General features: G+C 44.5%; 1 protein-coding gene across 1 annotated transcript; it reads left to right on the plus strand.

The window, feature by feature from the left end:
• The first annotated feature begins 39461 nt into the window (after nt 1–39461).
• On the plus strand, nt 39462–115853 carry PELI2 (pellino E3 ubiquitin protein ligase family member 2). Its single transcript, XM_059819787.1, has 6 exons — nt 39462–39538; nt 65938–66067; nt 103669–103770; nt 111290–111487; nt 112167–112355; nt 115287–115853. The coding sequence occupies exons 1-6, from the start codon at nt 39462–39464 to the stop codon at nt 115851–115853; spliced, it is 1263 nt and encodes a 420-aa protein (XP_059675770.1).
• The last annotated feature ends 28024 nt before the right edge of the window (nt 115854–143877 follow it).

Consider the following 143877-nt stretch of genomic DNA (forward strand, 5'->3'; position numbering starts at 1 on the left):
CAGCGAAGGGGAAGGTGTCACCTTTCCCTTTTACATCCTCAAAGACAAACTCCCGTAAGGTGTCCTCAGCTTTTGGGGCAGGAAAGGAGCAAGACCCACGTCTCTCCCCTTGAAACCAGTCCTAATTCCCGGCTGGTTTGGATGGGAGCGAGAGGGGGATTAGAGGATGCACAAAATGTAGCTGTTGTCATCAAAGTGAACTTTTGGGTTTGTCGCACTGGGGTGTGATACACAGCGTGGCTGTTTATACCTCCGCTAGGTTAAATTAGCATCATTATCACTTTACGAATGAGTAGGTATTACCACGCTGCCTCTTAAAAAAAGCAATTACAGTATCTATTGGGCAGTACATTAAACGACACCATTTAATTACAGCCTAATTTATCTCTGAATTAAAAATATTTAAAATTGCTGTACAGTATATTATCCCATTCAATTACTGCAAATCTCTGTCTGTTTGCTGCCACAGATGAGCTCAGTTGGCAAGCCGGCCACACACACCAGCGAGCGCTTGGCTTTTTCTCTCCCGTGCCTGGTGAATCAGCTCCAAATTCAGCCCCAGCAGCCTGATTTCTGCCTTTGACAGCCTTCCCGAGCTTTAGTGGAGGTGAGATGTTTTCCAGCCATCCCCAAATAACCAGGGCTGAGTTGAGCATCACTGCTGCTGAGCCCTCTTGAGAAGTTGCATTTCTGCAGGTGCCGGAGCCCTTTGGAAAGCTCGTGCCAGATGGGATGCCTCATCCTTGGAAAAGCTCCCAACGTATTTCCCTAGTAGGCACTACAGGAGGTCAGCTTTTGGGCTATCATGGGAATCCCAAACCAAGCCGATAAAGGATTCAGGAAGAGGTTGGAACATCTTTAAGGGATGTGGGATGATATCCCAGCCTTACTGAGGTCAAAGAGGAGTTGATGACCATGTCCCTGGGGTTAGGGTTTCTCCTGGGGCCTCTGGTGAAGTCTCCAAGGTTAACCTGGAGGGAAGACAAGCTGAAATCCAACAGTGGCCCATCCTTTTCGTCCTTCTAGCTGAGTTACGTCATGCCCCAAAAGTTTACATTTCACAAAATTCCTTGTGTTTTCAGCCACAACAGCTCAACAAATGAAATAATCATGGGAAGATTTGCCAATTTGGCATAAATTTGGGCAGAAAGAGCTGTTGCTGCTAGCCAAGGACAGCTAATTTGCCGTCCGTGCCGCTAACCAGTCACAAGAAATGTGCATTTTTAACATGTGTGTGACTAATGGACCAGTAAAATAGGGCTTTAAATTACATAAATAAAATAGCTATCCCTCTGGTGATATGCTCTGTGTTTATGTTGAGTTACGTCATGTCCGTTTAGCCACACCACGTTCGAAGTCAGTGGCAGGAGGGTGCGCGAGTCACTGGGACAGTATACTGGCCACAGTGCAGCAAATCACCGGGGAGTTTCTGAAAGCCCTTCTTAGTTTGAAAAAAGAGAGAAAGAGAAGATCAAATTATTAAATTGAATTTATAATGCCATTTCTGGCAAGGTCTGCTGGCTGAAAGGGCAGACGTGGATGTGGTTGTGTGCCACCATCAGATGATGCTGCCTATCCGAAGGCAGGTATTCCCCATTGCCACTTGGGCTCGTGGCAGACCCTCGGCTCTCACCCTGGCTTGCTTTAGCCCAACAGAAGAGGAAAGTGCCTGCAAAGCACTTTTCCATCAGCTTTAAGCGCTGCTAAGTGCCCTAACGACGCGATTTTTGCGACCGCCGTCTTGTTTGCACAGTGGTGGGAAGCAGGAGAGAGGATTTCATGGCTTTGGGAATACAAAGGGCAAACACTGGCGAAAGAATAACACTTCTGTGCAGCAAACCAGAAGATATACAGCTGCCCACTGGCAGCCTTTTAAATACACGACGGCCGTTAAACACACAGTCACAGTCTTGCAAAGTGCAGCCTGCAAGGGAGGCTATTTCTTCTATTATTTTCCGTGATATTGGCATCTTTCTGAGCAGCCTAAAATTGGGCAAGAGGTTTGGGGAGGGCTGGGAAACGGAGGCGGGCAGCGTTCCCGCTGCTTTTGCCCTGAGCTACAAACCTCCCTGTGTTAAAGATATTTTCTTCAAACACGAGTGCCGTCACTGCTTCATCCCAGGGCTGTGAAATATTCAGGCATCGCGTTGCAAAGTGGGGGAAAACAACCCCCCTTCCAGGGACTCCTCCGGCTGCGTGGCAGTGCAAGCCCTGGCTCTAGAGCGTGGATTTGAGCACACACTGCAGTCCCAGTGATTTCAGTGCTTTGCTGAACAGGTTTGCCTGAAATATATGTTTAAGGTTAGGCATTTTCCAGCCTGGGACCTGGCACTAGCAGACACATCAGCACCTGGCAAAGGGCTTTTCTCACCAGGATCTCACAGCGTTTCGCCAAAGGGGAATGAGATGCTGATCTGCTTTTAGCAAAGGGTGAAGAAAAGAAGAAAAAGGGAAAGGGGAAGAAAAATGAAAAAGAAGTAAAAGAAAAACTAAAATAAAAAAGAGAAAGAAAATGAAAAAAGACAAGAAAAAGAGAAAAAAGAGAAAAAATAGAAAATAAGAGAAAGAAAAAGAAAAAGAGTGAAAGAGAAAGAGAGAGAAAGAAAAAGAGAAAGAAAAAGAGAAAGGAAACGAAGAAGAGAAAAGAGAAAGAAAAAGAAAAAGAGAAAGAGAAAGAGAAAGAAAAAGAAAAAGAGAAAGAGAAAGCAAAAGAAAAAAGAGAAAGAGAAAGAAAAAGAAAAAGAAAAAGAAAAAGAGAAAGAGAAAGAAAAAAAGAGAAAGAGAAAGCAAAAGAAAAAAGAGAAAGAGAAAGAAAAAGAAAAAGAAAAAGAGAAAGAAGAAGAAAAAGAAAAAGAGAACGAGAAAGAGAACGAGAAAGAAAAAGAAAAAGAGAAAGAGAAAGAGAACGAGAAAGAAAAAGAAAAAGAAAAAGAAAAAGAAAAAGAAAAAGAAAAAGAAAAAAACGAAAAAAGCGAGAAAAGGAAGACTGATGGCAGACTATACCTTTTTGCACGATGCTGCTTTCATGGGTGGTTGGCAGATATGAAAGGTGTTGGTGATGGGAAAATCAGACCTAAAGCTTTAGCGCTCATTTGCCCTTACGAACCCACTGGGAATATGGTCAGGTGTGAATTAGGAGCCCAGAAGATACTCAGTTCACACTCAGAGCTACTCTGCAACAGGCTGGAAATGGTCTTCTGGACCCAAAATCCTTCTCCAGCTGTGGAGGAGATGTTGTACAGCCCCATGAGGGCTGAGCCCTGGGACCAGCAGCTCCGCGGTTGTGAGATCTCTGAACTACTCACCAAGTGGGTTTCCTTGCAAAGAAAAATCGGTTTTCTTTCTAGATTAAGGAACGTTGGTCCTTTTTCTTCAGCCTCGCAGTTTCTTTTTCATTATGGCTGGGAAAAGCGAACAGAAACACGGACACAGGAGAAACCTGACAGTATTCAGCTTAGGAGGGAATCTGGGGCAGTATTTTGCTCTTAGATCTGTACTGCAACTCTCAACTTTATTAGAGAGGTTGACAACTGTGCTTATTTCTCCGTGCGATAAATCTACCGTAGTAAAAGGCTGTTCCCAGATGATAATAGCTGGCATATGGGAGTATACACATATATAAGCAAAACATCAGTACCCCCGACAGAAACCGTCGGCAGGCTGGTCAAAAATTCTTCAATTTTAATGGTGTGTGAAATGTCACATGAAATGCATTCACTCGATAAAAATCACGGGGAATGTTATTTTCAAATGAAGTCTTTAATTAAGAATTTTTTCTTTAGTCTAAAACTTTCATTTGGTCCTGGAAAAGCAAAAAAAGCCAACACAGCTGATCCCAGCAAGATAAACCAAGAGTATTGGAGAACGGGGCAGGGGGGTGGTGGAAGAGATAATTTAGGTTGTAAAATGCTAATTAGCTTCTGGGATTGCAAAACCATTTGTTTGGGGTTTTTTGGCTGCAAATACGCTTACCATGAAGCCACACAGCTGCATTCAACCTGGGGAAGACCAGGCTGGATGCCGAGGTCGGGCTTGCGGAGGAGGTGGGGCAGGATAAGCTCGTTGCCCCCCGAGGCACAGACACAAAGCTGCCACAGCTGTAACATATCTTTCAAAGCAGGTTAAATCTCCTGCTCTTCATCACTGCGCTGGTGTTTGCCCCTTCTTGTCGTATTTGGATGGTGTACCTTACATTTGTGCCTATGATGGGAGGTGAGCGGGGCTGGGAAGTTGCACTGTGTCTTTCTCTTCTTCCCTCTTGCCATGACTTTCTTCTGCTTCTGGCTGCAAATCTAATAAAATACAAACCCCATGCATTTTGCAAAGCCTTTAATTTAAAATACTATCCGTAAATCCGGTCAGCTTTATTTTGCCATGGATGTTTTTTTAGCTATATTTGCTGCTTTTGCATTTTTTCTGGGGTCTCTGCTCTGAATCTCCTTAAAGCTGCGGTCGGGGTTTGCTCTAGGGACCGCATCTGCCCTCGCCCTCCTGCCTTCATACTCCTTCCCTGCATGAGTTCTTCCACGCAGCCACAGAAATGTGCTATATATTGCCTATGTACTATATGTTGTCTGTCTGCTATATGTGATCTGTGTGCTATGTATGGTCTATGTGCTATATAGCTGTATATTAGTATTCCAAATACATTTCTATACAGTAATTGTTATATGCGCTAGTAGTTTTTTGCCTAGAATCACCCAGGTTTGGTTTATTTTACGAAGGCAGCTCCCTAAGCGTGTCTTTAGGGGCACATCAACCTCCAGCCTGCAGAAGGCTGTGTTGTTTTTCCGAGGTAAACAGTCTAATATCCACGCTGGCTCCCGCTCAGAACGTATTAGCGTATGGATTACATGTAATGCAAGCCATTATGCAATGCAGCCCGGATTACAGCCTGATAAACTCCTGTCAGCGTGAAGCTTTGCAAAGCCGAAGCCGTTTTTAGCAGCCCTTGAGTGATAGTTACCGATGCGAGGCTGCTCGCACGTGGAGGTGTTTAAAGACGTGGTTTTTAGCTTTCCATTTCAAATACCCCGGGGAGCTGAGGCTCCAGCTCTCCCCATGGACACCCCTGGGTACGGCGTGCCCGTGAGCCGGGGGGAGGCATCTGCGGTGTTTCGGCTCCTGGGGCACATCCCGGCGGGGGCGGTTGGGGGGTGCATCCCTGTCTTGGGGTGCGATGCCTTTTTGCAGCTTCCTTGGGTCCTCGGCGACTCCTCCCTCTGCTCAAACATTGTCCGCCTGATCCATAATTGCACAGCTGGGGCGAGGTCTGCCATAAGGTTATGATGTCCTCGTGACCTTTTTTTCCTTCTTTTCCCCCAATCCGACTACACTCTCTGCGTTTTCCCCCGAGCTATAATAGTGCCATCCTTTGCCTTTTCAGAGTATCATGCTAATTGGGTTGGAACAGACGTTTTCATTACCAAAAGCAATAGCTTGCAAACAGAGTGACACCAATTATTTCCCTACCAAATGCAGGTTTATTTAATCTGAGGCTGGATTTTGAAGCCAGCGGTACAGGGGGATGGGGATGCCCCACTGGCCCGGCTGTAGGGGCACGGGGGTGATGGTGATTATCTGGGAGAGGGACACAGGCAGGGCATTGCCTGCTTTCCAGGTAGGGTTTTGGGGGCTGAGGATGTGTCAGATCTGATAAAAGGTGATCCGCTGCAGGAACCAGCCAATGTCACAATTTTCCGAGGCTGAGGTTTAGCCTGTTTGAAGGAGCTGTGCGTGTCTGTCGTGGAAAGTGAGAGAACCTGGAATTGCAACAGTCATTGATAACGAGAGAGCTGGTGGGGGTATTAATCTTCCCGCTTTCAAGGTTAAGCTTAATTAACCTCTCACTATTAGACGCCAAGATGAAGCCTCGCAGGAGGGATGGAGCACCCAAGAGTTGCCAGTTTCCATCCCTTAAAGCAACGGGGATTTTTTCCAGCCTTACCCAGGCCATTGAGCAACGTACCTGCCCGATCAACGCAGCAGCACTCGGGATCCTTGTCTTTCCCTTCCCGAGCTGGGACCGAAGGATGCAAACGGTGAAGTGACTGATGAATATAGGAAAAGCAAAATTTCCTAGCGGGGGGGGGATTTGGGGTTGCCACCACCTCTCCGGCTTGCCATAGCCAAGTAGAAGCTGCAGAGCAGATGCACCAAAACATGCTTGATCCAGGGGAAATGCCGCTTTAAGCTGTTGGAGGGTATTAGGACCGTACAAAGGTGGGCTGCGCAATAGGGACAGAAACCTTCAGGCTGTGCAGTGCCTGCAGAGCAAGACCTTTTCTAATCCCTGACCTCTGTGCAGCTAATGCAGGAGATTAAGGGAGAGAGGACAGATGCTCCACTCCTGCAGAAACACCCGGCTTGGCTGCTGTGCCACACGTCGGGTTTTGTCCTCCCAGAGAGCTGCTGCTGAAGACAAGGAGAGAGGGAAAGCAGCAAGGAATCATCTCCGATTAATCAAATAAGAGTGCACATGTCCCCGGGGATCAGATCAGCCCTGCACGGGAACGTGAGTGCCGCCATGCCGGATTAAGCCCCCGTCTGTCTCCTTCAGCATCTTGCACCGATACTGGCCATTGCCAGATGTTTCCGGAGAAGGTGTAAGAAAGTCTGGGAGCAGTCAGAACCCCTCTCCAATGTTTTCTCTCCTCTGCCTCGCTGCCCTATTTCTCTGCCAGGCAAAGGGGACTGCGGTGGCTGCTTTGCCCCAGGCTGCGGGATGGGCTCCGGGTGCTGGCGGTTTCTTTATCTTTATTTTTTTTTTTAGTTGCTATTCATCACCGTTGCAGCTGGCAGAAAATGCTGCATTTGTGGCTGGTGGCTGAGGTTGCGATGTGACCCACGACACCCTGCCAGAAGTCACCGGGGACATGGTGGGGACAGTGGGCTCCAGGCCTGGGGCTGTGCCCTGGGCTGTGCTGCTCGGTCCTGGGGACCCTGCAGTGTCCCAGCCTCTTGTCCAGCAGCACGGACACAGCCTTAGAAAGTCCAGCCAGCTCAGGGAGGGGAGCAAGGCAGTGGCTGGAAACACTTTGCAGTATTTCTTTTGTATTCGAAGTTCTCCCTGTCCCCCAGCAGCTCATACTCAGCAGGTTAAACTGCTTTGCCTCCTTCTCCTGGCACTAAGCTCGCTGGAGGCAGAGCTGCAGCCCCTGCTCCATCCCCAGCTGTGGTCCCAGAGGACATGGGACATGGATTTTCCTGAGCCGTTCCCTCCAGCAAAGGCAAATGATGGGCAAAGCCCAGGAGTGGTCAGCTGGGGACAGGCACTGGGTCCCCAACACGTGCCCCTGCCTTGGTGGATAACTCCCCTGCCTTCTTAGACTCAGAGAAGGACCTTGTCTTCATCTGTCCCTGCTCTCACTTTATTGTCCCCCTTGACACCTGGATCCTGCTGCTCCTTGCAGGGCAAAAGGCTGGTGCTCATCACACTGCTGCAGACGCGTCTTGTGTTGAGCCTCCATGAGCGCAGCCGTGCTGCGGAGATGCTGATTTTTTTTTTTTTTTGCTGTAGAAATAAGACCCATCTTTTCTTAGATCTGCAAGGCTAATTGAGCGGAGGAATTGATTACCACGGGCATGAAAAATTTCTTATCTCTTTAAATCCATAAATGACTCGCACCAGTTTAGTTACGAAATCCCTGTAAAGTCCCTGTGGTGTGTTCCGCCGGAGAGCAGAGATGATCGTGGGGTCCTTCCCCTTGAGAAATACGAAATCTAGGGAGTGTGGCCCCATTGCCTGATGCCTCTTCAGAGGGGAGCCGTGATTTTTGTCTCAAGTGGGTCCATGTTGCTCCAACCAGCCGGACTTTTCCCCGGCCATAGTGGTGGAGACCATGGAGGCAGCTTGTTTTTTGCTGGGGATGGGGCTGATGCGGGTCCATCTCAGCTCACCAGTGCCGTTCATCCTTGGTTCGCCGTTACCCACCAGCCTGAAACGCACGGGACTTGCCAATTCTAAACATGCTGAAAGCCATGAGATACACTTGGTGGTAGGAAACCTGTTGCAGCAAAAGACCACGGTGCTGGGTGTCTAACATAAAGTATTTTAAGGCATTTTATGTATTTTGATAATATGCATTTAATACTTTAAAAATGTATTTTAAACCGTGCAAAGTTGCTGAGCTCCAGGAGGAAATAAAATGTGAAGTGCCATCCCCTGATGCATTCAAACAGCTCTGAAGTTTAAACTCTGCCTTTTGCCATGAACCTCAGCATCCCTCGCTGACCTGCGTGTGTGCAGAGTCACACAGAGTATTACAGGCACCGAGTGTTACCGTTTCAAGCCAGGCTTTGGGATACTCTGTGTGTTTGTGATGAATCCCTGGCCATTAGCGATGGCTTCTTTTTTTTTTTTTTCCCCCACCAGGATATTATCAGCAGCCTAAATGGATGCTTTCTCCATTTTTTCTTTATGTACCCTTCTTTGCGGGCAGAACCACGTAGTGAGCAATCTGTGCGCTCCAAACAAGATAATGCGATGATACAGTGGACCCCTGCTTGGCTGGAGATTGCTGGATAATATATGGTATTCTGGTGAGATAATAACCTGAAATGGAGTGAGTATTTCTCCCTGCAGCGTTTACATCAAATACTTAAGGTAGCCCTTTGTGGACAGAGAAGTCAGAGGTGGTATCATCTGACTGGAGAACAGAAAATGTTTGAAAAGGGGGGAAAAAAAGAGCTAGTCATCGAGATGATTTTATTTTCTTGAGCTCGCAAGGCTGGGAGGCTGCGGGATGAAAGGGGAAGGAGGGAATAATTGGAGTTATGAAGTGTGGGCAGCAAGCTCGCTGTTGGGTGAGTTAATGAGCTACATGAAAATTAAATCCCTGGCCCGAGAACCCTGTATGAAGATCCTTTCCCTTGTGTCTCTTCTTGCTGGCTGTCAGCAGGTACTAGAAAACGAGGCGCACGGTAGCACAGGTTTCACCATAGATGATGCCAGACCGACCCGCTGTCACCCGATTTCTTTCCCTGAAAGGGAGCAGACTTTTTAGGCAAGGAAAATGCGGTGGCTGCTGTCTGTCTGCCTTCCCTAAAGCATCGGCCGTGTGCCGAGAGGAGATTACAGCAGGAGCTTAAGGATCAGTGTTGTTATTGTGGGCTGGGGAAGGGCTGGGAAAGCAAGGGGATGGGTTAGAGGTGATATAAAATAGGGCAAAAAGCCATATTGCAAAGGGTGAGCTCACGAATTTGGGGAATGAAGCAGATTTTCCGCTACACTCGGGGCTTGTGAGCGTGAATTAAAAGGAGGAGAAAGACCTCAGTGCATTCACTTATATGCGATGCTGCTGGGGAAAAGCAAAATGTGACTCTGAAGTGTAATAAGCAAAATAGTATAAGGAAATATTTAAGCATCCTGTGAAACGCTGGGGAAACCTCTTTGGGAGTGTACCACAGAGTTCTGGTCTCAGCCCCAAAAAGGCTGAGTTTAAATCACAGCAGGTGCAGCAAAGGGTCGCTGGGAAGGGCAGGGGAAAAGGCGAGGAGATGAAAAATATCCTCTGTGTTTGGCCAAGGAGGTTGGGAGAGGACGTGATGCCTGCCTATAAATACAGCGGGAATGTAAACACCATGGAGGGAAGCAAACTGATTGAACTTGAAGGGCGATGTCAGCAGAAAAACAAATCGCTCTGAACCGGGCAGGAATAAATCTAAAAGGAGATAAGCACACAGGTATAGGATCCTGGGATGACTGGGGCTAATAGGATTGTTGGGGGTGAAAGACCTCAGAACTAATTTTGAGGCAGAGCTTGTTAAATTGATGAAAGTTCTGACAGGGCCATTTCTGCTGGCAGCAAACTCGGAGCTGAGCTGGGAAATCCCTTTCGGTGCATGTTACCATCAGCTCCCTGACTTTGCATCCACAGCATCCCCTTGACCCTGAGCTCATGGCGATATTAGTAGTGACTGTTAATAGCACCACATGATTTTTTTATTTTTTTCCCATGCCTATCCCATGCTATTTGCAAAAAAAAAAAAAAAAAATTGGAATATCTGAAAATGCCTCCTTGCACTGGGCTGGATGGCAGGATTAGCATAGGGGCTTCCCAGCGAGGTCCCTGCTATAGGTACAAAGGAGGGGCAGCAATGCAAAGCCACCCGTAAATGAGCCGACGTGGGTCCTGTGCTGATGAGCAGAGCAATAACAGAAATGCTGTTACTAGTCCCCGATTGCTCAGCAGAGTTAATGAGCCCATGCATGGGTCGGGTGCGTGCCATGTGTGAGCCAGCTCCTTTCAGCTGGGCTGGGGAGCCGAGCCGTGCCCCGGCGACTCTGGGAGGTCCCAGGACGGGTTTTAGGAGCATGCAGAGGGTGATAAAACCAGCACTGCTTCAGCTGGTGAGGCAGGCACGGACTGGAGGATTTGGTGGGGTCTGGACATGGCAAAAGCGGGGCAAGCAGTGCTGCAGGCTGCGTGGTGCTGTGCCCCGGGCAGAGGGGAGGCAGCGGGAGCTTGGAGGGACCGGGATGAAGGATGCTCCTGGTGGGGGATGCTCAGTTCTGCCTGAGAGAAGGATGCGTGAGGGAGTGTGGGCACAGCAAAACCGCTCTCAGCTGCTGTGTACCGCTCCTGTTACGGGAACCACGATATTGCATTAGCGCTTTATAAAACAGCAGCCCACAAATGGGCAAAAAGGACTTTTTTTTCCCAGTTAGTCTGAATATTTCCTGCAAGCTGGGAGCCTCCAGACGGATGAATCGTAAAGTCCTCTTGGTGCTTTTTGGGATAGGCCCTCACAGGGAGGTTTGCAGGCTGCCAGACACACTTGGGATTTTGGAAAGGGTCATGCGAGGGAAGTGGGAGAGGCTTCCCCAGGGGAAAAGGGTGTTTGCTCCGCAGCAAGAACAGACCTAGGAATGATTTCCCTATTTTTTTTCCCTAGGCATTTCAGTTTTGTTAATCAGACGAAGCTTGCAGGTCTGTTAATTCCTTGGACTGGAATATGCTTAACCTCACGATGAGGGTGTTTGGATGAAGCGTTAGGGAGGCTGTGCGGTTTGGATGCAAAGGGGTTTGCTAAAGCTTATGTGGGGTCACAGTGGTCTAATTGCGATTTAAGGGGCACACTGGTTTTGTAAATGGGCTGGGTTTCAGATGAAGGAAGAAGGTACCTGGAATGTGCTGTCAGATGTAGGATATAGCGTTAAATGAGCATGTAAATTAGATGGCTCTCATTATAAAAGGGCAAGTTTGATGAACAGTTCCTGAGAGCTTTCCCCAGAATGACTCCTTTGACTTCTGCCGCTCGTCTTATTACAGCAGGACAAGGAGGCCGGGCGGGCGGGATAATGAACCGCTGATAACGCTGCGTGTTGGAAGAGCGCGGCTTTGATGGCGGCAATAAAGAGCAATCATTCTGCCTCTGCACTAGTCGATCTGTGCATCGACGCAAAGTTTAGACCGGCTGCTTGGGAACATGGCAAAACCCACCATCAGAACCTGGGCGGCCCGAGGTTTGTTTGAAAGTCAAGGTCAATGTTGGTGGAGGTTTTTGGCAGGTCTTATGTCTAGTGTCCTGCTGGGACCGGCATAGGCAAGTGAGTCTCTCCTGGGTGTATTTATGGTCAAACCCAAGTTTGCATGGGAAGTTCCTCCTAGCATCTCCCAAAATTCTCCCCAGGAGAACCCCAGCGCCCCGGGCTGCCACCAGCCATGGTGGAGAACAAGTCAAGAGTCATGTCCCCACACTTGGCTAAGTCCTCGGGATGAAGCAGCTGTTTTTTTCCTGCCTAGAATAGTCTTGACTATTAAGCCTCAAGCCCTTAGACCTTCTCAGCCTCATGATATCACTTCAGAGGCATAAGATGATTCCCCTTGAGCTTCCTACTTGCTGGCACTACTGTGTTTCAGCTCAGCCTGTGCGTGCCGACTGTGTGCTCCAGCCCAGCCGAGCGCAAAGGCACTGGGGACATAAGCAAAATCCCATTTATCTTTTCTGAACACCAACGGTTGGATGATCAGAGATGTGCATCACATTTAGAAGCAGCTTAGAGCAATTCTCACATGCAGGGGACAGATTTTGCTGAATAAGGTGGTTTTTGTTACCGGTCCTGAAACTGAAGATGAAAAGCCTGCTTCTCATCGGCCACGTTTCTGGCTTCAGTGGTCACCTCCTTTGGTTTATCAGAAATATGCTGACAGACAGGAGAGCCTTGGGGGTTAACGGAGTAAATCTGTCTTTATGCGATCTGTGCTGGATTCCCCAAACGAGGCTGCAAAGGGTTTCCTGAACTCCTCTGCTCTCCTGGAAAGAGTTTTTAGGCTCTGAGACACATCTACAGCCAAATGTGATGTAGATGTTCATGGTTCTCCTGAAATAGCTTTCTCTGGGACAAGGAGACTGATGCCTTGAGCATCTGTGAGGATATTGGACCCAAAGCATTTTCCTTTTGGACTCATATTCTTCTGGACCAGAAACGAAAAGCTGTCCCGCCACTCTCCATGCTGCTTTTCCTCATCCCTCCTGCACCCTTGATCTTTAGCTGCAGGTTTGTCAGGGCCAGGACTACCCCTCGCTGTGTGTCTGTGCAGGTTTAGGCAATGAGGTCCCAGTGTTGGTTACATCCCTCAGCAGGAATCAAAATTCCCTTAAGCTGGAAACGACACGAATAAATCCTTAAATTGTGGCAGGCCCTGCACGGCTTTCCTGACTGCCGACTACAGCAGTTAGCAGCCCTGTAATTGTCACTGTAATTGTAGGGGACTTGGAAACCCGGAGCCCTGCCAGAAACATAACTTAATCTTTTCTGAGATGTTGCTTTTGGGGGCTGAGCATGGGGATTTGCTCTTCTCACGGTGGCAGGGGACCAACCCTGAGCCCAGCACCGACGGGGAGGGTCCGGGGGCTGCTTCACCCTCCTGGCGTGTAACGAAGAGCCCAGGTAAGGGCAACACATAAGCTTGTTACAGGGGCTTATTCACCAGATGGACGAGCCTTTCCCAGGTAGCTCTTAATTTTCATTAATATGCCATTAGCCTTATTTGTGTGCCCTGCTCACCTCCCCAGATCTTGTTCCTTCCCCCGTCTGGCGGAGAGATTGTGTTTCCAGCTCAGCCTGTCCTTGGCATCGCATTGCTGTCACTCCTCACCTCCCCAGCTGAAAACAAGTGCCCTGGGGCTCGAGAGATGTCTTGAATGTGACACTGGGTCACAGTCCTGAGGCTATGGGGAAAGGCACTGGTCCCAGTGCAGGAGGATGGCTCTGCTCTCCCCTCCCCAGGTGATGTGCCATGGGGTGAGAGGGACTCTGCACCGGCAGGGACACAGGCTCCAGGGGCAAACACCTCCTCCTCGCTTCCCCCGCAGCCGAAATCAGGAGGTGACAAGCAGAGACCGTAAAACCATCATTAAAAATGAATTAACCACGTTGCCCAGAGAGGTGGGAGATGCCTCATCCCTGGAAACCTTCAAGGTCGGGTCGGACGGGGCTCTGAGCAACCTGGTCTGGTTGAAGATGTCCCTGCTCACTGCAGGGGGGTTGGACTGGATGAACTTTAAAGGTCCCTTCCAACCCAAACCATTCCGTGATTCTATGATTTGACTGCAAGAGTCTCTGGGTGTGCTCTCCTAACATTACAAAAAAATCCTGGGAGCTCGGAGCCCCTGGAAGGGTGTTTGTGAGCTCTGCGGTGTGTCGGTGTGAGGACAGGCGGGTTACACAAAACACCTCAACCTGCGGCACAGGGGAGCGCGATTCGGGACCGGGAACCTGCGGGATTCATCTATAGCATCTGTCAAACTCCTCTGAAAAACTGAAGCCTGGCAAAATCCCTCCTCCTGTGTCATCTTTCTTAAATGTTTTCTGTCAGTACATTTTGTTCTCCATTTTCCTCAGTACGTACTGAAGTGGGAGATTTTATAATGATTCACAGTGTTCTGCAGAGCAGCTTCAAGCAGCAACCAGGGAGTCTGTTAAATAGGCATCCAGCCCGGAATATTTTGTACACTATCTAAATGCAGTGCTGTAATTAAAAGACACGCTTGAAATAAATGACAGAGGGCTTGGGGTTTGGTTTTTTTTTTCTCCTTTTTTTTATCCCCAAGGGAGATGAAAAGGGGGGGGGGGGGAAGTTGCACTGAAGTACCAAAAGCCACAACAAGCATATTTGAACAAATAGTATCCAACAATTCAGGCCGATGCAATTACTTTAAAATGCTAGATGTTTCGTTATCACCCAGGGAACTTTCTGTCTGATTAAAAATAATTATTGGTGGCGTTAAATCTGTTTAGAATTACTCGGCACAATCCATCTTGTATCGCACGCCGCTACCATATGCCTGGTTTGTTGAGTGGAAAAATGTCTCTTTCGTTCGGATAAATAATGCTTTGTAAATATTTAGAGATGAATGTTCTGGATCAGTGAGCGGCTATTTTTTTCTGACGATAAATATGTGCAAATGAGCTTGGTTTTGGCGGCGGCTCAGTTTGAGGCAGGCGCTATACGGGGCCAGATTCATCCCTATGTAACCGCGCAGGGGCTGTGCCAAGATGATTTTTCACGGGGACGGCAGAAGGGACATTTCTGCTGCCGAGCAAGTGGGGCAAAAACACCTCTTTAAAGATTTTAAGTCTATTAAGAGCAGTATCTGCAAAGCCTTCCAGCCAGCCGTGGTTGCAGGTACCTGGATATTTGGCAAACGCCGTGAATTTTCCTTGTTCCCTCTGCTGAAGTCCCAGAAGGACCCATGGGGCATAGAGAAGGGCACAAGAGCCAGATCCTGCATTGTGTCCGCATCTGACCCTGCTCCCCAAAGCGTGGAAGAAAGGTCTGCTTGAGGAGGGGGACACACAAATCTCTCTGCACGCTCCAGACCACCGCAAGCCTGCCCGCCGCCGTCACAGGCTCGTGGGGCTGGATGAGATCGTGGGTTATTGCTCCAAACCTTGTGACGGCAAGGGAGCTGACGCTTTGCATCTTTCCCCTTTTGCACATCAAAAGTGCTGCGAAGAAACCACTCAGCTTGGTGCCAAAGAACATATTTGCTGAACACATTTAACCACCAGTACAGCTGCTCTGGCTGGGTCTTGGTGATTCACGGAAAGGGAGTACAGCGAGGGCTGTCAGAGGGTGCACAGAGTATTTGAAGAAATATGTTTTTCACATGTAGTGCTTTGTCCAGAGGCTTTAAACGGGATGAAATCTCTCCCACCGGTAAGACAACGGCCTTTGCGAGGGGTGGGAGTTCAGCTGGACACATCCCTCCGCTCCTGAGACACCTCCCAAGGAGGGGGGGGGGTCTCGATAGCAAAAGATTAATTTCTTTCCCTTGGGATATATACAGGAGAGGAGCTGCAAGTCCCAAGCTTGCCGGTCATCTTCACCGAGGTCCTGCCGCCTCTTCATCTCTGTCTCCTCTTTCTTCCAGGCAAATTAAAACCGGCAGGAGATCGCAGTCCTGCCTGACTCGGGCTGACTCTCAACGAACGCTCTTTGGATGTATATTTGCTTTGCATTCGATTAAAACACGAAAGCAAACAACAGACATTAATGAATTCATTCGTTTATGATGACAATCCATTTTTGAGTCCTCCAATTGATTTGCCGAGCAAGCTGATAAAAAGAGCTAACCTTGCATTATTTACCACCCCAAGTCTAAATGTAATGTCTGAATCAACACAGCTTGTTTGCTTTTTAAAATGCTAATGAGGACAACAATAATCTCCTTTCCAGGAGGCTGGCAGTCCCCTGCGGGAGGGGTTTTACCCACCTCTCTCAAAAAGATGTCGTGGTTTGAGGCCAGCCTGAAGGACCTGGTGGAACTCGGATTTCCCCGAGCTTCAAGGTCTGCTCTAATGCATACAGGGGCAGACGCAGGGTCAAGTTGTGAAAACTCGAAACCAGAGCAAAAAGGCTTTTGGCAGTCAGCTGAGTCATCAACTCTTCATGGTTAATTAGACATGGTTCCTAATTAAAGTCATTATTTACCTTGGAAAGCAGGGAGACTGGACTGCTCCAGCCCTCGTTGGATGCAGGGCTTGGGTTTGCCATGTTTCCTGGGCACGCCAAGAAGGAGGACGAGTGGGAAACAGAGGCACACGGCTTCTCCAGGTGCCTGGAGGCAAAGCAAAAAAAGAAATTAAGAAATAGGAGACATTGGGAGGGTTGGTGTCACCTCTGGTGCTCAAGAGTTTCCTCCGTGCCGTCCCACATGCAGTGGCAGCCGCGGGATGGAGGGGGGTGAGCGGTGGGAGCCTGGCTGACCATAGGCTGGATTGAAATCACCCTTGGCAGGTTAATAAAAAAAAACAATTAAAAAAAGGAGAATTAAAGAAATTCCTTTCTTGCTCTGGAATATCGGAGACCGCAGGCTGTGCCTCTGCCTCCACACTCGCTCCAGGAGCGGACGGAGAAAACCCATCCTCTGCTTTCCACTCCAAAATGCAACAGCACGTTCAAGCCTTGACCAAAAAGGCCATTACAAAAGCAAGTCAAAGCCCTGATTTAAACCAGCTTGTTTAAATATTTTTGTGCTTCCTGCGGTTAGATTCCAGACTTTTCACTCCTTGATTACTTTAGCCTAGAAAAAAAAGCAATACGTTGGAGGGTGAAAAGAAAGGCCTGATTCATTGATGGGGGCACGGCACTGCTGAACACAGGGTGCTACAGTTTCCCCAGGAATGTTTTTGGGTCTTAAAATGCCCTGTAGTAAATAAAAACAACCAAGGATTGCCAGGGAGTGGGGGAGATAATTTTACCTGACCTAAGGAGTTACAGGATGCTGTTTGGGTGAGCGGCGTTCGGTGGATGCTCCCTGGCCGCAATTAGCAATCAGTTGCGGTTCCTAATGAAGAGCCCTTTTGAATTACTTTTGTTCAGGATCCTGAAGGGACTTTGGGTTCCTGGGCACCCCCTTCCCCACACGTCCGTGGCGAGGGGTCAGGAGGACCCTTCCCATCTTGTTTCTCCCTCTGATGCAGCGGCTGCGTGGGCAGGGGGGCTCTGGGGCTGCGCTGGCTCTGTGGCCGGCTCCAGCTTCACCCACAAATTATTTATGATTTATGGTCATTACTGGCTTCCCACCGCAGCCAGCTCCTGGGGTCTTCGGGGCATCTGGTGCCGTAGAGATGCTCAATGAGCAAAAACCTCCCAGCCCGCTTGCCTTGATGTCCAGACCCTTACTTTCTTGTTTTTTCTGCAGCCAGGGATGTGCTTGAAGGAACCCCTTCAAAAACCACAAACTCTGATGTCCGGGGAAGAGACTGGGGAGGTCTCCCCCATACCCTACATCTGATGGGCACTTGTGTCCTTCTCCCCTTTCGCTGGTGACATCGTGTGGGGCTGAAAGCCCATCATGGCCACGAACATCTCTCCAGGGCCATGGACGAGGCACAGGATCAATGTTTTTTGCAGAAGACGATTTTTAGGAGGAAGCAGGCAGCTGACAATGGCGTGTGCTCTTTCCAAACAAAGATGAACAAGGGTGCCCCAAATAACTCTGTTCTTGCTGGCAAGGGGAATTTTTAAGTAGCAATGTGACACAAAAATAACACAGACGGCTGCAAAAAAAGCAACGGCTGCTTTGCTGGGAGAGGGGTTTGCTGCCTTTCATGGGGAAAACAACAAGCATCTTTCCTGCAGCCCCTCTCCCAGCTCTCCCATAGCCACGCCATTCCCAGGAGGTGCCACCCACGGTGTTTGCATGAATGTGGTGGATGTTTTTAAATGGCTGCTATAAAGTAATCAAGGTTGAAAGGTCAAACGTGGGTAAAAGCAGCTCCCAGGAGCTTGCTCTTACACCCAGGCCAAGTCCTAAACCAAGAAAGAAGTGGTTAATTTGATGGGTCCATTTATCCAGAGATACCTTGGACATCCGGATGCTCAGGCTAACGCTGTCAGAAGACATAAAATACAGCTCTGACTCAGTACCACGCCAAGAAACGACCTTTTTACAACCTGCAGCCTGCCTTCCCCATCATGCAGCAGAGCCGAGGCTCCCCTGGACGACGCCGGGAGCAGGGCTGAGCCTGCTTGTGTCAGGGAAAAGGCTCTGGCACGTCCTTTAGGGTGACCGGGGGTTTCTAGCTGTGATAAGAGCCTTCATGGCTTTGGGGTAATTTATGCACAAGCCTGTCAGCTGGCTTTTCCCTTAGTAAAGAGCAGGAAACGAGCTGGGGTAAGGATGGGATGTGCAGCGTGTGGGGGAAGTTTTGGAAAGAGGCTTAGACCCCTAGGCTACGTGAGGCATGCGGAGGCTGCCAGAGATGTTATAAATTCAGGTGGAAAAGCAGGCGTATCCCTATGCAGGTACACGCACACACACGCATGTGGGAAATTAAGCCTCTCTGGTGCACGTCAGAGCTTTGTTTGGGGAGCACAGTCAGGAAAAAGAGCCGTTATGGAGGAAAATCATGGCTCGTGCTCATAGAGCAGCCCCGTGCCGGGGGAAAATCAGGGCTCTGGTCTCGCCGGCCCCTCTCCATGTTGCCGTGATGCGAGTCAGCTGCTTCCGTCCGCCTTCCCCTCCAGGATGAGTAATTCAGCCGTGATAACCTTTAACGAGTTCTGGGGACTGTCACAGCTTCATATTTAAATGCAGCCTTGTGTTTTATTAGCAGAGCCCAGGATGTAGACAAAGTGCTGGTGCAGGAAAGGTGGAGGTGTCTGCTGGGAGTTCGAAGGAGACCCCCCCAAGAAATGCAGTCAGTTCCTATAGCAGCATCTGCATTCGGTGGGGAGGAAACCCCATAACTCAACTGTGCTGAAATTGCAGCAACTTCCAGTAAATCTTATTTGTGTTTTAACACTTAAAAGCTCCAGCAGCTCCGAGAGCCCTTGCCGCAGCGTTGCAGCACCTGGAGCGAGCCTTTGTCGAGCTGATCCTTGCGGTGCTGGGGCCGTGCCTGGAAGGGGACGTCTGGCTGCAGCCTGTCCCCGGAGCAACCCGGCGGCAGCAGCAATTCAGTCAGACAGCGTGCACCAAAATGCACGTGTCTAACTCAAACCTTAGGCTTAGGCTGTGGGCTCTTTGCCGGACAGGTTGCTTTCATAGAATCATAGAATCATATAATCGTTTAGGTGGGAAAAGACCCTTAAGATCATCAGGTCCAACTGTAAATCTAACACTGCCAAGTCCACCACTAAACCATGTCCCTAAGTACCACGTTTCTGGCTCCTTTTATTTGTACAGCGGCTTCAAGAGGTGAGTCCCAGCCCCTGAGCGGGACATTTTGTGTTTCTGGGGTGCAAGTAATGATCCCAAGCACAATGGGCTGAGTCTGGTGGGTGCTGAGATTTCCCTGAGCGGGTCCTGAACCGCAGGTGAGGGTAGCAAAATTCATACCAAGACTTTTTGACTTAAAGTATCTATACCTCATAACTGATGTGCCACAATTGCACTCAGGTTGGTGAATCAGAAAGGCAAGCAATGTATGTCAAGAAGATTTCCCCCCCTTGCAAATTATAATGTACTATATTGTCATTATAGGATTATGATTATGTCTAATAAGTAGGAATTTTGGGTGCTGGCAGCTCTTTAGACTTTACTGTGGTGATTTCTTTGCCTGCCCGAGGCCAAGGCAGGCAGCAAAGTCACGCGGACAGAGAGGGCTGTGTGGCTGCCCAAAAGGAGATGGCTTTCGGAGGTCAGGATGAAAGGAGCCGTTGTGCGTGCATGTCTGCTGCGTGGCATGGGAAGGATTTGGTGGTCAGCAGGGCTCATCATGTGTTGGCTCTGAGCACAGTTGCTGCCCTTTGATTTTGGGACCGAGGGGTTTGTTTGATCCCCTGGGGTAGTCCTAAGCCCTGTGTTGGCCATCACGTAGACCAGGGATGCTTTGGACTTGGAAGTCATGGGGTTTTGCAGAAGTGTGTGATTATTCAAGGCAGTGCCAGACCTTCATTGTGGTCCTCTCTCTGCACAAAGGGCCTAGAAAGATGCTGGTGGTGATACAGATGGTGAAAAAGCAGATGCAAAGAGATCAGGATAAGACAATAGCCACAAGCGAGCTATTTTAAAACCACTCCTGCTCCTAGCTGGCTGGCACGTGCTGGCCATGTTGTGCCTCTCTCATATGTTATAGGTCCTACGTCGCAAGGGACTGTCCCCGAAGATGATGGGTGCATGTGAGCCGTGTTTCTTGGCTGGTGGCTGGGTGACTCCTTGGCACCTCTCGCTGCCCGCGAGCTGTCCTGGATAGGGAGAATAAGGCAGGTGCTATCTAATACATTAAAATATAAAAAGCCTTTTGGGTCCCTGGGCAACAGGTTGCCCAGAGCTTCTTACCTAACTCAGTTCCTCCACTACCTGCAAAACAGCCCTGCATGGGTTATTTAAATGTAAAGTTCATTTTTCGTGGGTACTGAGCAGTTTCAAAATAAGAAATCCCAAAACACCAACTTCAAATTAAAAGAAAAGGGAGTGATTTCTGTAATCTGCTGATTTTTTCAGCATCAGTCTCAAGATTTTTAGGGGCTTGGTCTATACTTGCACAAGGGCAGTTGGTAAGACTGGATTTGAAGGACTATTATCTGTATGTTAAATCTCTGGGATTCAGTTATGTGTCATTTGTATGAAAATCAAAGCCACCTTCTCCCTCAGATCTCCTGCTAAAAGTGTAGTTTTAATTTGGGCTTGTTAATGGGCTGTGGATTTTAAGGACAAACCCATGTGTTTGAAGCATTCCCAATCACTTCAAGTCACTCATCAGTGCTAAGGACTGTCCTGCCTTTGCAGAAGGAGGCTGCTGGAAAAAATAGGGGTCTCCAGAGCCAAACTACACGTGGATGTCTCTGTCTCAAAGAAGGGGTTATGTATGTGTACATTTGAGTGCCCAAGAAACCAGGGGTCTGTGCGTGCTTGTGAAGACGCAGCATGTTTTTGGGAAGGTCTGCCTCCTTGCTGGAAGCGCCTTCAAAACCCATGGTGTCGGGGTAAAGAGTGGGGACAACAGATCACGTTAGTCATGCTCAGTTTGGCAGCTCATGCTCCAGCTAGGATTTCTTCTCTGGAGATCTTGTCTCCTGGGCTTTTCCTCCCACTGCATCCCTGATGCTCTGCTGGGCTCCTTGAGCAGCAGGAGGAGGAGGTGGAGGAGGAGGCGGAGGAGGAGGAGGAGGAAAAGGAGGAGGGCTGTCACACAGTGCTTGCTCCTCTGGGGTTTTTACAGCACCCATGCCTGCTCCCTGAGTTTCCTACCGTGTCCTTCTCCTCTGCAGAAGGATGTCACTCTCCGTGCTGCTGTCCGGTCTCATTCTTCTCCCATTGCTCCTACCTCATTCTTGGAAGAGAAGCCCTACATCTTCCTCAGCTTTAATTCATCCACCTCTCACCATGCAAGACACAAGAGCAACGTTCAGTACATGCACACATCTCTGCTACTTTACAGTCCAGCTTGGGAACTCCATGGCTTCTGGATGTTGCTGAGCGGTTTTGCAAGCAAAATAAATATCATCCCTCCAGGATTCAGGTTGATAGCTTTATTTTAGGCATTTTTCCCAAGGGGGAAATGCATAATCTACCCTTTAATTCTTTGCTGATACCTGTTCTTTCTGAAAAACATTGCTCAGTTGAGTCATGGGGAGAAAAAATACATATAGTTGCAAAGTCAGTTCTCACCGCTTGGGATTTATGTCACAGACAACGTCATTCCATCGGGACGTAGCTGCTGTGAGCAGCTCACCAGGAAGATAGGAAGTTGCATTTATCCTGTTGTGTGCATGCAGACCAGGTATCTTCACGATAAATCCAGTGCCAGTGCCTCACTGGAGGATTTTGTTTCTGTGGTGGGAGGAATCTCATTAACACAAACTTCAGAGGAATTCAGCACTGCCAGCCAGAAGACAAATGCAGCAGTGCTGTCGTCATTTATCAAATGGAGAATGACCTTTGTTATCCATTAGCATGAAATGAAAAGCTTTGGGCTTTAACTTTGTTAAAATGCACATGGCTGTCTTTTTAGATCTCGGAGTCAGCGCATTGCTGAGATTAATCAAATTGTGCATTTTGCTAGTGCTTAAACAGTATTGTTATATAATTCAATCTCTGCGTGATTTCAAGACAGCAGGCAGAAGAATTACACTGAGCCTGGCTGCAAAATCGTCCTGCTGTGGTCAATGGCTGAGGAGGCAGAAGGGGTTTGGAGCCAAGTGCCAACCTAATGTTTTTAAATCGCATCGCTTGGATTCAAGTTACTTTTGGTCAGAATTAAATATGTGTGTCTATAAAGCTGTGCGTGTATGCTTGGGAGAGCTCAACTGAAGGAAATGAGTGCATCTGAGTCCAGTCTGCTACAAAGCTCCCCATGGGAAGAGGGTGTAGGGATGGGGTTTTTTTCTTGTTTTTCACTTTGAAAAATGCTGATGTCCCAAGGAAAGGTGGCCATGCTGAAAAGAGGGGAAGGCATTGCTCTGCTGGTGTTGGCCATCAGAGAGGAACCCACAGAGGAAAACGGGGGTAGCGGGGAGGGGGGTGTCTGTGCCTCCATGCCCCTTCCATCCCAGGGGTGAGTGGGTGGACGGGGCTGGCACACCAGTGCAGAGCCCTTCTAGAAAATCCTCTTTCCACTAGCTATTTAAGCAGGAGGCCTCAGGACATGGGTCACTCCTCTTTGCTCACACCTTGTCTCCAACAGTCATCTACCAACCACACCACATCTTCCCTAGGAGAAGGAATTGGCTGAATGGCCATGTCCAAAGAGTTGCAGTCAACAGTTCAATGTCCAAATGGAGGTCATTTGGTGGTGTCCCTCAAGGGTCCGTATTGGGACCAGTGCTGTTCAATATCTTTATTAATGATATAGGCGGTGGGATTGAGTGCACCCTCAGGAAGTTTTGCAGATGACACCAAGCTGAGAGGTGCAGTTGATACACTTGAGGGAAGGGATGCCACCCAGATGGACCTTGACAGGTTTGAGGAGTGGGCCCACGTGAATCTCCTGAAGTTCAACAAGGCCAAGTGCAAGTCCCTCCACCCGGATTGAGGCCATCCCCAGTATCAGTACAGGCTGGGGGATGAAGGGATGGAAAGCAGCCCTGCGGAGAACGACTTGGGGGTACTGGCGGACAAAGAATTGGACATGAGCCAACAGTGTGCACTAGCAGCCCAAAAAGCCAACTGTATCCTGGGCTGCATCAAAAGAAGCGTGGCCAGCAGGTTGAGGGAGGTGATTCTCCCCCTCTACTCCGCTCTGGTGAGACCCCACCTGGGGTACTGCATCCAGCTCTGGGTTCCTCAGTATGAGAAATACATGGACCTGTTAGAGCAGGTCCAGAGAAGCACCACAAAATGGTCAGGGGGCTGGAACACCTCTCTTACGAGGACAGGCTGAGAGAGTTTGGGTTGTTCAGCCTAGAGAAGAGAAGGCTCCAGGGAGACCTTATTGAGGACTTTCTATACATAAAGGGGGCTTATAAGAAAGACCGAGAGAAACTTTTTACCAAGGTCTGTAGTGATAGGACTAGGGGTAATGGTTTTAAACTAAAAGAGGGTAGATTTAGATTAGATATAAGGGAGAAATTTTTTCTGACAAGGGTGGTGAGATACTGGAACAGGTTGCCTGGAGAAGTTGTGGATGCCCCATCATTGGAAGCGTTGAAGATCATGTTGCTTTGAGCAACCAGATCTAGTGAAAGATGTCTCTGACCATGGCAGGGGAGTTGGAACTAGATGATCTTTAAAGGTCCCTCCCAACCCAAACCATTCTATGATTCTAACACCCCACAGATCTTCCTGAGTTCCTTGGCCACCATCGCATGTAGCCTGCATCCAACGGCTCCTTGTGTATGTCTGGCAGCACTTTCCCTCCCTTTCTCCCCACAAGATCTCCCCTGTTCATTTCTGGTCACAGCAAAGCCCACCTCCACCCTAGCGGTCGTGTGGGCTGATAATTTGGGACCATCTGTGGCCTGGACAACTCTTGGTGTTCTCACACCAGATGAGTCTATTTTTCTGCATAACCTCTCCAGTATTTCTATTTTCCTGGAAATCCATAAGGTGAAGACACTTCTGCCGAGCATCGCAGGTAGGGCACTGAGATGGTGGCTGAAACCTTCTCATTTTCACTCAGGAGCTACACCCAACTCTTCATCCCTGGGTTTTCAGCCATTCCTGCTCCCCAGGAAGTTGGTTCCTGCCATACAGCCAAGTCCCCTTCCCAGCTGACTTGAGCAAAGGCAGAACAGGCTTGGAGCAAACAAAACAAACCTACAAAGTCCATGCAGCTGTGGGCATTAGGTCTGGTGAAATCAGTCTGATGTCTCACCTTACAGGCTTCTCCACGTGCTGGAACTGCAAAACTACGATTGGGTCTCTGGTTAGAAAAACTACCGTGTTTATAGGTTGTAACTCAACTTGTATTTATTTCAGTGCAGGTCTGTGCAGACGCTTTATGTAAGCCTAAAAAGTTCTCTTTTCTTCTGCTTAATGTATCTGCTTATTTACAAACATAAATTAAATCTAGTTTAGAGTATATGATGTAACACGGTCTTGTATTAAATTAATGGCAAGCTTTGTGTTCCAGCTGGTGTAGCTCAGCTTGCAGATAAGATCATAATACCTTTGCATACAGATAAGCCCAGAAGCAAACATATATATACTTGTAGCTTCAATGCAAAAAGCAAGAAAAAGAATGACCATGAGTGCTGGAGCCTTGTAAATCAACTGAGCACCATCGGCTGGTCTGACAATAGCCGGATAAAGAGCGGCCGATACCTCAGTGGAAATCAATCTGATAATGGACAGGTTTCCTTGTCTGTTCCCAGAGTTAATGCAAGTCTCTGCAAGAGGGAGGATCTAAAACGATTAGCTAGAAATACATCCTTGTTTGAGAAGGGTCTTTGGGAAGTGTCTCTTTACCTAAAGTTATGTGAACCTCCAGTCTGCCGGTGACATCGATGCAAATCACCACTAAAGGTGGACTCAATCCTGGATTTTTGTTATATCAGATATCATGGATATTGGTATATAGGATGTGACTTTTATTTCTGGGTGCTTATAATAAGGAGGTTTGGCTCATTCGATTACAAATCCGTATGTTAAAGTAATTCCAAGTGTGGACTGTGAATACCTGGAGGAGCTGCGTGGCACCGGATCCGGCATCTCGCTCAGGCCTGGCTTTCCCCTGGGAATGCCTCTGCTCTGAGAAACCGAGCTAGGAGGCTTGAATGTGGAACAAGTGACTAAATATTGACTCAGAAAAAACAAAGGTCCCATTTAGATGTAAATGGAAAAGGGGGGGTGGGGTGGAGAAGGAGGAAGGAAACAGAAATACATAAAATAAGAGTCTACAAGCAGAATTATCTCGTTGCAGAATCCATTTACCAGACTTCCCTTGGTGAGTTATCGGCAACACTCCACATATTTGTGCAGCCGAATAGCTGCAAGGCACGAGTACATTCTCCAGTAGCAAATAATTCCCTTTCCTGATAACATCTTCAGCGGGGCTTGGCTGCAACGTGCAAGCGCAATGGCAAAGATTTTGCTCTGAAGGGGGGGGGGGGACACACCCAGTGTGCTATTCATCAGGCAGCTCAAATTCAAAGCAAAAGCAATATATGCACCCAGGAGGGGAGGCTTTCAAAGGCACCAAGGTTTTCCTGTGGGAGATGGGCACATCGGTGGCTGAGGGACCTTTAAGCACCTGCATTCACCCTTTCTACATAGTCTGCATTCAAACAGTGAAGATGATAACCAAGAGGTGATGGGAGTGTTTAGGTTCTTAGCGGGATGGTGCCTGGGTACCAGCTCCAGACACAGCAAAGGTTTGGGTGCAGAGAGGGCTTGGGAAGAGATACAGGGCAAGAAAATAGACTTTTTTCATCTTTCTTCCTGGCTGTGTTGTGGATCTGGGCTGCTCATAGAGTCCTCTAACAATATAAGCGTTTGGACCTGAGATGTGTCAAGTGTTGGTGCTGCCAGAGCCAGGTCCGGATACTGGACCCACCCAGGACCCACCAAGTCCAGCCTCACCCAGCTCACCCCAGCCAGGCCTGTCCACTCTCTCCATTGCTGACTTCGACTACCTGCAAGCAGAGTGTAGCCGTATAGACAATTAAATGAATGCGCTCCACTGCAGATATGAGCATGGACATCAGCACTGGGCTGCTTCTGAGTTACAGCAATGGGAAGACCTGACGGGGAAACCCTGCGAATTTGACAGAGTATTTTCTCCTTTGCCAGTAACACAAGATGCACCTTGGTGTGAAGTGTCAACACTTCAGCATTTGCAAAACAGGGTCTGTCAGACCTCTCTGCACAAACGCTAATTGCTTATACGTGGTGAGGCTGCGCAGCCCACAGACCCAGATGATTCTGGCCCTGGCCCAGCTCCTCTGTGACCGTCCCATCTTTGAAAGACAGGTTGTCCATCGCTGCCACCCATCTGCCTTACTTTGGCTGGGGAGTTGTCAGCCCCGGGTCTAAGAGTGTGTGGCTCCAGGAAAGGCTCCAGCAAGTTGGAGTAGGTCAGATCTGGAAAGGTGGAGTTCACCTGTCTCCCCAGCCAGCAGAATGAGTGCTCAGAATGTGACGAATTAGGTTAAAACAATGTAATATCCATTGGTTCAGGTTTGTATTTCTCTTCTGCTGATGTCATTAACAGTAACTGGCCAAGACAAAGTGGAGCACTTGGAGAGAAGGGTAACTGTGCTTTCAAGGTCAATGGGTTTTCTGAGCTCCAGCAGGATGTAAAAACATGAAGGGTCAAAAGTCAAATCTCTGCTACAAAGCCCTGAGCCCACATGGCAAAGTCGTGCCATTAGCAGGAGCTCCTCAGCTGCTGCCTATGACAGTCCAAGTGTTTGCATCAAGGCGTCAACCCTTGCAGGGATGTGATTGCCCATGTTGGTTTGGCTGCAGATGCGAGGGGTGACGTGTCCTACGCTCACCCGGCACAAACACTCCTTTTTTCTCTTTTTTTGCTATTTGCTGGGAAAATGGGGGCGAGTGCGAGAGTCTGTCATCTGTGTGCACGGATTCAGCCGCTGCTTCGCGCTGGAGGCACCAAGACACAAGAAAAATCGGTGTCAGAGCTCAGCCAAGGGACCCTGCTCCCAGCAAGCGCTGTTTATTCCCATCTTGAGTTTTCCTGCAGATGAAGAGCATGTTATCCTTGGAGGCACAACCCAGAGCTGTGCTTGCAAATTGAAATCTTGGGTCCCGCACACTTGCTGGGAAGTGGCACATCGGTGGTGAACACTTGCAGCATGCCGTGCTTCACAGGGGCACATCTGCAGGGGCGTTGCTGCTTGCAAGGGTCTCTTGCTCCACAGCAGGGGAAAATGTGATTTTCCTGTGTTTTTTTTTTTTAGTGGAAGGCTTTACAGGCTGGGATTTGGAAGCTTTCCCAGGTTTTGCAAATAAAACTGTGAGTCTGTCTGTGGCGCGTTGGAAGAGGAATCTCAGGAACGTGGGAGCGTTCTCCCCGGAGCCGCTCTGGAGTTTCTCCTCTTGCTGCCTTGAAATACTCCTAAGGCGGTGGTTGTTCTGCACATCTCTGTGTACTGGAAACAAAGGACAAGTGGGACCTGACAGCAGTCTTGTTCGAAATAGGCCAAAAAAAATTGCAACTGCCCTGCAGTTGCAGAACAAAAAGAAGGAAATATCAAGTTCATATTCTACACAGTGAGTGTAGGGCAGAATTAATACCAGCAGCGATCCCTGCTTCAGTCATTGCAGTTTGTAAAAGACCTCAGTGCATCCTTGCGTCCTGTTTTTAATGTCACCACGCAACAGAGACTGTCTATCCGGGCAGCTAACCAGCTTCCTAACTCTAATGGGACTTGAGCAAGTCAAGAGATATTTAATGAACTGAGATAAAAGGCTATAGCTGTCTCCTAGGCTGTATATATTAAAATGAGAGATGTTCCTTTCTTGTTGTTCCCCATCTACACGAAGGATATGATGACTAATCATAAAGTTTTACAGAACGAAAGCTTACGGGCATTGTATTCCCTATTTTGTGAGTTAGGAATTGTGGCCAGTTCAGGAATGTGATGAACCCTGAAAAGAAGAAATTTTATCTTCTTAACCAAGGACTGGAGCCGCACAGTACCACTGGTGGGATAATCTATTTCCTCCAGGCTGCTGCCTTAAAAAAGTCAAGAAGTTAAAGGGATTTGAGCAAAAATAGAAAACGACATCCTGGATGACGAGGGAAGGCTTCACATCCGGCGGGGAGCTGGGAAAGGCAGGAAGGCACCAGGCAAAACCCAGCACCGGCAGGGAGCCCGGATCACAGGGCGACCTCCAGGCTAGGATGGGAGGAGGGCAAAGAAGCCCTGTGGAAAGTCAAAAATCCACCCTGGCCCTTTTTCTGAGAGGACACGGGGGTTATTTCTGCTTGTTCTTGCTACTCTGGCATGCACATGGGGTCAAAATGAGATGGGGGCCAGGGCTTGGGCTGCCTCTCGGGGCTCACGGGGTGGAAGTGGCGGGTGAAGCACCTTCTGCTTCCCACAGCAGCACTGGCATGCACGGCAAAACCCCTGATATATTGCACCTGGGCCTCCTCGGCAAACAGGAGCTCTTGAAATTTCCTCTCGAGTAGCAGGGGATGGGCAACATCAGCAACCCTGGGATGGAGATGTGGGGCCATGGTGAGCTGAGCGGTGGCATTTTTCCAGGGCTCGGTGCTGAAATATCGTCTCGGTATAATTGAGTGAAGAAGACTCCGTCTGTCCTCTAACAGCAAATTAAACACAACTTTGTGGGCTTGGTGGTTTGCTGCCAAGTGCCAATACAGCTCCATATTAATGGCTTATGACAGGATTATTCTCCCTGTTTTTGGCAGGAAGGAGCTCTTTGGCCTTAATCCTACTTGTGGCTAAAGGAAGAAACCCAGCACGTCCCCCGTATTTACCAACGGCCTAACTCTTCACTCCCAAATATCGCTTAAACCCCAAATTTTCAGAGATGAACAGAGTAGAGCCACCCTGCATCAATCCAAAAACACTGCAGGGCGATGGAGAGAGGCGGGGACCCTTCATACGTGTCCCAGCCGCTGAGCTCAGGCTTCCCCATGAACACGGATTCCCCTGAGTGACCATGGGCACCCATCCTCCCCCAGAAAATAGAATATAAGCTGTCAGGTTGTTAAACCAAGGGCTCTTCAAAAATTTGTTTATACCTGTAGCGAGCTCAGCATTTAAATGCCTTAAAGGGGAAAAAAAAAAGAAAAAAAGCATAGGGCTGGAAATAGAAAAGCAAAAGGGATTTGAAGCAATAGGTTTAGAAGAACAAAGTACTCAGCACACAACCAAGTCAAAACCTCTTTGGGGGGCATCTGGATGAAGGCTCCCACAGCATTAATCCTTTTTAAATATTACAGACTCCAGCCAGGGACCTCCGTGGTCACAGAGAATATATTTAAATGAAAATCTCCAAATTACACAGGTAAGGTAGTTTCGTGGGAAGCCCAGGATCCCACCCTTTCCCTGTGCTTGCAGCGATGAGGAATCGGCCAGAGAGGCTTCAAGGGCTTGATTTGGGGAAAAGCTGAGTTGCCAGCGCTAGCAACTGAGCTTTCCTCAAGTTGTGAACTGGCAGCATCGCTGGAAAGAAAAGCAGGGGTTTTGCCCAAGAAGGAATTTTCAAAATTTGTCCCTAATTGTCGAAGTTTTGCCTGGGTATGTCAGACTTTGCTGGTTTCTGTGTGGGCAGCAGGCTGGGCTGGCGCTGGAGGCTTTTGGACCAGCCAGTGCTGGGGGGGGGACACAACAAAGCTACATGTGTGCAAACCACCAAAACCTCCAGGAAAAATGGGGACAGCCTTGAATTTTTATAAGGAGATCAGCACAGCCGTTGCTTTGTGCTTCCCACGGACCTGCGGACAATGTCCCTTCTCACTGTTACACATTTGCAAAGAGGAGGAGGAGAAAAAAAAGGTCAAACTTTGTCTCCTTTGCCCTGACCATGCCAGCCATGCCCTGTGGGCACAGAGGAGGTGATGGGGTGGCCGGGGTGGAGGTGACACCCCGCAGCACCGAGCTCCCGTCGGTGCATCCGTCAGTGCTGCGCAGAGCGGATGCGAATTTTGGAAGGCAGAAGTGTTCATCTCGACTTCATGCTGGAAACTTCATGGAGTAACCAGGAGTTAAAGCATGAATAAATAATGACAGGGGAAAAAAAAGAAGCCCAAAGCCCCCAAGATACTTGAATCTGCTTTAAAGATCTCATGCAGCATGAAACAGAGATGTCTGCACTTTTTCTGCGTTCCCTTATCTTACCAAAAACACAGAGGGGCATTTACCCACATGCACACAAATATTTCTGAGAGGATCCAGGCAAACGCACACTAAAATATTTAAACGTAGGACCACGCTCAGTCAATGACCTTTGCATAATTAGAAACTCTTTCTGTTTCTGATCATGGAAATGGCCCATGGCTTCTGCCTTTGTTTTGCTTGCTGTAGTCTCCATATGCTCCATTTGCATCCTGAAATTATCGATCGGCTGCGTGTCGCAAATATAAAGATTTATAAGCAGTGATGGCAGGGTTGGGGGTCCCAGGTGGTGGACTTGCAGGTCACCGAGGTTTTGGCTGCTGCAGATGGGACAAGCAGAGGGTTTGGCTGTGCAGGGCCTCACTAATGAGTTGCAAGTTGGGCCAGTTCTTGAAGGAGGAGGCTTCCTATGGCTCTGTTCCCATCTGTTCCCAAAAATCAGGCTAACAAAACACAGAATAACTCCCCGCTCGCACACAGGGCTGTCACAGCCTGCTCTTCCTCGTAAAGATGTCGGCGTGTTCCAACCGTCGGCTTCATCACGTGCCTGGAAATCTGTGGGTTTAACAGCCCGCGGAGAAGAAAATGGCACGTGTCTCTTTTTCCCAGAGCCCATTTGGGATGCTCGTCTTATAATCAGCTTGGCAGGGGGCTGTAGATGTGGCCCCAGGGCCACCCTGCACTGCTTTCACCCTTTGGAGAATCAGAGTTGTAAGACCCTATCCTTCACCTATTAAGTCAATGAGATTTTCCCATAAGCTCTATGGATCCTTACTATCCAGATGTGGATTTATAGGGCTGCTTTTGCTTTCCTGGACGCTTCGATTTGACAAAAACATCTGCAATGGGGAGTCCTTCATTCCAGAAGGCAGATGGCAATTTTTATTAGCAAGTGGTTTCCTGTTCTTTCTGTTCCTTCAATAACCTATTTTCTGTTGCTGTAGCTGGATGTGTGCTGTATATACCATTGCTAACACTTAGCAATGAATTCATGTTGATTTTCTTTCAGCTCAAAGGCTTTTTTTTATTTATCTTCTGTCTCTTAATGGCAACAGCAGGTATATGTGTGCTTTTTTTGAAAAAAAACCCAAGTCTCGCAACCTTTGCATAGCTTCTTCTAGTGTTTCCATACAAAATCCTCCCTAATTTAACATAACTAGTAAATCTCAGCAACACATAACAGTGCCTTTTCCCCGTTCAAAAGGTGAGGAGCTCTCAACCTCTTCCAAGATAACTCGGCTCCTTTGTTAAGGAAAGGCATTATCTGATGAGGTACGAGGCATCTTCATCTCCTAACGATTCCAGCGAAAGCCAGTAGCGATCAGGGGGCTACCAGAATTGCATTTCTCAGCCATTACCTTATTGCTGTGAAATACAGTTTCGGCCATCCATCTGCTAAAGAGCCCATGATAATGACAACCTGACCAGTGTCTCGGCCGATCCTGACAACAGTGAGCCTTTCAGCTTACAGAACTAACGACTTACTAATTGCCCATACTGAGCAGGCGTAGGAGAAGCGACCATCTATATCCGTCTGTGAAGCGAACGCTCCCGTGGGAGGAAGGCAGCGCTCGGGGTTTCGAGAGCTGCAGTTGCACGGTGACTTAACAGGATGTCGCGGGACGTTGTTCTTTTTGCTGCATCTTTCTGACATCTGCGCCCGGCTGGTGGTTGGGTTTTTTGGTAGGGTGTTTGGTTTTTCTTTTTTTTTCTTTTTTTTTTTGTTGTTGTTCTCACGCTCAGATTTCAAGGTTTCAGGGGCAGCGACAGCCTTTTTTCTGAGTTTATCCATCGCCTGGCTGAAGGCAGCCTGGAAGCCTGCCAGGAGCACCTGGCAATGCACTTAGTAAATTATAGTAATGAAAAAAATGTCAAATGCTAGGAGGTAGTTATAAGGCTTTACTGATGTATATACTTTGAGGGCCAAATGTTGCTTTTAACATATTCAGATATGACCCAGCCCTCTTCAACAAGATACAGAGGAGCAAACGGATTAATTGTTAGGTCTTACTGCCCGAGAAGTCTGAACTCCCAAGTAGTTATTAACCACAGATCCTATAGTACTTAGCAAAACGGTGTTTTTCTTCTCTTCTAAAATCATACGCACGTATCAGTGCTGCAAAGATTGAATAGGCAGTCCTGAGGAGTTTGGGGAGAGGAGGTGATGGGCCCCCGCCAGCTCAGTGCTTTTGGCCGCGGAGCTGAATCCTGCTTGGGAAGAGCACGGGCTGGATCGCGCTGGAGATGTGGAGGATGTTTCTGTAACTCGCTGATTATCTGCTGGCTGAATGGGAGCCAGGGGACCATCTTTCATTTCTAATATGCAATAATTTCTAAAATGCATTTCATTCTTTGTAGCAGAAAGATGTGAAAATGATGTTTAATTTTAAGTGGCTTTGTGGGTGTTCGCGCTTTGCTGGTGGGTGAAATACTTTGGTGCCTGCGAATTGGGAAAGTTTTGGGTCTGAGGTTCACGGTGCTGCCATAGCGGAGCTCCCGTCATCCCGACGCTCCTTGAGCATCCCCTGAAAAGCGGATTCTTTGGTTAATAAAAAATGCTTGTGTGATACCAGCAGCTAGATGAGGCTTTCAGCACACGCAGGGATCGGTGCAATTAGCTGGCAAGCCTTTCACACGCGGGCTGGTGCAGAGTAAACCAGAGCCAGGCTGAGACCGCGCACCCGAGCTTTGCCAGAGCTTCAGCCCTTGAAAAGCAGAGCTCCTCTCCTACCTTATATCCTGCAATGATTTGGGTGTTCTCATTATGTTCGATGGGGGAACTCTGGTTGATTTATGGGATGGCTGAATATCTCTTTGTGGATGGGGACCCAAACATCTGCTCTCGAAGCTGCTCTCCTGGGGGATGGGGAGTATCATTGCCAGGGATGGTTCCCGTAGTAGGATAATGTGGTCCAAGCCTGGGGAACCAGTCTCACCAGCTTTGTCTGCTGGGATGAAGGCCAGAGTAGCAGAATTTCCCCTAAATTAGGTATAAGTAAATTATAGCGAAACTGTCCCCATCCTCTACCTCCCACCACTGGGTTAGTGTTAACTTTTGAATGGAGACAAAATTTAAAAGGAAAAAGGGGCAACATCTTGGAGAGAGAAACTCCATTCCCAAATGAGCAATGGGGGCAGGAGAGAGCATCCTACAATGAGGGATGCGGTGATTTGAGAGGGGACTTGGCTCTGGGCTGCAGGTCCTCTGCAGGCATTAGAGCTGCAGATGGACCCAGAACCTCCCAGGGAGAGGGCAGGAAAGGTGAGGCTGAGATTTGAGTTGCCAGTGCTTCTGATTTTGGCAGACACATACAAAATGTTTATTCCCCCTTAGCTACCACAAGTCCTTCAGGAAAGAAGCTGCGAAGAGAGTGCACGGCGCCGGTGCTCCAGGGAAGATGGGGCACAGGGCAGAGAGCTGGCTCTGCCCCATAGGAAAAGGGATCCAGACCATCCACCCAGAATAACCCGTATCACTGGAAAAGACGTACAGAAGCTTCTTGGCACATCGTATTTGTCTTTTAGACTTAGGCTGATCTCTGAGTTGATCTTTCAAGAGAAGGACCTATAGTGACTGTAAAACCGCAGGAAGTCTTTCTTGAATGATAATAGCTCAATTAGAGCCAGTCATTAGACAGATATGGCTAAGGTCATCTTCTCTTATGTACTTTACTGGGACATTTTCTTGCTGGGTCCTTCTATGACTCTTTGCAGTCAGCTTAAAATTTTTGGCTTCTCAGCAAACCTTCCCGTTGCGAGTCAGCTGCCTGGCCAGGGCCCCACAGCACCGCCACAAAACCCTGGCAACAGCCTCTCCCCACAGCGAAAATGAGAACCTATTTCTAGCCTTTGCTTTCTCTTGTAGGCAGCTGCTAATCCATGAAGCCCTTTCTTTATCTCGTGCTACTTTTATTGCTCTTACGGTGGCAAAGCTTTCACGAAACCCAGGTAAGCGATACACATTCAGTCACCTTCATCATATTCGTTGAGCGCTTCAAAGAATGTGAATGCATTATAAACTTTGACTTCCTTCTGCAAAAGCCCCTTGTTGCCCTTTCCCCGGTGTATCAGATCTGCCAAATGCATCCCTATGTATCCACATTTACCTATAATTTATTGTATTTCCTTCTCATTTGCCTAGTGCAGGTCAGACCGATGAGGCCACAGCTCTTAAGCTTGCCTCTTCAGAAAGCGGTGTCAAGTTTGCCATTTCTCATCTGCTGTGGACAAATACTGTTAATTATTCATGCAATTATATTTTAATCTCTTTAGAAGCCTTGAGCCAGTGACACCTCACCCCGGTCATTTGCTCCTCTCTCAATTTACCTGTTTATTCCAAAATCTCGGTTGGTGACACTTGTATTTAAGCAGCTCATCAGACCCATTCCAGATAAAGAGGGTTTTGCTGTGGGAGTCTCCAGCCCCCCCCACTCCCACTGCAGGCACATGGGGGGCTCATTTACCCAACCCACCAGGGTTTTATTTCACCCAAGACTTCTTTCACACTTCTGCTGCTTGCCGGCCCCAGCGAGTCCCTGGTAGACTTTCTGTCTCTGCTATGTTTTCACGTGTGTTTTTATGCCTCTGGCAAACTGCTCTGCAATATCTTTTTCACTTGCCTTATTGTGGTTTTATATTTGCCAGCATTTATGCTATATTCAATTTTCCTCATTTAGACGGAGCTTTTTGATGGCTATCTTTTTTGTTCCTAATAGCCTCTTCTCTCTGCTACTTAACTTCTCTGCTTTTAAAAAATCCTTTAGGGTCTTTATTAAGAAGTGTTACATGTTAAGCTGGAGCCTGTAACGTATCTTCAAGCTGCTGCCATGATACTTGAAAGTATTTTATCCTTTTAGCTCTTCCATTTATTTTTTGATGTAATTCCCCTTTCTAAATTTTAGGTGTTACTCTGAATCAAGACCATTACATGGCATGGTGGAAAATGAAGACAATAGCAGTTCCAAAGCACACAGACAGCTTCCCAAATGTTGTAAAAAAAAAAGCAAATCTATTTTAGCCCATTCTATGTTAGGTAGTGAACCCCTGAAACACAGGACTGAAAGGGTCCCTAAAACATGCTAAGCTCACTGCATCATTATGAGCGATCACATCGTATTTTTCCTGTAGTATATTTATCAAACCTAATTTTAAAACATTTACAGCTCACTCTTCTGCTGCTTCCACTTGGTGGTGGCTTCTCAAGAGCCTCAGTCACCTGCGAGCTGGGGACTTTCCAGCCCGAGAGGTTTGCACCCACCCAGGCGATGCCTGCTTGATCCTAATCTTGGAGCTGACCAGTTTTTCTCCTTTCCTGGGGTTTATTCCCCACCCTGGAGCACCAAAGCCAGGCTGCTGCCACCCCAGCGATCAACTTTCCCAACCCCGACCATCCACCCTGATGGCTGAACATAAACCTGGTCCCGCTCCTGGAAACCTTTCTATTAATGGCAATAAGATAGGGCTGGGAATGGAAACCTTTATCCCTATTGATGCGCCGATCCCATGTACCGTGAGCTTCACGTGCGGTGTAAGCCCCAGGCACGATGCGAGGGCTATTTACATCTCTCAATACTTTCTCTATAGTTCAAGCCCGGTCCCTAAGCCGTGATTTATAAAAGCGCTGAAGTACTTACTCAGAGTCCAGCACATCTGTAAGCACTTTGCTGAATTAGAGCCTTATTAATCTTCCTGTATTTAAAATAACTTTTTATTATATTTTAAAAATAAATGGGCATGTACTATTTCTTCATGTTTGGGATTTTTTTTGAACATTGATTTTAATGCTCTTCTGGCTTGGCTGGATATCCCTCCTTCCAGCCAAGCAGCTGCTCGTGCTAAACCTGGGAGCAAACTCCCTCTCGCAGCGCCGATGCCGCCGGGAAGGAGCTCCAAGTTATCCGCGATTCCCACTTCCAGGGGGAAAACAACCGAACCTCCCCGAGGAGCCATGCCGAGCCATCCCGAATCCGAGACTGCAAGGCATTTTGAGTTGAAAAATAATGGAATGCAGCTGTGGGTACATTTGTCAATTATTTCAATGGATTTGGGCAAAAATGCCAGCCAAGCGTTGCTTGCACCAGTTGCAAAAGGAATTTTTGGAGCTGGAGGAAAGAGCGGTGCTGGGATTCAGGGCTGCGATCTGTGCGGGACAGGGAGCCATGCAACGTACAGCAAAGCTGCTCCCTGCTCCTGGCTCTGCTTCGTTAGTCAAAAATTTAAAAATTAAAAAAATTAAAAACAGGTTTCCAGTGCTGGGAGCAGTAAGGGCCTTGGAAGTTGCAATGAGAAAACTCAGGTTTTGGGAAGAAAGCCGCAGTGAGCCTTAAAACACAGTTTGTGGGGCTGGGGCTGAGCCTCCCTCTTCGCTTGCCAGCCTAAAATACCCGGTGGGGAGATGCAGAATGAAGAGACTGGGCATGTACAGATGAAGCATGTTTCCAAGGAAAAAAAAAAAATGCATGAACCCAAGTGGCAGGGGTTATCTCGCTGTCTCCCGTCACGGGTACACGGCGGGAGGGTGCCTCCCCACCCCAGCACAGCTCATCCGCCTCTTACGAATGCATCAGGTGCAAATATTCCCCCATCAATCCCGCTGGGCTCTTTTTTCCCAGGCCTGTGCATTTATTTTTTCAGCCATGCAAACCAGTGCATTTTCTGTATCTAATAATTTTTTGCATTTCTGTCTTTAAATACAGCAAATGCGCTGGTTTGCATGCTGAAAAAAACCGTGCAGGCTTGGGAAAAGGGTGCAGAACCTTGCAGTTAGGAGCCCCATGTGCAAGGCTCTGCGCAACTTTTCCCTGTTCTCCAAAAAGCGTAGCGTGAGAAAGTGGGAAAAAGGGGCAAAATGAGATCTTCAGGGTCCTTCCTCGTCCCTCCATCCCCACGTGGGGCTGGGGGAGCAGCAGAAGATGCTGTAAATCCAGCCACGTTAATGGGAGGTTTGACTTACGGGAAGCCCGGCCGAGCCGAGCTGTTCGGGAGGGTTTTTTTGGAAGAGTGTTGAAGTTAGTTTATGCCGTGCGAAAGCCAAGCTGCCGCGAAGGTCTTGCTTTCGGGGGGAGAAATGGGAGAAGTTGAAGAGGATGCAGCCAGGAGGTTTGTTTTTCACACTGTTTTTTGGGGCCGTATTTGTTTTCTTTGACAGTGACTTACAGCCCGGCTTTCTTTTCTATTTTGTTAGGGCAATAAAGAAGATAAATCTGTAATAATTCAGCTCTCTGTCTTTAATAAAATCTTGTCTTCTTCACACAGCCCCTGGGAAGATCTCCATTTTGCAGCCCTGCGAGATTGGCTGGGTTTTTCCATTTCACCTCTTCACCAGAAACGACAGAAAAATAACATTACCGGGAAAATTAATAGCTAAATACAATTTCAGGCAGAGGGAAAGCTTTCGGCAAGAGGAGCAGGACTCGATCCTGAGTCTGACAGCGCCGGCCCGGGGGATGCTTTTCGGCGAAGGCCAGGAGCAGCGTGGCGGCCGCTGCAATTACTTTTGTCTCGGTTAACGGGCTCCTGGGTTGGAGACCTCAAATAGCGGCTAATGAGAGTTTCCAGCCTCGACGCGGATCGATGTCGAGCTAATTTTTTGTTGGTTTTACGCTCGCGTCGGGTACGGAGGAGAAAGGAAATTAAGCTCCGAGCGAAGGGGATGGTGGGGGAGACTCCGAGGCAGCGGCAGGCTGGGGGGGGAAGTCCTTGGAAATCACTGGAGAAAGTTTGGGGGTTTTTTTGCACCCCACAGCCTTTTTAGTCCAGTTTTGCATTGCGCAAGGCCTTGGTGTCTGGGCACGTGCCCCCAGACGCCTGTCTGCCCACCAATTTGTGGACGTAATGACTTATCTCACCCAAATTTGTCAGAAACGGAGGGAAAACGTGTTTGCGCCTGAGCACTGCGGGGGGGTAGGCTTTCAGGGAGGGGCCATGGACTTGGAAATACCGCGGTCGCTCGATATCATCTCAGACTTCTTCCTTCTTTTTTCCTGAAGGTGGGTTTTTTGAAGGAATAAAGCAGCCCCGGCCCAGCTGTGGAGCGGACCTGGGATGCTGGGGACAGCGGTTGCGCCTGGAGAGATGAGTCGGAGTGCTGAAAAGCGTCGGCTTTGTAGAGCTTTTCCCGAAGCACAAAGGTGTGGGGGGGCATTTTTGCAGCCTCAGAAGAAGATGGGGAAAGAAGAGGCTGGGAGGTGGGCTCTGCAGCTCCTTCCCCGTCTGGGGATGAGAGACGGGCGAGCAGCCATTCCTCGGCCACAAGCGCAGAAGCCGACGGTGGCCTTGTCGCTCGAGAGCGCCGTGCGGGAGATCGCGGGGAAGGGGTAGGAGGTGGGTGGTGGTCTGGACCCCTCTCCCTCCGGGGCAGGAGGGGACCTTGGAGCTCCCTGGAGGGAATCCAGAGCGCCACAGTGATCTAGAGCCACGGGGAGGTGATCTAGAACCCCACCACCATCTGGGCGGCCCAGAACCACCCTCACGTAGGAGATGGCCTGAAGCACCTGGAGATGATCCAGAACGCTGGGGTGATCTAGAACCCACAGACCAAACAGGAGGTGACCCAGACCCCCAGGTGATCTAGAACCGGGCCTCCAGGCAAGTGGGGGTCTAAAGGTCCCCCCCCGGGATCCAGACACCCCCCAGGGACAGGAGGTGATCTAGAACCCCACACAGTGATCCAGTCTCCTAGGTGACCTGGAACCCAGGGGCATCCCGCCCCCCGCGGTCAGGTGACCTAGAACCCCCCCGCACCCCCCCCCCGCGGCGGGCAGATAGCGGTGGGGACCCCTCGGTGATCCCGAGCTCCACCCCCTGGGCGCGTGCCGCCCGGCCCCGCCCCCTGTCCCCCCTCGCGCTGCGCCCGCCGGAGCGCGGCCCCTTTAAGGGCGGCCCCGTCCCCTTTACTCTATGTTTACATAACACAGCGAGGCCGTACCACTCGCGGGCAGTGGGGGGGGGGGAGGGAGGGCGCGAAGAAAGGGGCGGAGCGCAGCCGCGCGGAGCCCCGCCCCCCGCGGGCGTGCCCCCTCCGCAGGCGGTGAATAGGAGCGGGGGGGCGGGGCCACGCGTGGCCGGGCAGGGGGGAGGGCGCCGCTGTGCTCCTCTCGCCCCCTGCCGCGGCGAGTTGGTACGTCCCCCTCAGCGCTCCGCCCCCCGGCCCCCCCCGCCCCGGGTGTAGTGGCCGTTGTCGGGCGGCCGGCGCCTCAGAGCGGGGCGCAGCGCGGAGCCCGCTCGGGACTGGCGCTCCGCGGCGGATGGGACTGTAGCGGCGGCCCCGGGTGACTTCGCGGCGGCCCCATGTTTTCCCCCAGCCAGGAGGAGCACTGCGCGCCTAACAAGGAGCCCGTCAAGTACGGGGAGCTGGTGGTGCTGGGGTGAGCGCTGTGGAGGGGCGCCGGGGGGGGAGCGCCGGGGCGACGGCGGCGGCGGGGGCCCGTCCTGGGGTGGGGGGAGCGGCGGGGACGCCCTCTCCCCTCAGCGCCGGCCGCGTCCCCGCGCTGAGGTGACGCTCGGAGGCGCGAGACCCTCGGCGGGGTCGAAGTGGCGCTGGCGGGGGGGGGGGCGCGCGCCGCTTCCCGCCTTTCCCCCGCCCGAGCTCGCGGGGTGGCCGTTGGGGACCCGCTCGCGCCTCGCTCCGCTGCGTGGGGGCGGCCGCCCGTCCCCGCCGCCGGCAACTTTCCCCGCCGGGAGAGCGCTTGCTCGTCCGTCCCTCCTCCCGCCGCGGCTCCGGCTGCCTCGGGGGGAAGGGAGGGCCGGCGGCGGGCTGTCGGGCACCGTGACCCGCGGGGACGTGCGCGGCGGGCTGGAAAGAAACTTTGTGCGGGCTGAGGGGGTGCGGAGTTGCCGGGCGAGGCCGCGGGGAGACCCCGGCCCCCTCCTGCCGCCGGCGCCGCTCGCAGGTGCTGAGGAGGCGCGCTGCTTCGCCGCAGCCGCTCGCTGAGCTCTCCCTGGTGGTTTCTCCCCTCGCTCCGAGCGACGGCCTCCTCCGTGCAGATTGCAGGGGAGATGGCTCTGGAATTAGGAGGAGAGGCGGGGGGAGGAGGATGAAGCACTTCTATTCAGATTCGTATGGAAATGTTTATTTTCTCAGCTTGATACGGATCTTAAAGTAATCCGCTTGGTATTATGTTCTTGCCCTGCTGTTAAAGCTTGAAGCCTTTCTGCTGAACACCGGAGAAGCAAATGAGGGAGAAGCATCTAAGCCGTGCTTGCTGAGAGCCCTTGTGAACCTTATAAGAGATGCTTAATTTTGATAATTTAATATGTAGAAACATACGGTTAATGGAATAATTTTTAGTGATAAATACAATAGGAAGGTTTCAAGCCAGCCGTGAAGCAAGACAGTTACAGCCTTGCTGCGTTATTCAGCCTCCCCCAGAATCAGTTACATATTTGCTGCAAGGTCATAGAAAATCTTATTCTGCTTTCTTAGGGGATTTTTTTGTTGTGTTTTGGTCAAGTCATTTCACAAAGAACTGTGTTCACCTCTGCAGAATAACTGTTTGAATCTCTGGGAGCAGATAAAAAGAGCAGTCAAGATGGGCTATTCATGTGTCCAGTGGTGTACCTTTTTTCCTTAAGGGATGCTAAATGTTTCTTATCACGAGACTAGGTCAAGATACAGTTACCATGGAATAAAATACAGATATTACCATGAACGTGGCATAGCTGGTACTTGAAAGACTTGAATTCAAGTTGAGTAACTTGATTCAGGAGAAATATCCATATCAAGCTAAATTTAATAAAGAAACGTTCTTACTCTTTCAATTGTGGAAATGGAGGGTAACCTCAGCTGTGCAACACTGTCTCTAACAATAAAGTCATAGTGTAATGTTGAATCTTTAATTAAATTAGAGTGCATAAATTGATGTTGTGCTGCAGAGGCTTTTTGTGCACAGCTGGAAGCATTTTCCTTTCTGTTACTTTACTATTTTTAGCAGCAGTTGAAAGTACAGAAGTATGAAATGTTTTGGCTCTGATCTTAACCTAGCAAAGTCTGGTGTGCTTTTCCTTTAATACGGAAATGCATTGATCTCAGCTTATCGGTTCTGCCAGAGGTGTTGATCTTCACTGCTGTGTGTTGAAACATGCCAATAAAATTAAAATAAACTTTATATGACTGTGTTATTTTTTATTTGAGTATCAGCTGTTCTCTAGAACTACTGAGGTTATATCTTCTGGGTGTTATATGGACTAAAAAAAGCAAACAAATCCTCTTGTCCTTGTAGTAGAATCGTGAACAAGAAGTCTGCGAACTGGCAGCTGAATCTCTCGGTCAGTATGCGTCTGAAACAATAGGGCACCGGCTGTCACACCGTACTGACAGGACGTGGTCAGTGGATGTGATGTAGAAATAGATGTGATGGAAGTAGTCCAGGAAATGCCGTGACTTCAGGAACTACATTTTCCATTTTTGGACTGGAGATTGGGGTTTTAACATCCATTTGACACTTTAGGAGTTGATTTCTGCATTTCCTATCAGAAGATGTCTTAAATGTTATATGTAGTGCCATAAATAATACAAACATACTTCTCTTTTTCTTTGGTGACTCAACAGTTGTGACTAGGAACTCTTGGAACAGCTTAAGCATCTGCTCAGTATTCTAAAAAGAAATAAAATTCTTAATACCTGTTTTGTATTAAAATCTTGTAATCTGGAGTTCCATTTAAATAAGGCAATGTAAATCTGCTCTCCTCTCCATAGTGAAACTGAGACCTGTGAACTGCAGAAACGTAGCATTGCAGCTCTTACTACAACGGCTTGATTGAAATCAATAGTGACCTCACAGCTAGATTTAAAAAAAAAAAAAATGCTGTTTTGAGCCACTGTGTGGTTTTTTTAAAAAAGAAAAAAAAGCATTGATTGTGATGTTGAATAACTTGTCTTGAGCTGTGAGACTTTTAAATTAGATGGTGAAAAGGATGATGAACAAAGGAACTGGCATACCTGGCAAACTGCTGAGAGTCTTATTCTTAACATGACAAAACTTTCCCTTTATCTTTTGCTCTTACTCTTTCTTAGCAGTATTAAAGTAGGGTTGTTGTGTACTTGACCTTTAAATCAAGGGGAAGGTGTTCTTTTGGCAGTAGATAGTTCTCCCACTGCAACATGTTCCTGTATTGTCTTGCAATAGTTGTGATTGCTTGTCTGCGCATTAATGTGATCAGAGGGTAAAGCCTGAGGCATTTGAAGTCAGTCATTGCAGCAAATACATTTCTAATAACCCTCTCCCAGTAGTCTGTTACGTATTTTCTGTAAGTGATGTGGAAGTGCATGTTTGGTTAAGATTTTGTCGAGGTTTACATAATCAATGTTGTAGAGAATAAAAACAGTTTATGTAAATCAAGCCAGACAGGTCAAGATGGCTGGTAAAGAAGAGATCATCTGCTGATTGTGAATCTGCTTGTGGAATCTGATTGTGTACATCTGCTCATAGCATCATCTGTTCACAAAAGCCTATGGATTTCTTGGCGAAGCAGAAACATTCATATTCTAATTTTTTTTTTGGGGGGGAAAAAAAAGGTTTATTTGAAGTCCCATCAAAGTAATGGCCTATTATATATTTCTTGTTATATAGTGCTGGAGGAAGTTTTGAAGGAGATCTCAAATACAGTATCGAGTACCTGTTTCAGGGTATGAGTATGTTGTTTGTAAGTAGCCTTCATCTGACTTGTCTGGTATCTGGTTGGCGATACAGTGACTTCCAGTTAAGAACTGTGCTAGGGAAAGCAAAATTAACCTCTCGAGGTGTATGTGCTGTCCCCCTCCTCCCAGTACCCCTTTTTTTCCCCCAAGTTTGAATTGCACTGTGAATAATTTACTCTGGCATAACAGTGTTCAGGCCAGTGTGGCTTTGCCTTGTGTATTGGGTGCTGATCTCTGGCTGTGTGAAGTAGCTTTTGCTGAAGGCGGGTGTCAGTGGCCTGGTGCCGTTAAATCTCTCTTCCTTTGGGACTGCATGAATTTCAATATGTAACTTAGGCCACTTTGTAGACTTTTCCAATCTTTAATGACATCAATGGGCAGCTTTAGCTTCTCAGAAAAATCACTTGATTAAAATGATGTAAGTTGAAGGAGGAATACCGAAGAAGCGCAAGTTTTAGTCAATGGCTGAGTTCTCTAGCAGTGAAAGGATTTTGTACCTGATGTTAGATACTTTCAGTGTGATGTATTGCAGCCAATTCTAAGGAGTTTTGGATGGGGTTTCTAATAGGTGTGTGTAGGTAAGTGTAATATTTCTTACTAACCAAAAACTTGTGTTATGTACTCATTAGCAAGGAGGTGCAGCCTGGTGTGTCCTCAGCTGAGGAAGACTTTGTCTTACAGACTTAATAGGTTTTGCAGTATCTAATTAATTTTTTTATCTAACTAGACAAAACTCTAAGGGCTGTCATTCAGCTTTGTTACATTGGTCACTTTGAAGTAGTTGTCAGCATTTTATGTACAAATTTTCCAGAGTCAACCATCAAAATAAATTATTTGGTTAACTTTAGAGGCTGCCGTGCCCAAAGGAGCTGCTGTGAATTGTTACATGAGCTTTGTTTAATGTGGATTGTTGGACATCCTCGAATAAACAGGCAGTAGTTCTGCTTAAATTTAACCTTTTGAAAAAATGAAGTTCTTATCTGTGATTACAGTGATAAATTCTATGGTAGCTTTTGGGAAGTTGTTCTGATTGCTGGACCACTTTATACTTGGAGCAAATTTAGATTTGAAACATGTCTTTTTGTGCAAATCTAAAGGGACCTCCATTTTTAGACTCCTATTTCTTATACAGGCTTTCTCTGACAGATCAAAGTTGCTCCTTAATCTAGCTCGTCAAGGTAGTGGTTTCCTGAAGTGTTTCCTACTTTTAAGCACACTTCCAGTTTTTAACTTCCCTGTTTGGCTTTTCACGGAACTCTTTCATTAATCTCTTGCTGTGCAGTTCAGGAAGAAGCTGATGCAGTTTGCCATTACTGTTGACAAATGCAGCCGCAATGTGGTATCTCTGCTTGTCCTTGATAGCTGTTTGTTTCTGTTTATGGACCGAAGGCAGAGGGAGGGTCATCCTGGCTATGGCATTAAACTGGGGACTTATGTTGCACTTATGAATGTGCTGTTTGATATCAAGCTGAAGTTTCGTTTAATGATTCTGTAATTTTCTGCACTATATGGTATAGACTTATTGGTGAAACTGCTCAGATGACTCGGGTTCCGCTTTTGAGCCTTATTTAAAAATGTACTTTAGGCTTCATTTAAAGGAGTGTCTATAGCAAATAACGGTAGCCACCCGTTAAATACATTCAAGGTCATGATTCTCTCTGAGAATCATTCGCTTCAACAGTCATAGCTGGAAGGCTGCTGTTCTGGAGAAACTGATTTTTATTTTATATTGACAGTGGCTTCATGGAGACTTTTATGTCTTGTTCTTAGTTTATGATGGATCTTATATGCTGCATATTGAGAATATATGATCAGTGCCAGTTCAGAGCTTGCAAGTAGATTAATCAAACACCAGAAGTATTGTCTGAATAGAACATTAACTGCAATGTAGAAAAAAAATAGTGGAAAGGATTATATTTGAGGAGAGATTCGTGGATTTTTCAATGAAAGCTTGTGTATGGCTGGACAGAGCAAAGGTTTTGCTTCATTTAAGCTAAGAAAGAAAACATATTTGAGTTGGTTCTCTGCAACTATCCTATTCCTTGGATTACTTTTGACTTTCTCAGAGTATGGATTTGTATCCAGATGTAGGCTTTATTCACAGCATCTCAATACCGATGTGAAATCAGAGAGCAGAAACTTGAAACTCTAGAAGCTAAAATCTGTATTTGTTGAAGCAAATCAGAGCTTTGAACGTCTGCATGTCTAGTGCTTGTCAGGAAACTGAGTGCATTCTGGAAGTTAAACTGTAATCCCCTTGGCACGTACAGGCAGTAGGTCACACATGTAGAGGTGGAAGGCTTAATTTTTTTCTTAAAATACGGAAAACAGACTGTTTACTGTGAGTAAACAAGTCTGAGAAATGTAAGACTGTTGCCTTTGACTGATGCACTTCTCATGTAGAACCAAATAGCTGCTCCTTTCCTGTCTTGGCAGAATCAGGGATACAGAGTTTTACATTTTCAGCTGAAATTTATAAATGAGTAGATACCGTGCAAGTCCACTTGGTTCTACTTTAAAATATGCATATAAACCTTGAAATTACTTCCTAGGCTATTAAGGTTTGGTTTTTGTTGCTGAAAGCAGCATCTTGCTTAAGCTATTTCATGCTCCGTCTTAACAGCAGGCTGTTTTTCAACTGTGATTACAAGGTTGCTTGAGAAGAGATTTTTCCTAAGATCTCAGGAACTTTTTTATTATCCAGTTCAAACTAAATAATGGCTGTTTTGTACTCATTTATTATGGAGTTAATGCTGCTCTCTAACTTCCTTCGTCCTTATTACTCAGTAGTGATAGCACTGATCAAGTTGATACTTTGAGAAGATGCAACCTTCTTTTTCGGTACTCCAAACTAATGAGAAGCTGTGTGAGCATAGTATGGCACTGAGTCTGAGCCAACATGCCTTGCTGAAGGTAGGGTTTATTAGTTCAGAGTGCCAGCAGAGAAGTTTTACAACTGTTTGCAAAATACTATAGACGTGCCTGTAGGCAACAGCTGTTTAGGTAGGCTGAACCAGCCGTTGGCTTGTGTCGTTCTTCTGGTTGGTGTTGTCTGCACATGCTTTGGTTCTGAATTTGTCTTGAGTATCTCTGACTAGTATGGGTATGAAACCTTCCAAAGGAGACTCCTCTAGCATGTTGTACAGTTGCAGTCTTACTTCATGTTTAGTAGAAATGCTTCTCATGATGTCATCTAGAGTTGTGTTTGGTTATTCCGCACTATCATACTTGTGGCTTATTTGTCCTGTGGTCAGCAAAACGGACATTATTTAGTTTGAACTGGATAACAAAAAAGTTCCTGAGTTATTAGGAAAAATCTGTTCTCAGTAGAGGAGGATTCGGTCTGAGCTCCCAGCTTGAAGCAGAAACTCTAATTGGTTTCCAGGTATACTTTGTGCTGTCAAATCCTGTTCCGCTTGTACTGTCTGATGCCCTAAATCTCATTTGTGTTGAGGATGCTTTTCCTTTTATCAACAAATATCCTTATGTTTATTCTCACTCTCTCCCAAGGTCACCTCTGAAAAGCTTGCATGTGACTTGTCACAAGCTTAAACCTTGAGGGACAGGAATGGGGATGCTGGCGTAGAGAGCATGCCCACTTCCATAGACTTGTAAGGCAAAGCTTCTCATCTTGTTTGTTTTATAAATACATCACTAAATGGTGTCCTTGCATTTTTGTGTCAGGTCCCGGGTTTGTGTTCCTGTCCATGGCAGGGGCTTGGAACTAGATGATCTTTAAGGTCCCTTCCAACCCAAACTGTTCTATGATTTTTCACTTTCATCACCTGCATATGCTAATACTGTATTGCAGGAGTCCCGCTTTTCTTTTAGATGACTTGTTTTCCCCTTGACAAGATGCAGTTCAGAATTGTATGGCTCCCTTTGCCTCGTATTTTTTAGACGTCTGCTAGTGTAGCTTTTATGCAGGTTAGTACTGGGTCTTGAGATCATAACGTCATTCACATACTTTGGGGGACCAATTCGTAACTTCTCTGGCAAACTGTAAGTAACATCTGGGATTAGACTGTTTTAATCCTGTTACTCGGTGGCCTAGAATAGGTCTTGGTCCTCATATTGAGCAGATAGTACAGTCAAGAGCAGTAGGGGCTTCCAAAGCAGCAGATTAGTGTGCTTTGAGGGCAGGGGAATAGCTGGAGCAGTGCTGTCCTAGCTCTTCAGCTGTGGTACATCATTGTGCATCCTCTCTGGATGACCAGTTGTGTCGCTTCTGTGATGACTCCTACATTTAGCCTTGTAGTATAACCTTCTGTGCAAGTATTCTCTCGCTGGGTCTCTCTGTACTGTTGATGACTGTATAATGGGTGCGCTTCTGGCTCTGTGATTTAAAACCAAAGACTGGAGAAGGGGAAGGGCAGCAGGCAGTAAGCTGTTTGTGGGGTTTTCTTAACGTCTGAGTAGGCATCGTGGTCTGGGAGTTCAGCACTAAGAGTAATCTGTATTTGGGCTTGACTGACTTTTCAAAATAAACATCTTTCTACTGCCCTTCCCACAAACAGCTCTTGTTGGCTAGAGTTAATAGAGCTTAAGACAGGAGAAGACAGTCCTTGTAGGAAATCTGTGCACAGCGAAGCTTCAACAGTTGTAACATAAACGTTCGGTCTTTGAAAAGTTGTTACAGAGGGGCTGTGTGGCAGGAGGACATGGCTTTTTAATATGATTGGGGTATGAATGGTATGTGAACAAGGTGTCACTGGATTTGCATTGTCTAGGTGTAGCTTTTACTTGTTCTGATTAGTATCACTTCTGTTCCTAATTATAGGGGGCTTCTGAATAGTATATGCAGGTATCACTGTTTTGCACTGGCGTCTTGTTCAGTTCTTCCAAGGCTAGAATATGAAGTCCTGTCAGGTCAGTCAGAAGTGTGCATGCAGCTTCATAGTAGCAGTGGTTATCAGCTCATGGTGAAAAAAGAATGATTCAGCTAAAAGCTTTCCTCTGTTTCACAACAGAAATGTCATACAGACAAAAGATATTACAAACAGCAGTTGTGAAAGTGGATACGGACAACATCTACAGTGCTGAAGAGTTTGTTGTATTAAAAGTAAAGTGGTTTTGAGATGAGGTCAATTTGATTAAGATGATAGGAAGGTGCTGATAGCTGAAGGACCTATTAGGCATGCTTCTATCAATAGCAATTTGTTTCTCCTGTAGGGAGGGAAAGTAAGCAAGCCCTGTTTTGTGCTTCTGGAAGTGGTTTACTTTAAGTGTTTCTTTTCCCTCATTTAACAATATCATCTTTAATACTGGACTTAGGCACACTGCGTATCCTGACCTCACTGCAGATAGAACTGGCATGCTTCAAGGAGCATGAACTAGGTGTGGGACTGTTCCTAATCTAATGTAGCAGAAGGCTTCCTGTGCTAGTGAATGGTGCGAAGGCCACACATGCCCTTATGAAGTGTTTGGCAATAAAGACCTAATGTTCAGCTGTCATATTTATTGCTTATATTAACTATGATATAGCTACATTACTGTGTAGCAACTAATTGTATTAAACAGAGATGAAAACAGCCAATTGCACAGTGAGACAAATACTAACTTAATGTCAGTTTACTGCGCTGCCTCCCCAAAGGAATGGGGAGAGGCAAGAAAAGTTAGAGATAGCTGGCACATAGTAAGTTAAAAAGGAGAAGGCCAAGAAGCATTATGGTCTTCTCCTTGAGTATTGTAATGTTAACTGATCTCCGTTGTTGCAAAATTCTCCTTTTTCTTCTTTACATTCAAGGAATTGAGGACAAAGAAGTGTTGGCATAATCTTTCTCTCTAACTGATACGCACTTTTGGAAGGCGATCTTCATACTCAACTGTAGTATGTTTAGTAGGCTTTCAAACTACTCTTCATCCCCAAATATGTATGCTATCTTTGTTTTAGAATCCAGTAAGTTCATAAACTGTCACAAAATAATTTTATTCTTCAAACTGGATGGCTTTAGTAATGCCTAAACAAACAGGTAGGCTTCAAACTTGGTGGTGTATACTCTTAAGGCATGTGAATGTCATGGATGAAGTCAAAGTGGTACTGACTGTGAAGACAATTAGTCACTGTATGAAAGGAAACTAAACAAATTGAAGCATATAAAAGCTTAAATCTCCTCTTGCATATTACAAATAAACTGGAGACCAAATGTGCAAACTCTCTAGCATGTGCCTTAAGGAAGAGTGAAAGAACTGTTTAGTCTAGACACAGAAGTTAATGGGCTGGAACTTTGATATAAGCACAGCTGTATTTCTTCATATGCAACAGCATGACTTTATTTTGATTGTTGGTGTCTGATTTAGTAATGGTAGAGTCATAGCCTTTGAAACAGGAGTAGTGTGTGTATGTCCTCCTTTCATAGGAAAGACAGAGCTGTTGAAAGATACCAAGAGCTGTATGGTTCCTGCTTCCCTGCACATCGTGTGACAGAGTTCTGTAGCTCACAGATGACCGTGGTTTTTATGGAACATTGACTAATAAACCAAAATGTTGCTGTACTTCCAACTTGCCTTCCTGCTAGTGTCCATGCTTGACATCTGAGACAAGCAGCTGTGAAACTCAAAACTTGGGTTCAAAAATCATTTTGGCACCGGAAAGGAATCTTTCGGACTAGGTAGGATTCATTATTTTGTGGTCCTAACCTTTCTGCTAACAGACGTACAAGACCTACTTTGAATTTCTGGATCTTAAAATATGCTGGAACGGTTTCCTGGTGCATCAGGGAGTGAGTTTTGAATTCATAAGTTTAGTGTGCGGCCTTTTGTCACAGGCTGTGGGCAGAAGTCCTATTCCAGAACCGTGTGTGTGATGGGAGAGCTTACAGCGCCTTGCTGCGGGTCTGTACCCTCTCTGGTTGGCAGAGCGGCTGTGGAGACAGAGGATTTCTTCATAAGAGTGTTCCCTAATCTGATGCTGCCAGAAGATTTCATTACATGGGCTGTGAGTACCTCAGTGGTTTTTGCCAAAAAAACTACCAGAAAATTAGGCAAATGGAACAAATTGGTCTTAGGGCAGATCTTTGAGGAGGCAAGCTTTGGTTGACATGAGCAGCTGAGTAACTTCTTCCATCAGAGCTAAGTCTGGAGAAGGAAGTTTGGCAATAGGCAAGCGTATGAGTCTTGAATGGTTTTTTACTCCTCTGTTGTCTTTAGCTGGTCTTCACTGGACTAACGAAAAGTCTAAAACACAAGAGACTCCTTTAAACGCCTCTGGCAAGCCAGCTGCTCTTGGGACAGTACTGGCATTCCTAGAGGTTAGAGACATGCCTCCATGGGCAGCGTCTGTGGAAGCTGCAGTGCTTTAGTCTTACTGACTGTGGTGAGATATTTTTTTTTTCTTAGGTAAGATGTCTTGCTGAAGCTGCCAGGGTAGAGATTGCAAGCTACTCGTTTGTTTTTAGGGATGTGCGCTGCATTTTTATCCACAATTCCAAAAGCATTTCTTAACCTGTTTAAAGACTTATTTAGAGCTTTTGGGAAAGCTCTGCTTATGTTCCTTCTTTTGCCTTTGAGAGATGAATAAGCCCTTTTTTCAGTATTTTCACAGTCTGCTTGCTGTCAGAGCAAAAGAGCCTTAACTTTTGACTTTTGTTTTGTGCCTTACTTTCAATGTTTGAGCACAAAATACTGCTGTTATGTTGCTGGCTCAGCCCTGCCTTATCTCTTTGGTTGCACAATCATGCTGCCAGCTGCAATACTTGAGTGCTATGTATCTAGTTTTATTGCAAGTTTTGAGTTTCCAGCATGCAGAGGCTGGTGTAATATAGCAAATACCTTTCCATGTAAGGATGCAGGAAGACTACAAAATATAAAGTACAGTTACCTCTGTAAGCAAAGCTAGGGTTTAAGTGATTAGCAGGGTCTAAGTCAAGCCCAGCATACCCTCCTAGTTTATTATGTGCAGTGTGACTTTAAATTCAATTCAGGAATTGGCCTCTGACCATATATTGCTAGTTTGCACCTTAAACTCCTTGGAGGAGACTGGTTTATATTAAGACTTTACTTAGTGGAAATCTCTCAGCATAGAGAGAACAGTTGTAAAATAATACTTTGTTAAAGGGTAAGCAGATCTTTCTGTGGCAAAAGTGATTTGCTCTTTCTCCTCTGGGCATTTTGTAGCCAGTGCAGGCAGGAAGGAAGGAACTGGATTTGGAGTTGGCTAGATTCCAGTTGCAGACTCTATTCAGACCCAAGCCAGAAAGAGTATGGGGCTGATTTGTAAGTTTTGGGCAGAGATGGCAGCTGAGAAAAAACAGCTGTCTCAGTTTTATGAACTGATGAAATTTGTTATGAATATGTCAGATAGTAAAAGTGTGATGCTTTGTGCTATGTAGAGTTAGAGAAATGCATTAAAGATCGGTTTGTCATGCGTAGGTCAAGGGAGCAAAACACTTAGTTGAGTTAAACTAAAAGAAATATTAGTAGATAAGCATGTATGATGCTCTTTAATGTCCAGAAAATAAGCATATTCATTTGTAGAAACAACTCATTCATTTAAAACCAGATGTGCAAAGTGACCTTCTCCACTCCCCGCCACCATTCTTACTTGTGCATGAGCTAAGTGAAGCCTATGTAAGTGATAGTAAGCAGTCTTGTTTACTTAAATGAAGGCAACTTCCCACCTATATTCATGACTAAGTCTAAAGAGTGGTCTGGTTAGGGATAAACTTTTCATTTTCTTCCTTCTTCCACTCCTAGGTTTTACATATGCTGTTGCCCATTTTTTGGAGAAAGAGGAGTTCTATTTGAGGTACAGATCTATGCAGAGTGTGACAGCTGTTGTCAAAATTAAAAATGTAAGTGGTATAGCAGGCAGTATTTGACAGGATGTTTTAACTTCCAATTGTCTGGGTTTTTTTATCTTTCTTTGCTTTAGAAGAAAAAAAAGTCCAGATAATGACTGTTCAGATGTGCAGTTTGTCTTGGCATAAAGTAAGCCTAGTTAAAATCTAGAGAAGTTCTGAACAAGTGCCTGTTTCAAACTGGTCATGGTAACTGCTCATAGACTCTAGAACTGCTTGTATTTAAGTGGTGTTGGATAAACTGTTTAAGGATCTGATGCCTCTTTCAGACTGTGAAGGGCAGATGTTGGGTAGGGACAGAACAAGATAGTCAGTTTTGGGGTGGTGACCCAAATAGCTGGAGTGAAGTCAGATGTCTGAGGTAGTTACTGCTCCCGGCTGCCTAGGCATTCTTTTTGTGGGAGGACACCGCATCCTCGACTCTGCTGGCACTATTAGCTCCCTATTCCAGTCACTTTGCATCTGCCTCTGATGAATACACCGTGATTTACAGAAACGTGTAGTGACAGGTGAGGTTGTAGTCTGTAACTGGAAATGAAGTATGTCATTGAACTGATTTTATTCCAAAGCCTCCCAATGCTGTTTGAGCTCTATTGAGGAGAGTCTGTGAGATGAATGAGCCCCCCACACCTCTGCCTCGTTAGACATCAGGGAATCCATGTGCCTATGATTCTCACCTCTGAGGAGAAGCTTCAATTGGAGCTGTCACCTTAGTAGACAAAGAAGGAATCCAACTGCAAGACATGTACCCAGAGGAAATCAGCTTTGCTGGTTCTCTGGCTTATGAAACTCCTTGGTTTTTTGATTGTTCTCTTTGTCACTATGATTGCTTCACCTCTGCTGCCTGCAGTAATGGTGGGATGCCAACTTTGAGTGAATGGGAATGGACACAAATGTTCTGGCGCTGCAACTAACCATGGGGAGGAGGTTTGGATGTAGAAGAGTGGTGTAATCCCTAGTGGCAGCCCGGGCCACACCGTAAGGTGTCACAGGTGTTTGTGAAGAAAACATCAGTATAGTAAGTGTTCATTATGTTGTATGTACAAGTCAACACAGTGCCTTGGGATGAAAAATTTTCTGGTTGTTTTTGGGCTGCTAGAAAAGCCTTAAATAAGTGTGCTTCATGAAGCACTCAGTATAGAACACAGGTCTTGTGTTAATACGTACTTTTGCTTTGGATCAGTTCATCTCTGCTTTTTCAGTGGAAAAAGATGTTCCTGAAGAATAACTCCGAGTGTCTGTTTTTCTTGGAAAACCAGCTTTTTGGAGGCATTTTGAAAACAACCTGAAACGTTGTTTTGGGAATTGCAATAATGTCCCATGTAGTTTAGCAGCCTCATACTTTTTGCCTTTCATGTATGAGCTCAGTTCTGAACTAAGACTAGTATTATGTGTTACTCAAATAATTTTCTGGATGTGAAAAGTTTCTCTTTCCAAGCGGTTGTAAAATAGCCTAGTTGAGGATTTTTGTCCTTAGCCAAAACTCTGAAAGGAGAAGTTTGTTTGGGATTTGTCCAGATTTACTTCTGAGTTTTACAGACAAAGATATTGAAACAGACTGATGGGGTGTGAGTGTTTCTGTACGTCATTCTTATCTTCTGCTACCCTCCAAGGTGGTAGAGTGATGGCATCTCTTGCCTGAGAGATTTCTACATAATAGAAGCAAATGCTATAGCTCTTTCCTCTGCTTTTGATAGGGCTGTGGGAGGAAAGTAAAACAGTTGTGGGAGACCTTTACAGATATTCTTAGGGGTATAATGCCAAAGTATTGACACAGTAGCAAGGGAATGTACTCTTTATTTTCTAAAATGCATATGCAGTATCTTTAGCTGGGTGAGGGAGAAGAGGTAAGAATTTGGGTATCTGCAAAACCCACATAAAAAATAGATTATGTATGTGCTTGTGCATCCTCATGCACTGGCAGGGGAGCAGGATGCAAAATTTCTTAGCATCGTATTACTCCCCTATTCAGCTGAAAACAGCGTATCATGGCGAAGGTGCCCTTATGGAGAGTGGTATCAGGTATAAAAACTTGAGGGCAAAAGGGAATCTCTTGAGCCAGCCAGCTGTAATCGATTACTTGAGCTAGTTCAGAGACACAGAAATCTTTTCAAACATGCTTTGCTGGGGAATCCACTTCCAATTTCAGTCTTGGGCTCAGGAGCTTTATTTCTACAGCTGAATTTCCATTTGGCTTGCAAATGCTGCTTCTAAGTCCTGTAATGCTGTTTGGAATTTGGGAAACATTGCTTTAAACAGATCCTCTGTTTTCTTGGTCCGGTTTGCCTCATAGGGCTTCCTTGCCTTTAAAATCAAAGAAATCTAGATATAGAAAGAGAAGCATATGGGGTGGCTTGTTTCTGAAAGCTGGTGAACAAAAATAGTAATAGTATGCTGACTGTCTTTGTGGGTTTTGGCTAAGAATGTGCTGGATTTCAAAAGGAAAAAATTTGAGGGAGAGCTATATGTGGTTTTAAACTTGTTTTCTGTTCTACAAACCATTGTGCCACTTGTGCGCATTACTTAATATCTGGTGGAATGTATAAATGCAAATTTTATGAAACTTCAGTTCGTGGAGTATGTAGCCAGAAGTAGGCAGGCTGCATTAGCGCTGCAAATAAACTCAGTGAAAATTTTGGTCCTCCAAGAAACTTGACCTCTATAGAGCCTTCAGTGTGACTTTAGGGTTTCAGTGGTTGCATCTGTGTGCAGTCTTGCATAGTTAACTTGCATAAAACATGTGTCTTGCTGCATCACTGAGAAGGACGTGCCTTCCCATCTGGAGACAACAGTAGGGCAAAATCTCTTGTTCAAGCAGTCGCTGCAAGAAGTTGCGTAGTGAGATTCTTCTAGAGATCAGAATCTCTGAGCATCTAGAAACGAAAAACTTTAGGGATACATCACTTCTGTGACTTTGATTCACTCTCAGTAAGTGCATGCAGATACCTCTAACTCTTAAATATTTGTGATGGTGTTCTGAGACCAGTAAAGGTTCAATGTTTATTTGAGGTAACAATTTGGGAAGTGCTCTTAAGGGAAGAAAAAGTGTAAAACTGAAATATTTTGCTGTCATAAAGCTATATAGATCAGAATTAGTTTTGCTGATCAGCAGTAAACATTTAACAGCCTTGCAAAAGCTTTTCCTGGCTAGAGGTGACTGATTAACTTTGTTATAGATTATGATAAAAGCAAACACCCAAGGTGGCTGTGAATTAGCAAGTTGTCAGGGTGTTTTAAGTCTGAGGAAGATATATTGAAGTCTAGTTCTCTGCATTGCTGCACTGTTAATTCTTGGTTTATTAAGACTTTTTTTAAAAAAATCCTACAGCTTCAGCTGTGCTGTGATGCATATGTACTTATGGTATGCACACTGATCTGGTAGGTTTCAGGTAGTTCTTTATAACTGGGTATGAAGTAGAATTTATCCTGTATGTTTTTTAGGGCACATAACATACTTGGTACCAAAGAAAAGGTACTGCTTAGCTTCCTTGCTGGCTGTTCTAGGTGTGTATTGCTTCATGGTGCTCTCCAGACTTCTAGTGCTGTGCAGTTTTTCTTCCAGCCTTCTGTGTTCTTTATGGCTCCCTGGTTTTATTTCTACATCAACCTCCTAGAATGCGCATTCTTTTCTTGTTTTATATTGTTTGGAGAGTAAGAGTTAAAAGCAGGAACCTCTGGCAATAACTCACGCTGAATACTACATGCTAAACATAACCACAGAATGATTCTCAGCTAGGTTGGTACATCTGGTCCAACTAGGTGGTTGCGCAGCAGCCCTCTAAAATAACCTCCATCTGGAAACTTTCACCCTCTAGATCTTGCTGGGCGCTAGAAGGCGGAAAGGTAACTCTTTGGTTTTTCTCTTTACTTACCTGCTCTAAATCTGCTTGGAGCAGGCTGTGTGGTAGATTATTTTGCCTTTAACTGCTTGTGCCGGTGTAGCAGTCAATGCTAATGCAGCACCGGTGATATTAAGGAAGCTGCTGTGTTGAGAGAGGCAGTGATGCTTGCAAGTGCTACAAAGAATGAAACCCAATTCTTTATTTTCTGTTTCAGAGGCAAACATTTGGGATTCTTAAGCAGATTGAATGGGGAGCTGTGCATTTGTAAGGCAGCCTTTTCACTGGGAAACTGAAAAGGATGTTAAACTTGATAGGACTTGACACAGATGTTGCAGGTCAGGATACAGTAGTTGAGCGCTTCACTTTCTATTCAGTACACTGCCTGTGAGATCACCTCTAATCACAAAATGGATGCAAATTCTCTCTCTTCCTCTGTGCTAAATGATACTGAATGAACCCAAGAAGATTCTTTTCATGCTTGGGTGTTGGAAAAAACTGTAAGTAACAAACATCCTGGAACTTCTTGTCTGTGGAATCACAAAAATGATATTACAGCTGCTTGTATTTGGAGGATAACTGAAGTTATAAGAAAGCTATCACTTTTTCTTACGAAAATGTGAACTGTCAAATAGTCCTTGATAGTGTTTTAGGGAAAGCATTTGATTGTGCTTTTTTTTTTTAAGGACCCAAATGGTCCTTTGAATCAAATGTAGTTTCTCCTTAATATTTAATGTAATGAAGTTTCAGATGTAACATGGTGTTATTACTATTCATTACTCAGACTAAAATTTGAATAGCTTGCTTTTGCACCTTCAAGTCTGTATGAAGCATAATAGCTAGGTTGGGAGTGTGTTTGGTATGTCAAGGAAGGTGTGTTTTGAGGTCTCTTGACCCATTGCATTATGTGAAGTCTAATTTGTCTTAATTTTGAAACTTGCAGCCTTTTTTTGGTCTGGTATTTAAGAGAAGATTGTAAGTTGTTTCCATACAAAAGTGTGTGGATACTAAGCCTCTGGTGTTTTGGATAAACAGTCTTCCTCCTTCACTTCTTTCTTTGCATCAAAACCCAGCTGTGCGTAGTACTTCCCTTTGAAAGGGATTTTATGTTTATCTGACTTGTTTTGAATGTAGTAAAAGCTAGATCTCACTTTCTATCGTATCTATCTGTATTTAGTTTAATAAAATGGCCATATCAAACAATTTCAGTGGTGTTTGGCTAGATTATAGATAGTTCTGAGATGAATAGCATTTCCTTTATAGTATGAGAGGTTTAAGGTTGGAAAGAGGATTCTCTAAATATGGTGCTCTGCCTACCTCTTATGCTCTTCTAGCTAGAATAAAAAGCATGCTTTGAAATGAACTTGATTAGTTTATACCCTGTATTTTGCTGTGGACTAGCATTGTTGGTTTTATGCAGTGGTGAATGGTTTTAGTTGACAGCTTTGGAGATGGGCTTAAAGCACTGAATAAAATTGCCTCCTTGTTACATGAATGCTGGAGGGAGCTGTAAAATGTTGCGAATAAGGATTGTTAAGGAAGTCATTATGTGAAAGAACAGATTCCCTTACCCTTTGCTTTGTAAAAGGAAACTCCCTTGCATTCTACTGCTCTTCTGGCATATTACTTATACTGGAATTGGTATAATAGTATCTTAAATGTGGGGTTTTGGTAGTTTTTTTTTTTTCCTGTTAAAGGTAGTTGCTTTCTTTCCCAACTAATATTGTCGTTATGGATGGCTTCTAAGAAATCTGTGTTGTAGGTGAGGCTATAATCATTTCTTTCCCTGGCTGTAGTGCTTAACTGGGCTCCCTATATGGGTTTTCAGCTATTAAGTTGTTTGGAACTGTCAGGTTATTTGACTGCTTTAATTGAAGCTTATTCTGATGCTCTAGTAGTCTACATCAGTATGCTCTTTTAGGCTCTTCTACAGTATTAGCTTTTAATGCTTATATAGCTGTCTTGCAGAAGCCTATGCAGCAAATACCCTCCATTACTGCCTCTTGAAATACCTATTTACACCTTGTTATTAACAATTGAAGATCTTGAATTTCCTTAATTAAACTAAGGTTACAATGCCATTTGAAACTTCTACAGAAATTTACATCTTTCGAAAGTGTTGGCAAGGGTCTGCTGTTTTTGATTTCACAAAAGCAGAAGTAACAAATTATTTTCTGGAAAAATAATCTGTGGCAAGTAACAAACCACTTACCAAGAAAAATATGGTCAAAGAGAATTATAAGAATTTTCTCTAGTAAGTTCCTCCCACCCCAGAAGAAATATCAGCTAGTTTACATGAGTGTCAAAACTATGCTCATGACTGGATCTCAGTTGTCTTATGTTACAAGTAGTTAGAGTAATAAAGCCCCGACGCCTGTGCCCCTTGCTTTGAGACTGGTTGCTTTTGGTGCTTTGCTTCTGTGTTTTCTTACTCTATTTTCCCACATCAGTGAGGGGGAGAGTATCAAAATAGCAGGGAGGTTTGGGAATTTTGAAGGAAACTGGATGTGTAGTGTAAATAAAGCTGATTAATAGCAGTTCTAACACAATTGATTTGGTATTTACAAGCCAATAGCATCCTTAACTTTTTGTGTAGGATGAAGTTAATATAGATCAGGTGAATATTTTCTTGAATTGCCTATATTACGTAAGCTAAACATGCATGAGGATTAGTCAGCTGTATTTTCTTAAATAGTCTCCCTAAACCAAACTTGATTTTTTTTTTTTTAAACTATTATGTTACAGTTGTTGTAATAGCAGGATAGTCCTGCTGAGAGTGGAGGGAATGTGTGGAGTTGAATAGTTCAAGCAGCCTGTGAATTAATCTGAACTGTAGTATACCAGATCCTTTCATCACTTGGTGGGGGGTGGAAATGGGAGGAGGCCATGGCAGCCAGAAATAGGCTTTTTCCCCTCAAATAGGCTTTTTCCCTGCGAACCAGAAGAGCAACCAGTTCTGTTTCAGAACACCCAGGGAGAAGTAAGGTCACCCTGGAGAACCCCAGCTGCTTCACATGTGACTTCTCGTGGTGTTTTCAGTAGATAAGGTTCTACTTAATTTGTATACCTGGTGAAGGAGGGAGGTAGGTTCTAGCTTATCTGATCTGTTGTAGGTGCCTCGGAAAGATTTTTTTTTTTCATGGTATGAATAACCTTTTAGCCATGTGTTTAGCTAATCCACACTTCTGATCAGAAAGAGGCTGGCAGTATTTGAACATGAAACCACCATGAGCATAGTATACAGTTTTTCTTCAAGCTGACTGCTAGGTTCCTAATGGTAGCAGGAGCAATTAGGAGCAACTTTTGAAGGATAGCTAAAAAAAACCCCAACCCCCTAATCACTAGCCAGTGATGCAAATCAGCCTTCTCTCTGAAAAATCTGCCTAATAACTATAGGGGTTATCAGGTCAGACTGCATTTCACTGAACCACTGTAACCTCTGTAGAGGCTCTAAGGCTGTACAGGTAGCAGTAAACTAGGCAGGCAGTGCTAAAATTTGATGCTGGGGGAGAGAAGGCTTGTGGGGAACACACAGGATTGATCACTATGCCAACAAATATTCCAAAAGTACTGGAGAAGGGAATGATTCCTAAAGTGTTTTATGAGAGTAAAATGACTTCACAAATGCAAGCTGTAAGAACGAACACTAGTCTCAAAAAAACCCCAAGCTGATTATAGCCACAATTAACTACTCCAACATACCTTTCTCAGGGATAATCAAGTTCACAGATGCAAAAACATTGCTCTTAATTGAGGAAAGAGATGAGATTATTTGGGACTTTGGAACTTGTTTGTTTGGATTTTCTTGCTCAGCAGGAAGACTGCTTTATTAAGCTGTACTACTGGTAGTGATTTGGAAGCATTTATGCCTATAGAGATGTCTTAGCCAGCAGAGTCTGAGGTGGGACTGTGTCTTTCATTCACGACTTCCTCCAAGGTTGCATAAACCAAAGGTCTTGGATCAGTGGCTCTTGTTATTCAAAGGATGGAAGCCCTTTGCTTACCCATGAGTTACTCATTGCTATAGTTATAGTAACAAAAACTCTACTTAACGCTACTTCAGTTTCCTGCTGTAACATCTTTAAAATGTTTTGCTTTGGAAAGAAAGAAAAAGCAAGAGGTTGGAACAAGGTGAGGAGGCCTGGATTTGCCAGACTAACTGAAATGGAAATGTTGTGGATGGACTGCATCAGGCCTTCGAGTTGGGGATGGACTAGGTGACTCCTTGAAGTGCCATCTAGCTCTGTTTTCTGTCATTCTGTCATCAGGAAGCAACTGTACACTTTGCCAAAGGTACATGGGATGCAATGGGGCGAGTGCATCTTTGGAAGACAGAAGGGAACCTTCTGGTCAGTCCAGGCTTGTTGAGCTACCTCTGAAGAAAGAGTTTTTTGAGTGCCGGGGGATGATGATGGCAAGGACAACAGTGTATTCTCCTTCTAACTTCCAAGAAACTTCAACAGTAAATGTTTTTTGTAATTTGTTGTAGTCATCTGTGAAGCACTACACTATTTAAGAAGCAGTCTTGCGTTTGCTGCCAAAACTTCACCACAGGAACAGGCTGACGATTAACAATACCTCTGGTGGTGGAGGCTGCTTCTGAGACAAAAATTGATGCATGTAATGATCAGCTGGGGACAAGCTTAGACTTAAATTCATATTGAGTTAATATTGCTAGTACTGATACACAGTACCAGAGAATAGAGTTCAAAGGAGAAAATAAACCAGTGCTGTCCTGTTGGTACAGAAGTACTACTTATCTTTGCTTTTCCTATTTGGCAGCACTTCCCAATGAGATTAAGTTTGAGAATAATTTCACTGTCCTATTTCACTGAAATTCTCAGATAATTGGCAGACAGCAACTGCTTGTTTTATGACGGTGTGATACAGAAAAATATATCTGGAATAAATATTGTCCTTAAAAAGAATTCCAAACCATTCAAGTTATTTTACTGAAATAGTATGGCAGTTCTCCTAGGTACAAAAATGAATTGTTCAGTATGATACAAGGGTGGTGTAAAAAGTATGAAATACTGGCAGTGATATTACATAAAAGGAGACACAAGTTCACTTATTTTGTTGTCAACGTTGCATATGTTGAAGCTTTCTGTTTGCATTTTGATATAAACTAGTGTGTAGCTTTTTTCTTTTAATCTGTGTTCAAGGGGGTAAATGTTGGATGCTTCAGCAGAAAAGGGCTTTCCAGTTAGTCAGGACTTCAGCATACAGTCGTGAAAAGCTCTGGGGATGGATATTGTGAAGGTGAATAATGTATCTTTAGACTTCTCATAGATGTCATGATTGTAGATGTCATGATAACTGTAGACTTGCAATACTTCCAAAGGCACCTCTCCTGCCCTCTGTGCTGTTTTTCCCTGGTTGCTGATATAAGTGCTTCTGTGGCTTTGCAGTGAACTGGAGAATGAGGAATTGATGTGGTTTAAAACTAAATTTAAAGCATTAAATCTGGTTTTGTTTCCCCTTCATGTGAACCAGGGAGAGAAGTAGCAGGAACAAAATAGCAACTGAAGGGTGGGACTGCTGCTTTTGGCAGCAGTGTTGGCCCACACTTGTTCAGTGATGGTAAAAATACGGTGTAAGCACACATTGAATTTTTCATACGTGCTGAGTATAAACTACTGTATGATACCAAACATGGAATCAGAACGTACTTGAAAGGAAAAATTCACTCAAGTCTGACTTCACAGTGAAAGCTGTTGCTAATACTTCTGCAGCTTTCTTGTTTAGCGCAGCAAATATGTGCTTTCTCTCACCCGTTAGACCTACGGTAACAGCTGAACTGCAGCATGTCATCTGTTCAAAGCTAAGTCTGTAAAATGGGATGGTTTGCATCTAAAAATGATGAGGTGTGCAAAAGAACTGTTAGCAGTAGGTGAGGAAAGCAAAGTGAAATTACTCTTTTGTCCAGAGGAAATATTACCTGTGAAAATTATGACTTGTTCAGTTTGTAGTCTTTTAGGAGGTAGGTTGCATGGGTATGCAGAAGTATTTAAGTTTTAGGATAGTTTGTATTTTCTTAGCATTGTGTGTGGTAAAACAAAAAAGCAAACACCACAAAAACCCAACCAACAAAAAAACCCCCCAAAAATCCCCCCTACATACAGCAGCTTCTGTGTTCTGTTGCTAGTAGATTCCCCTTAATTTTGGGGATAACTTCCCTGAGTTGAAGTCTTAATTTTTCAAGGTGCAGGTCAAGATTTTTAGAGCTCTTGTCCTAAATAATAGAGGTCTTGTTTACTCTTTGCCACTGGCTAAGCCTGATTCCTTTTTTAAAAACAAAAAAACAAAACAAAAGCTTGTGTAACAAGCCATCCCACAAATGATTCAAAACTTGTTGATGATCTCTGAAGTAGTCAAGTAGGTTCCTACAAGACTCGTGGAAAATAGGAACTTGCCACAGTGCTTGGACTGTGGGAGAGAACGTGTGTGGTCTTGCTCTCCAGACAGCCATGAATCCACGCAGAGGAGAGGCTTTCATTACATATCCCAACCATGGGAAAAACTTAATTGGAGTTTGCAGTTCATTATATACCAAAGTCCTCAACTGTTTGATGTAAATCTGTAGGAAACTGGCTTTGATAATTATGGTGCCCATAGGTATGCCAGTACCACTCCCTTATTTGCAAGGAATAGTGCTATCAACAGAGATAATTATCCCACGAGGTTTCATAATGGTAGTTGTCCCAGTATTGCTGTTGCTGAGAAGCATTTGGAAGAAGTATAGGGCTGCTCTTACCACATGTGTTAGTCTGATGTTTTGAAACATCTGGAGAACTTTCAGAAGTGCCCCATAGATCTGCATATGAGCAGGATGACCTCAAAATGGTTGTTCTGTCTCTGAAATTTGATAATTTTTTTCTTAGTTTATTAGTGGGAAACAACATTTGTTCAATGCTTTTTGGTGGAATGGAGGAGAGTTCCAGCTGCAGGTTGTCTTTTGGCAGTGCTGGCCATCTTGCAAAGCAAAAAGTTGGCGCGCTAATATGCTGGTCCCTAAGCTGCATCAGGCTTCTGGAGCTATTGGAAGGGTGCAGGGAGAAGGGAAATGGGCCAATGCTTGTGGAGAGGGGTTGTGAGAGTATTCGGCAAGGAGCTTCTGTTTTGTTTATGAAGCTCCTGTTGGCTGTGGGGAAGCCTGGAGTCTCCCAGTGTTCAGTGATGGGGAACTTGTGGCCTTAGTCCTTGTCCCTTCTCTTCCTTTGCAGTTCCATCTTGAGGCAGCTGTTGCTCACCCCAGCACTGCTCAGTTGAACAGTTGAGAAAAAAGAACAGAAGAGGTCTGCTTCTCTTGCTATAGCTCCTTGTGCCTGTGCTTAGAAAAGCTGACTCAGCAAGGTGTGGGTGGATATGCCTGTATTCCTCCTCCTGAATGCTGAAACCCACTGTGTCTGGTGGGACAGCGCAGTTTAGAAAGGCAGGGACTTGCCAAGAGGTGAACGTGGGTCTGCTGCCTCAAGAGCAATCTTCGTTGCACGTTTACCCGGACAGAGGCGGTGGGTGGGTGGGTGCAGGCCCTGTCGCAGCTGAGAAGATCCCATGGCAGTAATATCGGTTCATTTGGTATGCAGATTGTTTAGGTAGTGGCAAGGGAAGGTGTGGCCCAAGTGCCATGGGGAGGGTGGGTTTGTGGTGAACAATTTGGGAGTCCTGGACTAGAAAAAACCAAAAGCGTTTACTGGCTGTGGAGAGGAAGGAGACAAGTTCTCTGACACTCATTTTTTTTCTCCTGTAAAACATGTATGTATGCCTTGTAATTGTCTTAGCTCTTTTTACCAGTGTCAGAGCAAAATAAAACTTGCAGGTCTATAATTAAAGCATAACAAATAGTAAAACTACCACTCAATTCCTCCTGCCCTTTTGTGCAAACAAAATTTAGAAATTGGCACAAAGAAAACCTTCATGAAAACTTGTCGGTGCTGATCAGGATGAATGAATTAAACTTTCACTTTGCTTTTATTTCCTTCCTATTTAAAGTTTCCAAAAGGCTTTTTCACCTTGAGTGCCTTCCTTCTTTATCTTTTTTTTTAAAAGATAATTAAATCCCATGGGGACTTGAAATGAAATCAGGTAGCCTTTCCCAGTTATGATTATTTTGTGAAGATGAGAAAAGCCAAACAAACTAACCTCTCACTAGCTTGGTTTCAGAGGAACTACTTAAATTCAGTACTACTTAACAGTTACACAAATACAAAAAATTTCAATTGCATGATATAAAGCTAGTGATGATACTAGTTATATATTATTTCTGAAGGAGTTATTGCTTTCTCAGGTTTTCAGATGAAATACTTGTAGAAAGAATGTTGTCTTCAGGCAAGTTAAAACTTGCTGGCATATTCGTGGTAATAGAGTGTCTTTGAAAGAAAGCATGTGTATATATCTAGGAAGATTCAAGCTGGAGAATCAAATCATTCCTATTTTAAGGACTGGTATTTAAGCTGTCTGTGAATCGTATTGATATATCTTTCTAGGAATTGGTCCCTTGTGACGAGGATCCACTGTGTTAACTGAGTGCTGCCCTTCTCTTGTGTAGGGTTAATAATAAGTTTCTGAGATACGAATAGGCCTGGCATGAAATAATAGTGATTTACTCCTGTTGTTTTTCTGCTGTGTTGGGGAATCCCATAATATTCCAGAAAGATACAGTAGTCTTCCCTATGAAAATGGGAGTGAGAGAACAAGTTCAGCTGTAGCCCAGCTGAATATCTCTTAACTTATTATGTGTCTCTAGCATCATGTATATTAAAAACATAATAATATTAAAATGTATATTTTAAAAGTCTGGTTTTATGTTCTAGAGTACTTAAATTTGAGTTTATTTCAATCTTAAAGCTGTTCTTGTTTGTGCTCACAAACATTCAGCAGGCCTGCAGTTCAGATCACAGGTATTTAGAACACTGTGCATGGGAAGTTTTAAACTCTTTTCCTGCGTGACACCAGGTGATCCTTGCCTGAAGTGAGCAGTAAGCCTTCTGCAGGGCAGTACTCCAAAGCCTGAACAATGAGACCTCTTGCTTTCATCCGCTACCCATTTCTCACTTATTTGCAAAAGGATGCGAGGCGCTCCAAGTGCATTCTCTTGTTACACAAACTGGTTGGTTACACATACAGAATGTAATGAGAAGGAAAAAAAAGGGTTCTGGGCTACTGCATTGCTTTTCCTAGTCAGCGATTGTCATAGAACTGCTCTTGCAGCCCGAGCAGTGAGTGACTCTTAGCCTTCTGCAGGGGTACAAACAGATTATTTTAATCTGCAGTTAGTGTAGTAGATGTAGAGCTGAACTACTTCTAGGTGTATCTCTTAACAGATAATGAGTTCTCCCAACTTTTTTTTAACCTCTTGTGCTTTGCAGGGAGTTAGTCACCTTTAAATCTTCCTCTTTCTTCTCCTTGTCAGATCTTTTCCTGACTGGGATGTTAGCTTTTAATCATAAAGACTGTAGGAGAAGGGATATATGGGATCAGTATAGAATAGACCTCAGCAGTAAGACAGATGAGACTTATAAGTGGAATAACATCTGTAGTTCTTCAGGCAAAAGTATGAAATCTCTGAGGATCAGCAATGGAAGAGGCTTCTATGTAGTAAAATAAAGCCCTGAGAGATCTTCATAGACCAGCTGAGAGTTAACAAGAATGTTACAGGTAACAGTGCTGTGATGAGAAGCATCTACTTGTCCTAAACCTTCGGGGTGGGGTGCTGGTGAATGCAATGCTTACGCATTGCAAAGAAATTTCCAGTTGATTTCTTCCCTGGGGAAGGAGCTATGTCCCCTTGAGGCTTAAAACTCTGAATAATTAATCCGTTGGGTCTCTGTCCTCAGACAGAGATGAAAGAACTGTCGAAGGCTACTGTGTTACACCTGATAAAGGAAGTCATTAGCAAGTCTTCAGATACAGTCACATAAATTAAAAACATTTGCATTCTCTTTTCTTAATAATAGATGAAGCCTTTAGGATTAGAATTTAAAAAAGGAAAAGAAAACAACTAAAAAAACTCCTATGTGAGTAGAGTAAAATTCCCTTTCACTTAGTTTGACTTGCCCCAAATTACTTTGTTTTTCCAAATCGCCCATGTCTTCTCCATTGCTGCATGAGATGAGGGGAATGGGATGGTAGGGTAAAGACATTTTTTAAAACTCCCCATGTACTGAAATTACAGAGAAGACTTAGGATTTGTTCTCTGAAATTCTTTTAATTCTAGAGGTGCAGAAGTATTTCTGTGGCTGAACAACTCAGTATTTCATTTGTGGCTGATTATTGTATTAATGATGAATAGAATTTCAACTGTTGGTAGGGAAAGAATGTTTGAATGCTCATAATTCAGGAAACAAAATTTACCATGGTTTTGTTATTTTCTTTGGTTTTGACCATGCATTTGATGACATCAGGTTATTGTGACCAAATTGCTGCTCTCCTATTCTGTAGTCCAAATTGGTGTTCGTCTTTGCCAAACTTTTTTTGTTTGTTTCTAGGTATAATGGATCCCTCCCTAATGGTGACAGAGGACGCAGGAAAAGCAGATTTGCCCTTTATAAGCGACCTAAGGCAAATGGAGTTAAGCCCAGCACTGTTCATGTGATTTCTACTCCCCAAGCATCAAAGGTATGTGACAGTAGGGCAAATGCTGTTTTTCTGATGATCCTGGGTGGAGAACAACTCTCATATTACTGCTGACTTACCTTGCTGCCAGTTAATTCTGTAGTAGTCAGATATATTTGTTTTAATGAAAAGTCCGCAGTGGATTTTCTTTCTAGGGGTATATATCTTTAATTTTAATCCATTTACCTGTTTAAAATAGTCTTTAACCTCAGGTATGAGATAATCTGACCTTTCTGCCCCTGTTCAGACAGCTGACTTTGAGCCATAGAGTAGTCATGTGATGCAAATACAAGAAGTTTTTTCATTTCTTTCTCACTGGAGTGTAAGATTGGTGTGTCTCTTTCCTCTTCAGGAAGATAACTGATGTGGTATAAAAAACTTAGGGATCCCTTTCGGCTGTGCATTTTTGTTGCTAATAATGATATTGTGTATGTTTTCACTTGAAGTCTAATGTAGGTGAAGGAGGAAAAGCTGTAAATATATTAACATATAGAACTGTCTGGGTTAAAGTTCTGGTGGTGGAACATGTTTCAAGCTGCAAAAAGTCATGCTATCTCTTCGCTCAAACCCTTTTTCCTAGAAGCAAAAAGTGACTAGAGTTCTGGCCAAACTGGAGTGGGAGTTCTGTGGTGACACTCACAAAAGTGGGTGGTTTGTAAGAGGTGTACATCACTTTTACCAAAATATATATCGGGGGAGGGAGAGAACATAACCATCCTCTTAACTGTGTCCAGCTCTGGAGTCCTCAGCACAAGAAAGACATGGAGGAGGTCACAAAAATGATCAGAGGGCTGGAGCACCTCTCCTGTGAGGACAGGCTGAGAGTTGGGGTTGTTCAGCCCGGAGAAGAGAAGGCTCCGGGGAAACCTTATTGCTGCCTTTCAATACTTAAAAGGGGCTTATAGGAAAGATGGGGACAAACTTCTTAGTAGGGCCTGTTGCGATAGGACAAGGGGTAATGGTTTTAAACAAAAAGAGAGTAGATTCAGACTAGATCTAAGGAAGACATTTTTTACACTGAGGGTGGTGAAACCCTGGCCCAGGTTGCCCAGAGAGGTGGGAGATGTGCCATCCCTGGAAACCTTCAAGGTCAGGTCGGATGGGGCTCTGAGCAACCTGGTCTGGTTGAAGATGTCCCTGCTTGCTGCAGGGGGGTTGGTCTAGATGACCCTTCCAACACAAACTACTCCATGATTCTGTAAGTGTGGTGTCTAACATAGACCAAGAGAAGAATATCATTTAATACATGTTACAGGATTATGTTTTCTTTTATAATACATACCATACAGAGTATACACCTAAACTTATCAAAATACACAATATCAGAGCTTCTTTTTATTAAGATTGTATAGGGCCTGCTTAGTGCAGATAAATGCATAGTCTTTTGGATTAAATGCCTCTGTAAGTATTTTTCAGTGCTCCTATTCTCAAAATGAAAGCATTTGAGAGTTAAATCTTCCTGATGAAATCAACCTTCAAAATAGAATGCCTCTCGTATATGTTTGTGGGTTGGTAACTCTGGTTGCTTAAAATGTAATAAATGAAAAAATGTGTTTTACATAGCTGATGGAAATATACACATGTTCTCACTGGATAATCTTAAGCATTTGGAGTTCAGCTAGTATTTCAGCATTTGAGTTGCAAAATATTTAAACACCTGGCAGACATCACAAGGTATCTGGTTAATGTTCATCTGCATTGTTATTGTAGTGCAGATAAAATATGTGTGCTGTACAAATTAGTGCCCTTATAAAGATAGCATAGGGTCTGAGACATTAAAGCCCCTCCTTTGAGGATTCGGATTCAGGTAGATATGTCAGGTTGAATGTATTCTTTTGCACTTTCTCTGAACCCTTATAAAAGAGCTATTTGTGTGTTTATACTGTTGTCTGAGGCAAGGCTGGTGGACATGTGCCAGAACAGTGATGCAGTGGATTTCAGTTAGTGCTCTTTTGGATGCACAGAAAGGACGTTTACATTTTAAGATGCTTTTGTAGGCTTTTCTACCATCTTAAACACCAGAGCCTAAATGTGTTTTACGAGGAATGGCTTCTGCATAAAACTTTTCTGTAAATGATTCCAGAAACATAGACGAGTGGAGAAAAGAGTGAGCTGCTTTGTTCTTAGAAAATAATGTGCAACTTGACCTCAAGTTTTGTTCTGCTCTCAGTCTTTCTCTTTTTCATTTAAGGAAGATAAAAAGAGTGGGAACTTGTGCTGCACAGGATATTAACAAGTTTCCTCCCTTTACATCCTTCCTTCTAACTTTTCAGATACCGGTTCGGTTTTGCTTTGCTTGTTTGTCACTGTGTAAACTGAATCTTTGAATAGAAAGAAGCATGTTATTTTCAGAGTACTGATGCTTTTAGGGTGGTGGATTTAGCAGAGGTGGATAAATCACCGATTGGCTCCATTTGTTTTGTCACTGCTGTGGCATGGATGCTTGAATAAGGTGCATAGCTGGTTTTGTGCTAATTCCATTAATGCAGCAGCTCAAGAACTGTAACTGTAAGTTAGTGTGTAAGCCTGAAAACTGCAATAGATTGTAAAAGGATGCTTGTCATGTTCCATTATCCCTGCTATGCAGGTGTCAAGGACAGCTGGAGTAGCAATGGTTTCAGTAGTAAATTTAGCTGAGCTAATTGCATATGAATCAGTGCCTTTTGTTTTTTCCACTGGAGTGCTTGTTTTTTGCCACTCTGCCTTCTGGAGATGCTGAAAAAAATTTAGAATTGTTTAGCCTCTAAGGGTATATGTGTATATTTGGGGGGAAAGCACTGCATGGGGTAGTAAGTCTCGAGACACTTTCCATCATTGTCAAATTTGGTATTACTGTAAGAAAGGAAGCTTAAAACTCTTATGTACACACAAACAAGAGACAGCACGTGGAGAGTGGGGGGGAAGTGTGAGACTGTTCATTAACTGCGTATGAACCTTACTTCTCAAGATTTTAATAATCCCCTTTGCTAGACTAGAGAGTTTGTTTCAAAATCAAGTCACGGGAGAGGCCATTCCTTGCATTGACTTGGGTCTCATGATGAAGAGGAAGGCTGTCATCAGTCATCATCATATGATCTGTGAAAACCTTCCTCTGACTACCAAACTCTCAGGTGTAAGTTTGCTACTAGCTCATCATGACATAGCTAGGATTGCTGATTTTTATTTTCAAGCTATTAAAGAAGATAAAAAGTTAGTTGTAATGTTTATTTTGTTTGGTTGAGTTGTCTTAACTGTTGCTTTCATGCACAATAGTTAATGCTGTGGAACTCAAGTCTAGGTGTGCTGGTGTCTGAGAGGATTACAAGGTTTACTTGTGCAGAAATTTTCCAGCGAGTGCTGAACTTCAAGTGAGAGGGGGATGTAAGTTTTCAGAATAATTGCCTGGGAATGATGGGATGCTAAACGCGTGTTTACTAAGGTTTTTGGGGGGACATGGGAGGTTTTTCAAGGGTTTTTTGTATTTTAAGGGTTTGTGGGTTTTTTTGGTCTGGGGTATACATGTCTGACAGGGGAAAAGGTATCTATAATTGAAAACAAGACCAGCTTAATATCTCTGTAGAATAATATTTGAGGACAGTATATCTTTCTTACAGATTTTAAGTAGGTGAATAATATGCCCTGTCTAAATAAAACTGTATGATTGCAATTTCTGCCAAGCAAAGACGTTCATCTTCCTGTACACATCCAATCTGTTGGTTCAGTGGGCCGTTAGGTTAGCACTTTGCCCCTGTGTGAGCACAGGTGGATCTTCATTCCTGTTCCTCCTCTTTATAGCTATCACTAACTCCTTGTTGGAGGTTGTTAGTTGGAGTTCTTTTTTCGTGGAACCATGGGAGAGAACTCCCCCAAATCCTTATGAGGTGGATGCTGGCAGCTAGCATTAACAATGAGGTAACTGGTGATACTGAACACTCAAGTCATGTAATCCCCCATGACTCTAGGTATGTATGCATTTAGATTTCTTCATTGGTTTCTAATGCTTTGGAATTACTTCCATGGGTGTGAAGGTTAGAAAAATGAAGAACGAGCTTCACGTGCATTTGAGTTACTTGAAGTATGGCATTAGGAAGCATGAATTGTTGACATTAGCCCTCCAGGATTCCCTAGGATTACTCTGGAAGCATGGATGAATTTTATTGTAACAGCATGTATGGTATTTGAGGCCTTCCAAAGTATTGAGTCAGTGGACAAGAGACTATAACTAGCAAGCACTAGAAGTACTCCTTTCTAATAAGTGAATGTTGTGCTTTGATACCTAAGCACTTGCATTCTTAATACTGACTTGATGAAAGATTGCAAATGTCTTTTTAAATTGCTGTAGAGTACAAAAACCCCCACCTTTAATACCACCATTAGTAACGGGGATATGTCTTGGTATTTATTATGTCTATCTTTCTTGGGATCAAAGTTTTCCTTTGGTAACCTGTGGTAGATAAAGACAACCTATTTTCTCCCCTATGAAATTACTATTTCAAGCTGACTGGGGAAGATCTTTCCGACTTCAAGTCCAGTTACCTGCTGAGTTGGCTTCTGCTTTGTGCTATCACAACAGCAGCTTGTATAGTCACTGTCTGAGTTCCTGCAGCTCAAATCAAGTTTCATGCTGCTACCGGAGAAGAACAAAATGCAGCCATACGAATAATTATTAGGTCAGGGAGAGAGCTCCAATTTGTGCTTTGAGTGACGAGAGAAAATGAAAGTGTAGGATTCCTGTGATTAGCTATCTACTGTAGATATTGCGTCTGCTTTGACATACTTCGTGAATCTTGAGTAAAAAGACCAGAAGTCCTTTTGGCACTGACAGCTTTTTGATGTTCATTCTGGATGAGAGCTGTAGAGCTCAGCTGCTGTCAGGAGGGTACTGTGTCTGTCAGTGGCTTCTCTCTTTCCTATTGGGCTTATTTATGGTGTCATCAGTTCATAGAGCACTAATTTGTTCTGAAGTAACTTAATCACATAGGTATCTTGAGAGCCTCGAGTTGTGCAGAGGCAGCTTTTTCTTGGCTCATCAGACTGAGTCTACTTGAATAATAGTTTCCTCAGTGCAGAGTGTTCTTTTCTTCTATTAAATGAGGATCATCTTAACGTGCTAAGTCCCTATCCCCTTGCCCTTGCAAATAGTAGGGAATGGTGAGACAGAAGAAAATGCTTAGACCAATTTAATTAGTAGGGCTTAATAAATGACAACTGTTACTTTGAAGCTCTCCTTCCTGAGCTTTTGGGACCTATTGAGCAGAATGCATGTCAAAGGTTTTGGAAAATCACTTTACAGTGTTTTCTAACAAAACCCAGATGTTTAGTGAAGGAAGGGGAATTAAGAATTGCTGAGGACTACAGCAATTTTTTTTATGTCTTAACATTGTTTTTTGTTTTCATGCTCTCCCTTCAGAGGGTAGCCAAAAGATCAAAAAAATGCTTTCCTTGTAAACTCCGTTTAAACTACATCTGTTATAAATCAATATTTAGAGCAGATTCTACTTGAATTTGGGTGCCCTTTGAAAGCAGAGGAAGGTGCCGTGATCACCAGGGCTAGTGTTAAGAAACTCAGGAGCACTGTGTTTCGCGTTCACTTCCCGCAGGGAGCCAAGCTGCGTAACCCACCACTGTGCAATATCTATCTGTTTGCAACTTCCTTTACCCTGTCAGAAATAACCTGGGGGAGTTTAGTCTTGTGGAAATGGAGAGCTAGGTAAAGTAGAGACACTGTCTCAGCTGATTTTCAAGTGCTGTAGTGTAAGGTCAGATGCTGCAAACCTTTGCTGCCTGTCAGGGAATGTCCTCAATTGTTTTTGCCACTGGAAAAGCTACAAGAAGGATTTGTACTGCAGGCAGCAGTGCAGCTCATTTCACTGAAAGATAACAATTTCACTACTTTAGTTTCATGTGGCACAACTTGTTTAAAACTACCTTCTTCTAATTTGACTGGTTTCTGCCTGCTTCCCCACCATTCCTCAGGATTTAGAGTGGAAATTTTGGACCACCTACTGTAGTGGTGAAGCTCTGTCCTGTTATGCATTTATTCTGTTTGGACTCTTAATTGGCTGGAATGGATCTGGTCTTAGAAGTGCATGTCTTCTGAGAACTGGTCTGGTCTGAGCTTCCTAAAAGTTAGGAGAAAATCGAAAACTGGTTTCGGATCAAGTGAGGCTGCATGGACTGAGCATAATGTTTCTGCCTGCATGGTGTCTTGCTGTCAGGGATAACACATCATTGCAAGTTGGCATTACTAAGTGAGAACCCCCCTAGAATATTAAGAAGTGATGACAATCTGCTGTTGTGTTCCAGGTGTTTGGGTGGGCTGTGCTGCAGCACAACTACGAACAGCCCGATGACTACAGGGGCTTGTATACAACTGTTGGAAGAGTCTGGGACTGTTAGGATCTATAATACAGGAATTCCTAGCTTCTGTTTTGGAAACATGCTTCATCACCTCTGTCATGGGGGGGGACTTGACACAAGTCTGAAGTGTGACTTTCATGTTAGCTTTGAACTGTAAAGCCCCTGTAGAGAGAGACAGTTGTATAGGCTGTATAGAATGTAGTTTTATAGCATATATGACACAGAGTCTGTCCTTGACTGAGACTTGTGCCATAGAACTGAAGACATGTTCTGGCACTATGAAGAGGCATAAGGCAGTGTGCATCTCATTCTTGTGTTACCCTCTTTCAATGAAACTGAAGGTTCTTGGAGTATTTGTTGATAATGATATGTATATTGGTTGTTTCATGCTCAAAAGGAAGTGTGGTGACAAGAGGAACATGGAACTAATTATGTATATTCTTTTCCTGTTATCTCAAACAGTAATGTCCAAACAAAATTGTCTTAAATGGGTGGAATGTTGTGTTTTGGAAAAATAAGGTAGCATATACTCAGTCACAGCAGTATGGAACAGCTTTCCTGGAACAGAGGAGTTGGAACTGCATCAAAGAGTACATGAGACTCCTATGCTCTAAGGCTTTTTTGAGAGGGGCAATTATTTTGGAAACACAGAAAGCAAGTCAAGCTTCATGGGCCAACAGTAACTTTTCAAAGAAACAAACAGCTGCTATTCCTGTTTTACAAATTAGAAAATACTTATTTTCCAGAGTGCTTTGAGATTTTGTTGATGGAAAGAACAAAATGTAAATGTTTCTCTATTTTATGACTGCATCTGTAAAATGGGTAATTTTATCTGTTCACTAAGTGAAGAACTAGAGGGGTGACTGACTTGAGATACTACAAGATTCCTCTTCCCGCTGTTTGTACGTCTCTTGTCTGAGAGGTGTTTATGCTTTCTTTTAGATGCAGGATTACTTTGTTTTGGGATCCTGCTGTTTTGCTCCTACTCAACACCAAAGACCTCTCAAAGATTTTTGGGAGAAAATGGCGAGTACTTTATCAGGATAATCTCTTTTGAAGGGATGTATCCACAGCAAAGTGCTTATGGTGATGCTTCATTTGCTGAATGCTCCAAGCTCTTCAGCACTGTGTGCAGAAATTATGTTACCTGCTTTTGGCAGTCATAAGAGCAATTCAGAATTCTTTAGCACTATGGGTTTGCTTCTACAAGATGATTATCTTTTTTTCTGATCATCTCATGAGCTGTCCTTCCATGAAAACAAGCTTGTCTAACCATTGGGTCTACATCAGAGCTTGTACTTACATGACCTCCACGCAAGACTGTGTGTGTTGTGTACAGACTTGTCTTTAAATTCTGCGTATGTCTCTTGTCCATGGTGATTCTGCCAGTACTTCAGGAAGTTCTGGACTCTGCAGATGCCTGGTGTGAGATAATGTGTGTAGTAATACATACTTTGGCCTTCTAATTTCAGTAACAGCAGATGCCTATCGCTTTGACTTGAGGAAGCTCATTAAAGGCCCAGCACTGCCAACGTGCTTGATTGTACATTACTCTGTTTTCCTCCAGCTCCATATCAGTGTGAGCTCAGAGGTCTCTCCCACACTGAGCTCACCACAGTCAGGGAATGATGGATGCTTTCTCCTCTGCTTTTTGATATTGGCAAGCAAGGAGGGGTATCAGTCCCTGTCAAGCTGAAAAACTATGGACTTGGTGCACTGAAGTCAGATTCATATATTCCCCCTGGAACTCTCACTCCAGTGACTAATGGCTTGGCATTTGACTGGTTCCTCATGAGAACAAGACCAGTGTCCTAAGTGATCTGTCTTGGACTGGGATCATCCAGAAGTGTTGCGCTCTCAGCCTTGAATGTTGACAACTACCACTTTTGTGGTTCCAGAGATTTCCCTGGGAACTATGCCTTTATTCTAGGTTTAAGATACTGAGGCATACTTTTCTTACTCTTTTGCCCTAACCCAGGGTAAGGAAAGGGGAAGCAAACATAGGTTTGATTTTTATTTATGTTGTCGTCTTTCATGGCTCCCATGTGACCAAAGAAACTTTGGTTCCAGGGCCTGTTGTGTAGTTACATGTAACTGCACAATTCTATTTCTCCTCTCAGACTTCTCAACTGATTGGAGGCTTAGATGACAAAGCACTCCCAATTTGCAGCTTGGATAGCTCTTGTGACTAAAACAGTACTGTTCAGCTTCACTAAGGGATGTTGTTCTCGAGCAGGGGAATCTGAAAAGAACCTGGAACTTTCCTGGTGATGTAAACCACATCTTATCCTTGTTCTGCAGCAAGGCAAACTTCTGGTTTTTATTGCTAGTTAATCTCAAATCTCAGTTAAGAAAGTATCTCTTCAGTTAGACTTTTGTAGGATGAGACTTCTTCTGGGAATCACGGCTTTGTGAGACCAGAGCGTACACATTTACATCCCTGATGATCAGGGTATTTCTGAACTGTTGCAGCTTGCTTGTTTTCCAGCTCTTTGGGGAATTCTCTACAGAAGCTGTTCTTTGGGTAGGGGTTGCAGCCTCTGAGGATTAGAGCTTCTGTTCCCTTCCCCAGTCAGTGCTCTTCCTAAGCAGCTGCTGTTGCTGGAGCTTAATTTCAGCTGAGTGAGATTATTCCACCTTTTCCCTCCCTGACTTTATAAGGTGTGTGCATTCCTGAATGAGTTGTGCTGTCTTCTCATAGTGACACGACTAAATTCATAGGACCACCAACTCCCCATGTCTACCACAAATGGACAAAGGTTTGGTGATCTTCTCCTAGCTGTGTTAAGACCTGTTGTGGTCTCTCTTGAGTCGAGATGACTGAACCATCCCTAAAGAATGGTTCAGCTCCTGTGATTGGCCTTAGTTATGTGTCACCAGCATAACACAACACTATTGCTGACATACCTAGATGCTGTACGTGGAAAAAGCTGTCCTTCAGTCCTTGGCTTAAGCGTGGACTCTGGGAGACTTTTTCACACAACTGGGTCTTCAGGTAGTTCTGCTTGGAGTCCCCCTCTGTATGGGTGGACATAAGCTGATCACGCAGATAACCAACCAACCTCTCTCTTTGAAGCTCTTTCCTTCACAGTATTTGACTATGCATGTTTAACATGCTGTCTCCTCCTGAGTCCAGAATTCCAGAAGAGGTAATTAAGGCGATGATGTGGTTGAGAGAAGGTGAGGGAGAGGTGTGTTTCTTGTGCTTGAGGTTTTAGAGTGCTTGGTGAGTGTTATTAAAGCAAAACTTTTATCCGTACTGCACAAATGAGAAAAGTGCAGGAATGGTCAAAATCTTCAACAATTACGGGCTGATTTCTCTAGTTTGCACATTTGATGGCACTGTACTTTATATATCCAAACCTTACCAGTTTTGAGTTTTCTACAAAGCATGTTTGGAGGAAATATTGAATAAGACAGTGATCGCAAACCCACAGAAACTGAAAAGGGGACTGAAAGGAACTTTGGGGGGACTTTGCGGATTACTTCTCACTGCTAGCCTTCATATAATGACATTTACTATTATAAACTTCAAACAATAGACTACTGTGTAAGACACGCAGAAATTTTTCCTCCTCCCTGTTTTCTTATGCTAGCATTTGGTTTTCCACACCATTTTCTCTCTTCTTCAGCCCACGAAAGAATCTTCCACTGCTGAAGGTCAGTGATGAGGCAGTGCCTTGGTGGTCCAGGTGGGAGGCAGGCAGGAAGAAAGCTGACCTTGCTTCAGCATGGGCAGCTGCTCTTATTTTGTTCCAAATGAAAAGCTGGCCTTGGAAAGCTGGATTGTGAAACTTCTAATAGCTCATAAAGTGTTCTTCCTAACTCATCCCTCCCCCTCAAAGCTTTCTCAAATCTTACTGTTTGGTGTTTTGTCACAAAAATTGACTCTCTTGCTGCTTGAGTGTAATAAATAAACTGTAAGTAAAAACAAAACATTTGCAATTTTGTGCAAAAGACAGCCCATGTTAAATATCTTAAAATACCACTCTTAGATCTTGACTGTTACTGGGAAGGTCTAACGCTAGTTTCCTTGGTTAAAAGTATCTTGGTTATTTAATGTTGTATCTTAGTATCTTCGTACTGTAGTAGCAGATACTGCTGGAGTTGAGAGTATTACTGTGTCATTATGTGATGCATATAAAAACCAGGACTCTTCCTGAGGAACTCTTTTTTTTCCTGGAAATAATAGAAAAGGATGTCATAAAAGAAAGAAGTTGCGTATCTGTTGAGTTCCTTTGGATGTGTGAATTTGCCCAAGGTCTCAAGCAGTTTGTGACATGATCAGTCTATTGAGTTAAGGTAGCCCCATTCATTACTCTAATTCAAAACTTTTCCGGAAGTGTTTTTGTCAAATACCTATGTAATGTACATATTTAGATGATGCAACATATGTTTTACAGATATTTTTCTAAACTGGTTTTATGGCTTTTGCCATGAAAATATTTTAGGGATTGGGGGGAAAAATGAAAGCATTCCAATAGTTATTTAACTTCCTGCTGTCCTGTCTGCTCTTGCTTTAATTCCAGTCTTCCTCATTTTGTGGTTCTGTCCACTGGTTATAAACTTTTGATGAGGAACACCATCTAATGCTTTGGGAAGTCAACATTTGTGTGATGGTGGTGAAGCAGTGGCATTGCATCGCTTGATTCCATCACCCGAGAGGGAAGGATTTTCCTTCCTGCAATCTCTTACATTTTCATCTGGAGAGGGAACTTGCTGAGATGAAAAAGTAGGGCCCCAATTTTTCTCTGTGACTGCGTGAGTAAACGCACAGGAATTCTGTGTAGAAAATAGTCTGATTAAACTTTAGCCATAATGATAAATAAAAATACATATATGAATACCAAATACAGGTGACAAGAGGGAATGCCATCATACAGTGTGGCAGTATGAACATGCTGAGTTTTTTAGACTGTAGTAGTAATTTATTTTACTTTGTGGCAGTGAAGGTAACCACATTTAGCCTTAAAAGCATTAAAACACTTTGAAACAGGAGTGCAGAGGCACCCTCCTAGGGCCAAGGGTTGAGTGGCTTCAAACAAATCTCTGAAAAAGAGATTTTAGAATATAACAAACAGTACCTCTGCCTCAGGTAGGATTGTGGGCTATGCAAATGCTGAGAGATGTTAGTTCAGCCTCAACAAGCAAACGTTAGAGCTTTCACGAAGCAGTAATCCTTTCTGTTCTAGCGTTTGCCACATAATGCTTAGCTGCAGTGTTGATGGCAGAGCTTTAATGTGATGATCTCTGATACCCAAATAGTCTTGTTCCCAGCTGTAAATGTAACAGTCCTGCCTAGAATTGCTCTGAATAAACCACTTTGCACTAGATAAAAACAAAACACCAGAACAGTGCTCAAAGGTAGATACAGTGGAGGTAGTCCATCACTTTGGCAGCCTAGCTGTTTCAGCAACTCTTTACTTGTGGAGGTCATTGAAAGGAGTGTCAGGGCCATTAAGGCTGGGCTTGAATCTGAGACTCAAGATGCTGAAGCCTTGTCTGTGCAGGTGTAGTCTATATGTCAGTGGAGTCTAGAAGGGTGGCTCAGCTGAGCAGCACGTGCCTGTTTTAGAGCAAACTGATTTGGTCAAGGCTCTGTTGACTCAGTAGCAGCTTAGACATCTAATTTGTATGGTAGGTCATGCCAATTTAGGTATCTTAATTGCTGATTTAACCCCAGCTGAAGATGACTCCAGAAGGAACTCTAGCAGGTTTGGGTAGAGTGGATGTTTAATGTTTTGGGAGCCTCATGTAATCTGTTGCCCTTCAGTAGTTTTTCTGCCAAACACTCAAGGAGTGTCTGCAGAGTCACTTTCTGTACTCCTGCCAAGATTCAGATACTCTTTGTTTTGAAGTCAAAGAAGCCATCTTCAGGGAAGTGTCATACCCAGAATCGTTTGTTAATTGTGCATAGCTCTGCTCATATTTAGGGCTGGCTTTATTAGCCGTGAATGCTTTGTCTTAAAGGCAGTGCTTTCTTGGCTTTCACTTGCCAACTTGTGAATTGAGTTGCTAGTACTAGTAAAAGTTCATAAATCACAGATACCTCGAGTCTGTCTAATCAGCCTGTTTAGTGTTCCAGGATTGTCTCAGTCTCATGTTTCTCAGGCTTGATTAACATGAAGGGGAGAGCCCTTAGAACACTTGTTACAGGTACCTAATGTCTCTTCTGTATCATTTGCGTAACTTTTCCTGTTGTGTGTCAATATGTATTTGAAGGCCAACGAAGATAAAAAGTAGGTTTTCTTTAAAATGAAAACCTCCTCATTCGAATATTAAGGAGATTCCCAGTCTCATTTCAATGACTGGCTAAAGTCTTCACATTAATTTGACATGATTGCTGCTTATGCACTTTCTTTATTTTTGGGTTTGGTTTTTTTTGTTTATGCATTGCTCTAGATACCCCACTCCTCTTGTTACTAAAATAGTATTAAAGGAAACTGACAACCTAGGGGGGGCATGCAATTTACAGTTGCAACCCTTTTTCATGAAGCATCTCAGATACATTTAAATCTGTTTATTTAGTGCTTGCTACCTGTAGCCAGTATGATGTTTGAATGGTCTTTCATGCAGACTAGTGGAAGACTTCAAGTGGAATAAGATTCACCTTTGATGGAATTTGCCAAAGTAACTTCGTCAACAGCAAACAATTGCATGTGGAGCGGAAAGGCTAAAAATGTACTAAATACCTTGCCGTTGTCAGTGGTGTATTAATCTAATTGATGATTGTGCCTTGCTATAGTAGTTTTATATTAATAGTTTGTTACACTGAGTGTATGTTTTGCTTCACATTGCGGGGAAAACACCTTGCCTTTAAAATAGAGATTGTGGTTGTATTAAAGTGCTTTTGGCAGAAACTAAGATTGATACCTGTCTGGGGCAGGTTGTCGTCTTGTCAGGTATGCAGTTTGGTTGGTTGTATGTGTAAACAGATTGAAGACTTGCTTTCTGATGTGGTGTTTTGGGTGAATTTCTGCAAAGTTGCTAGGTTGGGAGTTAGTTCCTAACTTTGCTAAGATTTTAAAGCATATAAAATTTGGGGGGTGTTGCATTAAACTCTTAAATAATTGACATAAAGGATCTTGTCTGTGACATAGTGTTGGAAGAATGTATTCTAGTAGCTTTTTATGAGAAGATGACATATAATGTGGAAATAAACTAATAAAGAAGCTTGCAGTTTGTCTTTTTGCCTTATGCATAATCTCCTGTGCATCTTACGAAAATAGATATAATGCATAGCTTAAGTGGGCCTTTGCTTTAATGAATTGGTTTGAAAGGATGGGCTAAAGCCCTTCTGGAGTCACTCTTCCCAGTGCACCTCCCTGCTCCCATCCCCTGCCCATTACCCATCTGGTGCTGCTCCTCTACTCAGTGCTCTTTTGTCACTGGCAAGTAAGGGATACAGGAGTCTTGAGGTTGGGTTTTTTCTAGTTGGCCTACGATAGGTATCAATGAGGTGCCTTTGCTGAGCTTCTTACAAAAACATTGCTGAACATTTTCTTTTTGGAAAGAAAAATGTTAAAGCTGTACTCATGGGTTTTTTAAAAAGAGTTTTCCTTCTCTTTTTGCATTTAATATATAAAACATATATGCTCTGTGCTTAGCACTCCCTACTGTGTAGAGCCTTGTTCCTGCTGGAATACGTAAAGTAAAAATAGTCCAGTATGCTCAGGAATTGTGAGACTTGATGTGTCCCAGTTTTCATTCGTACCACTAACACTTGTACCGTGTCGATCCATCGCTCCACGTTGGTAGCATTTGATTTTTATTTTTTTCTTCTTGAGCTGGCAAAATGAGAAACTTGTTTTTGCCATAGTGTCTTTCCTTGTCTCTGAACACAAATTATGGCAGTGTAGCAACAGAAAGGGAGGGGATGTGTTGACAGAATATTCACATATACCGTTAGATCTGGAAAAGATATTTTAATAATAAAAAAAGTAGAACTACAAATTGTTCTCTTAATCATGTGTTTTCAGTGCCTGTGTTCATGAAAGTAGTTCAGAACACTGCTGGTTCTGGCTTAAATCCTAAAATCTTCATTGAATCCTAGTTTTGATTCTTCATGAATAAATAGGTCTTAACTTTGTAAAGCAGGAAATTGTAGGATTTTATTGCATTGCTGTTTGTTCATGTTTCTGTGAAGGGGAATCTTGGACTAATAAACATGCTTCTATAATTAGAATATTAGTTACACTAGATTATCTCTTCATTTTACTGTTTCATACTGAAGATCAGTACTTCATATGCTTTGCTAAGTGAGATGCACAGAGGCAAGCATTAAAAATTACATGTTACAGTTGACTTCAAACTCTTCTGCTGTTTTTATATTTTTTTTGGTACTGAGGCCTTTTGCTACTGAAGGGAAAATGCAGGATACATGCTGTTCTTTCATAGCTGTCGTTTCCTCAAAACTATTATTTTGCTTGGAAGCTAGCCTGAGCAGAAATTGTCAGTCATCTATCTGTGTGTCTAGTGGCAGAACACTGATTTGTGATCTCCTAGTGTCACAAATAAAATGAGTCGTTCCAGATCTGGACAGAATTTCAGCTCGTTTTTCCTGTAGTGTTTGCACTGAAGAAGCTTCATAGTAACAACTCAGCTTTTTTCCTCCAGGAGGAATGTCTGTCTTTTGTTCTTACAACTTAGGCGCATTGTTCTTTTATGAATGCCTTTTCCATAAGTGCTGTGTGGGTTTTTGTTGTTTTTTATATATATATTTTTTTTAGTTAAAAATCTTGCATTAATTTGTGAAATTGCATTTGAACTTCCTATCAGAAGTTAGTCAGGTTGTGCTGTGATACAAAGCTGCAATTATCTCTATCTTTGTACTCCCATGGGGCTTCATTAAAGTGGCTCTTCTTTAGCTGCTTCTGTTTCCCAGCATGGTGAAGTTCAGGATTCAGCAGACACAACAAATATTTTTTTGTGTGTAGTATTTCATACCTGCAGATGGAACATTTAATCACCCTTTTTTGCTGTTCTTGTAGCAACAGGAGAATCTCTGTGAGTTCTGACAGACCTTCTAGTATTTAAACCTACTTGTTTGATAGCGATGTAGCGAAAGTACCGACTGTTTTGCGGCATCAGCTCATTCACTGCTATCAGCTAAAGACGGGGACAGTTGCAGCTCTGAAATGGCTTTAAACTGGTGTATTTCTAATATTGCTTAATGCAATTTGACAGGCGCTTAATACTTTAACTCTTAAAACCTTATGCTGTAACAACAATTTCATGGTGGGGTAGTATGTATTTAAAAAGGCTTTCCTGAAGTTTTAGATTTTATAATCAGCCCTGAGGGCAAGTATTTAATATTGCAGACCTTCCAGGCTGTTAGTTACGCATCATAGTAACACTGTCCTCTTCAAGTAGTGCTTTGTCTTTTCATAACACTTAATTCTTCTTTCATTTGACAATTTTAGCTATCAAATCAAAGTTTGAGCCTCAGCACAAGACTGTAATAAAGATGCATTGGGTCACGGCAACAAAAACTGTCTGTTGCTTATACTTTCCACTGTGTAAGAATGTGTCAGTTGGGCACCTGGTATTTCAAGACCCTTTAAATTATTAAACTCCATATAATTCATGTTAGAATTTTTTATTTACAATTAAATGCTTTTTTTTGCTTATGTATTTTAGTGGGGCATAGTTCTTTTTCCATGGTGTATATGGTGATATCTTTGCCAGCATTTAAGTGTTGAGTGCAAGTCAGGGGAAATGAATAGTTTATACATGCGTTTGTAGCTCCTTGTTAAGGGAATGTCTATAATCTTTTGAAAAGAATGTGCTTAAGTTGCTGTCTGCAATTCACAGTACTCTGTGCCTGGAAGATGAATGTTAACTATTGTTCAATATTTATTTTTAGAAACAGCGGTGGTATGGGGTGATCTATCCAAAATATTTTTCTTAAAAGAGAATATGTCAATACATAGATTTGGCACCATGCAGATCCTGGCTTTCTCAGACTCCCTCAGCAAGGAGGAGGGGGGAAAATGTACCATGACCAGTGAGAATTAAATGTTCTAGTGCTGTGCATTATTTTCTTCCATTTCAGTGGAAGACAGGACTATATGAAGGATGACTCTAATTTTTTTTGCAAGTGGAATTGTCATCTTGGTTGAAGACAATTTAGAGCACCCAGGAGAACTGTCTATGGCAAACGTGTTATTCGACAGGTTCTAGTCTAAAGAAATTCCTTGCTTGCCTACGTAATGCAAGGAATCTCTGTAAGTCATCACTTAAAGAAACTTTCTTTGGCATTTCTGTGACTGATTTGCATAAATGAAATGCTGATATAATAAAGGACACATTCAGAAAGTGTGTGGAGAAGAGAGGGGGAATGTGGTATTCTAAACTACTTACCCTTCTGTTCGTTTGGGAAGGGGGCAGGAGCATAGCATGAATGCCATGATCTAGTTCCTCATCCATTTCAGTTAGGTTGGGCCCCTTACAGTATCTTGTATCTTTCCTATAGTTAAAGTAACGAGGCACTCTTTAAGTTTGTTAGGAACAGGAGAGAGCCTGGCTGTGTTTCCTTCCCAAAGGTAGGTGGGCATGATAAAGCTTGCACAGCACCTCTTCAGTGCCTTTTTATCCCTGTTCAACATTTGTTGCCTGTATTTGGGGAGAAAAACAGAACAGTGTGCATCTATTCCCTGGAGGGTTATAAAGTGAGTCCTGGCCTATTGAGTAAGTACTAGAAAAAAACACTTTTAAATGGGTGTGTTTCCAAGAATCCCAAGTGGCCAAAGAGGAAGAGAGTGAGAGCGCACACTGGCTTGGTACTTGATTGCTGGTCTTAGAGCAGTGGGGAAATACCTGAAGAGTTGTAATGGTCCGCTAAGAGTGTGAAAAGGTAAACTGGATGATTAGGGACCAGAGTTGAATTCGTTATAACTCCACGTACAGGATGGGAATACAGTGCTAGTGAACACAATTATGTGGATAACATGCTTTTGTCAATAATCTACTGATTTATACAGGACCTTGGCGTGCAAGCTTGTCCAATTAACTGTATTGCTACCCTGTTGCATATAGTCCTAAACATGTTATTGTGGTTCAGCTGTCTGGTGATAACAGTCTAACAGTGGTGTTACTATGGGGAATGTGAGGAAGCTTACTTATTTTTAAGTGAGAGGGCTAAAATAACTACTAGTGTCCCACAGTGTTGTGTGATGCTGTGAAGTGAGAATTGTGTACAAGGATGGTACAACAGTTGATTGATTGAGAACTTGTGTATTGTATTTTCTTTATTCTTTAAGATTATTTTTTTAGTCAATGATATTCTGGTATGAAAAGTCAAGAAGAGAAAAATGGGAAGGAACACTATGTGGTATTATCTTAACCATTATCAGCTGGCTATTAGTTCATTTAAATCCCAAGAAATTATTTGGGAAACTTAAATTCCTCAGCTGATTACTAATGGGTTTCCATAGAGGTAAGCAATTTGCTACATTAAATGCATCATATGAAGGAAATTTTTAAAAGCAAAAACCCCTCCTCCCCTGCCCCCCCAAAAAAATACACCCCAAACCCACAAACTTCATTTGACAAAAATTGTAGCAGTTCAGCTGTCAGAAGGGTAAATAAAATAAAGGTGGCTGCATACAGTTGTCTAGATGGCTTGCTGATAAGGGTTTTAAAAACAGGTATGTTACTTGTAATCCAGCTATAACCAAAATACTAACAAAGCTAAATATTTGGAGGGTTTCAGTAGGGTCTTTACCTATTGCAACAGGGACTGCATCTTGGATTCCAGAGTTTTCTACAATCAGGAGGAAGGAGTAATAGAATTCTTGGCTTGGATGACAAGGGAAGTAGTAGGAGTAGGGGAATGGTAGCATTGTATAGTCTATGTCCATAAAGCTGCTTAATGAAATACTGCGCACAGTTCCACTGTCAAGTTTTAGAAGGATTTTGAGAAACTGGAGAGGATGCAAATAGGAGTTGCAAAATTGTTTTGAAGGAGGGAATAGAGAGACTCTGACTTGCATAGCATCAAATGAAAACTGGCAGCTTAAACTAGCTATTCTACAAGTTACTTAACGCAGCTACTTGAGAAACTGCTATTTCCATGGCAGAAAGTGGATCAAAAATTTGCCTCTGAACTGCAGCAGCTGCCTAGCAATTTTAACTTGCTGCGGCATGAAAGCTGAAGCTCCTTGAAGAACAATCTGTTTTGCTTCTCAAAGACTATTGAGCTCTGTTAGTGTGCATCCTGCGGCCACGAAAATATGGGATAGTAAAAGGCATTCTGTTCTAGCAGGAGAATCAATAACGAGAGCTAGAAGCTGAAGCCAAACCAACTCAAATGGGAAGCTTTTTAGGAGAATAGTTAACTGTTGGAGCAAGCTAGTAAGAAAGATGACTTAATATCCTGATGAAATCAAATTAGCATGGAGCAGTTTGAAAGATCTTAGCCAAACACAGTGTACTTAAACCGATATGGGAACAACTGGATGAAATTGGAAGATACCTGGTAGGGGGAAAACTGGAGCTGATAAATCATAATTAAGATTTTTAAACTCTGAATTACTTAAAGTACTCCTTTGGAGAAATTAATATTGTGCACAAAGGTATTTGGTTATTCTGAAGCAGGTGTTCACTTTTCTTTAAAGTCAGGGTGGGGGACAAGGTAAGTTGTGTCATGGTAACTATGGTGTTTTGAGAATGATGGAAAATGTTCTTGTATGTTATAGTAGCCACTGTTTGCAGTGCATGAAACTGGATTTGGAAGGTAATGGATGTTGTAAAAACAAATTAGGGCAGTTTGTGGGTAAATGCCAAAATTGAGGTGCTCTTTTTTTTTTAGGTGCAGAAAATGGTAGTGCTTATAGAGGGAGAGTAGTATCTATGTATACAGTGTGGATAGAAAACCTGGGAAGCATTAGTCTTAGAAGATTAAAGGAAGATACAAATCACATATGGGCAATAAAGCTGGTAGCAGGGGCATCATATTGCAGGGAAGGAGGTAAAACCCATGCCTTCATGGATGTGGAGAAACCCTCTCGGCTGTCGGGGCTTTTTGTTTCTGGAGCTTCATTAGGCAAAGCAGATGTCCTCCATCTTTAACAGAGTAGAGAATTAAGAGATTATTTACTACTTTTACAGAGGTGCAATAACAAAACCCAATACCAAAAATCCTCAAACTTGAAATTTGTATTTAATCTGTGCAGTTGTAAATTTGGAATGATACCATATGTACTGCAAAGAAGTGGTTTATAATCGACTGTAAATTTTGGTTTTTAGCTTCTGCCATCACTTTAAATCCCTGTGTTATCTCTACTTGCTGACCCAACTTAACAGTCAGAGGGCAAATCTCTTAAGTGAAAATTTTAGATCAGTTGCCATATACAGAAACTAACAGGCCCAAATGAGATACTTTGATAAAAGGTGTTCTAAATTACTTATTATGTATAATAATAGCTATAATAATAATAGAGGTTGATATAGCAGGATAGATTAAAGTAGCTGAAAAAAAACCTTTTAGTTGTGAAATGTTTTCTACATATTACGTCACTTACTAGGCTTTCTGTTAAGGAATGAATGCCATTATTCCAGAGATTTAATAAAGCATAGGAGAGTCAATGCAAAAATTAATGTTTTGATAGGACAAGACATGCTGAGACAGTAAGTTGTTCAAAGTCATGTTGCAGGTGGGGAGTGCATTCAGTTATTGAGACAGAGTCGAAACCCCTTCCTTACATGTTTATAGAAGAACTGAATAGGGGTTCCTCTACAGTTTTCTGAAAGTAATTCTTTATATAAAGCTAAATACTTGTATACAATCTGTACATGAAAAGAATTTTTGTGTTGGTATTGTACTCCATGTGGTCTGCGTTTCTCCAACAATACTATGTTATTTAGTTCTTGTTTTTAAGGATCAGTGAATCTGTATTAGCTTGCTGGATAGCTGTTATGAAAGCTGATAAGCTTTTTTTGGTTATAATTATATTAAAAGTGAATTTGAATACGTTCTCCAGTTATATGGACTTTGAAAAGATTATATTTTTCTTTGGCTTTCCATTTATTATTGTCTCTAAAAAATATGTAAGTTCTTAATTTTTTTATCTGGCATTTGATCTGGATTGCCATTTTCATCTGTTGTCATTAATTAGTCTTCCTGCTGTTTTTTGTAGATTTACAGTTCATACTTTGTGAAAGAATCAATTGGTTTCAGTGCAGATTCCCACGTTAACTATTCTTAAATTACTTTTTTTTTTAGCTCAGCAGAGTGGTGGCTGACCAGTTTTTGCAATTTGATCTTCACGGTCGTTGCTGTTTGTCTTAAAAAAAAAAAAAAAAGCCTATTCATGATTTTTCTACTGCTGCCTGCATTAGATAATACGATCATTTATTTGTAAATAGCATTTGCTCCAAGTAGTCCCTATAGCTGCTTCCTAATTCACCCATAAGCTATTGACTTCACTTGCTACTCATACATTCAGTGTCCTGAGGACTACTTTTGGAATATCTGGATGGTATCCAAAGTGTACTGGAATTTGACTAACAATTGACCCAAAGCCATGTGATTTCAATGTTTTTAATTATATACTATACATAGAAAATGTGATATGTATGTAACTTATATACACTAGATATATTTTCCAAATCATGCAACACTTGTCATGATATTTGGTCAAGTGAACGTAAAGGGCACGTAAGTCTGGAGGTGAAGGTGGGTGCAGAAAAAGGGACAGTGCAAATGATTTAGACAGTTCTGGCAATGCTTTTATGCTGGCAGGTCTCTGGAAAGTGGAAATGGGGCTTTTTGGCAGAGGGCTTGCAGAAGGGAATCTTTTATTCTTATCACAGAATCACTACGGTTGGAAAAGACCTGTAAGATCATCAAGTCCAACCACCAACCCAACACCACCATGCCTATTAAACCATGTCCCACAATGCCCTGTCCACACGTTCCTTGAACACCTCCAGGGATGGTGACTCCACCACCTCCCCGGGCAGCTTATTCCAGTGTCTCACCACTCTCTCAGTAAAGACATTTTTCCTAATCTCAGAATCACTAAGGTTGGAAAAGACCTTTAAGATCATCAAGTCCAACCATCAACCAAAAAAACCCACCACCATGCCCATTAAGCTGTGTCCTGCAGTGCCCTATCCACATGTTCCTTGAATACCTCCAGGGAGAGTGACTCCACCACCTCCCTGGGCTGTTTATTCCAGTGTGTCACCACTCTCTCAGTAAAGAAATTTTCCCTAATATCCAGTCTGAACCTCCCCTGGTGTGACTTGTGGCCATTTCCTCTTGTCCTGTCACTTGTCACTTGGGAGAAGAGACGGACACCCACCTCACCACAACCCCTTTCAGGCAGTTGTAGAGAGCGATGAGGTCTCCCCTCAGCCTCCTCTTCTCCAGACTGAACAACCCCAGCTCCCTCAGCCACTCCTCATCAGACTTGTGCTCCAGATCCCTCACCAGCTCCGTCGCCCTTCTCTGGACACGCTCCAGCACCTCCATGTCCTTCTTGTAGTGAGGGGCCCAAAACTGAACACAGGATTTGAGGTGCGGCCTCCCCAGCGCCGAGTACAGGGGCACGATCCCCTCCCTGCTCCTGCTGGCCACACCATTTCTGATACAGGCCAGGATGCCGTTGGCCTTCTTGGCCACCTGGGCACACTGCTGGCTCATCTTCAGCCGGATGTCAATCAACATTCCCAGTTCCTTTTCTGCCAGGCAGCTTTCAAGCCACTCGTCCCCAAGCCTGTAGCGTTGCATGGGGTTGTTGTGATCCAAGTGCAGGACTTGGCACTTGGCCTTGTTGAACCTCATACAATTGGCCTCAGCCCATCGATCCAGCCTGTCCAGATCCCTCTGCAGAGCCTTCCGACCATCCAGCAGATCAACACGCCCGCCCAACTTGGTGTCGTCTGCAAACTTGCTGAGGGTGCACTCGATCCCCTCATCCTGATCATCGATAAATATATTAAACAAGACTGGTCCCAAAACTGAGCCCTGGGGGACTCTGCTTGTGACCGGCCGCCAACTGCGTTTCGCTCCATTCACCACAACTCTCTGGGTTCGGCCGTGCAGCCGGTTTTTTTACCCAGTGAAGAGTACACCTGTCTAAGCCACAGGCTGCCAGCTTCTCCAGGAGAATACTGTGGGAGACAGTGTCGAAGGCTTTGCTGAAGTCCAGGCAGACAACATCCACAGCCTCTCCCTCACCCAGTAGGCGGGTCACCCGGTCATAGAAGGAGATCAGGTTGGTCAAGCAGGACCTGCCTTTCATGAACCCGTGCTGGCTGGGCCTGATCCCTTGGTTGTCATGCACGTGCCCTGTGAGCACCCTCAAGATGAACCTCTCCATAATCTTCCCTGGCACCGAGGTCAGGCTGACAGGCCTGTAGTTCCCCGGATCGTCCTTCCGGCCCTTTTTGTAGATAGGCGTCACATTGGCAAGCCTCCAGTTGTCCAGGACCTCCCCTGTTAACCAGGACTGTTGATAAATGATGGAGAGTGGCTTGGCAAGCTCCTCCGCCAGCTCCCTCAGCACCCTTGGGTGGATGCCATCAGGCCCCATAGACTTGTGAGTGTCCAAGTGGCATAGCAGGTTGTTAACTGCTTCCTCCTGGATCACGGGGAGTTTATTTTGCTTATCTGCAGCATAAGTTTTATTCTGGAGTTGTCAAAGCTCAGGAACTTTTATGAATGTTGCTCAGCAGTACACAGCAGTTAGTATGTATTCATTTCATGTGCCAAATAAGCTTAAAAACTTGTGCAACGTGAACAGTCAACAGACTGAGCTTCAGAACCAGTTGTGCGGATGAAAGAGGTTGTCCTTTAAACTGCTTAGTTTGTCAAAATTGCATTAAATGGCGGGTATTGGCTAACTCAGCTCACAGGTCCAAAGAGGTTCGGGAACATCTACACAAGCTGTTCCCCTGGCAAGGGCTGTGGTCATGGGTTGCAAAGAGTGAGAGAGTAAGCAGTAATCTCTTCAGCTGTATGCAAAATGTGTCGGTGTCTGTATCAATGCTCTTTAACTGGCAATCTCCAGCTTGCGTGCTGCCTGCAAGGGAAAACAATGAATGTCTCACCAGCAGCCAAAAACATTAAACTCGGGGCAAAGTATTTTGGAAGTTAACAGAGCTGTAACTTGAACGCAGTGTGGTGTCATACAGGGGAGTCTTGCAGGCTCCTCACACTGCATGTGTGTTGTGCTGCAGTGTAAAAGAGGTTAAGAAATGAAATATTGGGCAGAGGGTGTTTTTGGTTTTTTTACCTGCTTCTTGGTAAACTTGTAAAATTGTGGATGGTGAGGTGGTTTGACTCTGAAACATGTCAAATATTGCTATTAAAACTCTCAAACATACATGTAAACTTACGAATTCTTAAATGTAAGCAATAATCTTGAACTCATTTATCATCTTTGTTATGGGCAGCCTAATAGTACCTAGTGCTAAATACTCTTAACTGTCACAAGACTGAGATTCGAAGCTCTATCAGGAGAAGAGTTCAATGCAGCAAAGGTTTTCCGACTTGTTAAAACCTGGTTTAAAAAACTGATTTAAGAAATCAAGTAGTTTAAGGCACCAAATTAAAAACACGGTTTAAATCAATTACTACTGGGAAAGATGATTAATTTTTATGTAAAGAACTTGTACCCAGGCACGCTGGGGGAAAAAATGGTACTTGAAGTGCTTTTTGCTGTATGTACTCAGTGCTGCTGAGGCTGCACCTCGAATGCTGTGTTCAGTTTTGGGCCCCTCACTCCAAGAAGGACATTGAGGTGCTGGAGTGTGTCCAGAGAAGGGCGACGAAGCTGGTGAGGGGTCTGGAGCACAAGTCTGATGAGGAGTGGCTGAGGGAGCTGGGGTTGTTCAGTCTGAAGAAGAGGAGGCTGAGGGGAGACCTTATCGCTCTCTCCAACCCCCTGAAAGGGGGTTGTGGTGAGGTGGGTGCTGGTCTCTTCTCCCAAGTGACAAGTGATAGGGCAAGAGGGAATGGCCTCAAGTTGTGCCAGGGGAGGTTCAGGCTGGATATTAGGAAGAATTTCTTTCCTGAGAGAGTGGTGAAGCACTGGAAGAGGCTGCCCAGGGAGGTGGTAGAGTCACCATCCCTGGAGGTGTTCAAGGAACATGTAGACGTGGCACTGCGGGACCTGGTTTAGTGGGCATGGTGGTGTTGGGTTGATGGTTGGACTTGATGATCTTAAAGGTCTTTTTCCAACCTTAGTGATTCTGTAATTTCATAAGCCTTCTATATTCTCCACATAAGTGTAGGCTGCTTTACCCTCAGAAGCGCTTGATATTCTATAGCCCTAATCAAAACCGTTCCTTATTTACGCCGTGGACCTGCTAAGTGCATTGTGTCATTGTTTAATATTGTTCCTCAGCATTTGTTTCATTCAATATAAAACCCCAAATCCCATACATCACTGGGTACTAGTCTGTATTTTTCATAGAAATAGTGACATATCCCATAATTTTGCTACTGCAGCTCTAGTCTTGTGCTGTACGTTTAAAAAAAAAAAGTCTTTTTGACCATATGTTCGGATAACTTGGGCCTTATTACTAAAGGTACATACAGAAAAAATGTGTTAATACAGGACGGAGTTCTGCCTTGCTTATTTTTGAGAAAGCCTGTATGTGTGTTTGGGAGAAGGAGGGACACAGGTCATATCAGTGGTAAAATCATGTTGCATGAAGTGCATAGCTTTTGATGAGCCGTTCTCTTATCTAACATTACGTATGAATATAAAGCAAGTTGCCTGTAAAGCTTGCTTTAAATTTTAATAAACTGCAGAAGAGGTAAGTGGTAATTTCTGGATATGAGTGCATCTAGCACAGCCTGTTAACACCAAATTCCAGTATTATAAGTTTTAAAACAAATCTTTGTGGCTTGAATTTTTAAGCTGGCAGGATAGATTTAAATTTTAGGGACAAATTTTCCTTTCTCCCTCCTGTCTGAATCAATCTGACTGAAAAATGACAGAAGATTTGAATTTGAGAACACAATGAAAATAACAGGAACTGAGACCAATAGAGGCGACTAATCCTCTAATTACTTTCTCTGAACACTGGGAATTGTGCTGCAGAATATCCTTCAGTACAATCTAGAGTAAGCTAAATTTATTCCATTCCAAAGCTATAGAGGAAGGGATTTTGCTGCCAACTCAGAATAGTAATGGGCTGTGGTGGTCTTTATCTGATAGAAGTGAAACAGATGTGGCTATTCCGTCAAATGTCTGTCTAGAGGCTTGAATTTTCCTGGGTATTAATTGCCCTGTGCTCACCCTTTTCATGCCCTGGGTTTTTCAAATTTAAACAATCAGGTGGGTACAGCACTCTGCTCTGGTGGGGCTGAGGATGTGGTGGATTTGCAGCAGTGACTGTTTGTGTTGGATTGACCTATAAATGTTCTCTTTGGCTCTGCTCTGATATTAAAGCTATTGAGTGGCAGACATGACCCATAGTTTGGCTTAAGTGCTCTCAGACAGTTCTTTGGTACTTGCTTTGCTCTTTAGCGTACTGTTGATACTGAAATTTTCCCCAATCTGGTATTCCACACTAAAGTTAGTAAATAGATAAAGATGCTGAAATTAAATATCTGGCTTTCAGTTGAATCTCCCTGTACTACTATTGCATGTATTTTGTGAACCCAGCTGTTAGCCTGGACTGTAAAATTTTTGGAGTGACAGCCAGGGACAAAACATTCTGATACATGTATCCTGAATTTGGTTGTTAACACTTTGCTATAGTTCAGGTGGGTGACTGAGAATGGGTTATGTACTTGTTGCTTTCTTACTGTCCTTATCGATTTGCAAGATGGAGAGACAGTATAGTTACTGCATATGCCCAGAGCCATGCCATCTCCTATGTGAAGAAATGATCTGTCTTTTTTTCCCTGGATAACTTAAAACCAAAAACAACTGGGAATCAGGGCCCGACTTGTTTTCAGTTCTGTACAGATTCAGAGGCAGCACTGGAGGGGCTTACAGTCAGTTATGTTTTGAAATGAGCTTGGCAACTGCTCATATAGTGAAGAAAGCTCCTTGCTTCCCACTTGTTCGCAAGTTGATTTTTCAACTCCTCTGCAGCAGCATAAATCAGGATTGCATTTTGACTGCTGTTTAGCGTGTTATCTTGTTGACTTAAATCACTCAAGTAGCTCAGTTAAACAGTTCAAACGAAGAGTGTGTGTGTATTTTTAAATATAGTTTATGTTTAAGGAATATGAGTAAGTTCTGAACTTTACACAGGAGAATGCTTGGTGATATATATAAATGATAACTGGAAAGATTAGAAATACTTTTGTTTACTGTAGACTCATAGGACTTTAAAAAAACCAAAAGTAATCATTTCCCACATGTGACATGCATGCTATTAACTTGCATGCTGTTTCTTCTACTTGAGCGTTCGCATACCGAAGGTCTGATCAGCAGGCTCATCCCCTTCATCCATACAGGAGACAGATCCTACAAATGTACCCAAAAATGTCTTGCAGTGAGGATGCTCTGTTTGAAAGGTGGACTTAACTTGCCTTTCCTCTGAGAGCTACTGTCAGTAATGTTTGTCCAAGTCGGTTCAAGTACCAGTTGAACTATTCGGCAGGAATTTTTTTTGTTGGTAGTCTCCATGAGGGAAAGTGCTACAAAGTCCAGTTTGTTGTGATGACTTGTTGCAATTTCTGTAGGAATCTCAGGCTAACAGAAACAAGTCTGATTGCTTTTGGGTTTGTTCTATCGAAGAGTGCTTTCTATCAGGACAATAGCTATAGTGTGAAGTCTGGAAAGCAACTTCCATCCCTTGTTGGGCTTTATAAAGTGTAACTGATTTCTATAAGCATTAAATGGCTTTTTGGCAAGAGGAAGTTCATATTTTATTTTTTTTCCTCTTGAGAGATTTTTGTGCAGCTGCTTAACAGGTCTGTTAAGGTAACTGTCTGGAGATTTTTTGGCTGTCTTAATGTAAAATTGATTTGTGTCAGATTGAATTTATGGTTTCTGGAAGCTACAGAATGATATGCAGCTTCTCATCTTATGTGCTCTCCTTTGGCAGGCAGGCTTAGATTGGTGCTCATGGGTGCTTTGATTCACAGAAGCGTTCGCTGCTGATGCGTCGAGTGTACAAATCTTTCAGTCTGTGTATTGATAGAAGCCCTTGAGGGGACTTTATCACTGTATTTTTTTTTGTCTGTTTTTTAGTTAAGGATTCTAATTTGTGGCTATTTTGTGTGCTTGGCATATCCAAATACATAAGTGTAGCCAGGCATCTGCTGCTTTTGTTCCTGATGTATATAAATGAATTGTAGACTGTTGGCACCAGAATGTTCAGCTACAAACACTGTTGCATCCTTCTCTAATTACTGATATTTTTGTGGGTGTTTCAAGAGTTTTGGGGGATGTGCTCCAGCTGCAGTGGCAAAATCATGTTTATGCCTTCATGTTTAAATTTATAGGCTGGTAGTATTCCAGAAGAAATCCTACTCTTAGTGAGCTAATTCCAGAAGTTTTGGGCTAGGTAGTTTTGCTTTCAGAAGGTCACACGTCAAGTAAGGGTTTACTGGTCTTCAGTATGTGATCTTAGTACGGTGAACATCGTATTCAACACAGCTCTTGGCATAGGAGGCTTTTTGCCAGTCAACCATTTAGTCTCTTTCTCCCTGAAGTGGCTGTAGCTGAACTGTCTCTTGTGCAAAGTCTCTTTTAGTAGACTGCTAGTCTCTTCAGCTTCTCTTCCTTTCAAACAAGAAGGTTCCTTAGGTTTCTTTCCTGTGGAGGTGAGGAGAACCAGTTCTATTATACGAAGGTAGTAAGCCTTAGTACTACCAAAGTCCTAGCAGCATGACTAGGATCAGGAGCGCTCAGCAGAGCTCAGCTGCTTATCTCTTCCTTTCTTCCCTGTTTGTGGCAGATAGAGGACCTCGAATGCTCAGTATATTTATTGTAAGAGGCCTTGTTCCAAAGCAGTATCCTGGCAGGAATATGTTCAACTTTTTGGTCCTACTTTTCTGGGCTGTTTAGCTTCCTTTTCACAAATGGCTACAAAATACTTTGCAAAATGCAGAAAAAGTACAAAAACACTTTGTAAATTCATGCCCATATGCATTTTTCTTTTAGACAGTGATATGACTGCATGGTGGGTTGAAGCTGAAACAGGAACAGATGTGTCTTCCAAAAAGAATCTTAATCGTTCAGTTGTAATCTGTATTGACAGGTACATGGAAATCTACCCTGTAATACAGTGGGTGGATCTCTATATACTCTGTAGTGATTAGCTGAGATAATGGAAAGGGAATACCTGGTGGAGTAAATAAGAAGTTGTAATACGACTTTTTTCTTTTTTTATAAAGTATGAATAAATTATTGTTGGCTACCAATACATGAACTGCAGAATTTAGAGGAGTATGCATGTACTGACAGTCTGAAACAATTGTTCAAAAATCAGTTAAGGTCACATATCAAATAGATAAAGCTTGAACCTCAGTACAGGGCAGTGGTAAACATATCTGTCTTTTGGATTTCTAAAGCAAGTGAAATGTGTCCTCAGCACAGGACTACAGCAGGCAACTCTGGAGCAATTGCAACAGAAGGTGTAGCAGCAATGTGCAGGCAGTAATTTGCCCAAAGGAACATTCTGGAGTTTGGGGTAAATGATTTATGCTGTGGGTAGCTGACATATCTGACACTACCGCAGCTTTGTGTTATGCCTCTGAGCTGTCTCTAGCTCTAGTCTGCTTGGAGGAGGAAATTTAGCAAGCTGACTAAAGGAGGAAAACTACAGACTTGACTTCAAAGATGGATGAAAGATCGCTTGTAGTATAATGTTACTGAACATGGATGGAAGAAAATGGAAGGGGGAAATAAAGGTTTTAAGGATTAGAAACACTAAAAGGTGAGATAGGTAGGAAAATTATTTACGGGTTAGGTAGGTACAGTGTTGATTCACGACCACCAAAATTTTGTGATTTAAAAAGCAATTCCTGAGCTACTGTATCAAATAGCCATGCCTGTTAGCATAAACTGGCACCTATTTCAAGCTGCTTTTAATATGTTGAATTAAGTGGAACAACTTGGGTTGCTTTACCAGAGCTGGTCAGGAGTCCTAGGTACGAGGTAGGACTTGGGTCTAGTAAGTGGCTCCAACAATGATGGCTTTGGCCACCTAACTTTAATCTGTGCAACTTAGTCAACACCCATTATGCATTTTGAAAGTGCATTCTTGAATACTTGCTTTTGTCTGAGTAGCAGCCTAGTCTGCGTTATTCCTGAAATAACTGCATGCAGTCAAGTGTCTATCAACCCTGACCTAGCTTTACAGTAGCTCATCTACAAAGACTTTGAGATTGTTGCCTCCTTGCTTGTTGCAGTACACAAAAGAGAGAATTATGGGGATGGCATATTTTGATGCCTCTTCTGGAGAAAGGGCAGTGTGCATTGTATTGCCTGGCTGTCTAAAATTGCACACCAACACAAATTCAGCAAATGGAGCAAATCATTTAACATCTGCCTATGGAGTTGATAAATGGTAAATTGCTTGAGTAGTAGCACCCAACCTCACATATGCACTTGTAGCAGATGGCTTTGATATATGCAAGAGGCAAATGTGTTGTCCCTTCTGCCCCCTCCTCCTCCTCAAATCTTCAAGCTCAGCATGAAAGGGTACATAAGCACAAACTTGTGAATGCTTTGAAAGCCATAAAAGCCTGAAGTGTAAGTAAACTGGAGTATTCGCTGAAATTGTTTCTGTATAGGCACTGAGCCCGTGTACCATGAGTTTCAGGGGACGTGATTTGCATTCAGGGGATTGAAGATGGGCGGTCTGCAAGTTACATGCATCGACTAGTTCATTATGACTGGGATTGGAGTGCCACACATACATAGTTTTAAAATGTTTCTTTAAATGTCAAGTATCTGTTGTCCAATTACTTGTTAAATGTGCATTTTTAACTTTCCCCCAGTCTGTCTGTTAGTGCTTGGATCACTTAACAAATGAACAAAATTATCTGAAACCAATAAGGAATCTGTAATGTTTTTACAGTTAAACAGTGTTTTTCAGAAGGCAAGCATTGCTCTATTCAGTTTACCACATACTGAAGGAAAAGAAATAATTTGCCTGTAGGTAGTTGCAGCATCAGTTTAGGTATTATAATTTTTTTGTCAGAAATGCTCACTAAGTGCTGTGTACAAAATTTAATTAATTTCTTTACAGTGGCATATTCTTTTACTTTACCTGCATTTGCCGACTCTTGGTCTTTTTTGACCATGTCCTAACACTCATTTAGTTGTCAAGAGAGTATTGACAGCTGAAATATTAGAGACAGACAAGGTCTTAGCATTGGTATTCAAAAAATGGATGCATAGATGTTGTTGCAGTTCTAATGTAGACATGTGTTTATAAGGAAAGGAAGGAAGAACATTGAAGGATGGGCTTGTAGGGAGCTGTGCAGGAAGCAGATGCAGACTTGTTCAGCAGCTGGGCCTGTGATTCTGGTTAGTAGAGTCCTTTCAGCCCCTCCTGTAGGCACACGAAACCTCCAAGGTTTCCATGATAATGTCTCTTATTTTCTTTGCAAAAGGCTGGAGGGAAATTGTATAAAATAGCTGTATCAGTAGCCAGAGGTCAGTGTAAATTTTCAGTGTTATTGAAATCTACTGTTACAGAAGTAGTAATTCTGGTCAATTACTGTTGGATTTAAGTTGAGACAGAGTAAAATTGCAACAGTCTTTAGTTAATGTTGTATGAATTGACATTTGTTATAATCTGCTGGGAAACTTCCTAAGTGGACACACTTTTCTGATGTGGGCAAAATACAAGTGTGTCATGATCCATGAGCTTTTTTTGGGTTTTTCTTATGGTAACCTAATGTCTGCTGGCTCTGGCAGTCAGTCTGTTCCGAAATCCAGTGGAAATGTGATGTGTTCTTTGCTTTAAAAGGATTCCTTCCTCGCTAGCTAAAGCTTCCTTTTAAGTTGCAAGATCTTTTGTCTGACTTCCCTGGGTGTTTCTTGTGTTCTCTTTTTATAAAAGAAATTGAAGGCCGGCAGCCAAGTAAGAAAGCATTTAACTCATGAAGGCACTGCTGTCATTAATTTTAAACACGTCAGTGTGGTGTCGGTCAGCTTGACTACCAACAAAGAAAACTAAAGTGTTCCCATAAATCATTTTATAGTCCTAATCCAACCTAATTAACTCAACTAAAACTTCTGTTCTAATGGAGCAGCCCTTCCTGTGAGACATCTGCCTCTTTTCTTAATGGATTTTAGCCTTCACGTCTGCTATAGTGCAGAAGCATTGGTAACCATAATAATGTTAAGTCCCTCCTGTGATCTTTGGGGAGCTAGCTAGGCACAAGTGAAGTTTAAATTTCCAAATGTAGAGGGTTTAGGTTTCTTCTTGGAAACACTGTCAACAGACCAGAGGAAAGCAGCAAAATCTCCATTTCTAGAAGTGGATTAGACCTGCTCCCCGCAAGCTTGTAAGCAGCAGCCTAAGGGCTGTGCGAATTTTGGGATCTGCTTCTCTAGTTCATTGACACACTCCTTACACGGAAGGTTTGACCTAATAGTGTTAAGTTAATGTAGTCACGCTGTGAGCTCCTGACCTGTTCTTGAACTCTTGGACTGAAGATGACTAAGGGAAATAAGCAACTTTATCAGTGTGTGGGAGAGAGCTCTGGCACACCAGAAGATGCTCCTAGATACGGAACATCTGGCTGAGGGTAGATGTAAAGTCTGTGTAGCAGATAAGCGTGGAATCTCTTACTAAAACAATTAGTATAATTGGGGGGGGGGGGGGGGGCATGGGAAATACATATGTACTTTGCAAGCCTTTCTTCAGGTGTGATCCTTAAGCCAGGATGTTTGCTATACCCTTATGTCTGTTGTTGGTCAAAACAATGGCATGCTTATTACAGAAGACAAACTTTAAGAATAGTTCACCACTGTGTGCAAAACAGGAGCTTTCGAGCTCTCAAAGAATAGCCCATAAAAAAGAAAACCCATGTTTTCTTTGCACTCCTTGTTGCACTTGGAGAAATCCAGCAGTGGTATAGTTAACCTCTTGGAAAAGAATTCCATCTTAGGTGAAATTATTTTACAGGCTTTTTGTATGCTCTTGCAGAAGGGGTGGTCTTCTGCCATTTTGCCTCCTTGTAGCTTGCCAGTCGATAAGGGCATTTCTGGAGATGTGCTTGACACTAATCTGTCATTGTGCAACAGGAAACAGTTGAAGTTTTTCAGATGTACTGACCTTTCTGCTCGTTTCCAGGACTGTAGCCACCCATACTATCTGTGGTTCGGAGAGAGGTGGTACTCTCAGTGGAGTGGTGGCACTCAGCCCAGCGAATGCTCCAGGGTAATGCTGCGTGTTTGCAAATATGATGGTGTGCATCGCTGCCAGTCTGTTGGGCCTACGTCCAACCTGCTGAAGATTTTTTTTTAGTTTTGTGTTCCCTCCTTTTCTGTATCTTTGCTGAAAAAGCAGAGTACTAAGAAATACTGGTTTTCAAACGAAACCTTTGTGTGTTCTTATTCCCCTTACCTGCAAGGTGGTTTTATATGTGGGGTGAAGGAATTCTACTTTCTCACTTCTTGAAATGGTGGTAAAACTGATAGTGGCTACCTTTCCAGGGGAATGAGTGGAGAGCAAAGAATTCGGGTGGGATGTTCCAGGGGCTGGCTGAGTTGCTGCTGGGAAAGCAGTCTCTATTTGATCTTAGTTCCTCTGAGACCTGACAGATTTGTAAGCCGTAGCCTTTAGCTGCTGCTTTGATTGTGAGTGCAGAGTGCTAGAATGAGGTTTTGTTCTCAAAATGGAGAGAAAGGAGCAAGAATGAAAAGTGTGTGTAAGGAGACAGGGGGGAAAAAAACAAGGCCAAATGTAATTACAGCCAGCAGAAAGGATATCACTGAAAACTTGAGGAGCTACTAGCAAAGCTTTTTTTTTTAAATAAAAAATAAAAAAAAAAATTGCTTAGGCCATGTTACCCTGGGGTTGAGACAGTGGGGCTTCTCAGATGCAGCTTTTCTCAGTTTCTGATAATATATGGCAGTTTTGATGACCCTAAATCACTGGAATGCAAATCTCAAGGCAGTGGGAGTGCTATGCAGTAGGGGTAGCTGTGGCGTTTACTTTGAGCAATGGGGAGGAGAGCAGCCTTGCTGTTAAGATAAACTGGTTCAACATATAGCGAGGCTTGGAGCTGCTGCACAGTCCTCCAACTTGAAAGCCCAGTAGAGAGGAATGGATTACTGTGCAAACATGAGCTCTGTCTTGAAAAGATGCTGAGGAGATCTGTCCCTCCATGCCAAGTAGATTATGGCACCTCAGGTTTCCCTTGTTGCTTTCATTTGGCATTTGGACTTTTTAAAATCCCTCAGCCCTAATGTGGACATAGTCACTAGCAGTGGAATTATTCTGGAAAAATCCCTTGCTGCTGTTATTTGTTCCCTCTATTCCTCCTCCTCAGGGTTTTTGTCAGTCTCCACTTTGCTATCTGTTTCCTCCAAAGGGAATTACTTGAATTCAGCAGCTGGAGACAGTTAACCATATAAAACAAGCTGTTGTATAGATGGATTAATTAATCTAGCCTGTATCTTCCCCCAGCATTCCGACTGGACAAGAGGTGGTATACGCTATGGCCAGTCTGGAGCCTCACGTTTCCGATTTGTTTGGCAGGCTCAGGCTATATACGTTAGTGAGGTTTTTCCAGCATTTGTTTCTGTTGGGAACTAATTTAGTGGGGTGTTTTTCCTGTGTTCAATTGCTGATTTTCATTAAACTTTTAAGAACCTTAAAGCTATGAGAAAATGGCTCTCAAATTAAACTCACACTCAAAAGTTTGGTGGACCCTGCGTACAAGCTTTGAAAATACGCACTATTGCTCTGGTGGATCTTGGCAGTCTTGGGGTGGAGGTGAAGAGATAGAGGTAAGGTTTAGTGCCTGGTTTTTGTTCTTTTGTGTTTTAGTTCCTGCCTGGAAGGTGGATGTGGTGGTGTCCAGCCTGAAACTCTGATGTCAGCTGCTAGAACTTGTGATGCTGCTGTATGTCTTCTGAGAGTCATGGCTTTTCTCACAGCTTCAGTTACCACAGCAGTGCAATTATGTGACAGCATCAAGGGAAAATCCTACTGGCAGAAAAAAAGTCTGGAAATTTGAATTCTAAAAGCAGTAAAAAGGCAACCTTGCTATTTTGGTTGCTACAAACCAATTTTAGAGAGTTGGGGCAATCAGTCTCCAGATTTTTTTGGGACTTGTAGTAGTGTGGTTCTGTATCTCCTCAAGCTGTCAAAATCCTTCATGATTTTGCCTGTGGCTGCATTCCACTTACAATACTGTTTTATTGAGATACTTACCTTTCACTTGTCATAGTCATTGTGAATAGTTCTAGTTCTTCTGTTTTGTGTGGTTCCTGAAATTCTGTTACTTTTTGTTTTAACTTGGAAGTGGCCAATTGCTTTGAGACCAGCAATTAAAATGCCTGTAAAATGTCTTTGAATTGGAGCAACTGTTGGTGCTGAGCAGACTGTGAAAGCACACAAGTTGAAACATTTCTCATAATGTTCTTAGCTTTTTTCGAAAAATGATAACACAATTCCAGGAAACGAAATGCAGCATTTCACACTGAAAATAACTCTGTTTAAATAGTGGAAGACAAAGAGGAGGGGAAATAAGATGAGGAAGAAAAGTTGGGAGGGGAAAGGAACACACAGAGAAAAGATTATGTCCTACCCTAATATTTCAGAGGAGATACTGACCCTGGTCAGCCTAATGGGAATTATTAACATATCTAAGCCCTAAAGTTGTAGGTGTAGGACACGACCTTACTTAGTAATTCTGGAAGTTCTTACCTTCCCCCCTTGGTTTTTCCATTGGACCTTAAAACTTTCAATTTTGGGTCTCGCCAAAGTTTCTATTTGATCCAGTATCTTGTCTGACAAGAGCATAAGCTTAGGGTACACATCAGTGCCTGGGAATTTTACCCGGTTGCTGGTGGTCAGTGCTGCACAGACTGGCTGGAGCTGAAGCCAGGACCATCGTGTTAACTGCTGCCGATGGGCATGTCCTCCACTGTATCCTCAGTTGCAGCACGTTTTTGTGGAAATGAATGAAAATTTTGTGTGTGAAAGCTATTACTTTCTGATGTTTGAAATGATGATATCTGATAATATGAATATGAATTGATTATTGCCATATTATGCTTAAAATGCAAGGTGTAAGGGTCTCCTGTTCATCACTTTATTTCATTTATATTGTAGGAACACTTGAGACCTGCTCAGGGCTCGAGATCCCCTTGTTTAGTTGTCAAACATGCATAGAGGAAAAGCTCTTGATACACGCTTCAGACTTACAGTTCAGTGTCCTAGCAGGTCACAAAGCATTAGTGACTTCATTTGAATTGCATCTCGAGATGCTGTTTGTTCTTGCAGCTTGCTGTGTGCCAGTGTAATGGTTGTTACAAAACACTATAAACTTAAACTGGGAAATAAGAGAATCTGTATCGCTGGTTACCAAATATGTTTACCTCACTTTGCAGCTCTTGTTACAACTGTCGGAACAAAATCAGGGAAACTAGACTTTATGGCTTCAAGTTTTGTTAAAAGCTTCACTGCAGGAAAAAAAATACTGGAAGGGACTGGGAAAGGTCCTCTTGCCCAGTCCTTTGCCTCCAGGTAGTATCACCAAAGCCTAAATCTTTAGCAGGTGTTGGAGCTGCTAAGAGCTTTCAGCGAGGGGCATGTTGTAAAAGTGGCCTCTAATCTGTTGCTGTAAATGCATGCGGCTTACAAAAAAGAATTCTTCCATTATGGTTTTTCAATAATTCTGTGCCAGATACTTTTGCTAACCCTTAGTAGGCTTTTAGTATGCATGTAGGTGTTTAGTACCTCCAACATTCAGTAAGACTTCTAATGATTTGTTTAATAATTGATCTGTAGCTTTGGGATCATTTAGACTTTTGTGAGAGATGACAGACAGATGAGTAGAATATATTTAGTTGCTTAGTTTAATCATTCCTATCTGTGAATTTTGTAGGCGAAAAGCAGCATGAAGGAATGCAGCTAGTGAGGGAACATCTTCCAGAAAATTATCCTCCTTAGCAGAAAACTGGAGAAAGCTTTAATTAACCTATTAATACAATACTTAAGTGTCTGCAAAATGTTTTCTGAGCAGTAACAGTCATTACCTTTCACAATTGTGTGCAGTTATATGGACGTTATATTTACATATATTTCCCTGTTAGCCAATAAATTTAGTTTCTCAGCTTGTTTCCCTCTGTCCTGAAGCTTTTGCTAGTGCATTTACATTGTACAGCTAGTGCAATTGCACTTTGACACCGCTTCATCATTTGAAGTGAGTGTTAGTCTTTCAAGCTTGAAACTATCATCAGCGCCACAAAAAACTTGCATGTTGAGTCTCAAAGGCTCTGGAAGGATCGCTGGGCCCTGCCCCTTCTTACGGCTCTCTGTGCTCTGTGTCTATCAAGGAAAACTGTTTGTCACTGTTTCTTTTTGAGTTGGGACTACTCCTGTGTTGGGGTGATACCTCTGTTCTGTTAAGTCATTGCTGGACTAGTAAAACCTTCTTGAAAAAGACAACCTAGAGGTGTAAACCTGGGAAGTCTTAACAAGTAAAGAATTCGGTCCTAGTCAGATACAGCAGAACAACAGGATTTGTCCTCTCCTAGTCTTGTTTTAAATACTGAAATGCTATTTAGTCTTTGCTATATCCGTATCTATAGAGAATCAGTTTCCTTTGGCAGATAGTAAGAAGTACCCTTTGATGAGGAAAACCAGGTTGAAAGTGCTCACTCTTCATCACAATTGATACCAAATAGCGCTTAGCAGTTTTATATAACTAGAAATCTGCTCAACTGTAATGATAGCCCTACCTCTGAAATCCTGGTACATTTAACTGGAAATCAATTGTACTGCTTTTTTGCTTTAAAAAACAAATAAACCAAAGAACATTAAACCCCAGGTCTTTGCTGGGGTACAAGTTCCTATGAGGGTTAGGAACTTAGTATCATTTCAGAGAGAAAACCATGTGTTTAGAGTCTTAAACTATGAAAATGGTAGGTACTGGGTACTTTAGAACTAGAAACAAGCAAGTGCAGCTTGGGGTTTTCCATTAACATCAAAACAAAAAAGTCCTATTCTATGTGTTTACCCAGCCTTGTAATAAAATGTTCCAATACACTGCTTTTTCTGATCGTAGTAAAGGTGTTTATATAGTGAAATGAATTTGATTATAACATTTATGTGGAAGCTGTGTATAATAGACATATTCTTTTATTCAACAGGCGATCAGCTGTAAAGGTCAGCACAGTATCTCTTACACATTATCCAGAAACCAGACTGTTGTAGTGGAGTATACTCATGATAAAGATACAGACATGTTTCAGGTAAGACTCTATGCAATGTATGCATTGTTTTTTTAAAAGTAGCATATGGAACCATGGTACTTCGTTATATTCTTCTGAGTATTCTCTGTGATCTGTGGAATTTTCATGGGTGAACCCAGTTGTGTTAATATGGGAGCGTTTGAAATTTTGCGTTGTCTGCTCTTCTCAAACCAGTGCCAGCATCTGTTAATATCCTCACTGCCTTACTGCTTTCACTGTACTCTGCTTTTTCTGCAAGGACAGTGTAGCAACCGTACAAATAGTGCCAGAAAGAAATGTGTGCTCTGTTTGGATTCATGAATAAGCACAAGAATACACCCCCCACCCTCCAGTTAATGAAGTAGCTGGAGTAAAAAGGAAGTGGGTGGGAGTAGGACATGGGATGGGAAAGGAGCAAGGTAAAAGCAAAGGTAGGGAGGGGAATATGGGAGCTGTGCACTAAAGGAGACAAACTGGTGATGGAATGGTCACAGAATCGCAGAATGATAGGGGTTGGAAAGACCTCTGGAGATCATCTAGTCCAACCCCCCCACCAGAGCAGGTTCACCTAGAGCAGATTGCACAGGAACATGTCCAGGCGAGTTTTGAATATCTCCAGAGAAGGAGATTCCACAACCTCTCTGGGCAGCCTTTTCCAGTGCTCTGCCACCCTCAAAGGAAAGAAGTTCCTCTTCATGTTTAGATGGAACTTCCCATGACCAAGTTTGTGCCCGTTACCTCTCATCCTGTCACTGGGCACCACTGAAAAAAGACTGGCCCCATCCCCCTGGCACCCACCCCTTAAGTATTTATAAGCATTCATAAGATGCTCCCTCAGTCTTCTCTTCTCCAGACTATAAAGACCCAAGCCCCTCAGCCTTTCCTCATAAGAAAGATGTTTCAGTCCCCTAATCATCTTCGTAGCCCTTTGTTGTACCCTCTCCAGCAGCTCCCTGTCCTTCTTGAACCGGGGAGCCCAGAAATGAACACAGTACTCCAGATGCGGCCCCACCAGGGCAGAGTAGAAGGGGAGGATAACCTCCCTCGCCCTGCTAGCCACACTCTTCTTGATACACCCCAGGATGCCATTGGCCTTCTTGGCCCCAAGGGCACATTGCTGGTTCATGGTCATCCTGTTGTCCCCCAGGACTCCCAAGTCCCTTTCCACAGAGCTGCTCTCCAGCAGGTCAGCCCCTCACCTGTCCTGATGCATGGGGTTATTCTGCCCCAAGTGCAGTACCCTACACTTGCCTTTGTTGAACTTCATAAGGTTCCTCTCTGCCCAACTTGATAAAGACAACTGTTCCTGAAGGATGTGCGAATATATCAAATGGTGTAGGGGACTGTGCTGAGTTTCTCTAAGCTACCTTCTGTCTAACATGTTTTCACTCTCCCATGTGTACATTTGTTTTTCTGCATCATCTAACATTCTGGTAACCTAAGTTATTTTCTTGTGCAATTCTTATTTTTATATATAACAAGAGAGCAGAAATTCTGTACAAACTTAAACCTCAAGCATGCACAACCTTTTCCAGTCTAGACTAATTGGGTCTGTCTTGTCAGTGACCTCTGTAATTAGAGCATCTTATCATGAATTGTTACCCCTCCTCATTCAGTCTTTCATGTTTAGAAGGGTCAGCAGCTGAGTGTTGTTGACAGAAGAGGAAATGGTTCTGTCAAGATGAAAATGTTTTTGCTTCATGTAGCTTACGTTTTTTGCTCTATATAAAATTTTATCTAGTGTGACTTTGGAACCATTAGGTCCAAATACAGATGGTTAAAACTGGTCTTGTTCACTTGGTGCTGCATGAATAGGTAGTTAGAAAAGGATCACACAGCCACAGTGAACTGAAATAGGTTTTTCTGTGTTAACTAGTAAAAGGAAGATGCAACCCCTCCTTTTGGGTTACTGTGTGATACTCGTTTATCTCTGCAAGATGCTTTTATGCCTTGAGTAGCTCCAGGGAAACATTTTCTTTACGTAAATTTTGAAAAAACATTTTTGAAAGCTGGAATTTTTCCACTTGTGTACACTAAAAAATGAATAAAGAGTTGCAGAACAGATGCTTTTCTGGTTGTATTGTACAGATAGCGCTTTTCTTGATTGCATGATGTCCTAGTGGTAGTTACAGCTTTTACTTGGGGGGGATATTGATAAAGAATTAGGTAGGTTGAGGTGCTTAGCTGTCACTCCAATGAAATCCAGCAGCCTGAGGTGAGGCGATACAGCATAGGCAAAGCAGTGCTCCACAGACTGCAGTTCAGGTGATTCTTGTCTAAGGCAGTAGGTTAAGGGAGCTAATTAAGGATGCTTTGGATCTAAAACAGGGGTTTGGCTCAGTGAGGAATTGGCTGGTTAAGCATAACCTAGCCCAGCTAACAACATACCTTCCCCTGCTCCCCTTCCGGAGGAATGCTCGGTGGAGGAGGAATTTGCACAGGGTAGTGCACCAAGATGACTTGGACTGTGCTGCCTGAACCAGAGACCTACCGCACTTCCACGGCTGGCACCTCTCTTACTGCTGCTTTACAAGCACAGCTCATGCTTTGTCCTTCCAGCAGCTCTCAGGTGCCTGGTGAAATGTCACAAAAGCCCTAATTTTGGCCCATGTACTAATGCACCTGTGAGAGGCTGCCTATGGTTCAGGCAATTATCTGCCATACATCTGTAGTTACGTCACTGATTTGGCTTGTAACAGGTCAAACTATCTCATCTTAAAACTTTTTGAGCTGAGTCTTGTGTTGGTAGCGAGTCTCAGTCCTTCTGGTACCCCCTCAAATGGCTAATGTGTCAGGGTTAAGGATTCTGTATTGTTAAAATTCCTCTTTTCAGTGCAGTCTGTTTCTTCTGTCTTTAGATGTGTAGACTGTCATGCTGTGACTTGATCTCAACTTCACCTCAAGCAATGTGTCCTGGTTCATGTTTCCACTCTCTGTAGCTGTCTTCTGAGAATCGCACTGCAAGCATTGGCCTAGAGGGTCTGATAGCTGTGAGAATGGGAAAAGGAATAGTCTGGTAGACTGTGGCAATATTTTGCTGCTCAAATGATGCCAGACAGCAGCTGAAGAGGTTTCCATTATTTAGATAAGCCATTAGGTTTTAATTATTCTTAGTAATCTGATTGTAGGTGGTCAGACAAGAGTTACTTGACGTCTGTTTTGTGCTGCCCTGTGGTACATGATGGCAAATTCCACGTTGTCTTTATTGATCCACAGAGTAAAACCTTACTGTTGATCAAGCATTGCTTGAATAGACAGTCCTTGGAGTTTGCTGTTTTATTTTCAAACATGTTTTCCTGGCTTTTGTAGAACTCTGGCAAGGATGTGGAAGCTGAAAAGGGAAGGATAATGCCTGCATCACAGGATTATCTTGAGGCTTGAGGCCCCTCCTTGGCTGCTGATGTTATCTGTATTATCTTGGGCAAATCACTTAGATTTTTTTTTTTTAATCTCAGTCTTCCCCTCTGTAAAATGGGATGGTAGCACTGCTTGACTTCACTAAGGTAATCATAGTAAGGAATGTGAGAAGCTTAGAAAGGCAGTTGTTAGTAACAACTTAGTGAGTGGGACCTGAAATAGGGAAAAGGGATGGCAGAGGTCTTATTTTGTTGGTCAGGGTACCATTTATAACCTGTAAGGATTGAATCCATTGGGTTAGAGCTGGTTTCCCATGAAAATGAGGGAGATTTCACAGTTAGTAAAAAAGATGCCACCTTTTCCCATCTTCCACCTTGAGGGTCTGTTGTCAGTCCTTCTCTTTGAAGGAAAACGTGAGAAATGTTGTGTTGGTGACTTGTATTCTGCAGTTTTTCCAGAAACAAACTGGAAAATTTTGAAGATTTCAAACTCAGAATAGCTTCTTGTTTTATGCTTTCCAAGCTTATAACCGAGCAGAAGCATGAGTATACTACGCTTATCAGAAGTGAGGCACATATGGAAAATGTGGGGAGACTCTACAAGCGGCAGTAAAGAAATTCAGAAGGCATTGAAAAGCAGTGTTCAGGCTGTCTAAATACCAATTTTCTTGACATTTTCCATAATAAAATAAAAATGACCATATTTTCATGCATATAACTTAGCAGTTAAGTGGTTTATATCACCATGCACGCACTCTACCTGCCCCTCCACGCAGACACACATCATTTGTTAGCCGTGCAGGTTATATTCATATTCAATGGAAGCATGATGAATTTTCATACAGGAGTAGTCCTACCCCCTGTTCTTCTACTTGCTCTTTTCTGAAGATAACATGAAGAGTTATTTACAAGTAAGCATACTCTTTTAAGAGCGTTTGAAAATATTACTTAAAGTCCTAACCAGGGATATTGTTTCTTGAAAGCTGGAAACAATGCAGAAATCAGTGCTCTTGTCTTCCCTGCTTACTTGTATCCTTCTCAGTCACCTGATAAACATCTCCTGCTGGATCACTTCAATAAAACAGCTTCACAACCTTGTGCTGCAGGGATTTGAAACTTGCGGGTGTTCAGCAGCTTTGAAAGGTTGTCCTGGACATCTCATGATTCTGTTCTTATATCCTTATTTTTTCCTTAATGTAATTCTGTAGTGAAATTTGTGCACAAATGCTACTATATAGCTTTGTTTTAGTGACCTACAGATCAGATTTCTTCACGTAATAACAAAAAGAATGTACTAATGTGTTCCATCTGGCATCTCCCAAAGTCTATGTGCTGCAGCATCTATATGCTGCTAAAAATAAAGACTTTCTTCAGACTTTAGTAACCATTCTGTTGCTGGAGCATCAGTTGGAGCAGAGCCTGCTCCTTCATGGTTTGATGTGACAAGAATGGGTTGATTATACCTGTTCATACCACTACAAGGAACCAAAATGTGTAGCCAGTACCCTAAATAACTACAAGTTTATACAAGAACCAGGTACATTCAATATGAAGAACTGATTTTTTTTTTTCTGAAGAACAGGCCTGCAGAAGATGCATGGTCCAATTCTCCCTATCATCATCAGAGTGAAATTCTGTTGAAGTCCAAGAATCTGCAGCTGTTAAATTATCTGCTGGCAGGTTGTCTGGTTTTGCGTTGTCTCAGGAGAGTGAGCGTTTTTAATAGCACTTCTTTGATTGACAGTAGACACTAGCAAATTTATTGACTGCCTGGTTTTTACGCAGCTTTTAACAATAGCCTGTAGTGTAGACAACAGAAGCTGTCTTATGCATCAGTTGGAAGATTTATGGTTTGTTATTGGAAGTAACTTAGTGAAATAATATCGAATATGACACAGTTAACAAGAGTCCCAAAATATAGCCTAAAATTACTGAAAAGAATAGTCTTCTGTGCTATAGAGGAAAATGGAAGAAAAATGGGTAATAAAGTCTGTAAAGAGTACCTTTGAATAATGGAGCTATGTCTGTAGTGACTGTAGTGCAACTGCAACATCAGATAAGTTAAAATTTTTGGTGAGTAAATGTTGGTAGCATCAAGTTCTTCATTTGTTTCTGGTGGCTTTCTTTTCTGATGATCTCACACGCAAAATTTGGACTTGATACAGAGCATGGGGAAATTGCTGTGTTTTGAAGGGTACTTCAACACTAGAAATTATTTTAAGTAGTATAGCACAATACATGGGATTGATCCTCTAGAAGGCTTTTTCAAGAGAAAAGAAAACCAAATGCTTAAAATATTTGACGTTGTATAGACACACTTGTGACACAAATTAGACATATAAATAAAGTAATAAAGTTTTTAGATTTTAATGCTTATATCCAAACATATTTGTATTTCATGTTGACTGATTGGCATGATGTGAGGAAGACTGGGAGCAAACACTTGCGTATTTTGTCATCCTTTAAGGAAAAATAAGGCAGGTTTTTCTCTAATTGCATCTAAAAGCTTTGAGAATGTGATCTATTTGAGAGACTGCAACAGGCAAAAACTTGTTAGGAACAAATGTATTTCATGTTCATTATTGATTATCCTTTAAGAAACTTCACATACAGGTAGAGAGTAGTCAAAAGTTACAAATAAGCTTCCTGATGCTGGTTGGTGCTGAGTCTTAGCAGGAATTGCATTGAGTGGGAAATAGAAGCCTGTTAGAAAGAATACTGTAAAAGGAAGAAGAATATAGTTTTAAGTTTTAGCTTCAACATGTCAAGTTACATAAATCAGCAATGTCCCATATTAAACAGTTTCTAAACTCTGTCTTGAGTATTCTAGTAGTCACTTTACTTTCTGTGAAAAATTGCAGTGCATACTTTTGATTAGGCCTTTTTTTAGTATTTCCTTGGCGCTTCTGCAGTAAGTTCATCACATTTTATACTTGGGTTGAGGCCTGTGATGTGGAGAAAGTAACTGGATGTGTCACTTGAACACATGTGGAAATTCATGTCTTGAGTTTAACACTGACTGTAAAGTAGAACTGAAGGCAGAAGAGAAGTCTGGGAGAGATTGCTGTACTGTTGCTATCAGTTCAGTTGTGATGAGGGTTAAGAATTAATAATGTCACTTTCCTTGGCTCTTGAATAATGCTTCTTTACAGCTAATTTAGTTTGCAGAGGTGTTTGTTAATGATAGAACTATACACGTCTCCCCAGACCTAGCTTTGAAGAGCAAGAAGCTATGCAGAATGTAACTTCTTGGGGGACAATGAGACCATGTTTAGTGAGGAGGTTATTTTACATAAATGTAGATTCCTGATATTGAAGGTAGTTTCATGTGAAGAATATTCTTAATTTTCTTCTGTTTGATCACAAGGTCTTTAATATTCTGTTCCACTCCTTGTTCCTCAGCTCCACTTTCCTAGTTATGCTCAAAGTTGGCATAACATTAATTTACCTATAGAAGTATTGATAAAGTCTCACTGTACATTTGGTTGGCAGTCAGTTCCCTCTGTCCATTTTTTGTAATGAAGTTTTCTGCTCCAGATGCCTAGATGTTTCCAGTTTTAGAATTAAATTTATAGATAGAAAAATATTCTTGCCTACTGATCAGCTATGTGTTATTTCTGCTGAAGAAAGTTTTTAAATTTCTTTAGTCACGGACACACATGATTAGGAATAAATTTAATCGTATTGTGGGTATTACCTGAAAACTCTTCTTTTCTGGAACTACAGATTCTGAAAACATGAAGGTGGGTAGCTTGTTGTTATCATGCATCAAAATAACAAAACTCTGGGTCTAAAAATAGTCCTTTATTTTTATGGCAAATTGACTTGGAACTAGAAATGTGACTAAAACTTGTCATTTCAAGCTAGTGTTTTCTTAATTGACAGAATGTAGTGGTTGGATTATGAAATACCAAGGTGATCATACTTTCATGCTGTTGACAATACTTTATCAAACAATTCACTGCAGCTGTGTTGGGCAAGCATGTGTATCAGTTGTAGTAAGTGAAAATTCGTCTTGCCATGTCAGTGATGTATTTGTGCCTAGGACAAATGTGAAAATACAGATTGGTCTCTGGTTGGATCTTGCCATCCAAAAATTCAGTAGACAATAGTTTACTGATGTCATCAACATCTGATATTTCTATGGCTTTTTCTAATTATACCATTATTTTAATTTTTTGCAGGTTGGGAGGTCAACAGAAAGCCCCATAGACTTTGTAGTAACAGATACTATTTCTGGAAGTCAAAATAATGATGAAACCCAGATTACGCAAAGCACCATATCCCGTTTTGCATGCAGGATTGTTTGTGACAGGAGCCCACCATATACAGCAAGGATTTTTGCAGCTGGATTTGACTCGTCTAAAAATATATTTCTTGGTGTAAGTACTACTAATGATTACGTTAGGTATGAGCAAACTCTGGTTTTTTTTATTCTGTTATTTTCAAGCCCCCAAATTCCCTTGTACTAGTTGATAACTTACACTGTTGTCTTAGACTTTTATTACTCCAGTGTACCAGCTGCAGTGTTAAGTGGAAACTGCAGTTTTATGTGCCAGATTTATTACCAGCGTGGACTCATGGTCATAATTGTCTTTAACAATGAAGCTCTATTTTAGTAACTGTTAGTGGATTTTCTCTAGGTTGGTTTGATACATTCTTGATATTCTTTGTGACTGCAACTCACTGTTGCAGCTCTGAGTGCTGAAGGCCAAGGAGCCCATCAGCTGTGCTGTGGAAAGGATGTGCCCCATTACAGTAGTTAGGACTATGCTACTGACCTTAACTCTTACCTGACCTGAAGTCAGAGGCACTCAACTGAGTTAAAAATAATAATATTTAAGATAGAATAGTAATTGAAGATGCATAAGCAAAAGATGTTACCACTCTGGCACAAGATATTCTTAAAAATGCTTTTTTTGTAAATCTATGTTTAAGTACTGCCAGCCGTTGAGGAAATGTTGTGTTTTAGACAGTGCTAGTAAAACTTCAGCATATAAAACTTTAGTCCATAAACTTTTAGACAAACTCTTTCTTTCCTGGTGTGGTTGTCACGTGCAGGAAAAAGCGGCGAAGTGGAAAAATCCTGATGGCCACATGGATGGATTGACAACTAATGGGGTGCTGGTCATGCATCCAAAAGGAGGGTTCACGGAGGAGTCTAAACCTGGAGTTTGGCGGGAAATCTCAGTCTGTGGTGATGTGTACACTCTCCGGGAAACCAGATCTGCTCAACAAAGGGGGAAACTGGTAAGTTAAAAGTAACTGGTAATTAGAACAGAACAAGGGATACTTGTTTTCCTGGCATTGAATGGAGGCAGTTGCAGGGTGACTGCAGAGTAATAGTGTTGTCCCTGGGTGGTGGGCACTGAAATCGTCTAAGTAGATGTGTGTTACAGTAGATTCTGTACTGCTATTCTGTTTCTATACAGGAGAACACTTCAAGTTTTCTGCTAATGTCAGTTTTCCAACTGAAATAGCAGAGAGTGTAAAGCTAAATAAACTTTGCTCTTGCATCTCCATCTCTGAAATGTTCTCCTGGGACATGGGGACATCTGGAAGTTACTGCATGAGGAGCTGTCTTTTGCAGTACTGTCTTAAAAGGAAGAGTCCACTTGCATGCAAAACAAATTTGGATAACGCAGCTTCTGTTTGATTTACCTGCCACTAGGAAGATAAATAAGCCCTGCTAAGTATATTCCTGTTTTATCCTGTGAAGCAGGATGAGCTTTGCCTTTACCACAAGTGAGAGATTGCAGCTGCCACAGAGACCTGTGGCATACGTAACCAGGAGAGAGGTTCCCCTGAAAGAATGTGTCCACTTTGCCATAGAAGATGGGAGGGAATTCGCATAGTGCTCTTGTTCTTTCCCCTCTCCAAGATCTGTGGGGCCTACAAATGCTATCATGGCTCATCCCATTTCCCCCTGCCCTCAAGGAGGGGATCAAAAAAAAAAATAATCAAACACCACTGTATAGAACTAGCCCAGCAAAATACACAGACGACCAGATTTCCAGTCAGGCAGATGAGCTTCCCCAGAAGTCCTCTCTGTCTCTGGGTAGGTTAGAATGCTGTCCTGCCTGCAGACCTGGAAAAGCCCATTCTGCTCTTTGTTAGGGTTCAAGAAGTGAGAGGATGTTCAAGGGGCACCTTCACAGCAGCTGAAGATACCCCTTTTCTTTTGTAACTTTATTTATCATCCAGCTGCTAGACTCTAAAGATTATGAGAGTGTGTGTGGCAGGGGGAATATCCTTCTCTTCAAGCCAAAGTTGCTTTTCTGCTGCTATCTTGAGTTCCCATTAGCTTGATGGTGTTAGAGGTATCCCACATATTCGCACTGAACTGACTTTCCAGCTTTGCAGAAAACTGACTGCTTAAAGGAATTAGGAAAATGGAGTTTGACTATTTTGTTCTGTTTTCAGTAGACAGCCTGCAGTACATAAATTGCTTTGTCACTTTAATGGTGGCAGGCAAACATCGCCTCGGGGACTGGGACAGATGATGTTGCAATTGCGCCCTTTGTACGTGGTTAGCGAAACACCTTTTTAGTGCTGCTAAAGAAAGGCATACTAAAACAAATAAATTCCCTTCCCTGCATCCAAAATTACTTGAATTCTCATTTAAATAAAATTGCATGGCACACTGGTATTGATATGATCAGTATTCGTTGATTGGGTTCATAAAACCAAATGCACACTGTATAATGAATTGAACACATTGCATACGAGAAAGCTTTTTGCTTTGCTGTTTGTGAAGGAATTATCTGAAAAGTGCATCAAATCAAGGCTTCTCTCATCTCTACTTGAACCGCAGCATTTTTCTGCTGGAAGTACTTTAAACTGGTGACCTCTTATCTGTAGACTGTATTGTACCATCTAGGTGTTTTGTGCAAGGATGATCCACAGTTAATCTGTGAATTTAAACTGGATTAAAATGTAAATGCCAAATTGGTTGTTATTCATAGTATTCTTAGGCAGCCATGATGATTTCATGTGACCTACTTAATGTATTTGTATTTGGGTATTTTGCCTTAGTGGTATTTTCTATCTACTTTCTATGTATAAAGCCAGGCAGTAGGTCTGTTTTCCTCTTTAATTTCATAAAAGACCTTTTTATATATATTCATCATTACTGAACTGGTAGCAGTAGCACAAGTTGCTTATGTGTTTGTGACATTAAAATAAATTAAAGACTATGTCAGCAAAGAACAACATGTGTTTGGCATAATCCCTGGAAAAATGTTTTAAGTACCTGCTTTTAGTCAGATGAGAGAAGCCTTTAGGCAATGCACATAGGGGTTGTATTTGCATGGAATACCTCATTAAATAAAGGGCCTAACTAGCTGGGACGGTTAATTGTTCAGAAGTTGAGCCTGTGTGGCTCACTTGTCAAGCTTGTCACTTGAGAAATTCAACTAGTAATTCACTCTACTGTAATGATAATCTATGCAAGTGCCTGTGCAGGTAGCTAGCATTGCATTTGTCACTTACCCCTAATGTATCTGTGGAAGAGTTTCACCGTTGATGAGGTACACTGTGGGAGTTCATGCTTCTGCAAAATGTATTATACTTGCCACAAGCCAAAAAAAATGGTGTCTGAGTGGCAGGACAGCTGGTCTGTCCTGGGTAGCAGTTTTTAGTCCAAAAAGGATCTTCTGCTATGTGAGCAGCTTCTGCCAGTCTACATGGGCAAAGAATTCCAGGGGAGCAATCTGCTAATCCAGCCCTCAGGGAATGGCAAGTTTCCTCTTCAGTCTATCATGACTTAGCTTAAACATGACAAAGGCATACAGAGAATCAATATGAGAGAGAAAAACGTAGCATGCTCAGAGGTCGGGGGTATTTGTGAAGAAGTTAGTGATTACTAATGTAATACCTTTCCCAAAGAATTACAGGCAGGCAGACTGTGTATAATTAGTATTGCCATAGCATGTAAGAGTTGCAAATTTAGGACCTCCTGTACAAGCACAGAGTAAGAGACCAATGCTCATTATAATCTTAAATATAGAATAAGAGATGGATTCAAACAAATGGGGGGCCACACCGTAACAATAGGACAAATTAGGTAGCATGCTAGGGAGGGTAGCGACTTGGTGAGAAAGATGACACGTTAACAGAACTAATTCAGTTGTCTGTAAAAGCTCTTGTGCTTAACTAATTATCCTTGTTTTCTACCACTAGGTAGAAAATGAGACCAACGTCCTACAAGATGGCTCTCTCATTGACCTGTGTGGAGCCACCCTTCTGTGGAGAACGGCAGATGGACTGTTTCACACTCCAACTCAGAAACACATTGAAGCTCTGCGACAGGAGATAAACGCTGCCAGACCACAGTGTCCTGTTGGGTTAAACACTTTAGCATTTCCCAGCATCAACCGTAAAGATGTGGTAGAAGAGAAGCAGCCTTGGGCGTACCTCAGCTGCGGTCATGTTCATGGCTATCACAACTGGGGACATCGCAGTGACACAGAAGCCAATGAGCGGGAGTGTCCTATGTGCAGAACCATTGGCCCCTATGTGCCTCTTTGGCTTGGTTGTGAAGCAGGCTTTTATGTGGATGCTGGTCCTCCAACTCATGCTTTCACCCCCTGTGGACATGTGTGCTCTGAGAAGTCTGCAAAATACTGGTCTCAAATCCCACTGCCTCATGGTACTCATGCATTTCATGCTGCCTGCCCTTTTTGTGCAACACAACTGTCTGGGGAACACAACTGCATCAAGCTAATTTTTCAGGGTCCAATTGACTGATATCACTTTGCAATGACCATGATAACATTTTCTTTAACAATTTACTGTGAAGATTTTGCCACTAACTCTAGACTTTTTTTATAATGTTATTAATAGGGTGGTAGGGTGGGGATGGGGAACTGACGAGGAAATTGTGAGGGACTGCGGTGGAATGGGATACATTGATACCTGGAACTTGACAGATATCAGTGGTGTTGCATGCTCAAAAGCAGCATATTCATGAAGTCTTCTTGGTCAAATTGTAGTATATTTGTAATCTTTTTATTAGTACCCTGGATCAGAAAAAGGTGTCTTAATGATTTTTTTAAGCTAAGATTTTTTAATGGAAAGGTTTTTTCTTCTAAACTTTGACAAGCCTTTAAAACCTATTTTTCAAATCTAGAAGGAACATACAGAATGTAACTGTCTTTAATTTGCAATATAATTTAACTTGAATAGTTTCTCAAGGAGCTAATACGGAATGTGTGGACAACCACAGGTGAATGTTCACTGGAGATAATTGGATATGTAAGAGAAAAATTAGCTGCCTAAGTTGTAGAGTATAAAAGCTATTAAAATACCTATTATGGTATAACACAGCTGGCCAAAAAGGCATCAAGGATTACTTGAAACTGAGGAAATCCTGTTTGCATTGATTTCCTTTCAGTGTAATAGATATCCACTATTCATTATGTATGGTATATGGCTGACTTTTTTCTTTTTTTTCCCCATTTAACCTGCATCTGGTGAAACTGCTTTACTTTTTTTTTTTTACATACTTAGTTCTGGTTTTTAAGCCAATGTTCTGTATATGTTTAGTCTGGCCTTTTTATTTCTGCTTAACTTAGCTTGCCCTAACTGCTTCTTGCATGCCCAGGACCATTGGGTTAATTGAGATGTAGTGAACCTTTAAAAAATGCATTAATGAAGGGGTAGTGCCACAGCAAGACAGAAGGTTTTGGTACAACTTATACAGAACTTATTTATGTAGACCTGAATTCAGGAAAGCACTTAGTTCCTGTTTAAATATAAGCCCACGGATGGGACTGTTTAGATTCCCAAGTGCTTCAATGGATTGTGGTTATATGCTGTTACACTTTGAAATAAAAAAGCAATTAAAAATAAGTTATTTTCTTAAGCTCACTTACAGCATTTTGGCTAGTAAGGAGAGCATCATTTCTAGTTCTGCTGAGTATTTTTTGTTCCGTTTTCAACCTGCTGCCATCTGTCACCTTTTTTGCAGATTGAGATGTGTTTGTATCCATTTTTTTTTTTCAAATGTTTGCAAATCAAACAACATTCAAATGTAATCAAATATATGCACCAGGGTGGTACACCTGAAGTGGATCACTTGAAATTCCTGACTTTTTGAGAGAGCTGATAAATGTTTACTATGGAAATAATTAAATCAGAATTTCATATGAGATGTACCCCGCCCACTGTTAGTTTCATTTCATACAGAATAATAACTCTTTTCATTTGTGGGTTTTTCCTTTTGCTTACTGTACTCTTGGTATCTGAGGTATCAATCTATCCAGGTTTAAAAAAAATAAAGAATTTGGGAGAAAATTGTAACATCTCTAGATGAAATTGGTCATTCAAGCTCAGTTCTGTTTAATCAACTATAGCTTTTTGCTATATTTGTGCCCTTTGTATAAATATATAATTTATGATTTTAATATATTCTGTGTATATATACTTGAATTGGCCTGTTCATATTTTGGTTGTAAAATTGTTTTACGGTTAACCTTATAAACATTTTACATGTCCCTTGCCAATGGTGATGGGACGTACTTTGTCTGCTGCTGTTTTTAATATAATTTTGCTGTATAAATGTTCAGCATTTTAATAATTCGAAAATAGCTTTACTTTTCTTTTTACGCTTTTGCTGTTTAAAAAATTTTTTCTCTGCAGCGTTTTTTCTAAAAATCCCAAACTGTACAGTTTTTGTCTCACTCAGTGATTGGAAATGGGATGAATCTTGTTAACCTAAAACTGTATGCTTCTTCCTAGTGCCTTTTTCAATGAGATCCTTTTGTGATTCCATGTTCCGAGTCCTTACTTCCACAAGACAACCTTGTGGCTAATCTTCATCAAGAGTGGCAGCCTAGGCAGATTGGGAAGAAATGCCTTTGGCCTTCAATTCCTTGTCATGGTTTCTGTCATAAACGTGAAGGTGCCTCTTCCTTGTTTATATTCAGTACAAGTTCCTCAGGTCCCATAAGCATACTGCAGCATTATTTCTATTTAGCATATACCTCATCTGTGAGAGGCAGTCTCCACCTTGCTTTTATTGGACTCTGTGAAATACTTAACTTTATTTCTCATGCGAGATGCTATGAAAACACACATTCAGGAAATGTTCCTTGTTGAATTAAGGCCATGAGCCATGTGTTAATGCTGGTGGCCAGAGGCCTTGAGCTCCGTGTACAACAGCTTCACAGGTCTGGGGTGGCAACTGTTTTACTGAGCTGAGCTGGTCAGGACTTGCATGCGTAGTCTCCCTCTGAGCGTAAATGGATTGTAAACGCGCAGGTTCCCAGGTATCTCCGTTACCGGGCACTTCAGGACGTGGTTTAGTGGGCATGGTGGTGTTGGGCTTATGGTTGGACTTGATGGTCTTACAGGTCTTTTCCATCTGTAGTGATTCTGTGATTCCTTCGCTGTTGCAGTTTAATTGCTGCTTCAGGGCTTCGTATAGCTATACCCTGTGCAAAGCGAATGTACAGCATTAGGGGAGTCCTCACTGGAAATACTAGCACACCATCTGGTTACGGTGTGTCTGGCTCACATGAAGTGGAAGACGGGTTAATAGTTTGTATCCGAGGGAAGTGTCCATTTGAAAAGACTGTGTTTTAAGAGAGAATTCTGTTTCTTTCACTGCTGGCAATTCTGTGTAACGCAAGAGATGCTGCAGGAAAGAAAACTCTCCTCTTATGTGGGAGACAAACTGCCACAGTTCCTTTGTATGAATCCACGTACTTTGCCATTAACCAGTATTCAAATCCAGGGCGAGTCCCACAGAGCTGGATTTACTGGGAAGGCAGAAGAGTCTGTAGCATTATTTTCCTCAAACACTACTGCCTCATATACTGCTCTAATGAAATGATGGACCATTTGGCTGCTTAGCCCTTTTCTCCTGCCCTTGTCTCAGTAAACACACACCTTCAGTGCTCTGGTAACTCAATAGGAGGAAGTAGTTTCTGCATAAATAAGACTGATTCCGTTTGGAGCGAGTAAACTTGAAAACCACCCTCAAACTTAGTTTTGAAACTTTATTTCATTATTTCAGTGTTACGATATTTCTTGCATACCATTTCAAATGCTGGCAATGTATTCTGTTAAGGATTTTTTTCACCTGTTACTGTTGATTTTATTTGAATGCTTGAAAACCAGCTTTGACTGCATAACTTACAGCTAAAAGTATTTTCCTAGTCTGATCTTTAAAAAAAAAAAAGTCTGTCATATCCATGCATGCTGGAGCTGTAACACTTTCCTTTTTCCTGGCAGCTTTTTGATAGAGTGCTGAAGTCTAAATAGATGACTGAGTGGTAAGCGTTGTTCTTACTTGGAATCATCGTCCAAATTGTACAAAAGAGTTAGCATGATACTGCATTTTAATCACGAATTTTTTTCAAGTGTGGTCACTTTATGCCTCAGGGTACAGTAATAGTACTGTACTGGCAGAGTAATTAAAGGAGGATTATTCTTTCTTCTTTGTGAGGGTGGGAATGGGGCTCGGAAGAGGTGAATGCCATTGTCAGGCTGGTTCCAGTAGGAACAGACCCACCTTGAAGCAGACACATGCCAGGAACCGATCAGAAATGTGATCGTAGCTGTTCCTGTTCTCGGACCTGGTTCATGCTCTAAAAAGGATTCTCCTCAGTTCGTTAGGAAGCTCCAGGATGATATGGAAAGGCTGTGATCCTCCCAACAAAACACTTCGGTGTTTTAATGGCAGTTCCTGGAATTTGAGGGTTCTGCTTCAGGCCTGAGTGAGGAGCAGAGGTGCTGAGTGTATCATAGTGAGAAACTGCAACAGTGTCTGATTAGAACTTATTTTTGAACTCCACACACCACCCAAAAGAAGCTGGGTTTTAACTGTGGTAACTCTCACGTTAGTGCTGTTGCAGTAGCTGATCGCTTTGCTCACCATTTTTTCATTCTTCTGCAAGCGGAAGGAAGCTTCTCCAAGGCCGTCATGTTTCTGTTCATCCAACACGTAGTCTTGACACTTTCCCGGGGTCAGAGAACTGTTGGTAGTGATCTGGCCATCATGACAACTGATAGAGGCATTTAAATGCACGTTGTAGTGCGTTAGGAAAACTGACCTGGCTTGACTCCTGCTCTTGCTTAAACTTGAGCTGCAAATATGCTTTTGAAATGAACTGTGCTTGTCTGTTCTTTGTAAAGAAACGCTCTGTCACGGGTGGTTAAGTCTTGTTTTCCCCAAGACTGTTGCTAACATGCGGCATTGGATGCGAAGCGGAATCAACAGAACAGGTAGAAACAGAAATTTGTTAGGCACTCGAGCCGAATAGGTGTGGACAGCCCAGCTATTCTGCAGTATTCTGGCCAAGGATTCCTCCTCCTTGTTTGCTCAGTTTTCAGCCTCTTGTGAGTTCTTGGCTCCTCTCATTTTCTATTTGTCCATGTAGTTGCAGGTAAACAAGTAACTATAGCTTGGAAAGAAAACAAACAAGGAAGAAGATTAAAAAGATACCTTCAGGCTTGCTTATCTCTTCAAGGAAAATAGAAATTGGAGTTGCAAATGTCTCTTACGGATTTTTCTCATTATTCTGGTTTTTATAAGCGCCCTTCACAAGTCTTCACACTTGATGTTGTGAATTAAAAGGAAAAACTTAGAAGGTAAGGGTTAGGGTTAGGGTTACAGTAGTCACAGTAGTTCTGCGGACCCTGTGCAAACCACGTCCCGTTGACTGCAGCAGACACTTCGGTCTTGAAAGAACAGCAGAGTCAGCCTCGACAGGTAGTAAAGATAGAGCTTTACTTTCTGTTTTGATCAGAGTTTTCATTTATTGGCAGCGGAACAAAAATATGAGTTGCTTGGACAAGGAAACTACAGATGAAACTGGTGGCTGTCAAGATTTCCTTTTAATGGGACATATTTGTACTTTCCTGGGGCATATTTGCACTGTCCTGGTGGGCAAGACAGTCTTAGAGTCCCCTGGAAGTCCCTTCTGTTTGTGGCGTGGTGATTAGGGATGGGTATCACTTTCCTCTTGAGTCAAATACATGATGGAGAGCCCCTGGAAAGCTCCTTGTGGCACAACCGTAGGAAAAGTCTTGATTCACGCAGTGAGCCCCATAGATGGAGAAGTGATATTTACCTTTAAACAGTGTTAGCAGCTGTTAAAACTTCTGGGTATATTTGTAAAATTGGTCTTTTTTACACCATGCGAACTGGACTGAAACAATTTCTTTGCTGTTCTACCTGTGGAAGTACAAGCCATTTTACAGGAAAAAAAAAAACACCCTTAAAAAATATTAAAATATTATCTCAGTATTGTCACTGACTCCTTCAGTTTTTTCCCTGCTCGTTGGTTGTCAGGGTTTAACTTTGATTTGCAAAAACATATAAATAGCTTCAAAAATAAACAGTTTCTCTTTTATCCCCTTCTACTCCTCAACAAACAAAAACCTAAGCCTTTGATTGAGGATTCTTAAGTATTCAAGGTAGTGGAGTGTATTCAGGTGTGAGTGCCCTGAAATTTCAGTTAATTCACTTCCCTGATTTTTAAATTGAACTGTTTGTTTTCAATGCCAACTGCCTTCTTGCGGTGTTAACATAATTGCTAAATAAAAGCAATTTCCAGGAATAATATGCTTTGTGACTCTTAAAATTAATTTCCATAATGGTAATTCAGTGTTTTGTTTGCATCTGTGTATTTGTTCCTTTTTGTATGCAGGCCCTGTGAGTACATAAGCTTCATTTTTTAAAATGAGCTAAAACGATTGTCTGCCTTTTTTAGTAAGTAGAAAAAAAATATTGGCGCGAGCATAGGAAAGGGAAATAGGGGTATCTGCAGCTTTCTCTAGATGCGGTTGTCTGCCAGCTGGCTAGTGGGCTTCCTTGTAATTGAAGAGTGCTAAATACTTTCCAGGGAAGATGCTCTCAGACGAATGGGAGAAGCTTTGGATTATTTGTCTGTAACTGTGTCCACCTACCAATAGAAGAGGAAGATCTCTTTCCTCTGGGACCATCGCTGTCTGTATAGGGATCGGCTTCATTTCAGGGCATCTTAGATGTGCTCAAAGTGGCGCTGGACAGGCATTGTATGGATGTGCTCAGGCCAGTCTCTGACACGGAGGGTTTCTGATTAGGGATTCTGCATTTGAAGAAAAGCAGTGCCCAGGTGAAGAACAGCCGTTCCTACCTGACCAAAGAGAGGGATGGTCCTATCTTGTTTACAACAGTTGGAGGCAATGTAAGAGAAGTAGTTCTGCTGGGGACACTGGTGGGGGAGAGGTTCTGCTGATCCTTAGAGGAGGAGATGAGCATCAAGGCAGGAACAGGGACTGAGCGGGAGGAACGGGGAGTGTTCGGAGCTGAGGTGGTTGGTGGTGTCCCCCGAAGGCCTGGGAAGAGTCACTGCTCAGATCCTTGAGGAACCCTATGGAACCCCTCAGTAGTAACCTTTTGTGAGCTTTTAATGCGAAGTATGCAGGTTTTGTATCAGTTCTACCGGACAACACCACAAGCTTGGTTTTTAATTTAAACCTACAGTTTTCAGTCTGTTCTCAGTTCATTTTATGCAAGACAACAGGACTAAAGGTCAGCGTAATGATCCCATTCCCTTGCTGCTTTTCTCCTCATTCTTCCAACTACCCGATTAAAGATGCTGTGGTCTTTTTTCACTCCCTGCTGAAGAGAGTGTGTATTCCTGCCTCTGTGTTACCTGGCTATAAAACTTCACTTCTTAGTTACTGCAGCTTCTGCTGCTGGGAAATGATCTTGGTGAGAAGTTTCCCGAGCATTTGTGATGACTGCTTCTCTTTCCCTTTCAAGGTATTGCTGTATGGATGCATATTTTTAGGAGGAAGTTAAGAAATCTCTTTCATGTAAAACAAAGGCAGACGGAAGTTTGACATAGGTGTCTGAGCCTGATACTTCTTTTTAACTTGCTGAAAACTCATGTCTGAAGATGGGCTCGAGATGAGGAAATACTTAACAGCAGAAAGGAATTCAGTAGAACCGCAATTACATCAGTGCTTAAAATTATATACATGCATGTATATAATTATATATGTAAAGAAATACATTTTGTGGAGTATTTGCCTTAGATGCCATATTCTTAAAACTCTAGCTAAAGCAGAGGCAGGGGTCCTGGCCTTCGAACTGCATGGGAATTTGCTGCTTCTGGTGGAAATCGTCCTCCGCAAGAGCAGCAGAGGGAAGGCAGCTGTACTGAAGTCTAAAATTCACCTCAGACTCCCTTGCTCTATGGTGAGGCATTGGGGACTGTTGCTGCCCTTTCCAGAGAAGCGACTTGGACTCGGACTCTCCTCCTCAGCCTGGGGTTATATCGCGGAGTACGGATGGAGCTGTGCTGGCCATGGGGCAGGCTGAGCCCCCAGACCAGGAAAGGGATGCTGCTGCCTGTGCCGGTGGGTTTCATCACGGATGGTTTCTCTGTGGTCCTCCATCTGTGCATCACCTCGTGAAGGCGAAGGAGGTGTGCCACAGGCTGCTGAAATCCAGCTGTGGCTCTGCGGAGCAGCTGCCCAGCCAGGTGTGTTAGTAATGAGAGGAGCTGGGGCTTGGCCTCAGCCTCAAGGGCGATGTGGGATTTGGGCCAAATTGCCTGTCAAGCTAAGACCACAAATCCAGCTCAGCAGGCTGGGGACAGCAATGAGTAACATCTGGCTACTCTCGGGTCTGTGGCGCATCCTCTCCCCTCTTTATTTTTCTCTGATTAAATCGAAGTGAGGAGCCAGGGAGGGGGTGGAAGGAAGGGAGAATGGGGCCAGAGTAATTCTCCTGATGAGAGGGTCCAGACGAGGACTGGGCAGAGCTTTGTCCAAGTAGTGTCTGTACAAAGCGGAGTCTCTTCTCGCATTAGATGTGATTCAGCAAACCCTGCCCGTGTGTGTGCCAGGAGGTTGGTGTGTTCCCCAGCTCTGGGCTCGCCTCTGTTCTGCTTCATAGTCCTGGGAAAGCTGCTTTGCTTTTCCTCTCCCGTGTACACACATATTCTCTTGTCCTGTTTGGAAACCTTGGCCGCTACTGAAATCTTCGTGTCCACGCAGAAAGGCACATAGAGCGCTGCCGTAGCCATGCTACACTATGAGGGCTGTATGGGCACCTAAAGCCAAAAAAATTAACGGAGCCCAGGGGAAGGCAGCAAGTCAACAGGGAGGGCAGGTCTGACTTCAGGCTTTCCCCTGCTCTACCCTTGGACATGTTTCATTTCCCCTTTCCTATTTAAGACTAGGAACTGCAGGGCAACCCAGCCCTGTTTGGAGCGTTGAAACAATGATTTGAGGGTTTTCTGAAAGCAATCTGGCTTTTGACTAAAGGGTTTTATCCCTCCTCCCTGCAAGCAGAAAATAAATGTTTCCCTTTTTTTAATGGGAATGTTCCCGGCAGAAACCAGTGTCTTCATGTCTTTCCTCTTCCTTCACCCCTCTGTGGGCTTCTAGGAGTGCCGTCCCTTCAAGTAGGATCTGTTTTCTCCCTCCTCTCCCTTCCCATCAGGATAAACCACCCCCGTCTGCTGGCCAGCCCCTTCATATCAAGATCCTCCTGCCTTTCTCTTGGCTGGGGAGAGTTGTGCTGGCGGGGAGAGTCGGCCCCTCCTTGGGAGGAGAGCCAGGAGGGTCACTTCAAGCCAGATCAGGAGCGGCTGGGGATTTGAGTGCATGTAACCGAACATGTCTAGACAGCCAGGAGCCTCCAGCGGAGAGAACAGTGAGTTTTACAGGCTGTCCCTGACGTATGAGGAGAAATCTTTCCTCCCCGACACACGTGTGGGCCAGATGTTCTGCCTCGCTGTTGCTGCGGTCATCCGCAGGCTCCCGAGCTGCATGGACAGCAAGCAGCGAAGGTGGGCTACCGTTCTCCTACCCCAAGGTGGGTTCCCCAGGCAGGGACGTGCACGTGTGCAGCGAAAGCAGAAAGGACTTGGATGTGTCAGGACCTTCAGGTTTGGTCCGTCCATGCGTGGTTCAACTCGGCAGCAGTAGGTCTGGTGCGTCCCAGCTAGGGACTCGCTGCAAACTATCAGGTCAGAAATTGCATGCCAAGCAGCTATCTGCACGGGACTTCCAGCACATGGAAGCACAGAAATATCCAAACCTTCTTTTTTTCACTTGGATGGAATTTGCAGGTGGAGGAAGAGGAGCTTTTTATTAAGATTTAAATAATTCATAGCCCTACAGTCAAGAGGTGGCATCTATAGCCTCAGCGGAAGAGTGTTGTACTCAAGGCACAGGAGCAACTTGCTTGTCTTCATCCTAAGCATTGCCTCATCCAGTTTCCAGGGAAGGTAAATTTTTGTTGGTCTTTGCCCACAAATGCAATGCTCCGCTGCTGTAGATTGCTTTAAATAGAAAAAACATCTGATTTGGATAAAGTTTTCCCCACTCAGAAAACTTCAACCAGTTTGGTCTGAGTAAACTGCAAATGAGCATCATCACTCCTCCAGCAGTGTTTCCAAACAGAAGCGTTGGGAACAGTTCGTTCTGCAGAAACTCTCAGCATTTTAAACTTTATCTCAAATAACCAAATCAACTGAAATACTGAAAACATCTTTAAGATGACATTTCCAGAAAGATTCAGAGGTCCAAGGCAATGACTCCACAGTGGTTCCAGTTACTGGAAACATCACGTGTGCTAGCAAATACACCAGAAATTTCCTCGAAAGCCTGAAGTCTTTTCAAGTGATTCACGATGCCAGGCCGGCTGGGAAGAGAACCCAGATGTAGACTGAGGATTTGAAGGACTTGGCATATTTTGTATTCAAGGTCTGCAATTAATAAAGACAGAGCCTGCTTAGGAAATAGGGCCCTGGCCCCTCATCTCAGCAAATATGGATCAGTGCCCTTCTGCAGCGGCTGGTGAAACTACTGCCCTACACTTCCCCAGATCTGGCTTTATTTTTTTTAAAGGAAGCTTTTGGAAACAGATCTGGGGGGTTTGGCAGGAGTTCTCCAAAGCATGGCTGCATTAGCCTGGCAGGATAAAGCACCATTAACGTTACTGCGTGTACGGCAGCCCTGTCTGTGTCTCTGGATCTCCTGTGCTCTACAAGCAAGGATCAAAGCAGCTTGGTCCTGCCCTTCTGAACTGAAGACATGCTCGTGCTGACGGATCTCTCTGAAAAAACAAGTATCTTGGGTTTGAAGCAAAGAATAAATTCGCAACGGGAAACCAGAGTAGCTGATGGATGGTGTAGCCCAGGGTTCCCTCCGGCAGCCCTATCCGATGCACAGATTTCCTTCGGGACCCTGATCTGCAGAGCATCAAGCAGCACTAACTAATAGCTTCCAGCCCCCGGGCTTGTAAAAACTCTTCTTTCAAGAGAGATGTGACAAGGGTTGAACTCTCATGTCTTCAGCTGCTGGTGAAGCTGTACCAGGGTGTAACAGGGGTGGCTCATGTGTCTCAAAGGTTTAAGTGGGTTTTTACTAGAATCAGCAGTTTCTGCTGTGCTTTTTGTTCCTGTTGACAGCTAGAGCATCACTGTAGGATTATGCACCGGACGTTGAATTGCCTCCTGCTTTACTTGTGAGCTGCCTGAGCCCCTGCAGGGTAAAAACCCAAAGCACCGTCACCCTCAAGCAATTGCCCTCTGTTTCTGGTGATCTACCAGTTTCCCAAAAAACCAGCCTGCGGGCTGTGTTGAAGGGCTGTATGGGAAGAAAAGGGCAGTAAGTGTCCCAGCGACGGTGGCTGGGCACAGCGGGATGCCGCGGTTGCAGGGAATGAGGGGAGATGGATATGTGGATGGGAACCCAGGTGGGATGAGCCACTGTCATCAGGTTTTTGATGGGGTTTTGGTGGCTCTAGAGGCTGGTGGGGCAGAGCACATTTAGACAATGCCTTGCTGGTGTGTCCAAAAGCAGATGGATGAGCAGATGGCTGCTGAGCGCCTGTGCCACCTATGATGGTGCCTGCTTCTGCTGCGATGGTGCTCCCCAAACCTCCCTCCTCAGGGTACCGCTTGGGAGCTCAGCCCAGGAGGGCTCAGGGCTTAGGGGGCACCTTCGATTCACAGGTCTGAGACACAAGGGATCAAAAACCCAGCCCAGGCTGCTGGATGCCAGCCTGGTTTGAGCTTGCGTCCGACCAATGCACCTCTCCCAAGATCGCGTCTCATCTTCATTTTTGAGCCATTTGGAGAGGAATATCCTGACTTCCCTTGGAGGCTGTCCTGCCATTACTCACCCTCCCCGTGAATGATGTGTACCTCCGTATTTCATCAAGTCTGGCCCTGCTTTTTAATTGTCCTCTTTCAAAACAGGCTACAAGCCCTTTAGCTGTCAGGTTTTCCTTCTTGTTCAGGTGCATGGATATAGTCAAGCCACTGTCAATCTTCTTTCCCATAAGCTTAAGTGGGATGAGGTCCTTATGAGCCTTTCTACATGGTATTTTCTCTGGCTTTAAAACCATTTTTGTGCTTTTCTGTGCTTTTTCAAGTTTCTCTACTAGATCTGTGCGTGCACTTTCCCGCTGAGCTCCTCAGTGGGATACAGAGATGTAAGATCAAATTGCATCCTTGCAACCACCCTGTTCATACCTGCAAGGCTCTGGGCAGCTGGTAAGTAATGGGGGTTGCTGGTTTTGCTGAGCTGAACTGGGTGGGATTGGGGCTCCCCTGGCTGCAGACCCCCACCGCGTGGGGCTGACAGCATCCCCCCACCCCGAAGCCCCCCTTGCCACCAGCCCCATTCCCGGGGCTGTGCTCAGCCTGTCAAACGAGCCCATTTACTCCAATAACCGTCCTGCCTTCCTCGTTACTTGATGCTCTGCATGCTACCAGCAGAGATGTTCAGATGGATTTCCAGCTCATTAACAGCAAGGTCCCCAGGCAGCGGCTCAGTGCTGATCCCCGCTGCGCCCCGGGGAGCTCCCCCAAGCCAGAGTCTGGTATTGACCACGCCGTAAGCCACTTCGCCTGTGTTTATTGATATTTTGTGATCCTGCTTTCAAATGTCAGGGTGTTCGAAGTCCAAAGCCTCCTGGAAGTCTCTCTGCATTCCCTACAGCATGCTGGGCTGTTAGTAAACCTGAGCATTATCTCATTAAGAATGAGAGCACGTGTGTTTACTTATTTCCTCCACAACCACCCAGTGGAACCAGTTATTTTTGCATTTCTTTATTCTTTGGGTTGAATCCTGCACAAACGCATGCGGTTTTCCACCTGGGACAGACATCTGGTAGTTACCCCCCTTGTGTTTATTTGATCTTAGATCCACACTAAACCATCTTTCTATTTTTCTAGAATATCCTTGCTATCCACAATTAATTAGATATTATTAGCAGCACCGTGCCGGCTGCCGCTTGGCTCCGGGAGGTTTCTCGCCTCCGGTTTTTACGGGAGCGGAGCAGTGATGTGCAGGGATGACTGACTGCTGCTTCCATTAGCACCAGTAAGAAGTGCCCTTCTTCACCCAGTTGGTTAATGCACAAGCACTCTGCACCCAGGGGTTTACTTTTTATTTCCCTATTTTTCTCTTTTCTTTTTTTTTCCCCAGAGATAAGATAAAACTACATACTCCAGGATTTACAAGGTAAAGCTGCCTCTCAGAGAATGCTACAGCAGCGATCAAAGCCCCAGTAGCTTTTATTCCCCGGTGATTAGCTGGGTGCTCCCACCGGCCCCGCGCCATGCTGAGCCACACATCAATTTTAGTTAATCGGATCATGCAAAGCATTTTGCTGTGCAACGGCAGGATGAAGCAGACACCTGGCACAGCAGCTGGGATTATCTCCACCGTCGCTCAGATTTGGGGAGCGCTGCAAAGCACCGGTCGGGGATGGAGAAACCCATGGGCAGGGCTGGGTGCTGTGGGGGGGCACAGGTATACTCTCCGGGGATGCACGCTGGGTCGCTGCATGGGGTTTTCCTCTAATTTCCTCAGCAGGAGCAAGAACTGGAGAGTTTCTTTTCCTTCTGCCTGGTCCTGGGTGCAGGATGCGGCCATGGGAAATGAGGGTTCACCCTGTCTCCCCATCCAGCTCCTGGGAGCAGCACTGACTTATTCAACAGACATCCCTGTTGCCTAAAAAGTCCTTTTTTCTAGGATTTTACCCACAGGTTTATGGCTGTCTCCTGCTTTTCTAGCAAATCCAAATGCAAATCCAGCAGAGTGATAAGGTACCTGACACACACCCCATCTCGGTCCCCGTCACCGCTCGAGCACAGGACAGGGACCTCCGAGGTGCCCCGGGTACCAGATGGGATTTCGGGTGCGGGGGCAGATTCCTGGAGCTTCCCACCAGCTATTGTGGCTTCATCCTGATTTTTTTTTTTTTCTCCCTCTATCTGCTTTGTTTTAAGGATTAACATCTGGAGCTGCGTGAATGTATCAGAATTGCAGCTATCTTTTCTTCTCCTTTTTTAAAGCCCATATGGTTGCAGGGAGAAACACAAACCCGAAGAGAAGATACATCAAAAGAAAGCCAAATATAGAACATTAAAAAAAAAATTAAGACAATTTTGAATAATAGCAATGTATGAGTGAGTTTCTAAAAAATCTGCCGACTTTGAAGCCAGTCTCATGACTTATGAATATTTAGAGCTGACAGTCCTGGATACAGGCTTCTCCTTGAGCTTATTTGGAAAAGTGGAGCTAAACCCAAGTGCAAAGCTGAGAGTGTGATGAGCTCAAAGCAACCTGGCCTGGCGGGGCATGTTGGAGTTAGATGAACGCGGTTTCTTTAGTTTTGTGGATTTAGCAGGTGGGTGATGTTGCCCCAAGATGTGCTGGGGTTTTGGGAAGCAGCCCACCCTATTAAACCTGCTTCATTGGTCCCTTGAGCACTTCTGGGTGATAGTTCTGAGCTTGGAAAGGGGATGTTGGGGCTGGTTTAGCCTTGGCTGCATCCCTACCTGCCCCAGGAGACCCATGCAGTCTTCCTAAAATGTTGTGAGATGTGAGAAAAGAGCAATCTTGGGGGTTTATTTTCCCCCTGGAGCATGGGGGAAGGATGCTGCTGCTGCTTTCAAAGGGTTTGGTGCTCTGGAGACCCAAGACTGTAGGCAGGCCTTAATAAAAAGGAAGGGCTGGAGGAGACTGCTGATGAACAGGCTGGATTTCCCTGTTGCCCTGCATATCTCCATATCTTTTTGGGTCCAGCACGTGTCCTGGGGCTGGTGTGGGATGCAGTTGTGGGTATCATCTGGATATGATCTGGACAGGCTGGATCGATGGGCTGAGGCCAACCGGATGAAGTTCAATAAGGCCAAGTGCCGGGTTCTACACTTCGGCCACAACAACCCCAGGCAACGCTACAGGCTTGGGGATGAGTGGCTGGAAAGTTCCCCCGCAGAAAAGGTGTTGATCGACACCCGGCTGAATATGAGCCAGCAGTGTGCCCAGGTGGCCAAGAAGGCCAACGGCATCCTGGCTTGCATCAGAAATGGTGTGGCCAGCAGGAGCAGGGAGGTGATCATGCCTCTGTACTCGGCTCTGGTGAGGCCGCACCTCGAATACTGTGTTCAGTTTTGGGCCCCTCACTACAAGAAGGACATTGAGGTGCTGGAGCGTGTCCAGAGAAGGGCGACGAAGCTGGTGAGGGGTCTGGAACACAAGTCTGATGAGGAGCGGCTGAGGGAGCTGGGGTTGTTTAGCCTGGAGAAGAGGAGGCTGAGGGGAGACCTTATCGCTCTCTACAACTACCTGAAAGGGGGTTGCAGAGAGGTGGGTGTTGGTCTCTTCTCCCAAGTGACTAGTGACAGGACTAGAGGAAATGGCCTCAAGTTGCGACAGGGGAGGTTCAGGCTAGACATTAGGAAAAAGTTCTTCACTGAGAGAGTGGTGAAACACTGGAATAGGCTGCCCAGGGAGGTGGTAGAGTCACCCTCCCTGGAGGTATTCAAGGAGCGTGTGGATGTGGCATTGTGGGATGTAGCTTGATGGACATGGTGCTGTGTGGTGTTGGGTGGGTTGTGGCTTGTTATTGTTGTTGTGTGGCGTGGGTTTTGTGTTTTGTTTTTTTTGTTTTTTTTTGTTTCCCCCCCCCCCCCCCCCCCAGGTTGGACTCGATGATCTTACAGGTCTTTTCCAACCGTACTGATTCTGTGATTCTGTGATTCTGTGATCTGTGGGTATGATGTTTGTCATGTAAACTCCACCAAGATTAAGCTGCTGGTAAGAAGCTAAAGGCATCGCTGGTGCACTTTTAAAATGATTCTTTTTTTAAGGCTGAACCTTTATTTACTGAGAGAGTGGTGAAGCACTGGAAGAGGCTGCCCAGGGAGGTGGTGGAGTCACCATCCCTGGAGGTGTTCAAGGAACGTGTGGATGAGGCACTGCGGGACATGGTTTAGTGGGCATGGTGGGGTTGGGTTGATGGTTGGACTTGATGATCTTACAGGTCTTTTCCAACCGCAGTGATTCTGTGTGATTCTAACATGAGTGTATGAGCATGTCGTGTGTGCAGAGACCAAATGCTGGGGCCACGGGTGGGCTAAAGGTGCGGGAGGGCTTGTGACTGTTTGAGTCCATGGAGACTTGTTGGCTTGTGCATGGGATACCCAGTGATTTTGTGCTTTCCCCCTCTCGGTATGCTGTGCTGTTTTGCAAAACTCATACTGGGGTATCTTTGAGCGGCTCGGTGGGCTACAGGGACACACAGCACAGGCGAGTCACCGTGGGGGGACCAGCCCTTATGCTGTGTGGCTGCTGCACCCACTGTGCCCGCTTGGGCCCGTGCTCATGGGTGCCCTGCGATGCACCCTGCCGTAATGCCGTTAGCAAATACCATAGCACCCACCTAGAGAGAACCCGGGCTCCGAGGCAGCCCCAGACCCTGCGCCGTGGCATGCCAGATGCTGCAAGACCATCAGAGCGGCATCGCTCGGCCGCAGCCATGGCATCGCTCAAAAGCAAAGCTCAGCTGCCGCATCCGAGCATCCCCAGCTCTGCAGGTCCCCGTCAGGCCGGGCAGAAGAGGAGATGCACCTAGAGATTTTTTTCATTGGAGACTTACTGCTTTCCTCCCCTCGCCAAAGCCACTTTGCTTTTACAGCGAGTGCTCCGAGGGCTTCATCGCTGCCGCGCTGTAACTCACAGGAGAGCAACAGCACGATGGAGACGGCGGCCAAAACCGCTGAGCTCTCAGCAGATGTTCAGCTCCTGCAATATATAGCCCTGCGCGGGTGCAGGCGATGCTCTCGCTGCCTAGCACCAGCCACCCCACTGAAAAATACACCCCCCCAAAAAAAAATCCGGAGGGTTTTTCCCCAGTGACTTTGGCAGGAGGAAGAGTGGAGCTCAACAACTAACAAAATGAAGGCGCAGCTCAAGGTCTTGCTGGAGGCTGTTGTGATAAAGGTCCCGGGGTGCTGCGAGAGGGCTCTATTTGCAAGGAAATATTTGCTGTAATAAATAAAGTGATTATACATTTTTCCAGATGTATTTAGGGCTAGGAGGCTAAGAGGAAATTCCTAGCTGAATTCCTGTCTGTGGGATAACGCTGTTTCCATGGTCTTCCCTGCCAAGAATCACTTAATTATGAGCAATTAAAAAAACCAACCCCAAAACAGGGCTTTGATTTGGCTTTAAAATGCTGAGGGCTTTGGGGACAGGAAAACACAATAAGGGAATAAACAAACCAAAAAATGAACCAAGTGACCTCCTGTGCGGGTGGGACTCGGCAAAGAGTGGGATGCTGGGGTCAAGGGGATGCCGCTTATCAGGGCAGGGATTTTGGCCACAGACGAGCGATGTCTGGTACGGCACCATCCCGTGCCCGTGCTGGAGCCAGGGATGCTTTTCAGTTCCTTAAATAAGCACAGCTCCTTCTCGCCAGAAGAGTTGTTAATTGTGTCATTTCCCTCTTTATTCTCCCTGGCAGAGCAAAATCTCTGTTTGCTGCAGGGATTTGGGGTTGCTGCAGGGGTTTGGGGTTGCTGCGAAGGACTGGGGGCCGCTGGCTTGCCGGTGCCTGGCAAGATGCAGCTTTCTCAGGAAAACCTGATGTGTTTGGATGGGGGCTGGTTCTCAGATGAGGTGAAAAACCTGAGCTCTGGAGCGTTTGTGGTCAAAAACCTGGGGGATTCCTTTAATTTTCCCTTCCCTGCTAGGGATATGAGTATGGACCTTCCAAAATGCAACACTTAAAGCAGCAAAATGATAATAACCTGTAACTTTATCCCTGAGAAATTAAAGGTTTTGCTCAACCTTCATCTTATAGAAAAGGGGGAGGTCCAGTTTTGAGATTTCCACCCCTCAGCTACGCACCGCTGAGGAAAGCCGGGTTACTTTGAAAAGTTGGGTGGAAAATATCTTTTGCCGACTGTTTGCCCTGGAGACGGGCTGTTGCTCCGAGTCATCCTGCCATAAAGTGGGTTTATTGTGAAAGTGCTATTTTAAGCAGAGAGATCTGGGGCTGTTAAACGCCTGTGCTGGTTTTTGGGGAGCGATTCGCCTGCGGGCACTGCCTGCTGCTGCCCGCGCCTCTTCAGAGATGCTTTAGCGAAGCGTAAGCCCAAGTGGGATTTTTGTGTGGTGCATCCGTATTATTCCTGTAACTCAGAGACCCGCAGCACCAACGGGACAAGGAGGGATTGCACACATACATTTAACCCTGCCAGGGCTATGGTTTTTTAGGTCCTGGTAATAACTGCTCCTGTTTCACGTTGGGGTGGGTGCCCCGAGCCCCAGACATAGGTGGATTTGCAGTCGCAGGGGATGCACGCGTTGCAATGAGATATGCATCGATACGATGCACGTCGAAGCCCGTCGGGGACAACCTCCCGGGTTGATGGCTTTGGAAACGCTCCTGGTTTTGTGGGAGAAGGGGAGAGAGCTGGAAGTGATGGAGGGAAAATATGATGTTGAGGGAAATGGGTGGGGGAGGATGGAAAAGGAGGGACAGGCTGATCCTTTTGCATGTTTAGGTTGTGATAGCCACGAGGGCAATAAAACAAGCGTGAGGTTGGGAGGGAGCCCGCATCCGTAATCTTTTTCCCCAGGGGTTGGTCCACCCATTTGGGTGTGTGGCCCGGCTCCTGTCCAGCCAAGGGGAAAGGTGGGGAGGGGGCGATGAAAAGTGCTTGCACTGATCGCATCTCTCCAAACTCAGAATCACGTTCCTATTTTGCTTTGGCTGTCAAGGGGAAAAAAAAAAAAAAAGCTCGGACCACAGACGGACCAGGGATGCTGAGCAAAGCTGATCCCGTGCCTCTGCATCCCTGTCCTCGCCCGACACGCGAGTTCATCGGCCGGAGGCGGTAAAGGAAAGGTGATGGGTGTCACCCCCTGTCTAGATGGGTGTTTGGGTGTCTTATAGAGAGAGCATGTGATAATGTAACATTTATCAAACGAGAAGATGCAGCACGATGCTACCTTGGGTTCCTCGGTAGCTGCCCAGATGCTGGAGAGGAGCCAGCGACGGCGGGGAGCCGCACGGCACGGGCTGGCTGCCGCTCAGAAAGCAAGTTTTACAGCAAATACTGAGCTTTGCCTTATCTGCTTGTGCTAAAGCTGCAATCGTTTTCAAAAGGGACCAAAATCCAACGCAACCAGGAGTTTGTGGTTGATGCAAGGTACTTAATGTTCCCATTTAATGAAAAATTGGATGGAGGTGGGATTGCAAGCAGCCGGGCTGGGATGTGCTGGGCTTACTGGGTGGGGGCAGATGCGTCCGTCTGCCAGGCACCGGGGGGGGACACGGGACACCCCTGCACCCCCACGCACCCCCATGCACCCGTGAAATGCTTCCATAGCAAACACACTGGGGGGACTTGCGTAGGATGCCCAAATCCTGGAGATCGGGGCGGGGGAGACACAGCCAAATGCCTCCTCTTTGTTCAAACCAGATGTCGAGGCAGAGAAATTCGGGGAAAGCCAAATGTTTCCTGGCCCGATGGGAGACACTGGTTGAAGTCTGCACTCTGCTTTTGTTCAAACAGCCGCGAACATCATCTCGGACGCTGATTCAGTCTCTGCCCATCGTCTCTCTAGGATGACTGAGAATAACAGCTTATATCTTCACTCCCTGGCTGTAAAATTCTTTTAAACCTTTTGCAAAAAGCCTGCAGGTTTTGACAACATACTCCTCATGAAAAAAGTCACAGCGACCGTCTCGAGCAGCCCTGGCTGTGATCTTTAGCTGCCTGGGAGAGAGCCATCGGCACAGACGCAGGCTGAATAATAAGGACTCCTGCGCTTGCAGAGGACAGGGCAATATATTTTTGCGGGGCAGTAAAACCCGCTCGATGCCAGGCTCTGGCAGGAGCTGGGGCTCTGATCTGCTCCTTCGTCACCTCCAGGTATGGCATTTCATGGTTTCAGCCCCGCGCTGTGGCTCGGCACAGCCCGTTCCCGATATCCCATCCTCGCAGCGGTTTTGGAGGCGCGAGTGATGCAGAGCAGGGGCTCGCCTGGACCCCGCAGTTTTCGGGCAGCTGTTGAAAGAGACTCTATCGCAGAGCGCTCTGTTTGTGTTTAATCTCCCCCCCTATCTAAATCACAGGGGAAGGTTTTATATACGGCTCTGACAGCGCTGAACAGCTCTACCGGAGAGGGATGCGGGGAATTTATAGCTCACCGACTGCTGCCAGTTACTATGCAGGCGAGGCTCCGAGCGGTGAAGGATTTCTGGGTTTATCGGAGGGGGAGTACAAATGTAAAGCAGGAGCCGACTGGGGATCTTCCCAGCTCAGGCGGTTTAACCTGCAGGACCGAAGGCTTTTAGGGCTGATGCGGGGATATGGGGATTGCCGTGAGGGATGGCAGAGCACCCTGTCCTCTCCTGGGGACCGGGGAGGGGGTGCACAGTTTTCTGGTGCCAGACAGCTGCACCGGGCAGGAGGGGAGAGATGAGCTGGGGTTTGGGGGTGGGAATGGATGCCCAGCACCCCAAGAGCTGCATCCCGACCCTGAGCAAGGCTGGATGGAGGTGCAGGACAGGAGCAGGGGGCACCTGCTTTTCCCTTTTGCTGTCCCAGGCTCTTCCGCAGCATCGCCGGTGACCTGGGTGCTGTGGTCCACCACCTTAAACCAAAAAAGCAGCCTGTTTTTGAGCCTAGCTGGGTTTTTGCAGGTAGAAGGAAAGGTTGATCTTGTCCTGAGCTCAGCAGAGGCTGTTCCCTCCCAGGATCAACCCTTCCCCGACCACGCTGAAATGCTGGCACGCTGCTTTGGTTAGTGCTGGGGGGGCTTTCCTGCGGCACCCCCTGCTCTGCACCTCGTCCCCAAACTCTGCCCACGAGCCTTGCACCCAGATACTGCCTTCCTGTCTGCTTTTCCATTTTAATCTCTTGTACTCTCAGGATCTTTAAGTCTTCGCTGGCTTGGAGACGTCTTATTTTTTTTCCCCTCTCTCTCTTACCCTTCACGCTACCATCAGCTTTCTGACACGGGAGTTTTTATTGGAATAAAAGTAGATTTTTATCTCCCAAGCCTGTTTATTAAACTCTCTCCCTTCTTTCACAGTAGGCTATCACCCACCCTCCCGGACGTTTATCGATTCAAATCAGGTTTAATCAACTCACAATATTGGACACAGTAAAATTGGATTTCTGAAAGCCCAATAAAGTTGTGCCACTGCACTGTACCGTAGCTTGAGGAGCTCAGATTTCATCACATCATGTCGGCAAGAAACAGCCCATAAGAAACTCATCTACTGTGCTCCAGCAAGCTGCTAAAAATGGATGAAGCCTCTCCCGAAGAAATATTGACTATTAGTATTCTTATTAACATTCTGCTGTCAGAAATGACCAGTGGTAATAAATACGGCTGTATCTTTTCATCGTCCTGCCCATTCATCATTGTCTGGCTGAGCTTCCCTCCATGCCGGGCACGCTCCCCATCACCACACATGACCCCTCTCTTCGCCCCGTCTCCTTGCCCAAAAGGAGCCACTTGCCCTCATGCTGTGACCTTGATTTTTTTATTATTATTATTATTTTCTTTTTTCTTTTTGATAGAGCAAACAGCAGAGCAAGACGGAGCCCCTGAGAACAGCTCGCTCCACGTCTCCCCCCGGCAGAAGGTCTCACAGAGATGGGAAAGGGCAGGATGCGGTCCAGGCGCCCGCGATGCTCCTGCTTGCCTGTAATTAGATTTCCATAGTCATAACGAGAGATATTGGTAGACTTGGATTATCCTCACGTCTTATTTCTTCCCTAATTTTGGTCGAGATTTAGCGCTAGGGTAAATCAAGCTGTATTTTTGCGATTGCTTTGAACTAAGCCCAGCAGAGCTGGCTTTGCCCTGTGCTGCTGCCCAGCACCAGCCTCCTCGTGCCGGTGCAAACCTTCCCGGGGCTGCACTGTAAACCTGATCTGGGAACCGATCCGAATTAAACCAACCTCTTTCTCTTTTCTTTGCAGGCTGGTTTTAATCCCGGCGAGCTCCCTGATCTGGCTGCATGTGTCTGCAGGATGGCATCGGTCGTGTACGGGAGGGTATAAGCGGTGGTGGGAGCAGAGGGAGGAAAACTGCTTTTTTGGGTATTAAAGGGACTGAAATGATGGTGTGAGAGAGCACATTGGGGCTTGACTCTTTGCCCAGAAGCATTACCTGGATGAGAGCAAATGCCAGCAAAATCCTCGTTTACAAACTCATTTCAAGGCGGGCGAGGGCCCCGTGTCTCGTTTAATTCTGGCAAGGACGCGACTTCCCTCGCTCGCTGCAAAACCAGCCGCCGAGGAAGCGTGCAATAGATAACGATGTAATTAATGCCGAGGGGGAGCCAATCCGCGTATTAACAAATGTTGTTTCCCAACACGGAGCAAATGGAGGGTGAATTTACCGCTGCAGACCTTTCTCCCAAATTCCTCCCGGTGCTCGGTTTCCCCACTCCTTTTTGCAGGGATGACGGTGTTTCTCTTTGCCCAAGCGGGTGGGATCGCAGGAGCCTGGACCGCTCCTGCCTGCGCCGGAGGGAGAATCCCAAAGAATGATTTATGGATTTAACACCAGTTGATCACGAAGCGGCTGCTGCTCCACAGAGAGACGGCTCTTGGACGTGAGAAGCTCCGCGCAGGCTCCGCTTTTGGTGCAATGGATGGCGTAAGGCCTGGATGCCTTTTGTTGCAGGTGGTTTGATGGAGATGGAGGCTGCTCTGAGGGCAAGAGGTGGTCCCTGGCTGTGGCACGGCCGTACCTTGTCCCACCGGATCAGTGTGCAGAAGGGGTTCCTCGGCCACCTCCTTCTAGGGGATCAGGCCCAGCCAGCACGGGTTCATGAAAGGCACGTCCTGCTTGACCAACCCGATCTCCTTCTATGACCGGGTGACCCGCCTATTGGGTGAGGGAAAGGCTGTGGATGTTGTCTGCCTGGACTTCAGCAAAGCCTTCGACACTGTCTCCCACAGTATTCTCCTGGAGAAGCTGGCAGCTCGTGGCTTAGACAGGTGCACTCTTCACTGGGTAAAAAAACTGGCTGGACGGCCGAGCCCAGAGAGTTGTGGTGAATGGAGTCAAATCCAGTTGGCGGCCGGTCACAAGCGGAGTCCCCCAGGGCTCAGTTTTGGGGCCGGTCTTGTTTAATATATTTATCGATGATCAGGATGAGGGGATTGAGTGCACCCTCAGCAAGTTTGCAGACGACACCAAGTTGGGTGGGAGTGTTGATCTGCTGGATGGTCGGAAGGCTCTGCAGAGGGATCTGGACAGGCTGGATCGATGGGCCCAGGTCAATGGTATGAGGTTCAACAAGGCCAAGTGCGGGTCCTGCACTTGGGTCACAACAACCCCATGCAACGCTACAGGCTGGGGGACGAGTGGCTGGAAAGCTGCCCGGCGGAAAAGGACCTGGGAATGTTGATTGACATCCGGCTGAAGATGAGCCAGCAGTGTGCCCAGGTGGCCAAGAAGGCCAACGGCATCCTGGCCTGTAGCAGAAATGGTGTGGCCAGCAGGAGTAGGGAGGTGATCGTGCCCCTGTACTCGGCTCTGGTGAGGCCACACCTCGAATGCTGTGTTCAGTTTTGGGCCCCTCACTCCAAGAAGGACATTGAGGTGCTGGAGCGTGTCCAGAGAAGGGCGACGGAGCTGGTGAGGGGTCTGGAGCACAAGTCTGATGAGGAGTGGCTGAGGGAGCTGGGGTTGTTCAGTCTGGAGAAGAGGAGGCTGAGGGGAGACCTTATCGCTCTCTACAACTGCCTGAAAGGGGGTTGCAGAGAGGTGGGTGTCCGTCTCTTCTCCCAAGTGACTAGCGACAGGACAAGAGGGAATGGCCTCAAGTTGCGCCAGGGGAGGTTCAGGCTGGATATTAGGAAAAATGTCTTTACTGAGAGAGTGGTGAAGCACTGGAACAGGCTGCCCAGGGAGGTGGTGGAGTCACCATCCGTGGAGGTGTTCAAGGAACGCGTGGACGTGGCACTGCGGGACATGGTTTAGTGGGCATGGTGGGGTTGGGTTGGTGGTTGGACTTGATGATCTTACAGGTCTTTTCCAACCTTAATGATTCTGTGATTCTCCAGGGTCTCTGCTTGCTGTAGCGATGCTTCATAAATTCATCTGAAGGCAGAAATCCCCCTACAAAGATGGGCTTAGCCACCAGCCCCACCCCTGCTCACCGTGGCCTTGTCCCCAGGAGTGTGGGGAGCGGCAGGGGGGTGGCCGTGCCCTGATGGCAATGCAAGTGAGCAATTGGGAGATAATGCAGCCCTTGCTGGTTGCCAAAAGTAGCCTCTTCCGAGCTTAATAAATTTGTATCAGCATCACCTCCGTAGCCCAGCATGCTCCCTCATCCCTGCAGTGGCACGACGGGTCCCCAGGGAGGGGACACGAGGGCTTTCTCCCATGTGTAGTCCAAGGAGGAGGCAGTATCCCGCAGCGCTGTGCCCTCCACCTTCTGCCAGGCTGGGAACGGAGGCTGCGGAGCCAAATATTCGCCTGTGGATATAAAGGCAAGAGCTTTTGTGGGTCTGTGGCCATGAAACCAAACTTCGGGGGGGTTTGGGCTAGGGACTTGGCACCACTTGTGCATTTAGCTGTGGGGTGATGGCATCCCTGCCTCAACACACCAAGGTACCGATGGCCAATGGACCAGCTTAGATCCGGCTTTGCTGCTCTGGAGGAATTAAATATTCACTGAGCAGCGAGCGAGCTGTCTCTGCTGCTGAAAAGCAGTGTTTTAATGGCTGGGAACCAACGCTTACTGGCCAGTCTGGGGTAAAAAAGGCTGTAAAGGCAAAGCAGTTTGTTTTGGTGGCCGGCTTAAAGGCAAGCAGGGGGTTTAGAGCAGGTTTTCCCCCAAGGCATTGGTGGCCATTAATTATCCAGAGGCGAAAGCATGGGGATATGGTTGGGGTCCCGATTTCCCCCTCGTGGTGTGTCTCGGTGGGGCCCGTGGAGCTATTCCTGCCGGACATCTCCAGCAAACCCCCCTGGCTCCCCTCCCGGGTCTGGAAATCAAATTTGAGCCAAATTTCCAGGTGTCCTGACCCAGTCAGCGCAGAAACCGGCTGCTCGGAAATAAATCAGCTGTGGCGTGGAGGCAAGGTGATCCGAGCGGGGAGATTGGATTAAGGAGCGAAGGTGGACAAGACAGATGGTGGGGTGGGAAGGGATGAAATGGGCTGGTGGAAATCGAAAGGGAAAAGATGACAAGGACACCAGGCTCACTAAAACAGACAAAGTGCTGGGATTTTCCTGCGAGGAGCTGGGAGGAAAACAAAACGCTGAGGAACGTGTTACGTTGCTGCCGATGTTGGTCGCTTTGGAGATGCGATGGGTTTTGCTGGGCAGAACACTGTGGGTCCTGGCCCCACCACAGTCCCAGCCCAGCAGGAATAGTTTTAATTTTTAATTAAGAAGAAGTACTATAACCCATTTATTAAGTGGCTCCATTGTGAATTCAGGTCAAAATACAATTTTGCAAGCTATGACGTAGCATTAGCTTTATTGATCTTCCGCATGATTTGTAGGAGCCCCCAATTATTATTTTGACAGTTTTATCATACAGTAATAGACTTCCTTTTAGATAATTACAGTTACTACATTCAATTTCAATCTTCTGTAGGACTTTTCCTTAGATAATCACACCTAGATCCTGTTTCTTTCTTTAGTCATATATATGCAATAAACTTTGGATAACAGCACTAGTTATTTTAACACTGTAATTTTAAGGCTTACCAAGACAAGTTCAAGGGTTAATGATGCAAGAAAACTTTCATCTTTAACATCTGCTGCAACACTCATAGTAATGAACACCTGCTTTAAGGAAACAAAAAGCAGAATAGGTAATGTTAATAGATAACAGAAGTTATTTAAAGCCGTTAAGCTGTACGCGTCTCATTCCGATTTCTCATCCTAGCGCATCCCTGGCGGGTGACGGAGGGTCCCCAAGGGCTGCCAGGGAAAGTGCTGCCGCCTCCTTCACCCGGCCAAGCTCCGTGGGTGTTTCAGACCCTTAATTAGGCTTTGCCATCAGTAACGAAGACAGATTCCCACTCAGGAGTGAGCACAGGCAGGTGCTTATAGCTGATGCTCCGACCACCTCCAGGGTCAGAAATATCTTTGCATCTCCCAGACTGGAGTGATCTCTCCCTCCGGTCCCCGGTCATTAAAAGGAAATTAATTTCACCGGGCACTGAAGTAAGTAAACTCTCTGATTTCTGGTCTGTTACGACTGTTAACCAGCTAGATCTCACTTTAATAGCTTATTTAAAGCACTGGGCCTCTGACAGCCCAGGTGATGGATGGAGCTGTCAGCATCTGCTTCGTTTGGAGAGGAGAGGAACATCTCTTAAACTAGAAGCTCTATAAATCAAAAGGATGAAAATCAGCGAGTGCATTTTTCTGGACAGGGGCGTCCTTCTCCCTGCGGAGTGTAACAGGCACTAAATTGAGGTTGGATTTATTGGGTCTGAAACCCCTTTCGACAGGCGCTTTTGCAGCTGGGATGGAAGAGAGCGGGCACGGAGCAGCGAAGGCGGGTGGCAGCCGAAGCAAGTGCCGTCTCCTTCACAAACCCCAGCCTCGGAGACCCTGACCGCACTCGCCAGCAGCCCCTCAATGGCAACTTCAGAGCAATTGCTCGTGGATACAGGGCACCGCTGCTTTTCCCTGTGGAAAACGCTCCCCAGATCCCGTGTGCTTCCCTGGAGGTACGGGGTGCATCCTGCCTGCGATGCCCGGAGGTTTGGCAGCACTGGACCCATCGCACTTGTGTTCATGGGAAAGCAGCGGCATAAAGCTTTGCATGGGGAGGTGGCTCTGCATCGCCGGGGAAAACACAGACCCCTCGTTCAACCCGTGGAGCTCAAGCAGAAGGCAAACTTGGGTCTTCCAGCATTGACACAAACCCACCATGACATGGCACGAGGCTGAGCAATATATCTTGCCGAGCGCCTTCAAATATTAGCAGGGCAGATTGTTATTGCTTCGGGCTTTGCCAGATTTGAGACCCTGGTAGCACTACAGCCTTTTACCCATGTTTTTCCAGGGCTGCCTTTCCCACAAAGCTGATGGATGGGAGCAGAACCCGCCTCCCCCCCCAGGATGTGTTCTTCTCAGCGCCTTAGTTTTGTTTAATATTGAAAGACGTTTAAAACGCGGCTCTGACCTAGATTGGGAGCTCTTCGGGGGAAGGCTGTCACTGACACAGGTGGGTTGGGGAGCAGCCGGCGGAGGCAGGGCCCGTGCGCCTCGCCGAGGAGCGCTGCTGCAATAAAATAATCATTTAGGGGTGGAAATTAACCCACTTAATCAGCGGCGGTCTTGGTTTGCTCCTTGGCGAGTGCTCAGAGGTGACTTGAGGCGTGCTGCTCCTGCTCGGCCCTGGCAGTCCCTGCTGTGCTGCTCCCATCCTTGCTTTGTTTCCAGGACTGCAAAATGTTTGGACCTTTTCCTTTTTCCCCCTTCCCCCCCCCTTTTTTTTTTCCCCCCTTTTTCCCCCTCCTTTTCCCCCTTTTTCCCCCTTTTTCCCTTTTTTCCTTTTTCCTTTTTTTTCCCTTTTTCCTTTTTTCCCTTTTTCCTTTTTTCCCTTTTTCCTTTTTTCCCTTTTTCCCTTTTTTCCCCTTTTCCCTTTTTTCCCCTTTTCCCTTTTTTCCCCTTTCCCTTATTTCCTTTTTCCTTTTTTCCCTTTCCATTTCCCTGTTTCCCTTTTCCCCTTCCCCTTTTTTCCCCTTCCCCTTTTTTCCCCTTCCCCTTTTTTCCCCTTCCCCTTTTTTCCCCTTCCCCTTTTTTCCCCTTCCCCTTTTTTCCCCTTCCCCTTTTTTTCCCCTTCCCCTTTTTTCCCCTTCCCCTTTTTTCCCCTTTTTTCCCCTTCCCCTTTTTTCCCCTTTCCCTTTCCCTGTTTCTCTTTTCCTGTTTCCCTTTCAGTTTTCATTTTCCTTTAACCCTTTTTGTTTTCTCCTTTTCCTTTTCCTGTTTGCCCTTTCCTGTCCCTTTCTATCCCTTCCCTTTTTTTCCCTTTCCCCTTCCCTTGCTTTGCAGGGGCTCCAGGTTAGCAGCCCCCAGCTCCGCTGTAAGCACCCTGCCCTGCCACACCAGGCAAGCAGAGGGGCCTTTTGGACTCAAAGGACAGACATTTTTTGAAAGCACACCCAAGGTGCTCTTTTTAGGTCGAAATTTGCATTTTTAAACACTTCCCAACATGAAAGCGCATCTTTAAAAAATTCAGAAGTGCGGTCACATCGCCCTGGGATGGGTGTCTATAATGACCTTTAAAAAAATATGAATTTTACTTTTTCTCCTCCAAAAACGTAAGCGTGCACACGGCTGCCGCGGGGCTGCCAGGGCTGTTGCCTTCGGGTACGTGTGAGCTGAACCCCCTTCGATCTGGGCAGAGGATGCATGGAGGCTGTTTCAGGGGTTCCCCCTAAGGGGAGCCAGCGTTGGGGAAGGGGCGCAGCTGGGGCTTCCCCCCCAAACCCCTTTGCACAGCCCCAAC

This window comes from Gavia stellata, chromosome 7, assembly GCF_030936135.1.
Source record: "Gavia stellata isolate bGavSte3 chromosome 7, bGavSte3.hap2, whole genome shotgun sequence".
Classification (NCBI taxonomy): Eukaryota; Metazoa; Chordata; class Aves; order Gaviiformes; family Gaviidae; genus Gavia; species Gavia stellata.

Coding starts and splice junctions, on each gene's coding strand:
- PELI2 (XM_059819787.1), top strand. CDS start 39,462: ATGTTTTCCCCCAGCCAGGAGGAGCACTGCGCGCCTAACAAGGAGCCC. Junction 103,771..111,289: donor AAGATACAGACATGTTTCAG/GTAAGACTCTAT, acceptor AATTTTTTGCAG/GTTGGGAGGTCAACAGAAAG. Junction 111,488..112,166: donor CTAAAAATATATTTCTTGGT/GTAAGTACTACT, acceptor TGTCACGTGCAG/GAAAAAGCGGCGAAGTGGAA.